Consider the following 143,713-nt stretch of genomic DNA (forward strand, 5'->3'; position numbering starts at 1 on the left):
CAGAGGTGTGGGGGTGAGAGGATTCACCAGAGACAGAGTGGGGAGCAGAACAAGCAGACTGACTGAAAACACTGCTGAGGGGGCAGCGGGGAGACAGGAGAGGTCTGCTGCACCCTGTGAGTAGCTCCCTGGTGGGGATAGAACTCAGGCTACAGTGGCTGGTGATAGCTTGATAATGGTGAGACTTTAACCCCTGCACCACAAGGGAGCCCCAAGAGGTAGACATTTTTAAGAAAGTAAAAACCAACAGGTTTTCTCTGATTTTGTTTATTAAAAGCATCTACAAGATAAAATACTAAAGGGGACTGCTACTTACTCAGCAACAGATATTTACATAAAGTAATTGATCTCGATTTCAATCCAATTTTACTAACATATTTTCAGTATAATTTATGAGTGCTTCATTTCGAAATACTTATTGTATTTTTAAGGTAGATTGGTAAAGATCAGTCCAATTCTCTGTTTGACTTATCTAATGCCTGAGCTTTAATTGAGTTTATCCATCAAAGTCACATTTCATTTAGAGAATGGATGTCAGGCCACAGCAGTCAGCAATGATGAAGGAAAGGACTTTAAATTAACTAACAATAGTATCTTAGAACAAAAGTGAAAGTCTATTTTCAGTGTAAGCTTAGAATTTTAGCTCGAATAAAAAATTAGTTGACTACCAAGCAATGCTCAAGTGTTAATTAAGAGTAATGTCATTATTTATTTACCTATAGCGTAGAATAGAACGATAGTGAAGCCTAGCAAAGTGTATGTCCTGGCATTCCTTTTACAGGACTGTGCTGTTATGGCAGTAAGAATTTCTAGTCACTAGATATAAATAGTGGTGATAAATGTAAAATTCAACATGCTTTGTTTACATATGGAACACTCGCTGGTGGTGATAACACTCAATATAATCAGGAAACAAAATTCTTTGATAGTCTAGACAAAAGTAGCTTCACGGATGAGCAGCAGATGGAAGGAAAACATACACATCGTCTGGATTTTGGGGGTAATTATCTTTGTCCATGGCTGGTGTGTGATTATTCTCCAATTCTAGGCGGCACGGTTGAGAGAGACACACTAAGCAGGTGGCAGAGTAAGGGCTGGGAGGGCGAGAAAACCCAAGGGGAGACTTTCGACCACCCTGGCCAACTCAGAGCAAAGTCTCGACCCTGGAGGGAGATCAGAGCAGAGACCACGTCTAGGCTTGACAAAGCTCAAGCACCATCAAGTGCCTCACAGGCCTCTCATCCAGCTTATTGTTACCATTTTCTGTTACCACATCGTTACACATTTTAAGTTTTGTCATTTGCAATTCATATGGTCTCCACCTCTCTGACCACATGTCTCGACTCCATCTGTCCTTCCGCCTCTCTCCTCTGTGGGTCCCAGCATTCCTGCCGCCTCTTCTCCCTCCCGTCTAGCTGCCCCTGTTCACAGCACCCCCTCAGTCAGTGGGGCAGGGAACATGGACCCCCCAGATTCCCCTCTAATGTGGGAAATGCGCTCAAGATGCCCCACATCTCTCCAGAGGTTCCCATCCAGGTGTTAGCACAAATGAAGCCACAAAAGTGGTCCTTGGCGCTTCATCCCATTTCATTGCCTTCAGACTGCACGGGAGTGGGGGGCTGAGGCGGGACAACTGCTCACTCCGTCCCCACACCTCAGTGCGACTCTCCGCCCTGCCCTCGGCCCCCCGCCGCGCTCCCTCTCTCCTCAGGAGGGTGACCCCGGGCTGGAGGCCCAGGGGGCCCTGGAATGGGGTCAGGGCCCTGGGTCATGGCAGCGGAGCTCAGGAGGCAAGGCTGAGGACAAGGAGTGGACCTGGGTCACCACGCCGGGCCACCTGGTCAAGGACAAGGAGATCCCGCCGCTGGAGGACAGCTTCCTCTTCTCCTGGCCCTTCAAGGAATCTGAGGTTATTGACCTTTTCCTGGGGCCATCCCTCAAGGACGAGGCTTTGAAGATCATGCCCAGGCAGCAGCAGACCCACGACGGGCAGCGGGCCAGATTCAAGGCGTCGGTGGCCATTGGGGACTATAATGGACATGTCAGGCCAGGCGTTAAATGCGCCAAGGAGGTAGCTGCTGCTCTCTGAGGGGCCATCATCCTGGCCAAGCTCCCCATCGTGCCCGTGCAGCGAGGCTACTGGGGGAACAAGATCCGCAAGCCCCACGCCGTCCCTTGCAAGGTGACCGGCTGCTGTGGCTCCGCGCTGGTGGCCTCATGCCTGCCCCCAGGGGCACTGGCATCTCTCTGCGCCTGTGCCCAAGAAGCTGCTGCTGATGGCCAGGATCAATGACTGCTACACCTCAGCCAGGGGCAGCACCGCCACCCTGGGCAACTCTGCCAAGGCCACCTTCAATGCCAGCTCCAAGACCTACAGCTCTCTCACCCCCAACCTCTGGAAAGAGACCATGTTCACCAGCTCTCCCTACCAGGAATTCACTGACCGCCTGGTGAAAACTCACACGACAGTCTCAATGCAGAGAACCCAGGCGCCAGCTGTGGCCACCACATAGTTTTCATACCAGGAAATAAAGTGAATTATGCCTGTGGAAAAAAAGAAAAAGAAAAAGAAACCACAGCATATGTGTGGAGATTTCTGGACCTACTAAACATAGAGCTTCCATATGATCCAGCAATTCCACTCCTAGGTATTTACCCAAAGGACACAGAAACATCCATTCCAAAGAGCACCTGCACCCCTATGTTTAGAGCAGCACTGTTTACAATAGCTAAGCTTTGGAAACAGCCCAAATGCCCAAAAATAGATGACTGGATCAAGAAGATGGGGTCCATATACACCATGGAATATTACTCAGCATTCAAAAAAGATAAACACATGCCATTTGCAGCAACATGGATGGCGCTGGAAGGGATCATGCTCAGCGAAATAAGCCAGAAAGAAAAAGAAAAATACCGGATGGTCTCACTCATAGCAGGAATCTAGAAAACTTAAATAAGGGACCAGGAAAATGAATAACTATAAGAAAGTGAAAATCAAAATCAACAAAAAACTATGAACCAGAGACACTTTTTGGGGGGTGAGGGGCGGGAGGGGAGGGATTGGGGTCAGAATGGGGGGGCTGCAATTGTATGGGGAATATAAAAATAAAATTTATTATTTAAAAAAAAATAAAATAAAATGAACAATGAAAAAAAAAAAAAAAGAAAGAAACCACAGCATAACCCTTCATCCTGGGTGAAGACACAGATGCAGAGTGGGAGTTACGTATTATAAAGAAATTTTAATGTATTTAGAGTATATGCCTTTTTACTGCTATTTGATAAACTTATATATAATGTGAATGGTTGTCCCTGACCTCCCCCCATAAAGTTGCCCGACAGAAGCCTGCTCCGCCGCCAGCAGACAATTCCAAAGTCAGTCTGCCCGTCCTCTGTTTACTGCTGGCTCTTCCAGGCTCTGGACTTGTAACCTTTTGGGGTCAAGGAATGCTTGCTTTTCCTACTGGGGAGCAAAGTCTATTCTTGGGCGCAGCATTGAGCTTGTTTGTAAATGTGTGCACTTTCTCTGAGTATTTGTTCTGGGTCAACAGAAAACAGCTGTTTTCAGGGTGAGCTAAAACCTTCTAGAGTAGGTTTGCACTATAATATATTCCATAGCATCTACTTTCAAATGTCTGAAATGCCTCCTTTGCTATTTAGTGGAAATTTCCAGTTGCAGTAGAAAAATCTACACTGTGATCAGAGGGACTCTGGTATCTTCTGACAAACGAAATTTTGTGGGTTTTTTTCATGAAGAGAAAAATTCTATCACTTCCAGCATTTACATATTAAATGAGTATTATAGCATCACTAGTACTAAAATATGTATGAAAGGTGAACAAAAAGTATTAAATAAGATTTAAATAAAGTGTAATAAGTCTATAGACTTTATACATCTTGATATGATTATTTTATTCCAGAATATGATTGATATGATACTTTATTGATTACTTGATATGATTACTTTATTCCAGAAGGACAAATAAATGGGGTACACCCCCCTGATTCCTTGTTCTGGGGAGAACTGCGCACAGTTATCACACGCTTACCCTGCTCCTGTGACTGAACCCTAACAGGCAGTGGACGCGTCAGCTTCCTCATAAGCAAAACAAGTCAAGACTTGTCTTTAATTCTGTGTGCATGAGACTCAAATAAGAAATGACTTGTGACTACTAAGGCTAGTGTCCTTGCTAAGGGCTGATCTAATAAATGATGGAATCGCCACAAAACGCAGACACATGAAATAAAACAAGTGAAGAAAATCAAGTGAGAATCACGGGAAAGCATCCCCCCAGCCCCCACTTCCTCTTATCACCTGAGACTGGGTAGTAGAGACATACACTCTCCACAAAATAAAACCATCAACCACCAGCACATTTCTATATTTGAACACGGCATGCTTTGGTTTGCTTATAGCAAAACATTTTCTATGTAAATGCATTGCTTCTGCTGAAGCTGAATTCTTGTCAAATGCAAAATGCATACAAAGTAGCTAGAATCCAGCCAATAATAGCACATTATCTCCCAGGCCCGACCTTCATTAAGAAAATGCAGTGCCACATTAAAACGTGTGAAGAGTAATTTAAATGATGACTCCTTCGATGGAATAATAAGAGTTTGTCATATTTATAACAAGTACAGACTCAGTCAACAACAGCAGAATCGCATGCGTTTCTGAATCATTCCGTAGAAACCAGCAAAATCTTTCGTGGGCAGTGATTAGAGGTTGGGCAGGTGAAGGTCGGGGAGAAGGGAGGGAGACCTGGAAGTTCCACATACTTGCATTTTTTTCTAACATGCTTTCATTTTGGAATCATATTTTTTCAGGCCCACAATGAAATCCGTCTCTTTCCTGCTTGCGTTGCCCGTAGTGCAGACTTCAGTGTTTTCTGAGCTTTGTAACTCGGCCGCTGCTTCTGCCCTGGGTATTAATATGAAACAGAACCTCCATGTTGTCATCCACTGCACAAGCAAAGCTCTCACGGCCCAGCAGCGGGGACTCGCCGTCAGGCTCCGCTAGAGTGACTGGTGAGCTGAAGCTCGACTTCCCAGCCCCAGTCACCACACGTCTAGAATCTTAGAGGGATGCTAGTGAATGAAGTCGGAGAAGAAAGACAAGCACCGTCTGATTTCACTCCAGTGTGCAATATAGAAAAAACCAACAGATGAGCGAAGATGAGCCACTCCCTGCCCGGCCAGGGAGTGGCCAGCAGCGGGGACAGGCACAAAGAGGCCGAGGAGCTGGGGACAGATGTGGACTTGGAGCGGCGACACCAGCTCCGGCAGCACAACTCCTGCTCGGTACCAGTGATCATCACAAGGGAGCGGACACGCTGACCCAGCGCCGGGCTGCCCGCGTGGAAGCACAGCCTGGACAGCAGCGCTGCGAGAGAAGACGCGACACTCTCCTGAGAAGGGCAGGGACTAACGAGCGGGCAGGACAAAGCATTCGAACAAGAAGGAGTTGATGACCCCTGCCTGGCGGTTAAGTCCCTGGTTCCTCAGGAAATCCTGGGGCAGCTCTGCCTTGGGCCCAGTGAGCTGCCTGTGGTTGGGTTTGCAGCTGAACAAACAGTGGACGTGGTTCCGCAGCTGGCCTGGCCCTTGCACGCCCAGAGTCCTGCTGAGCACCAGAGGTGTGCATGGGCCAGCGCAGCTGCTCACACGCCTGTGGGAACGAGCAGGAAAGGCTCTTTCTTTCTGGTTCGGAATCCAGATACACCAGTTTCCACCAGGCAAACAGCCTGAGCGCACGCTCGGCCCAGGCCTCTCTGGAAACTGGGCCGCAGCTGCCGGCTCTCCAGCCCCGCGGGTCTCGGGCTTGGACTCCAGAGGCGGTGATCAAAACCGCCCCCCGGGGAGAAACACTTTGCTGTTTGTGACCAGCCTGTTGGGTCAGCGCAGACCCCGGCCCCCTCGCCAAACCCTCTTGTCATATGTTATTTGGTTTCAATCACGTTGTACCTTGTAGCCAGAGATGTCAGAGGACAAACGAGCAGGTCACTAATGTCACAGAGTGTGAAGTCACATGATTCAGAAATGTCTGGCCTCTCAGCTTAAGTATCATGAGAAAAATACACACTGAAGTTTCTCACTAAAACAAAAATTAATCAGAACTACTTGACATTTAAGTTAAATAAGCAATATTAGTTAGAAAAAGTGGTTGTTACCAACTCTAGTAAATCTGCATTCAGAGGACTTTTTCTGCAATCACAGGTTCTATATCGATCCAATTTATCTATGTATCGATCTACCATCTCTATATAATTTTTATATATAATTTTTAAATCTTGACACAGACCTCTATACCAACATCTCTATCATCTAACTGGCATTATCTACATCTATACGTATAACTTAACACCCAGGGATACATGTCTAGAGCTAACTAGTGATCATTTGTGTTTAGTATTCCACTATGCAAACGTGGGCTAAGTTTTTGACTACATGACTATATGTTCTTGACTATATGTCAGCAGACCAATAAATTCCATATACACCAGTGGCTGAATAGTCATAGAAAATAAAGACAAGGCCGATGCATATGAAATAAAAGATATTTACAGAGTCCTTCCTCCAGGGTGCTCTCTGAATTATTTTTAAGTATTATAGTAACATGGTAAAAGTCACCATCCACAAAGACCTAACAATCTATTTGAGGAGGACTAGTGAGGATTTAAACAACAGCTCAGGAAGACAAATAACTTCAAGAGCACAAAGATTTTTTTCTGTAAAGCATTAATTATTAAATTAATTACAACAGTAAAGGATTAGATGTTTTTGGAAAGACTTTTTACAAGTTTTTCTGTTTCTCTATATTTTCATACTTTCTCTTGTTTTCTCTGATAGCGCATTACATAATTATTAAGAAAAAACTTGCAACCTTACTTTAAAAGTATCATCCACTTGTCACTGTTCTAGCCAGACACCATACAGCTGTGTGTTTTTATTTCACCCCGTGTTCTCACGTGTGCATAACCTTTCTGCATGTCTGTGTATGACCTGTCCAGATAGAGTGAGTCACCAGTAAATGTCTCCATTTTTAAATGTATCCCTTTAAACTTGAAAGTGAATGGACATAGATTGAATATAGATAAATATCAGAGTGTTATCTGATTAGACAGATGCCTATTTGGGATCCCAAAGGCAAAATGTGGAGCAAGACAAATCCTAAACATATTGGTAGCCTGTGATTTAGGGATACGGTAAGAAACAGGATTAGGAAAATGTGTTCTCCATCGTGGGGTGTAACACAGAAGCTTGGCTAAGATAGTCGGTCTCGAGATAAACTTCTGAAGGTTAGAAGCAAGAGAAAAAAGTGACATGTTAGGGTAAACAAGCATCCAAGAAGAACTCTAAAAATAATCTATAGGCTGACAACTCGTTTAAGGAGTTATTAAATATAGTACAATTTTGATCATGGAAAACTAATCCATGGTTAGTAAAAATATACAAGAAGTAAATAGGATAAATAACCTAACCTAACAATTATGCTTACTATCAGATATCAACAAAGAGGACATAAGAAAATTTCAGCATTCAATGGCACAAAATAAGAAAATAAATATACAAAGATATGTATTTTAATGAGTTTACACTTTATCAAAATACATGTATGTACATTTGGTGTAAGATTTTGTTTTTATAGCAAATTTGATATTGAATTTTCCAAAATATTGCCTTTGTCTTATTTAACATATCCCAATAAACAAAAAACAATATCTTGTTGAGAATAAGAAAGTAATTTTTCATGCACAATATGTCCATCATTCAATGACCTTTTATTTTATATTTTAAGTCAACATTTTTAAAGAGTATGTTCTTTGCCTTAAAAGGATTTCTGATTTACTTTGTATGAGGTTAGTACTGAGTGGTTAAATATGTTGATTTATTTTCTGTCTCTGTCCCCCAGTATTGCAGCATTCTTTTTTCAAGTGGTATTCAAAATCTCAGGAAAGATTAATATAGCCCAAATAACGGAGGCACACTTTTAAACATTAGCACTGCCCTTTACCCATCTTGTATATTTCACTTTTATTTGTTTAAAATATGAGCTTGCCACGTGGCTGCAAGCATCTGGCATACAGATGGAGAATTGTGGGTACCAAAATATCAGATCTATTTTGGTGGAGTTACGAATACCCCTGCGTATGTTGTCTTTGAAAAAAGGAAGTTTGATGGTTTCATGAAAAGTACAAGCAAAAATTCTAGCATGTTATTGTTAACTTGGAAAAATCATGTGGATGCATTAATGAATGTCACATAAGGCAAAAGTCTTTGGATAAGATACAATTATCTATATCTTAAAATAACACTTTGTATCTTAAAAATAGTAAAATAGCACTTCTGAAAAATCAAGTGTCATCTTTAGGTGGAACAGCTGATGATGGTCTTCAGGGCACAGGTAAAGGTGTTACCTTTGGCAAAGAAGATCGATGTTTCCTCCAGTAAACTACATGTCCATAGAGAGAAAAACATAGGATGCAAGATCATCCACTGAGATGTTTTGATGAACAGATGAATGAATAAATCAAAACAATGTTTTAAAGCCAACATCATCAAGAACTTGATAGAAACCCAAATAGGGATGTTGCAAAGAATTACCAAGCACTTTCTCTTGGATAAAACAGTCTCAAAAATTGCAAATTTATTTACCACGTAATGCTTTATCTTTTGATTTCTTTAAATAAGTTGTAACGTTTTAAAACTTGAGCCTGTAGGGCCTCCCCGGTGGCGCAGCGATTGAGCGCTGGGTTGTGAAGCTGCCCGCAGCCTCTGCGGCGCCGGTTCGATCCCCGGCTGCTCCCCGGCCACCGGAGGAGGGTCCCGCGTGGCACGCAGGCCTCTCCTGCCGCCCGCTGCTCCCCTCAGCAGTGTACTTCGTCAGTCTGCCTGCTCTGCTCCCCGCTCTGGCTCTGGTGAATTCTCTCACCCTCCCGCGCTTCTGACTCTACCCAGTGCTTGTATAAATAAATAAATAAATCTTTAAAAAAAATAAATAAACTTGAGCCTGTAGCTGATGGCTACTACTACAGATTGTTTTGAATGCACTGGAGAGAGAGCCTCTACATTTCATTGAAAGTGAAACTTCAAATACTCTTCACAAGTGCTTGAATGCCACAATTGGGGGTTGTACACATGCACAACATATATGTGATGTATACACGGATATTATATCTGTGCCAGCCACGTAGTGACTGTGGGAGCCACAGCCTTGGCTGACCGTGTGAACATAGGTAAGCATTAAAGACAGCAAACACCAGGGTAAAACACATCACGATGCTAGAATAGTTTCCAGGGAGACAGGAGAAAGCTCTGTTCTCACACTTTTAACTGAGATGACTTGTCTATAAATACTGAATCAATAGGAAGTTAATTAAATTCTAAGAAAAAAGGGCCATCTTTGAGGATAAGTCCATGGCATTTGAGTTAAATTATTTGTTCTGAAAGATTTTCCATTTGAAGCTTTTTTCATGTCTGTAGTAGTCCAGAAAAACTTAATCCACATTTACATCTAAGCACTTTATCCATGAAGAAGATAGAGTCATTAGCCCCAAGAATTTCACTGAAAGTCACTTGAAAGTAAATCAGATGTCGGCACTCTATGTTGAACAGCATGTAACTTCAGGTTTATCCTAAAGTTTTAAATCTCATTTCAGCATGTCAATGCTTTCCTTTTGCCCCTCTGACTCTTCAAGCTTTTCATCAATTAACTCCTTTTTTGATGGCAAGGAGAGTCACACCAGATTATTGTCATGCTCAAGAATTCATTCCAGAAATTAAATCATGGTGTCTACTGAACTTCCCTTGGGCTCCTGATCCCAAAACACCCTACACAATGTCACAGGAGCCATCCACGTATACATCACATATGTTGTGTGTGTGTACAGAAATGACATACTTTGTGCTTAATTTTCCCTTCCCTCAGCTTAACAAAGCAGCATTAGAACTGGACAGGCATTTCTCTCCTTTGTAAAAGCAAAAAGGAATTAAATTGCTTTGGAAGAAATTCCCTTGCATTACTCCCAAAAGCTCTCCATACTCCAAGCAAAGTTTCCAATCTGTATTTTACTAAGTGAAGAATGAATCATTTCCAAAGATTTTCAAAAATAATTAGAAAATACAAAAGCCATTGTTTGCTTGATAAAAATGAGAGCAATTTGTTGCAAGTGTTTATTCAAAATAAAAGAGATCATAGAAAAGATGTGTTCAATCCCTGGCAAACAAAAGAACGCAAATAAGTGTGCAATTTGAGAGCAGTGCATGCTTCCAAACTATTGACACCATGGATAAACAATTGATTAATGATCAATTTGACCAATTATAACTATTGCCATCTCAAAAATTACACCAATCTGTATTCCAGACATCCTTGGGTTGGGTTTGGTTTTGTGTTTGGGAGTTTGATTTCTTTTGTTTGTTTGCTTGCTTGCTTAATGCCTCAACTGCTTTCTTTGCAAGACAAAGATTTTGGCAAGTGAATTATCCACTTAAGTAATGTGAATATAAGGTACTTTATTTTCACTAATATACTGACTCTATAAAAGTATAATATGAAAAAGTGTTTAACGTAAATACACAAACAACTCCATCTTGCTGTTAACAGCATTGCACAGTGCTTACAAGGTGGCTGTAAGAATCACAAAATCTACAAAATCCTGAGTTTGAGACTCGTCACTGCCAGCCACTTAGGGCCATGACGAGTGTGGCGGCTGTTTCTTGCCAACCTTCTTTCTTAGACTGATGCAAAGAGGTGGGGCTTGCAGTCTCCAGTAACTGGACAACCTCTACCCCTGGCTGATCAAATTTAGGTCTGTGCCTCTCCATACCTCAATGTGTATGGTGTAGGGTTGCCATGTAGTTTGTTGCCAAAACTAAGTCTCTTTTTGTGAATAATTATGCTTCCAGAACAGGTACAAATTGGCACTGAGGCCAGAGAACCAGGGAAGTCTGGAGCCCCAGCGAGCCTTCCCCGGGGAGCGTTCCCAGACCTTCCCAGGTCCCAGGCTGGCCCCCTCCCCTCTTGCTGAGCATCCCCCAGAGCAGAATTCAGGGCTCAAAAAAAAAAAAAAAAATGGAAGTTCTAAAGCTCCACAGCAGAGTCTATCAAAGAGCTCTTGGTAGGCAGAGCAGGCAGACACTTAATCACAGCTTTTGCAACAAACAGCCTTTTTCTGCTGCAGTATATTCTGATCCCTCAGCTGTGTGCTTGGTGAATGCAGTTCAGACCTTAAAGCGCGTGTAAGACTTAAACTTTGTCACCACCCTAAGGGGAACAGCTCGGAGCCACGGATGGAGAAACACAAGACCGATGGCAGCGCGAGGGCTGGCCAGGGCGGGGAAGGCGTGCCAGGGCACGCGGGTGGGCACCCGCGGGAAGCAGGGTTTGGGCCCAAGAGCAGAGTGACCCCGAGGGCAGCAGCACAGCTCAGCGCACACGTGCACAGGGGCTCTGCGGGTTCTCCTCCCGCTGTTGAGGTGTAGAAGGGGGGCACCCGGGCTCTGCCGTGCAGCCAAGCCTGACCACACGTTCCCTAAGACACCCTTGAGGCCGCTGCCCTGTAAGCCACAGCAGCCCTCAGGCGAGAATGGTGTCTCCTCATTGTTTCAGATAAAAATTTGCGAAAACGCTAATTACATAAAATAGCCTTAGATGCCCAAGTCCTGCGTCTTTGCCCAAGAGGCAAAGTTAGGAATTGAGATCAATCAAATCGCGATTCTCTCTGCAGCCTGCCTGTTCCTCACCTCTTCTCTCTCCCCTACCGGTGAAAGATCAATGGGATCGATTAACTTCACAGCTTCTCATTGAAATTAGGAAAATAAAGTCCGCAGCTCAGGTGGGTTACTCCATGCCGGCAACAGGAGCCAGGCGGCCAGTATGTCAGGTGTGTTTCAAGGGAATTGAGAAGGTGTGTTTAGAGTAAAAATTGGGGCAGACTGACACTACGGCCGATGGGCATCACTGAAAGTGGGCGAAAGGCACAGGAAACCAATATCTGAAGAATTTGGAATTTTTTTAGAAAATTGGTACAAGGTCTCCCACGTGACTTGATAATCAGTAATACATCGCGCTTAGAATCACCAGGCGCTGGAGGGACGTCCTCTTTATCCGCATCACTCCAGACCTTGCCAGAAATCGCTGCCTAAAGTCTCACCACTACAGACACGCAGGGTATGGCTTCGAGAAGGTGAAATTCGCTCCATGTCCGAAATAGAACATGAAGAGGCACCATGTCAGCTTAGACAGGGATGGGGTGTCAACATTTTACTTGAAAGGGATTATCTTGTACTTCCGCATAAATCATTCTAATGATGTTGTTTCAAGGGATAATGAGACCTTTTGTTTGGCTTAATGTTCTTTTAATTGGAGAGAAAAACATTTAACCTTGCTCTATTTTCCATCTCAGTAATATCCAACAGACGGTGAAGAGACCATGAATGGCGCGTCCATGTGTATGAAAAGGACTTGGCTTGATCCCCGTCTGTTTGTGCCAATCGAACATGCCAGCATTCAAACTCCCAAATAGGCCATCAGGGCCACGTGCCTAATGAAATAGGACTGGCCTGCTGGTGTCCTCGTTAGCGCTATTTTAAGAGAACACTGGCGTGAGTGCAAGTTCCAGGAAAACTGACTTAAGCTCCTTGGGTTTGAACATTAATTTGAGTTAGTGCCTCACCATATCTGACTTGCCCTTCACTTTATGTCTGCAGCACAAAGGCCTGTGGTCTCCCCGTCTTGGAAGCACATTCACCACAGGTTGCAACTAACATTCCCCTTCCTAATACCCAGCAAGTCTTCTTCTAGGACGGAAATGCATAAAAAAGCGTCAAATGGGAAGAGGCCGCGTACAAGATACCTGCACGATAGAAGCTAATTGCCCAATTCGGAAAGTCGTCTCTGCCCTACAAAGCTATTCATTGTATTTTTAGTGAAATAACAGCTCTCCTACCTGTTTGCGTTGAATTTTAAGGGAACTCATTTTCTTTGATGGAGTAATCATTTCAATTTACAAATTTAATGCATCCGTATGAAATCTGCTGTCTCTATCCCCACCCGGCCCGTAAAACAGAAGGCATTTTAGTAACTAAATGTGGAATAACTTCAGTCACACTAGAAGAAGGACTCAGAACCATAAGCTAAGTAAGCCTTGGGCTGTGTTACTTACTGGTTTTTTCTTTTCTTTTGCTACTGAATTCCAAAATGTGCAGCTACCTCATTTTGGGACAGGGATTTGGAAACATTTGCCCTAATGCACTTAATAGTTGACATAAAATATCAAAAATAAAAACAGGCTTATGCACACATTTCTAGGTGACTTGTGTGATAAATGTTGATGACAGGATTTGTCTTGAGTTGACTCAATTAACCTGCGATCATCACAAATGAACACACAGTCAATTCCAATCAACACTCTGAAGAAACATTTTCGATTTGCTCTCGCCTAAACAGCCAGTTCCTACTGAAGTGCTAGACACGTACAAGATGGTCTAGAAACGAGATTTGAAAAAATAAAGGATGTGAGTTCTGAGGGAATGACCAATTCTGCATTTTTATGAAAATATCCTAAAAGCCACCCAAGGACTCCGGCGCCCTGCGCTTCCTGGAGAAGCAGCATCACTGGCTATAAGCTGACAACTAGACCAATACTGCCTAGGAATACACATTTAAAAATATTTGTTAAAATGTCAATGATCTGAAGCGTATTCATTGACTTTTGTCGTGAGTCCTTGTCCAGAGCCAGTGATACCCCGATTCTACGTGACAGCCGTGGGCGCCCAGAGGGAGGAGTTCTAAATGGTACAAAATGGAGGTAAATGAAAGGATTTTAAACCTTATATTTGTTTCAGGTGAGGCACGTTATTCAGCTGAAAGGCGAGGGGCCTTTAAAAAAAACTAAAATATTTACCGTGAGCTAAATGGAATGGTCACTGGTTCTCAACTAACTGCTATACAAAGCTGACAGTAGCGTTTCAAAATGAGAGCGTTGCTTGCTTGAGCGAGAGGTCGAGGGAAGTCAGATCCAACAGACCCTTCCTGAGCGGGATACCAAGCCGCCGATGGGTTTGAGGCAGAGAGTAGCATGTGTCACTGAACAAGAGGCAGTGAGAACAGAGCCTGGAGCGCGAGACTCCCCAAAGAAGTTGAAGATTAAGCAAAAACCAAATCAAATAATTCGAATACTTGGCTGCTCTTTCCTCTCTTTTGGAGGAGCCGTTCAAATATGATCAATGAATCAAGCTTAGATGATGTTTCCCAAAAGAGATACGGAAAATCAAAGTTCTTATTTTTTGAATGTTCCCCTAGAACTCGCTGCAATCTCTGCCACGTGATTACTCTTTTCCCTGTTGCTTTGCCCCAATTGCGGTGCAGGATGGAGCTCGGGGATGGCAGCGGCCTGGCTGCAGGAAGGAGACCCCCATCAGGGCGCAGGGCCCCGGGGAGCCTGCGCAGGGGTCGCGGAGCGTGGAGCTGCCTGTATTCGAGGGCATCTGTTTTTAAAACCCAACCTACATAGAAATAAAGTAAATCTTTCTATCCCTGTATGTGTATTTTCATTATTTCTAACTGCATCATAGCGTGCCCTGGAAGACAGGCTTTACGGCAACAGGAAGGTGACCCACAGCAGTGCGGGGTCAGCACAGAGCTCAGATGTGCCGAGTTAGTGTCCCTCTACAGCCCATGAAACAGACCCGAGGTCACACAGGACAGGGCGAAGACTGTGCAGCTTCAGAGAAAGCACAGCCCTGCCCGGCGCCTCTCAGCCTCCTCGCTGGACGTTCACGCCAGTCTGGAAGGTTTTCTTAAGGAGGCGCCCTGCCCTTCAAACGCTGCAGAGGCCGTGGCAGGGGTTTGCTGAGCCGGGCCTGCACCGTGTACAGAGCTGGCTGGTTAAACTGCAGGTGCCGTCCCTGTCCCTGGCCACCTCCCTGCCCTGTCCTCCAGGTGAGGTAAATCCACCCGCTCCATCCTGGCATCTCTAACAGTGAAGTCACCATCGCTTACCTTCCACTCACTCACTCACGGGTCGGCGTGTGAGGAACAGCGAGTTCTTCCAGATCCTCTCCTGAGCCTGGAAGTCCCCCCTGGGCCTCCAGGCAGACGGGGCGGCCGGGAGAGGGGCCCTGGGCCAGTGCCCGAGCTCTGCGCCCCGCATCCTGCCGAGGTTCATGCGTGTCCTGGGATGTCGGGACCCTTTTCTACCTTTTTCTTGGCTGTTCTCCCGCTCGCGTGTCCTCCGAGCCTGCTCTGTCAAGCTTCCTCTGATTCTCTACTCTTTTCTCATTTGTCTTTTCACTTCCCCACCTGGTGATCTCTCGCTGCGCTTGCTCCGTAACAAACCAGGTGAGGTTTGGGTAATTATGGAATTAAGCTTCAGACACCCCGCTACCACGTTCAAAGCCTATAAGCAGCCTTTTCCCTCTTGTTTCTGTTGCTACCAAATATACAGACTCAGTGTTCAGCTGCACGTAAGCAAGGAAACCAGCCCCCGTGTGAGCGAGGGCCGGGATCCATGCGTGTGCCCGCGTGTCGTTCACTCCAGGACTCCCTGCTCTGCCCCTTCAGCCTTTCTCTTTCTTTTCACTTCTTCTTAAACATGGATTTAAATGTTTACTTTGTATCTTTTCTGCATGTAAATATGTCAGGTTAGTGAATTCGCATCAGTGTAATTACAGTCATATATATTTAAGTATAAAAACATAAATCACTCCTAGATCAGAAAACAAAAAACAATCAATATTTTCCCTTTTAAAGTTCTCCATTTGGGGCCTCCCAGGTGGCACAGCAGGTTGAGCGCAATGCTGTGAAGCTGTCTGCAGCCTCTGTAGCGCGGTTCCATCCTGGCCGGCCTGGGAGCTACCCACACGGCGTGGCAGACCTCTCCTGCCTCGCCTGCTGCTCCCCTCAGCAGTGTTTTCAGTCACTCTGCCTGTTCTGTTCCCCACTCTGTCTCTGGTGAATCCTCTCACCCTCCTGCACATCTGGCCTGTACCCTGGTTCTTATATGCATAAATAAATCTTTATAAAAAAATAATTACTTTAAAAAAATACATAAAGTTCTCCATTTGGAAATGGTTTCTACTCAGAAAGACTTACCAGCCTGAATATTTAAAGAGCTATTATTTTCAGTCTCTTCTTCTAAAAATAAGTGGTGATTCAAAAAATAAAAAGGATCAGCCTGTACTGCGACATTTATTCCTTGTTTCTTTCTCCCATCTCACTATTTCATTGTCTTAGCATATTTGTGTTTATTTATAAATAAAAGAATAACAACTGGTCACAAAAGAATATGACAAAAAGTGTGGTTATTTACAAAGAATGAAATGATTGTTAAAGCTATAACTGCAGGGAAGTAGGAACTACTTTGTGAAACATGCATGTGAGACTCTACATTCTGCGAGCTTCTTTCCTTCCATGTGCGTCTTCAGGGAAGGAGGCTGTGTTGCAGACATGAACACCACATCTGGCTCACCTGCAGGCGGTGGGCAAGCTGAGTTTGCTAAAACCTCGGGGTGGGTATTTCCAATCCATGATCCACCTTTCTACTATCACGGGAAGCCATGAAGGGAGGTATCTATAGTCATCATCTCTTTTCTAATTTACACCTCCCACACACTTGTATGTGCTCCTCCAGTGGGTGGAGAGAAAGCTACCATGTCGGAGGCAGAGCTGACTATCAGGTGGGCAGGACGATGTGCAGCGCTCACAACTACAGTGCAGGGCCTCCCTGGTGGCACAAGGGATTAAAGAAGCAACCTATAAAGCTAGAGTTCCATCCCCAGCCAGGGAGCTAAAGTCACTATGGAAAATATTCATAGCTTTTTTTTTTTTTTTTTTTTTTTATAAATTTTATTGTTATATTCCCCATACAATTGCAGCCCCCCCATTCTGACCCCAATCCCTCCCCTCCCGCCCCCGCCCCCTAAAAGTGTCTCTGGTTCATAGTTTTTTGTTGATTTTGATTTTCACTTTCTTATAGTTATTCATTTTCCTGGTCCCTTATTTAAGTTTTCTAGATTCCTGCTATGAGTGAGACCATCCGGTATTTTTCTTTTTCTTTTTGGCTTATTTCGCTGAGCATGATCCCTTCCAGCGCCATCCATGTTGCTGCAAATTGCATGTGTTTATCTTTTTTGAATGCTGAGTAATATTCCATGGTATATATGTACCACATCTTCTTGATCCAGTCATCTATTTTTGGGCATTTGGGTTGTTTCCAAAGCTTAGCTATTGTAAACAGTGCTGCTATAAACATAGGGGTGCAGGTGCTCTTTGGAATTGATGTTTCTGTGTCCTTTGGGTAAATACCTAGGAGTGGAATTGCTGGATCATATGGAAGCTCTATGTTTAGTAGGTCCAGAAATCTCCACACAGCTCTCCACAGCGGTTGGACCAGTTTGCACTCCCACCAACAGTGCAGAAGAGTTCCTTTTTCTCCACACCCTCGCCAGCATTTGTTGTTGCTAGTTTTTTTAATATGTGCCATTCTCACTGGTGTGAGATGGTATCTCATGGTAGTTTTGATTTGCATTTCCCTGATGGCAAGTATCTCATGGTAGTTTTGATTTGCATTTCCCTGATGGCAAGTGATGTTGAACATTTTTTCATATGCCTGTTGGCCATTTGCATTTCCTCTTCAGAGAAGTTTCTTAGTGGCCTGATTGCTGGTGATGAGGACCCGGGAGGCTCAGCAGGTGCGCTGGGTTCTGGGGCAGGCGGAGCCCGTGGACTCGCTCAAGGTGGTGACCGGGAGGGCACACGCGGACTTTGTGCTGCCGACTGAAAAGAGTGGGACCCGAAGATTATCGCTAATGATAATAATAGTTCTTCTGGCCAAGGTGCAGAAAAAGGATCTTTGTGTTTTTAAATTCGAGGAAATAAAGGAAAGTCAAGAGAAGCTTACAGACAAACCCAATTCTGATTCTTTTGGAAAAAAATCACATAGGTTTATATATTTTTTAAATTGACACATATCAGATGGTACGTAAATTACAATATTAAAAATTGTTATGAGATATAATGTATTATTCATTAATACAATAAATACGTCGCATAGTTTTATTCAAGCGGCTATATATGTTAGACATTTTAAATTTTAATTTCCTAATGAAATGAGAAGTTAATACATCGCCTTGCCTTTATGTTACTAGATGACATAAATTAAAACTATATTTGGCACTTCTTTATAAATAATGATATGCTGTGACTACTTTGCTTAAAACTATATTATTTTAATGGAAACCTGTTCCATTAACATCTTAACACATGCATAAACGTGCTTGGAAAACCCTTTTCCCCTAAGAGGAATAACTTACTTAGCTGAGATGCTCTCAACAGAAAGTGACCTGCAGAGCTCATAAAGGCAAGACGTGAATGTCTACCCCAGACAGACAGGATCATGAACAAGGGGAGAATATCTTTTAGGGGATGTGAGCAGCACCGTGGGGGTTGGGCGAAACCAGGCCTGCAGGCACCCCAGGGCCCGGCTGGCAGCTGGAGGCAGCACCCACCTGGATGATAAGATTCATACAGAAGAAAAGTAAAGAAACAAATGTAACAAGGTGAAGTAGGGAGCGAGCTGTGGACAAAACATCTCCTCACCCGCCTCACAGCCTTGCATCCGCGGTGAGCCCGGGGACAGAAGAGACTAAAGTAGCGCTTGACCCTGAAGATGGCCTTGGCCTTCCTGCCACGGGAGGGAAGATGCCTCGGAGCCCCTGAGGGTCTCTGGTCTTCCACCCCCAGTTCCGCTGCTCACCAGCAGAGCTGCCCAGGGCTGCTGCCGAGGAGGCTCTCCAGGCCGCCAGCGCCCTCCCCTCTGCCCGAGCAGGTGCCAGAGACACGTGTGTGTGCAAAGCAGATTTCGCCAACACACCGTCTCCAGGTCCACCTGGTGGGCAGCGTGTGCCGCGCGCGGCGTGGAGACTGCGCAGAGCTATTGCGGGTCATGCTCAGTGTTTGCATCTCCTAACGGTTCAGCACGGCCCTGCGTGCCCGCCGTGTGCCCCGGAGCCCGGGCTGCTGCCTGGTGCCTGGTGAGCCCCCAAAAATATTTTTTAAATGAATGAAAACAAAATTCTTGGATTATGTATTTTTTTTCCTCTTGTAAATCCCGAGAAGGGGAAATCAAGGAGAACATGAGCCAGCCCCTGGCGTCTGTCGCCCTCCCTGCGGAGACTCCCGTCGGCTCTAAAAGCTCCACTCGGCTCATCTGGAAGGCAGAGGACACCGGCCTCTGCGGTGCGGCTCTGCTTCAGATCGCCACTGTCGTGAGAAGCACACCTAGGTCTAATTGCATCCAATTAAGATAAAATCAGAATACACTGCTGATGCTATTGACTTCATCAATCTAATGCTCAATTACAGGAGGAGTCCGAGCCGCTGCCAAGCGCCAGACCACGGTTGCCTCTCCCAGAATTTCTTTTGCGAAAGGAGCCCCCGTGATAGATCAGCGCGAGCCCACGAGGGTCAGCTGCCCGCGCCTCGCGGCGTGTGTTCCTGCGGGATAATTTATGCCGGTGCCTTTCCTCGTCTGAAGGCGCTCCTGGCCGCATATGGCCCAGGACTGAGGTGTCTGCATTTCTCAAGACAAATGTTTGTTGGCAAAGGCTTGACTGGAAAAAATGACAAGGGACAGATTTACTCTGTAACATGAAAACCGAGACTTCTGAAGCAGCTCCAGCCGCGTGAGGGCGGACAGGCTTGGCTTCCAAGTCAGAGCATTTGAGAGAAGATTTTTGCACACGATGACAGGACACGGGGACGCCTGGGGGAGGGGCTGGGAGCGCTCCTAGGTGTTGAGAGAAGAAAAAAGATGCAATTTGATAGGTGATCGCTCGTCTCTCCACAAATGACACCGCAGCGACTTGCGGGGCGCCGGCCTCTCTGGCCGCCAGGCCCAAGTCTGCGGTCATGGCCCGGCTGCTGCTCCAGCTGCCACGATGCACGTCCTGGGCGAGGAGACACCTGTCTTCTTCCCTGGGGACCTGCTGCTCACCCTAGCGCCTCCACGATGGCAAGGGGCGCCCCAAGCCCACCGGTCCCCCCTTCGCACCAGTCCAGCCGGCAAACCCAGGCGCACAGGCTCACCCCTCAGCTCGTGCCCGCCACGGTCTCAGAGCCTCCCTCGCCCGCCGTGGGTTGTGGGGCTGATCCCCTCCGTGTCCCCCTGCTGCTGTCAGCCTTGCTCGCCAGGTCTCCCAGGCTCTTCAGATTTGCCCGAGGCACAGGGTCCCCAGAATCCTCTGCAGCACCCCCAATGAGCCTCCCGGAGCAGCACCGGGGACTCCTCTGAAGTCAGCTTTCCTGACGTCCCAATACATGTGAAGTTTAACATGACACTTTCCTGGGTGTCCCCATAGATGGTTTCTAGATTTAGGGTCTTTGCTGACTGCCGGTCATCAGCCAGCGGGTTCCGGGGGGAGGCCACGTCCATGTGCGTGGGCAGCTCGGCCAGCCAGGTGGAAACCCCCTCGCCCCACCAGGCCACGGCTGGACATGGCTCGCTCCCCTGGGGATTGTATCGTGGGTCTCAGTTTCTCCTCAGGGTCCTTAGAGACACGTGAGGGGAGAGGCCGAGGCAGCGAGCGCCGTGGGGAGAGGGTGCAGGGACAATGCCGGGGGCCCCAATTTATAGTCTCAGAGGGAGGAGCTGGCAACAGAGACTGAGGGAGAGCAGTGAGTGAGGCTGAAGCTCAGGCCCGGTGGTGGCATCAGGGCTGAGCAGGGCCTTGGGGGAGGAGAAAACCGCTGAGACGTCAAGGGAGAGAAAGTCAGAAAGTTGCTCTGGACTTGGGGCGCAGAGGCTAGTTTTGATCTCGACAAGCAGCCCGAGGGCACCGCTGGACAGCTGGCGACAGTGAGGGCAGATCAAAATTTCAATGACTTTTCTGCAGCAGGGGGTCAGTCAGAGACATGAGGACTTCAGGGGCGGCCCCGACCCGGGAGCTCCAGTTTCCCGCAGGGGCAGGGGAGAGTCCAGACGGCAGGAGAGCGGGGTGCTAGGGGGAGCAGTGCCCGTCAGGCCGGGGTGGGGGGATCCTTGCTCCTTGCTGGGCGCGGGGGCACCGGTGCAGACACAGGCCCAGCGCGGCTTGCACTAGCGCTCAGGGCCCTGGCCTCCTGCTGTCTCCACGTCATCCTCGCTGCCGGTGGAGCTGGACGGAAGCGAGGATTTTGACGTTCAAAGGGCGAGACCGAGAGAGACTGATCGGAGGCAGCGTGGGCTGCTGAAGAAGAGCAAGTTGACAGGCTTTGGGGCTCATGATGGGTAAGAGGCGGGAGACGTGGAGGTGGAAGGAGAATTCGACAGTAGCTGTTACTTCCTCTCTTACCGGACAAGGGGTGACATCTTGCTACTCCCTGAAGAAAGTTCCTTGGAGGAGGGAACGTTTCAAGGGAAAAAATGATTCTTGTGGGATCCCATGGAGTAGTGCGGTGACTTTTTATTAATGCTGCGATTTTAGACCTAGATACAAATCTCCATTCGGCATAATCACCATTCGGTGATTTTTTTATTTCAATGAACAGTAATGGCCAGGGTGCCATTTTAATTATGATTTGTTTAGCCTCTAGACATATGAAAAAAATAGAATGCATTTAACATATAAGTGCAGAAATTGCTTCTGCTAAATTAAACAAACATTAAAACACCTAACCTAACGCTCCACAGCCAGACGCGGTAGCAGCACCTCGAGAGCAAGCAGTAGATTCTGCCCAGTCACACCTGCTGCAGCTGTTGGAATAACTGACCGTGATGGGGGAGGTGACTTAGCTCAAAGTCTTAAAGGACGTAAACTGCATTTCGTTCATCTAATTGATAATCGGACCCATCTATAGGCAGGGATATATTTAGAATTTCCATTTTCCTCCTTGACAGTCAGACATTTATTTTCTATACATATCACATATACATTGCAGTCGTATGCAAATGATAGCCTGGAGAACATTTTGGTAGAAATTGGAATTTTTTTTTTGTTGTTTCAAACATGCTTAAGATTGGAATGAAAGTAACACATTATAATTTCTAATGTGATTCTTTTCATTTTCGGGAAGATTGTATCTTGCCCAAGGAAGGTATGTGCCTTTATATGGATGTTTTTCTTTCATGAATTTATTTATTTAGTTTTACCAAAGTTTAGGTACGGAGAAAGCAATGCATCAGAAACAGATAAATTTTTGAGATGGCTGTGGAACTTTCCGGATAACTTAGACTTAATTATGACATGGTGTTTCAGGGTTTTGAGGCAACAAAACACTGTCTTTGTGGAGATTTTTATATGCTTCCAAATTTTAATTTATTCTTTACAATGTGAGTATTTACAACCATTCCCTCTCCCTCTCCCATCCTCCTCCCACAAAGATGATAATTCACGTAAAGCGACGACGACCCTGGTCTTACCCTCACATGGTGGGCTCCTCACCAGCATGGCAACCTGAACTCGGGGAGTGGGGAGAGGGGGTGGGCTTGGGGAGTGGAGGGAGGGAGACTAGTCCCTCTGTTATAGGACAGCCCCGGTATTGGACAGGTTGCCTGGCTGTGGGTCCTCACTGCGCACTGACAAGGGACTTATGAATACTCCACTGCAGGCACACACAGAAGGTTCATAAAAGGTTTATTGACAAGGGAAAAGGAAAGAAGGACAATGGACAACTCAGGGAGAAAATAGGGAAATAAAGTCTTTCATGCGTCCTACCCGATCCGCCGACCTGGAAACCCAAAGGCACTCTCCGAGCTGGCCGAACCCTGCGAGCTGGCGGGGAGCCAAAATGGGGGACCCCCCCCCAAAGCCCACAATTCTGACTTTATACCAACCTGGCTGCTGAACCCCACCCTCAGGTCCCAGCCACCTTCCCTTGGGTGGGGATGGGATGTGGAGTTCCCAGTGTCTTTGGCTCTGGCCTGGGGTGGGGGTGGCGTCCACAAAGCCTGCATGGGATCAGCTTTAGGACAGCCTTTCCCCCTAACACCTCCACGCCAGTGACCACCCCAGCTCCACGCCTGCGTGATGGTGGCTGAAGGCCCCGCCTCTGTGCAGCTGGTTCTGTGAGTGACCAGTCTTCACTCCATTCTCCAGACAATGGCGTGGTGTTAGCAGATGTTCACGGTCTCTCCAGATTCACTGAGCTGAGGTCAGCCCGTGTCCAGACAGCCTTTGAACTCAAACTCGAGCGTCTACTGCTGGAGGGGAGCGTGGAAAGCAGGAGCGTGCGGGGCTGGGCTGTTCGTGGATTCCTGGGCTCCTCTTGTTGTGTGTGTTGTATGACTCTGTACCCGGGTCCCGTGTGTTTGGAAGGACGTCACACCTATTGACTTTCAGCACAAAGAGGGTGTACTGGAGAGGACAGATTTCTCTCCAAACTCAAACTGGAGCTGAACATCAGAAGCCGAGGCGATGTTGTGTGCTGCATGATTTCTCTCTGCTCTGTTTCGTCGCCACACCAGCAGCTTTCCCCTCTACTTCTCCCCACTTATCCAAGCAGCCCGGCCCCACGGAGCTCACCCAGATGACGGCCGTGACCTTCCAGAGCCACTTAAATTCAAATTAGTTCAATGGAATGAGATAAACAGCTCATCCTCCTCACCAGGCCCGTTCCAGCTGCTCTGTGGCCACGTCTCCATCAGCCAGGACGCTGCGGTAACCAGGACCATCCTGGTCCTCCTCTCGTGGCATGTGCATGCGTCCTGGTTCAAATTTTATTTATCAATTTTTATTATCTACTTTGATTGTATTGGTTTTATCACGGGGGTGTTGGTGACAGCGTTGCAGATGATTTGGGTACAGATGGATGTGACCTCACCGTGCCCGCTCCATGGTTCAGATCTTAACATGTTCAGTGACTTTCTTGCAGGAAAGAGGTGTCTGTTCTAGAAGGGGAAGGTGCTTCCCAGCATGCGAGGCCCTGGAAGGGCGGCGGAGCCCAGCACTGCCCCGCTCTCCGCCCACACACGCGATGTCCAAACTGCACAGGCTTATATGCTTTCTGTTAGTGTTGATTTTTCCCCAGAAAAGAACATTGGCCTTAATTCTTTAGCTTGTTCTCAGTTCTTGTAAGATCTGTTTTAGGTTGGGAATTGATAACTTGCAGATACATTATTAAGCTGGAGAAAGAGTTATAATATTTTTTCTCATACTGTTTTTCACTCCAAGCTTAATTGAGTTCAACGGTGTAACATACAAGGGTTTCAAACTGTCTTTTCGAGAAGGACATATTTTCCAGACACGCCGGGGAATTCATTCTTCCCCTGTTCTACTTCCTTATAACACGCGCCCTGAAATTAACTCTCAGGATCAAACCATGGCTTGATATTTTTGTCTGGAAATGCAGGGTTTCTAATGACACAGGTGAGGCGTGCACACTTCCTCCACCTGAGCCAGGAAGGTCTATCCATGCGCCACGAAGTAAGGCCAGGGGTGCTTTGGCCTTCAAGCTCATCTGTGACCTTGGGTGTGATTCCCCATGACCTTTGGTATGATTTGTCCATGACTTTGTGTATGTTTTGTCCACGACCTTAGGTGTGATGCCCCCATGACCTTGGGTATGATTCCCCATGACCTTGGGTAAGGTTCCCCCTCACCTTGTGAGCGGCACATTTCTAGGCTACCTCTGGGAGCCATGGAAGAGGACATATAAGTTAGTGGCCCCAAAAGCTTACCTTTCATTGGCAACAGAGAATATCTACATCTGATCCTTTACATGTGTCTTTTTGAAGGAAATTTCTGTAATTTAGAGAAGGATTTGTTACGGATATGTGGTGGAAAAAAGTGATACCATAAGATAAAATTCTCCATCAACATCCTGCTTTATTAAGATGTTAATCCTGTGCTTCAAATGCCTGATTAGCAGGTGTGTTGCTACTTAACACCATTACCTGGAGGTGGCCCTAGCAGAGAAGCTCATGTAAATGACTCCAACCCTCAGAGGCTTTTCAATGTAATTAATGTTTATGGTAACTCTGAGTTCTTTGGACGAAAGGAGCTTTTGAAATAAACTGTTTCTCGATGGTATCACAGCGCTGATGATAGAAAAACACGTCTTAAAATATTGTTCAGTGAAAATCAGCGCAATGGATCCAGTGTATAAACCACAAAAGGCCCAGGGATGGACACGTTATGACTCTTTAATATGGCTTTTGTGGGACTAAGGTATGTAGCAGGTTCCCTTAATAATTATAAAGGAGGTTAGTATTAGGGTTAATAATCTTGTACATTTCTCATCAGATTGAAACTAAATCGTCACCTATTTCTCATCACCAATATCTCCAATATTCTTTAAAACCAAGTTTAGCAGCAAATAAATTGTCACACTCAGGTAATTACATATGTAAATTCTCCACACGTAGAGTCCCCTTATGTTGGGTCCTCAGTTTCCCTTTAAACTCTCATCTCCTCTGACCTATGCCGCTGCAGTATCTTGCTTCTCTTTTTGTCTCTTCCCTCTCCAGATCATTCTGCACACCTGCTCACAGTCATCTTGTTCAGGCAGAGATGAGGACAGCCCCATACACAGCAGAGAGGAATTATGGTCTATTTCAGTTTAACTTGGAGATCTCATTTTATTTCTATATAATATTGGATTTTTTAATCTACAAGATGAAAATAATCTACAAAACAAAATCACCACCATGATTAAGTGATGTAATTCATGGACAAACAGCAGAAATACAGTAGCGCCATCCTCACCCCACGGCAGAAATTTGCTGCATCTCCACTGTGGATGCAAGACCAGTCTCCTCAGAACGACAGCCAAGTCTTGCATCATGAAATCAAGTCCTCTTCCCCGACATTCTCACACTGCACTGCTGGCAGACGAGAAGTACCAGAACGAGCGGAAAAGGACTCTACCTTCTTCCACTCTTAGCTGGCACCTCTCTCAAAGCCACCCCGGCACCTCCTGCTGCCTCCTGGGGGTGACCCAGCCCACCGCGGCCTTCCTGCATCTCACCTCCCTCCTACTTTCCTCGAGATGCCTCTCACCACAACTCAGAGCAGTGTTCCTCCTCCTCTCCCTCCCCCCGAGTCTCCAGCACCCACTCAGGGACGCTGCCGTTATGAAATGAGACCAGTCACCCTACGCACAGGGCTCGACGTGTTTCTCACCTCTAGAAACTAGGTATTGTCTGCGGTGCTCCCCACCGCAGCGGCACAGAGAGCCAGGACGAGCAGAAAGGAGCAGAGGTTTCAAGCAGGATGAGGACTGAAAAGAAGCATTTGGTTTTGGCAATTAAATAAATTGAAGAAATAAGTAAGACAAATAAAAACCAGCAGCGGAGCCGAAGTCAAGACGGTTCCAAATAAAGAGTGGTGCTCGCGGCAGCGGAGAGGGTGAGGGCAGGAGCCGCTCCAGGGGCCGCTGGGGAAGGACAAGACGCGGGGGGTGCACACAGCACCCTCTTCCTAAGGACACCGTCCTCCTAGCCAAAGGCAGCAGGGGTCCACTAGAGCATGTCAGGCGCGGTGTTAACAGAAAACCCCGCGTGCAGGGAGCTGTCCCTTGATTCTACCAAGTACGTCAGGGATAGAATGAACAAGGGAGTGAATGAGTGAATGAGTGAATGCATGAGCAGCACATTTGAGACCAATGACTAGCAAGTGGCAACGGAAGTATTATGAACTTGTCTTGAAAGCAATTAAAATTTTAAGGGAGGTTTTCCAAAAGGTTTTAAACTAAGTGAGGATATTCTGGAGCAAGAATAAACTGCCAACACATTCGTAGAGGCTGCAGGCGCAAGTCAGCCTGATGCTCTTAACCCCACGGAAGGCCACACCTCCCCCCTGCCGGTGGAGAGTAAGTCAAGACCAGTTCCAGCCAAACCGCTCTCTTAGTTTGTTTTTTATGCTGAACAAGTCCTGGAGGGACGTCTCTGGATCACCTTATCATGTTCTTAAGGATGTAACAGCGCGTGGTTGCTGCAGCTCTACCAGACGGACACTCGCGGCCACCGATGGACGTACACTCCGGCTCTGCCCCTCCAGGCCTTCCTTGAAAAGATGATCAAGACCGAAATTAAAGGGCCCCTTGCAAATGCCTCCACTAGCAGTTAGCTCCCCAGCATCGCTCAGCTGTTTAGGACGAAAATGGTATCGCTTGATAGATTTTCTAGGATTAGAGTTTACTTTTGGAAACATCAATACACGAGTCTTTAAAATGGGTTAAAAACAGACTTGATTGTAGTGGCCATTGCCAAACAATGGGCCATCTGTCTCATTAAGTCGTTAACACTGCTCAGTCCTTACTTCCTCTTGGCTAAATCTGTTTTTTTTTCCAGAATTGTTGAGTTTCAGCCAGCCTGATTCACAACCCTCTTCAAGAGATGTTCTCTCGCTGAATAGCGGAGCATCAGCTGGCTCAGCCTCTGAATCACCCCCAGAATATCACCGCTCCCTCCTCCCGCATTCTCTTTATTTAGAAGTCTATTTTCTCTAGTAGTGGAAAACAGCTGACATAAATTTGAACAAAGAGAATATTTTTATATGTTATAATGCATTATTAAATATAGGAATGCCCAGTAGGTGTGTATCGCATACGCAATTGTGGAGACTTGCTGGTCCAGTAGTGCACTTGCACAGAGAGAGATATGCTCGGGGAGGTAGAGGGGTGCAGAAGACAGGCAGCGTCACCCGTTTCTTATAATGTCAATGGTATAAATATTCAATATTTGACCTTCCTTGGCTTGGTTTTGCCTGTTCCTTTGTTTGTTTGTTTCTCTCTGATCGTCACATGGATGCTCAAAATAATTACAGTAAAACAGAAAAATTAAAGAATCTCCAAACATCTTGAATCCTCATATATCATTGTTCAGTGGAGAAGAATGTGAAGAAATTAAAATAACTGAAACATGTCAGGTACAGCAGACCGGGCGGGGCGGGAAACAGAGGGCGGGCTATGTGGAGGAGGAGCTGCAGGCAGTTTCATCTGGAAAAGACCACAGGTCACTCCTCACAGATAATGACACCCTTGGCGGAGCCATTTCAGAGTGACTAATGATGTCGTCGATAACATGCAGCTCTTCTTTCCCTGGACTTATTGAAATCTGTCGTCAGCGTCAATCGATGTCTTAGTGCATTGGCAGGAGCTAAATCCCCTAGCCGCAGAGATTAGGTTGTTACTGAGCAAACAGGCCGTCCAGAGGATTTCAGATGACGCAGAGAGTGATGGGGGCAAAAGAAACACGTCCCTTGATTGCTGAGGACTTTGTCAAGCCTCAGTCCACCTTGGACTTGCGAATGCACGTCACTCTGCTTCCCACTCATCTGAGATTTGTTATTGTTATAACAGATTTTGACTATGTCAGCTCATTAGATGACTTATTGACCAAACCCCCAGATTCTCTAGAAAGCATCATATTTTCTTCCACAACTACAGTATTTGCGTTTACACCAGATAGTATAAGGTTTTTGCAAGTTACACATTGTGAAAATCTGTCTATATCTTCTTGCACCAATTTCCTTATTCGATGCAGGCGATAAACACCAGACAACCCTAACATGCTACTCGTCGCGCTGTTGTGGGAGGCCTTCGTCACTGTGTCTCAGCCAGGGAGCTTCCTGCCGAATACTCTTCATGTTCAGAGCTGCCGCAAAGAAGAATGACCCCACTTTCGTTTTCATAGTTTGTCCAGAAGCTACCAGGAGAAACACCAAATGGCCTGTGGGAGTCCAGATTCACAGAGTTCGATATATTTGCCTCATGGATGACTCACATCCCTCTATGAAAAGGGCCGTGATGTCATATAAATGATTGTGACTAATACCTAGTCCATACCTCTCTTCTTCCACCCTATGTTCATGAACATCTAGTCATTCTGAGCATCAATATCTCAGGTTTTTGTTCATTCTTGGGATTCATATTTTCATTTGTCCTCATTTCTATTCATCTCCCGAGTTGTCTCCCAGGGGATTTCTTTGTGTCTCGTCTCTCTTCTCCAGTGTTTGTCCGTTGGCCGGCATGATCTCATTAAAAAAATAATAATAAAATAAATACGTGTTTGAAAAAAAGAACTGAAACCAGGTGAGTCAGTGCCATTTCAAGCCCCACTCTCACCAGCCGTGTGGTGCTCAGATGTGCCCGGAGCGTCAGGAGCGAGGGCACCTGGCCGGGCCCACGAGCCCTGCCCGCCCGGGGAACGGTCAGAGGCCATGGCTGACGCTGCAGGCTGACTCACCGCCTCTGCCCCGTGGTGGCTGCTTTCCAACTTTCTTTTTGACTCAGGATTTTTCTCCAGGCATTGGGCGTCCTTGGCCTTGCTCGCCGTCAGCTTGCAGCACCCTGGAGAGCTCGTCTCCCGCGTCAGCTCCTCTTAGAGAACCGAAGGCTTCAGCCCCACAGCAGCAGCCGGAGCAAAACCGGGCGAATGACTGGTTTTCCTTGTAGAAACTCCGTGTTTGAGTCCCACCCCTCCGCTGGAAAAGAGGAGGCGCAAAAGAAATTGGGGAGTTTTAATTTTTTGTCCTTCTATCTCCATTAGCCCTTAAGACAACACTTGCGCTTTATCAGTGTTTTCTGCGAGGTGGAGACCCAGCACCCAGGAGGACATTTTGCCAGAAGAAAAACTGTTTAGAAAAGGTAGGAATGCGCGAGGCCATCCACTTCCCTTGCTGGGGGGAAGCATCTCCCAAGCACCTGCTCCCCGGAGGGCGAGAGCAGTCGGGAAGGAGCCGCTGCAGCCGCCCGCAGAGGGTCGCCCCGGAATTGGAGAGTCCACACAAGGGTCGCCGAGGCGCTTGGCATTCAGAGAAGCGCAGGTTCGGGTGCCCGCGCGCCCCCCGCCCCGTCCCGCTGACCCTCGGCGGGGGGGGGCGCGTGGGCGTCACCCCCGTGCGCACCCGCGGCCGGCGGGGCGCCGAGAAGGCTCCCCCGGGGCTGTCTGGGGAGCCGGGCGCAGCCCGCGGCCGGCCAGGGCGGCCTTCCACGCTGACCCGTCGCTGCCATCCGCGGCCCGCGGGGCCTCTGCCCGGAGATGACGGGCCGCGCTCGCGGGACCGGCTGGGTCGGCCCGGGCTCGGGTCCGGAGAACCCGCGAGGCCGCGCTGCCCCGGCGCCCCGTCCTCACACCCCTCGCCCCGCGCCGCCGGTTCGCGTCCCTCGGGGCTCCAGGGGTCCGGTCCCGTCTGGGGCGTCGCGGCTCGAGGCCGCCTCCGACTCTCTCGTCTCCCCCGCGCACCAGCCCCGCGCCCCACGGGCGCCCCGACGGCTGAGAGACTCGGGGCTTCCCGCGCAGCACCCGGACGGACGCCCGCGTTGCCAAGGGCCCGGGACGCCGGCCCGCGCCCGCTCTGCGCCGTCTCGCGCCGTCTCCTCCCGCCGCCCGCCCCGCGCGCGCGCCCCTGCCGGGGCTCCGTCCTGGCCGCCGAGCCGCCCCGCGCCCCAACTCGCCCCGACCCGCGACCCGCGTTCTTCCTCGGAGCAGGCGGCGGCGTCCGACGCGAACCCAAACACGCGTGGAGGAGGCCCGCGCGCGGTCGGCGCTGCAGAGAGGGTGCACGGGGTGCGGTAGAAGCGATCCATGGGGTGCAGTGGAAGCGATACACGGGGGTGCAGTGGAAGCGATACACGGGGGTGCAGTGGAAGCGATACACGGGGGTGCAGTGGAAGCGATACACGGGGGTGCAGTGGAAGTGATACATGGGGGTGCATTAGGGCGCAGTGTTTTACAAACACAAGGCCGGAGCCACCAGCCCAGCCCAGAGAGCACCAAAGAACCCCGCGGAGAGGCAGCTGCTGGAGGATGGTTGCAGCTCTGGGTCAAACTCTTTTCTTTTCTTTCATTATGAAACCCCAGTCAGACCCCAAAGCTTTAAGTCAGGCGGGTCCATCCTCACCGTGCTCGCGCTCACTCACACTCACACTCACACACGCGTAAGCGTAGATGTCAGCGGCTTCACCAGTCTCTTACATCCGAAGCAAGATATCATCAGACGACAGCTTTCCAAGGGGACGTGTCCTCTGTGTCCTCCAGACACGCAAATGGACTTTAAACAGAAGCAAATATGTAAACAAAATGCCTGTTGCCATCAGAGGAAAAGTGGGGGAGGAATCTATCAATAGCAAGCACAATTTCAGACAGATTTTCCTCCCCATCGGGATCATGCATTCTAATAACAATTCCAAATGCACATCTGTGGGGGGGGCAGGGACACAGCATCCTTTTTTCCTCTCTATCTGGCACTTTGACTACAGGGAAACTCTGGGGCTCCCCAACCCTCTGAGGCTGCTCCCTGAATGAGCTCGCTCCTCGTGGTGAGCTTATTGCTAGCTCTCCAATTCTGTGGGTTGTTGTCATTGATATGATTATTACTATTCTGCTGGAGCACACTAACCTGAGTTGTTATTCATAGAAATTTTAAGATCCGAGTTTATTATGCCATTTCTCATACAAACATGTGAAAAATAAAATATAATTGCTACTGATTCAAAGTCTATTCCTATGCAAAAATGTGTGTTTATTGAAAGTTATAATGCAAATTCCGCTTATGCAGCTCAGCACTGAGCTTCTTTAGTAACTGAGTGGGAATTTTTTTTTGTTTTGTTTTTAGCTATAACTATCTACATAAATTAGAATAATTTCTCTATATTTTATCCATAAATGCCTCTATAAAGTGTGACTAATGGTTTTAATGTGATATTATAGTGTGAGAGCAAAAAAGAATCTAAGCAAATCCTTATGAAAGTAAAGAGAAAACCGGCGGAGCCCCATGCACCGCTGCCTTTCATGGGGCCTGAATCCCACTCCTGGTCCCCCGGCAGCGCGATTCCAAGTTGTCTGAAGTCGCCCGTCTGTTCAAAGTACTTAACATTCTTTTACTGGGCTTTGTCTTCTAATCCTTTTATTAAATCTTTTGTGTCCTTTACTCATTCTCACCTTGAAAGCTCACAATGGTTTCAAACTCCTCGTGACAGAACATCTTGAAAGTAGCTGACCGGCCTGTTTCTTCACTGAAATCACAAAGCAGTTCAAAGCACAGGCTGCGAGGTGGAGAGACGCATCCGGCACAGAAGAGCAGGTGCCGGAGGAACCGTTTTAAAGGGGAAAATGTACAAATCAGAAATCAGTCCAAGACATTAATTCCTGTTATTCCCATCAATTATGATGTCCAGCCTCTTTGGGAAGAGGTTGCTAAATTGTTTTTATTTGTAAACTTCAAAGTCCACATGTCTTGGTCTGAGGAATTCTTCACCAATTTTTAGGAGACACAGCTAATCTCTGCAGAGATGTCCAGTCTCTCACACATGACTCTCCGCCGTCGTAAGTGATAACCAGGGTTCAAAGCGCCTGAGCTGCCTGAGGCACCAGGACACGCAGATGCACGTGGGTTTCCAGGAGCGCACAGGATGCAGCTCAACACCCCATTTCCATTCAGAGCGATTGAAATGGACTTTGAGTTCAGATAAAGCACAAGCACGTCTCCCTCAACACCTGCCCTAAAGCCAAGGTGTCTCTGTTACGAGCCCATCTTCCCCGGCAGTTCCCGCTGCCGCCGGTGACATCCTCAGTGATTCAGTCATTTAAGTCAGAAAACACCAATCGCTCTACTCCTCCCTGAGATTCCAGGCCAGCAAATGGCCAAATGTAATTTCTTCGTGTCCTAATACGTCACAGGCCCACGTGGCTTTGGCCTCCCCACTGCATCACGGTAACCCACAGCCTTAGCGCTCATGAGCACTGTTCACTAGCTCCTCATCTGTCTTCCCTCAGTGTTAAAGCCCCTACTGTGCATTCTGCTTGGTCAAATTGACTGACTGAGACAGACACCTCCGAGTTTCATTCCACCCGAAACACATGATCCAGCCTCCTAGTCTTTCCCTCAGTCACTGAAAACAAATAAAAACAAATAAAAAAACAGTTTGTCGCTCCCCTGTGCGCCCCAGCTGCTCTGCACTCAGAACTGAAAAATGAAAAAATAGCATCCTGCCCCCCTGGAAATGCCCACATCTTGACAACTGCACGCGAGTGCCAGCGCCAAGTTCCCACGGCCACGGGGGCAGAGTGAGGGTGTCACCCTCGGCCTGGGGTGAAGGTGCGCGCCAGGGCCCACGGGTGCCTGCTCCCTGTCTCTACAGGCCCCTCAGCCCCCTCAGCCCCCTCAGCCCTGAGCCTTCTCCACGTGCTCTTGGGCTCCAAGGGCCTTCCCCGCCCCCTCCTGCGGCCTCACACGACCAGCCCAATGCCCGCCACAGGCAGGCGGGGCTCCGTTCCTCATGACTGGCGGCCCCGATGGCTCAGGGAGGCATGCGCCCACCTGACGGGACACTCTGGGGTGAGGCCTCCAGGCCAGGGTCCTGGCACCAGCTGACCCTCCCTCACCCCTCTCCCTCACGGGGCCACGTCTCCACGCACCCATCTTGTCACCCCCATGGCAGAGCCATGGTCCTGGGTTTGTCAGGCTTCCCAGGTGTGCCTCAGACCGCAGCCCAGGCCCGGCGAGCCTCGCAGAGTTACGGAAGGGCCAGAACTTCATGTGCTTCTCCTAGTAAGGACAAGCTCAGCCCTTGCTCGTTGTGCAAGAAGCAAGTTGCTGTGTTTTGCACAAGCAGAGGATGTGCCCGGCCGGCGGGGGGCTGCCCTGCTGACTGAGCCCCACGCCGGCTCTCACGGCCACCCGCCAGGGGCCACCTCCACAGACACGCCAGGGTGAGGACACAGCAGAGGCAAGATGCCGAGCCGGTGGCTAAGGCGTGTGGTGGCAGGACACAGCACTGGGTGTTTGGAGACGGAGCTGCACGGCGCTAGGAAAAAGGGAGATTTTCCTGACGAGTAACTTGATGGGAGGCGCAGAGGCTCTGCCCAGACACAGTGATGTGATCCGGAGGAGTCTGACTCCCGGGCTTGGGGATGCAACTCACAGGGTGCGTCTGGGCAGCAGGCGGAGAACCAGGGCCCACGACTGGACTCGGGGTCACCCGAGGGCACCGAGCCACAGCTCGGTGTTCGGAGGAACAGCCAAGAGCGAGACTGGCCGGCGAGGGGTCCTGTCTGGCCGCCTGCGCGATCCCAGTGGAAATCCAGACGCGCAGCGCCTGGGGGAGTCGCCCCGGGTCCCTGGAGCCGACCTCCCGGCCGCTGGGCCCTGGCCGGGGCCGCACTGCCCGCCGCGCCCCCCTGGCTGGTTCGGCGTCGGCTGCTGCCCCGGGCCGGCCCGTGGAGGACTCACGTTTCCCGGCGCTGGAGCCGGCCGTGCTTGGCCGGACGCAGAACCAAGTTGCCTCGTTTGGGAACCGACGCCTGGAGCTCTGCGCGCCCTCGGGAAGAGAAGAGAGGAGCCAGACCCCAGGGAGACCCCGCGCGCCGGCCGCCGCGCCGAGCAGGCTCCAGCCTCTCCCCGCAGCCCGCCCAGCTGAGCGGGGGCGCGGGGGCGCGGGGGCGCGGGGGCGCGGGGGCGCGGGGGCGCGGGGGCGCGGGGCGCGGGGGCGCGGGGGCGCGGGGGGCGCGGGGGGCGCGCGAGCCAGGGTCAGGCGTGCGCTGCTTCGTGGGGCTCGAAGTGTGATCTCTGCCCGCAGAGGAACTGGACGTGACCAGCCCACCCTCCCCTCTCCCTGTGGGCTCACTGAGCAGCGTCACGAGGACGGGACGGCGCCCTCGGAAGCGCCAGGCGGGCGGGCCACGCGCGCCCCTCACAGGCCCAGCGCCGGCCCCGCCGGCCGCCTGCCCAGAAGCGGGAAACCCGCGTCCAGACTCGCGCCTCCCCAGCGCCGCGGGCCCAGCCGGGGGCGGGAAGCTGCAGCCGCGCCGCCCGCCTGGGTCAGGAGCGTCCTCGGCCGTGCGAGCCCCTGTCGCCATCCCCGGAGTCCATCCCTCGCCTCTTGAAATACCTGCAGGGGCTCCTACTTTGGGGCTGGAGACGGAGCCCTGGGTACCCAGGGGGCGCAGGGAGCGGTCATTGATGAGGTTAACCGGGCTCCAGGGGTAGTTTACTCTGTGAATGGACCTCGACTTTCATGACATTGTTGAGTTTCCAATTAACTGACCTCAAAGAAATCACTTCACTTCACGAGCTCTTGTTTCTTCAGGTGAAGGCGCTTGGACTTCATGCACTTTAAGGTGCTTTTTAACTTTAACTTTCACAAATCCAGGGAAAGTGGGATGATGGGCTTCTCAGGAGTCCTTAACACGCTCTGTCTACATCTCAGGCTGGAGGCGCAGGAAGTTCTGGCCCTTCTGTAACTCTCTGGCACAGAGAGTCCAGAGTGGGTTCGTTTAAAGGGAGCATAGAGCACTTTACAAACGCACTCTTCAGGGCGTGCCACCTGCTTGCCACACGGATGACGTGTGAGTTACACATTTTTTCCTGACAGTCTAAAGCTCAGAGTCTGACCAACACTCTATTTCCCAGAGAGGCAGCAAACTGGTAATAAATACAAAATGAACATAGTCTTCATCAGTGCCCGGCGTGACTGATAATCCAGGCCTGCATCGTGCGTCTTCACAGAGAGCAACCTCCTCTGAGAGCGTTGGGTTAGCAGCTGGAGAGCAACATCTCCGAAAGCCAACCTGGCTGCCACCATTTAAGGCGCAGCCAACGGCCCCCCCGCAGGTGGAGCTGTGCCTCGGCCGCAGAAGCTGTGGGATGCTGTGCAGGACACACGTCCCGTGAGAAATAGTTCTTAGCCTCATGAAGGCAAGGCAGACCCTCCTTGGCTATCTTTTGTCCAGACTGTAATCATGCAAAATTGCTGGCGGAGAGAGCTCTTGGGGCCCACACGCGCATTTGTAATGCTGGAAAGGCCTCCACCGTCCTAAGTGGCGCGGGAATGGGGTTGCCTCTGGGTCCTCTACTGTCACTCGGCTGCTCGGAGGCAAACGTGAGCTGCGCATTTCAGACACCATAGCTGGGAGCCGCTCCCCGTTCCAGCAAAGCATCGAGCTTGGGCCGGCACTCGGCACCTGCCCCAGGGCTTTAACCCCATAGCTGTGCTGGAAGAGGAGCGGCTGGTTTGGAAGGAAGCAATAGAGGAAATGGTGCTACCTTGAATCCATCTCGTTTATTTTGAAACTAACCATTAACCCATGCAAATTCTCTTTTAAACCATATGGTACCAATTTGGAAATTAAGACTGTTTGTAAAATATGAGATTGATAATAGCTGTTTCCTCAAATATTATGCACTTTTGACAGCCTCTACTAAATATAGATAAGATGGGATTATTCTAAAATAACATGCACATCTCAATTGTCATATATATCTCATTCTAAAATAGTGCAAATTACGTTAGAACATGAGCACGTGCACAAAAATAACACACGCTAAACATGGAATTGTATGTAAGCACCACAAACGTCCATGTTTATCTCCCATTAATTATAGCTTCTAAAAAATAGTTTTATATAAAAGGAAGGGTTGTGGTAATATGGAAATTACAGGCAAAATAAACCTATTTCTCGTGCAGTATCTTCATTATCTATTATCACTTAAGCAGGTACCCCAAGTTGTAAGAGCTAAGAACCCAGCACTGCCTTCCGGGCCCTCGACTCCAGCCGTGTCCCAGGCCACAGTCAGGCGCTTCTGGCCTGAAGTCAGCTCCACTTTGGACTGGGAAAGAATCTCTTCCCAGTTTGCTCATGTTGGCAGGACACCGGGCCTCACGGCTGTCGGGCCAAGAGCTCAATTCCTGCCATCTGTGGGCGAAGGTCCCCGAGCCCCGGCCCCTGGGGCATCCCTGAGGCGGCTCACCCAGCAGGGCACTCCTGCCCAGGAGGCGGCAGAGACGCCAGCGGGACAGCAGCCGCCCCACCGCCCCTCCAGGGAGTGACAAGCCGTGGTGCCGGCTCCACGGAGGGGTCCTCACGGGCGGCGGGCCCGTGGCGGGCGGAAGCCTGGGCGCCTCGGAGGCTGCGGGCACATGCCTGGCATCCGAGCCCGGGCAGCAGAAAATCTGTCATGTCTAGCAATGCCCCCTCCTCTCTGGCCGGCGTCACCATCCTCGGCTGCTCCCTCTCTCCCCTGGGAGGGACGGGCAGACAGACGGCGGGACCGGCCTGGGGAGGCCTGGCCGGGGCTCCGCCCCAGGTGCTCTCTGGGACCCTGAGACTCTTGTCCTGTCGGCCACCTTTTCCCTGTAGGTCTGTGTCGTCCTTCCTCGCGCCCGGGGCCACAGCACCCGGTGTGCGCTCGGAGAAGCGTTGCCACCCCCAGGCGTGTAGTCTGCTCCGGCCCCGGCCCCGCCGGCTCCCGACACAGGGAGGCCACGACCCAGGGCCCCAGAGCCGCGGGGACGCCGAAGCCCAAGCTCTGCTGGGAGGCTGTGGCCCAGGAGCCGGGCTTCGTGCAGACGGGCTGTGCGTGTTCCTGCCTCTCTCTCCCCACTCCCATCTCTTCCTTTTATCAATATGACTATTTTTAATAAATGTGTGTGATCTGTTGTATAAACACACAGGTGGACTCATGAGTCTATGCTTCTGTAAACATACATGACATGTTAAAAGCGCCTGCGAACGCATCTCCATGCAGGGATGACAGCCACGCGTGTGGCATATGTCCCCGGAACAGTAGAAACGTCAGCTGGCGCAAGAGCCCCCGCGAACGGGCCTCACAAGGGTGCCCCGTACACTCAACGTAGACGGCTGATAAGCCGGGAAGCTCCGAAACAGATGGCATCACAGTGCCCTGCGGGGACATGCCGCGTTTACTTCAATATTGAGAAATGATCCCAGAGAAGGTTCACGGGGCGCTGCTGCTATCCCTGGCCGGCGGGCAGGGGAGACGCACACCCTCCTGGACAGGACGTGGGCCGCAGGCCGGCCCCCAGGGACAGTGTGCAGCAGGCGCCCCGGTCGCCAAGGGGCCCTCAGCTCGGGGTGCCCAGCGCCCACCACGGAGGTTCCTGAGGCTTCACCCAAAGTTGCGGGACTGTCTTGGGCTCAGTGTCCTCTCTGAAGCTCTCCTGGCACCACTCGTGTCTGCTGTCGCCCTCAGCGACCCCTCTGAGGCGAGAGCACCTGTTAGCACCTGCTAGTTTCCCCCCCGGATGCCGCGTGCAGGCACCACCCGCCACGCGCCTCACCCCAGCCTTGGAGCGCCAGCGCTGCCTGCTCTTGGCCGGACTCGCTCCCGGTCTTGGGGTACAGGACCAAAGCAAATGGGCCAGGGTCCCTGCCTGCACAGAACCTCCATGTCTAGAGGAAAGACAGACATGTCGGCACAAAAGGGAGAAAGACTTTGGTTAAAATGGGCTATGTCTGAAGGAATAAAGGACCGGCCAGGACAAGCTGAGCTACTGGGCAGGTGAGGGGGACCCTCCCTGCGGTGCCCATCAGGGCAAGGCCCCGGCAGGGCACCAGGAAGTCTTGCCCGTATTCATGGCTCCAGGATTTGGCACACATAAAAGTTCCCACATTTTGGTTAACTTAGAATCCATGAGCATCCTGGCTGGAGCAAAAACCTCACACTATTTCAAATGAATAATTCTAAGTGAAAACACTGAAGCAGGCTTCTAGAATATAAAGGCTATTTTCTATAAGAAAATTGTTGCAAGTGCCGATTCTAAACTCTCCCCAAAATAAGAGCCCACGAGCAGACGGCTCTGCTACTTCTCTAAGAAAGCTGACTACTATTATATCCACCAACTCACATGCCAGCTGAGAAAATCTGTTAGTAGAAAAAGAAAAAAAGCAGCTTAGTGAATTTAATGCTTAGCAAGCACCACAGCAAAACCTGTTTTTTCATGTGTTAAGTAAATGAGAAGCCCAATGCCGTAATGCAAAGAAAACCCTGGAATTTAATTTCAGGTTATTACTCAAGACATCTTTGAAGATGTCACTTAGTGCAGGTTTAACCAATTGCTTTTTGCTGAGAGCCCTTGGTTACAACTGAATGAATCTCCCTCTCCCGTGCAGCCGTCAACAGCTGAAATCAATACTGACGAAATCACTCTGCACAAAACCACCGGAGTTGCAGAGGATAATTTTCCAATTGCAGGCCCGTGTGGATTAGACACCGCACAGAATTCACACACAAGTACCAGGCAAATGTCGAGAAAATCTGGCAACGATAGAGAGGCTGAGCAGAGCAAAACAGGAACTTCAACTCTGTGTCGCCTTCCGGAAGGTCTCCGAATGCGACCCTGTGTCCATATGTCCGAGGGTCTCCCGGAGGCGATGTGACGGCACAGAGGGGGGACCTGGCGACTCGAGTCAGATATGGTGTCGCAAACCAATGGTGCCGTAATTTAAAAATTATAAAAAATAAAAATTTTACAAAAACACTGAACAATTAAAAGAAAGCACATTGCTCAGCTTCCACGAAGATGGATGCTCTGTGATGAGAGGATGGTGAAAAGTTCCATCGTACCGGAAGACACGTCATGCTTACAGAGGACTGCTAGACATAAGTCAAAGTATCTGAATGATGTCATCAGCAAGGTCCTGTTATGTAACAAGCAGTACCTGCTCGGGTTACGCCTCGTTGATAACACACACCTGCTAATTCTCCCCTCGGGCCCCCTTCGGACGTCTCCTGCCTGGCGAAAGCCGAGATTATGATGTGATTTTTACCTAAGCACCTATAGGACAAAATGCTCATCTCTGCCTCTCCTCCAGGAGGTAAGCGTGAAGCTCTTATGAAGATGTTGGCAGGAACCACTTTCCAAGGAGCTCAAAGTCAAGGAGAACGATCGTATCTAGGTCCTAATGTCATAATGGAATGCACTGGAAACATCGACTCTAAGATAAACACGGCTGGCCTCACTTCTGCCTGACGTGCTGAGAAAGCCGCTCGACCAGGGTCAGAAAGAAGGAAAAGGACGCGCTTCTGCATTCCGGGATTGTGCATTTTGAGCCTGTTTAATGTTCCAAGGAAATGGTTCCTAAATTGATGACTAAATCTACACCAATTAATTAGACCAGATCCCTTTTTGAAACATCGGCTCTTATGGAACTTAACAGAAAATGTACTATTTTTTGCTACAGTAAACACTTCAATGCTTACAAATAATAGCTATGCCTGGCTGACCATAACACTGACTGCAACGTATATTATTTTACAAAATGGAGAAAATTGATAATTACATTTGCAATGAATAGAAGAAAACAATTCTGTGGCAAGATAAGAGTTGTTCAAAATTGTCATAAATAGGTTTAGAAAGGCAAGTAGAAGAGGCACACGTGTCTCCATCCGTTCACCCCACAGAAATATTAGTCCCATTGACCTGTAGCAGGAAGAATAGAAAATAGAGAGATTTTGCACTGGTTTCTTCATGGCTTTGCTTCCATTCATGTATGTGAGGTTGAGCAGACAAGAGTGATTTTCCACGTCGGTATAAGACCTCAAGTAAGGGTAAGTAGAAAACACGTTGTTCATTGATGCAGCGAAAGGAATGAGAATTAGAAACTGACAGATAATACATTACATGTAGGGTTATTTTCTTTACTATCCAATTTTTGCCACATTCCTATGTATATTTAAAATGTCTATGAATATTTACTTTTAAAATAATCAGTGTAAGAATTTCATTTATGTCTTAGGTTGAAAGGGATTTTTATAGCAAAAAAATTCCAAGGAATTACATACAAATATGTATATATGGGTTCTCCAAACTTAAAGCCAATATAAACTGTGATAGATAGATGATAGATAGATAGATAGATAGATAGATAGATAGATAGATAGATAGAAAATATGAATCTTTCTTTAATAACAGGAAAAAAGGGCATCGCTGGTGGCTCCAGGGTTAAAGTCTCAGCGCTATCAAGCTATCACCAGCCTTTGTGGCCTGAGTTCGATCCCTGGCCAGGGAGCTGGCCCACAGGGCACAGCAGACTCTCCTGTCTCCCTGCTGCTCCCCTCAGCAGTGGATTTCAGTGGATCCACCTGTTCTGCTCCCCACTCTGTCTCTGGTGAGTCCTCTCACCCCCCACACCTCTGGTCTACATAAATAAAATTAGATGCATAAATAAAATTAATCTTTTTAAAAAAATAATAACAGGAAAAAGAGATTACCTAAAGCAGAATTACCTCTTTACTGCACTCACTCATGTCCCTGGATTTGAGGGTGACACCATCAGCACCGTTGTCCTCAGGAGGCTGCTCCTGAAGGTTCAGCCCAGAGATTGTTTTCCATCGGGGAGCCTCCACCATCAGCCAAGCCCCGAAACCCCCTAATAACCAACGGGCAGTTCATTCAATCTTTTTACCTAAAATAGCACATGGAGTTTATTTCCTTGAATGGATCATACCAGGTGAGGCTAATCTTTACTTGAGATAATAATGTGACATATCAGATTTTTTATTAATGAAAATATCGGTCTCCATCTGGGGAAATAGGAAGCCAGGCCCTCTTTCAAAGAGAGTGTTTGATTAAACTCTACTAAAAATATATCACATGTTCATTACCTTATTCTTCATTTTTAACAAAAAAGAAATCTTAACAATATGCACCTTAATCATTAGGATCTCACGGAGATTATCTATAAAAGAATTCAATTACTGACTATACTCAGAGTCTATGATTAAAATTAATATTCATATATTAATCATGAGATTTGAGATTCAATACATTTTCTTACAGATGATTTTTACCCTGTCAAAGGAATAAAGGAGTCAAGAATTCCAGGTCCTTTTTCTATATTTTTTTTCAAATAAGAAGCCACAGGATTTTTCAGCGTCCCAGGTCAAGTAGCCCATCAGCACGAGAGCAGACCCCAGATCTTACTCTTTGGCTTTGACCCGCAGACCAAACCAGCTAAAAAAAAAAAAAAAATGGGGATAAAATAGGCAACCCCAGTGGAGCTCTCCGAGACCCTGTGAAGGGTCCCCTGCCTGGCACCCAGCTCACGTTCTCAGTTGCTCCCCTGGTGGAACCCCACGGTCTGCACCGGGTGGGCCAGAGCGCTCCAGGGGGCCTGCGTGCCCTCTCTGAGGCCCCCACACTGGGCCTGGGTGCGGTGACCGCTCCCGCAAACCTCCCCAAGCAGAAAAGAGAGTTGGTCTCTCTCAAGACACGTGTCCCTCGCCGGTCCCTCCCACTTGGCCCCTTCTCATTCCTTCGCACAGCCCAGGCGAGAAATCACCAGCCAGGTTCCTCCATCTTCATTTGGAAATTCTATAAACTACGTGGAATTGGCATTTCCCGTGGACTTTGGCATTTCCCGTGGAGTTTTACTATCTTGTCTCCCCGTGACTCAAAATCCAGGCACCTTGTTCCAACATCCAGCTCCAGTCCCCGGGTCCAACACAGCCTGCCCAGTGATATCAGACGACACGCGAAGCCCAAAGGCACCCACTCAGCGCAGCAGACGCCCCGTCAGGCGCACCCCGGGGAGAGCAGGTCCCTGGCGCACGCCGGCGAGCCCTGTGGCGCTGAGAGGGAGCAGCTCTGGGGCCTACTTGGGTCTGTGAGTGCACAATGTTCTGGGAATAAAACTCAGCCCAGGAGGAGCCCCGAGGAGGAAAAACAGGACCCTGCGCCCCGTGTTGCCTCCTCCGAGAGGCTTGATTCCCACCTGTGAGGGTTTCACTGAGCCCAAGTCCATGCTGCGCGAGGCTGTCTTGCGTGACGTGGGCGGGACTGGGGAGCAGCGCATGGGGGGCAACGTGAGCACCTCCAGCTGCAGCAGAAACGTCCCCAGGGCCTGGGTGTGCAGGACATGGGCGGGGAGCTCACGACGACCGGCTGCAGGGGAGGGCGGGCAGCGGCGGGCAGCAGCGGGCGCCTCAGGCCTCCTGTTGAGGCGCAGCTAGGCCAGGGAGGCGCAGGGGCAAGGAGACGCTGAGTCGCCCCGACCACGTCCCTGGGCAGAAGCCCAGATCCTCTGGCACTTAGAACGATTTGAGAGCCCGGAGGAAGGTTAGAATTCCCATGAAGCCGAGGTGGGCGAACGCTGTGGACTCGTCTGTCACTGGTTTCGCGACGTGCTCTTGTCCTTGCTGGTGGTTTCATGTCAGAAACGCCGGTCTCTGGCCTCCAGGTGACTCACCTCCAGAAGGTGAATGCTGACGACAGCCCTGGTCGGCGCGGAAGGGCTCACATGGAGCAGTGTGCATGTGCATAATGTATACATTAGGAATCTATCTGATGTGCATATGGCAACCATGCACTTGTGCATGTGGCTGCGGCGCCAGGACGCATCAGAGAGACCCTTGGTGAGCCCCACACACGGCAGACGCCGGCCACGACTGTGGCTCTTCTCTAACTCCATTTCCAGTTACTGTGACATGCGGGTCTGAGTTATCAGCTCAGTAGAAAACCTGCTGTCACAGGGGCCGGGGAGGCTCCGCGCAGGGAAGGGCAGCGCTGCCCGGGCTGGCGCTGCTGCTCATCCTTCCAGGCCAGGCGAGGGGTAAAGCAGACCGCGCGCCGGCGGCTGCGGACCTCAGGCCTCCGCGAAGGCAGCTCAGGTAGACAGGTGGGGACGTGGTGAATGAATTAAACTGTGCCGGTTCCGGGCCGTCAGCGCTGGAATGTAATTCAAATTTAAACAGCAATTTAAACAGCATAAAGGATCGCCCTCCTCGGTCCTCGTCGTCTTAACCTTTGGAGCGCTCCGCGCCACGGAGAGTAAATTGAATTAATTATCAGCCTTTCACCCCGGGGCCTGGGCGGGCTGGGGCGGGAAGGCGGCTGTGAGACCCGGGCCGGCCTCGGCCGGGCCGCAGCCCGGGGGTGCGCGCGGGAGGCGCTGTGCGCCCCCGATGGCGCCCCGGGAAGGAGGAGGCGCGTCCCCCGGGGCCCGTGGGGAAATCCAGTGGAACAAGAGCGACGCTCAAGGGGGGACCCGCGGAGCCCAGGCCCCTGGCGCTCGGCACCCCCGACCCGGTCCTCGCCGGCCCCGCGTCGGCGCCCGCCCGCGCGCACAGGAGAGCGAGGCCGAGCCTGGCCAGCGGCGCCGGGGCCCGCGGTCTGTCCTCCGCGCAGGCACCTCCCAGTGGGCGGGAGGGCGGCCCGGCCCGCGCTCTGCGAGCACAACCTCGCAGGCTGCTGCCCCTCCCCGGAGGGACCCCAGCTCCGCGCCTCTGGGCGCGACGGCTGCACGGGAGGACAGGGCGGGAGAGGCCGCAGGAGGGAGGCCGCTCCGGAGGGGGGCTCGGGCAGGGCGAAGCACCCCGCAGACTCCAGCCCGCAGCCCGCGCACCCCCACTCTCTAGCGGAGACCGCCCCGCGGCCCCGCGCCGCGCTGACCCCTCGTCCCACACCCAGGCGGCCTTCCCGGGGGGCCACCGGAGCCGGGTGACCCCGGGGGGCCGCCAGCGCCCCGACAGCGCCTCCCCAGGGCAGGGCCCCGCTGCGGGCGCAGCAGCCCGGGCGGAGCGCCGCGGGTGGACACAGCCCGGCTGCCCCGGCGCAGGCCCGAGAGCCGCGAGGTCCCCGCGGCATTTGATGGCGCTTCTTGGTGGCTTTTCTCCCCAGCCGGGGCTGCTGCTCGCTGGCGCGTGGGAGTGTCCTCCTGACTCTCGTGGGGGCAGTAGAACATCGTCCACGCGCACGTGCGTGCAAGATGGCCGGGTGCGTGCTTTGAAAGTAACATTTCATATCAGCTTTTACAGCTTTATAGTTTGTAAAGGTGGCCACGTGCTACAAAGGGAAGCGTGATTCATGTCTCGGGCTCCGCTGTGAAGTGCAAGCACGGAAACTAACTGAGATTCTCTGAGCGGGTTGGCCAAAGTCATCACGTTGCTGCTTTAGCCTTGTCTAGCCACACGTCACTTCATCAACAACCACTCGATACACACAAGCATTTACAAGAATCTGTATTAAACACTCAGACCGATGGTATCGTTTTCCAATATTGAGAATGAGTCTTAAATAAAATTTAGAAAAAGTCCACTCTGGAAGCGTTACTAGAGATACAGATACGCATACAGTCAACATGTACGTGCATCTGAAAATAAAATGTAAAGCCAATGTTATAATATGATAGGACAGATAATATCAGAGTTGGAAATAACACATCAAATGTGCACAGATATCCTATTAAATTCGCTATAAAAAGTTAGGAGGGATATCGGGATGAATGTATGAATGAGTTGAAAATAGTAATACATTCACAGTTGAATTAAGTTTCTGAGAGTTTCTCTCTATTGTCATCGTATAGTACGAAGGAGAAGTGTGCTAAATGTGAAGACTCTGGATCCCAACCACAACATCAGATGCTCACCGGGGAGGTGGGCGTGGGAGATGCTCCTGAACAGGCAGCTGCACCTGCCGCCCTTGAGTCCCTGCCACCTCCCTGCACAGCCCCTCCTGCGCACGCCGCACCCACGCCTGGTCCCAGCCAGTCACTCTCCAGGGCACACGGGAAGCCAGCGGGTCACCAGGAGCTTTTTCATCTCAACATGAGCTTATGGAATCAGCAAGATTCTAGAACATTCTGATGGTAACTTCCATCCATCCCCCAGCCCAGGGTGGGGATGGCACTGATAGGTGTTGGCGTTGAGGGTGCCCAGCTGGCATCAAATAATCTCACTACCCCCGGAATTAATGCAGCAGGGGAGATCAAATGGAAATTTCAGAATTTTCTTTCAGGTCCTGCTCATTTGATGGCAGTGTGTGAAAGACACAAAGGGATTAGGAATCTGAATTGAAAGCCAGATCCTTATTTTTAAAATGGCCTCTGAATATTTAGTTAAACTGAAACCAAATGCACCTGCAGTGGTCTTTGGCATCTGTTGCAGAAGGAATGCTAAGTTTTGCCTGAATTTTCCTTGGAAAAAATTCACAGTCAATTTATATAACATGATTTTTGCAATGGCTACTTTTTTATTTCCAGTTTTTGGAACGGCAGGCAAACTAAAATTCAAGAGCAAAATTCCATATTAACTTCACTTTTCAATCTATACATTTTCTATTTTTATATACCAACAATATTGAGTGCCCATCTCAGTTAAATTAATAGAATTTAACTACATAGCATCAATTTTAAAATACATAGGCACATTTTTAAATATAGGCCATGAATTTTAGAAACACTGATCCTATATTTAAAAACTCAAATCTCCAGCAATATAAGTGCAGCTGTATTTAGGAATACTCAGGGTAAAGTCTGAACTATGCACTTGTGTGTGTGCATTTTGATTTATTTTTTCTTTATAATACTTAAGGAAGGAACTATGGTTGTATTTTATATTTTTATTCCCTCTGTTGTAAACTTCCCTTCATATATGTATGGCCAAGGCTCTTATTATTTTCCCCCCAACTAGGGAGAATTCCTGGGAACAAGAAAACCACTATAGAATACCAAAATAACTGTATTTCAGTGGGGAGTGACTGGCTGGGCTGGGCTGAGTGGGGCTAGTGGTGAGGCTGGAGCTGGTGCAAAACCCACAGCTGGGTGGGTATATGCGTCCGCGAGTGTGGAAAAGAGATGTGTGCGTGCAAGGCTTGAAAATAAATACATGTGCACAAGTACCTATAAAGTAAACACGCCAGATCATGCAGAATAAACCTGCCATAACTGCAAGAATGACTCCAGGTTACATACTCAATCCCGCGGCGCGCAACCTAAATGTGATTTATTCACCCGATTTTGGGTGGGACGGAGCCGGCGAGGCACAGCCAGGCCGGGGACGCAGGTGAGCGTGGGCCTGGGGTGGGCCTGGGGGGGACTGGCCAGCGGCCGGCTGTGATTTCTGTGATGTGGAGACTGAATATGAAAATTCTCCCCCGGAATCTGCAGAGGCCCGATCAGATGGAGGCGCAGCGGTCAGCAGGCTCCGGCCCCGCCCGGGCAGGGGAAGGACAGGCACCGGCGCCGAGCGGGCCGAGTCCACCTTTCTGGACCGAAGAGCCGGCGCGTTGGGACGGGTCAGACGCGCCCGGAGGCCGAGCCGCGCCCAGCCCGGGCCGACTCCCGGGCAGCGCCCCGCGAAGGGCCCGGCTTTGGCAGAACGTGCGGGCTCGAGGCCAAGGACAGTTTTTAAAAATGCAAGTCGCGTTCCGCTCAGCCGCGAGGGAACTGGGGTTTGAACCTGCGACGGAGCAGCCCCCTGGCTCCCGGGTGCTGGCTGTCTCCGGCCCGCCGAGCGCGAGGGCACCTCGAGGACAGCAGCGGCCCCGGGCTGTGGCCCACGCGCGCCCTGCCGGCCGGGGAGACGCCGGGTCCGCCCGCCCGCGGCCGGGGTGTCCGCCCCGCGTCCCCGCCCGCCCGCCCGCCGCCCGCTCTCCGGAGGGTCCCGCACCCCAGCAGCAGCAGCGCCGAGGCGAGGCCCGCAGGGCGCTGGGCGGCCGCCCCTCCTGCGCGGCCACCGTCCCGCGGGGCGCAGCGGCCCGACTCCCCGGGACAGGACAGGGACCCGCGCCCCAAGCCCCGCCGACCTCGCCTGGGCCTCCGCGCGGCCGCCGGCGTCCCCAGAGCCCGGGTGCTCCCCAAGGGGACCCGAGTCGCAGGTGGCGCCCGAAGGCGTCGGAGCTGCGGGCGCGCGGGGCGCAACCTCCGGACCCCGCTTTCCCCGCCGCGGCCACGTGGCCCCGCACAGAGCCGAGGCCCGACGGGCGCCCACCGGGTCGGGAACGGGGTCCGGCCCAGCTCCCGGGGAGGGGCAGCCCGGGGAGCCGGGAGGGCGCAGGGCCGCGGGTCAGCCCAGGAGGCGGAGGCGGGAGAGGCCAGGCCGGGGGGGGGGGTAAAGGCACGACGCTCCGCGGGGCTCCCCGGGGCCTGCGTGGTGGGAAACGGCCCACACGGAGCAGCCCCGGCCCAGGGCGGGGGTCCCCCACCCCAACCTAGAGCTCACCTGGCGCAGCTGCAGCTGCTCCCCGAAGGTCGGTCCGAGGCCGGCGGTCAGGCGCGGCCGGCGCTCAGGAGGCCCCTGGAGAAGCCCCGCGCCCCGGGCCCACCGAGCCCAGCCGAGCCCAGCCCGCCCTCGCGGCCCCTCCCGGGGAGCCGGGCCGGACCCCCCCGCCGCTCCCGGGCGCCGAGTCTCAGCCGCGCGCGCGGGGCGAAGGCCGAGGCCGCCAGGCCTGTCCCCGCGGTGAGCGCGTCTCCCCGGGACGGAGGCCCCAGCGACCGCCTGGCCAAGGTTTCCCGACCACAAGGGGCTCGGGGTCCTCGCGAGGGTCCCCCAAGGTCGCGACGGGGCTCCCGCCTCCCCCACGTCTGATTCCTACTCGTCAGGGCGCTGCTTCCCGAGCCCCGGCCTCGCCCCCTTCGCTGACCCTTCGGCCCCCGGCCGTGGCGGGCGAGAGGCTGGACCCCGGGCCGTCCCTTGTACCCACTGCGACCCCGCGTGGAGACCCTGGACCCCACCCCAGGTCCCCGCCCCAAGAACAGCGAAGCCACAGCCCCGCCCGCAGCTCACGCCCCTCCCAGACCAGGGGTGTCTCGGGGCCTCCGACCGCGCCCCGCCTCCAGCAGCCCCGGGAGCGCATTTCTGAAGCCCCCATGTTCTCAGCACGTGATTTTATAAGTGACGTTTCCTTATTTATTGTATTATTGCAAGCAGACAGCATTGGTGTAAATTAAACATTAGAATCATCAAAATTTTAGAAGGCCAATTTATTGGGGGGACCTTTTCCTGCGAATTACTCATCGACTGGCAGCCCCAGGCCCCGCCTCCTGGCCCTGGGCGCCGACACCAACGCGGTGCAGGTGCCATTAGCATCAGGTTTTCAGAGCAGGAACATCTGTCCCGCCTGCTCCATAATAAAGGAGGGAGGGGGGCACCTTAAATCATGAAGTAAACTGCCCTAAAGGCTAAAATTGGTGCCAACTTAATAAGCCCACTATGGTTTATGAAATATTTGTGCTCTGACAGCCTCCAGTAAACCCTGTGGTAGGTTTTCAATTGGATAAGAGGAAAAACAGAATATATTGAACGAGGCCACATTTATCTAAATCAGCAGAGACGTTTCCTATTGCAACGACCTTCACTGCATCTGGAGGACAACGCGGCACTGAGAAACACTTTTTCCCTAAATTTATCAACTATTCTGAAAGAATCGCTCTTTATCTAGGTTTTTTTTCCTCTGATCAAGTATCCGAGACCTCATTATAAGGATTTCATGTTTGACGTTATTATCCATTTTGCTCCACCATGAGCTAAACTCACATTTTAAAGAAATGCTAAAATTCTCCTAGAAATGTCATTTTCTTTCCCTTGATGATTATCACTCAAAACAACAGCTTTTTAAAAACCCATTGTTCTGACATCTACGGAGAGGAATGCTCTTAAGATGACTGGAATCAATCAACGTAATGGGAACCCAAATGTTTAACATCTGCACAAATACTCAGAACAGGCCAGAGTGGAGAGCCGGGCACGCTAAGTTCCTCTCTCTCGTGGAAGGCGATATCGGGCTGAATTTTTAATCTCCTCGTTTATTATAGATGACCATACCGCAGACGGGATCTTCGAGAAAGTTTCCCAGGCATCTGGCCGTAGCCCGAGCCCTCCCCGGGTCTGTGCAACTGAGCCACCGGCCTTCACTGTCCTCCCGTGGCCACGTTTTCAGACACACTGATTTAAACCACGTGAGGCTGAACGAGGAGTGGCCACGTCCTTGTGAACCGGACGTAGAAATGGGAAGCTAATTCTAGTGACTTTCCTCTGACTTTGCAGAGGACCTTCTCTGCGCACAGCCCATCACTGACTAAACAGCGGCACGTGTGTGTGTGCGGCGCGCGCTGCGGCGGGGGTGGCCCCACGGCCCAGCACCCGTGGGAGCGCAGCTGCGTGTCCCCCCAAGGGGCAGTCCTGGGACAGTCACCTGTGGATGTCCACAAGCCCACGGTTTGTGGGACGGGGTCACTAGGAAGCAACCCTAATACCTAGGGTGTCTCTATAACTCGAGGGAGAGCATGGAGCCCCGCTGGGCCCCAGGGAAGCCCCCTCTTCCTAAAGTCCCGCGGCCCCCCAGGGCTGCCGAGAGGGCAGCACGGCCGAGCCGGGTCAGACACACGCGGGACAAGAAGCTGGCCTGGGGCAGGGGCGCCGCGGGCCAGGTGTGTTGCCCACCGGCCCTGCCATCTGGCCGGCTTTCAGGCCCTTGGGCCAGGATGGTGCGCGGGTGTGGGGGAGACACAGACGGCGGCTGCAGGGATGCCCGGCTCAGACCCGGGCGCCCTGCCCCAGCACTGGGTCCCCTCGTGTCTCTAGAAGCGGGGGGCCCCTCTCACCCCACACCTGAGACAAGGCGCCCGCCCGCCCCCAGGCCCCCCACACTGTGCTTCACTCCCTCTCCCGCTCGTCTGCCCACTCGCCTCCCAACCGAGGTTGACCAACTGAGCAGGACCCACAGGGGCAGGGCCAGGCCTTGCCTGACAGCCGTTACCGTGGCTTCTTCGGGCTGGAGAGGGCGTTGTCCAGGACTCCTTCCAATTACCTTGTTTGTTTTTCAAGGGCCGACACTGACTTTCATCTCGTTCCGCTTTGCCAATAGATAAGCGAAGAATAATTATCACTCGGGGAGTGAGGGGACCGCCCGTGACCTGCGTCACAACCAGCAGCGGCGCGTGGAAGTTTAATGGACCTTGAAGCCCAGAATGCCTGGTCTCCAGAGCCGCGGGCCGCTGTGTGCCACGGCAAACCTAAAATAGCAATTAAAATACTAGCAGCAGGCAGGTCTGCACCATCAGGACAGTGTGAGCCATTGGATATGAAATCAAAGGCCCCTGGTTCAGGTGATTTTTGAACTTTTAAATTTAAAAACTGAGCCACTGCTTGTCCATCAAATCACCTGGTTCCCACACCTGCCTTGAGAGCCGCCTGAGGAGGCATTTGCTGCCAGCTCTCTCCAGTCTCCCTTACGTGCACCAAACGGGACAGTTTCAGCGTCTGTTTCCGCCAAGCCCAGCTCCTCGGCGTCCAAATCTGAGGCGTCCCCCTCGGGGTGTGGTTCCCCGTCTGTCCACACGCCTGACCGAGCAGGCAGACAGGCGGCCCACAAGCTGGCCGACCCCCACCTTCACCTGTCTCTGCCCGGGCACTGCCCACCACCCCCATTTCTCACCTGGAGACTCCAGCGTCTCTGGCTGAGGCCACCTGTGTGACCAATGACCGGGGTGAGAGGAAGAAAGTGACATCTTGTCATTTCCAGTAAAAAACCGGATTTTTGGTCTATATTTAAGGTTGTCCAAGCCCTGTAGCAAAATCAACTTTGTTTCTTGACTCGCTTGTGAAATTTTTTAAAACCTAAACTTTTATCCGTGCATCACTTTTTTGAAATAAAGAACAACCAAATGTCAAACAATCTGTTCCCATGCTAAGACTTCTATCGAGAAGGTGTTTACAGGACTGAGTGAAGAGTAACATTTTTAGAATATTAAGTGAGCTAACTAGGCGACTTCGAAGTCCATGGTATAAAATATTCAATCATGAACTATTTTTTAATCTCAGTCACAATGAAAACAAAAGATTGAAACCAAGGATAGCTATGCCAAGAGAAGTCTTTTGACAGGGGAAAAAATGCTCTTGCCCGACTGCATGACGTGAACTCTTGGCCACTTAATTTATCCAGCACAACCCCAGGGACAGCTGCTTGGCAGGTTCCTAAGGAGATGGGAAAAATTGATATTTTTAGAAAGATATTCTAGATAAAGCAAAGATAAAATCTATTTATGTGCAAAGTGTCATTCTCCAAAGTCCAGTTTTTGTCCACTATCGATTCCACATTTGGGGTCTGTGAATAAGAACCAACATAGACTACAGAATACTCAAATCTTCCTATTTGCTGCATCCAAACAATTCTGTTCCCAAAACTAACTTGACGGAGATTATTTTTGAGTGAATTAATGAATTACCCAAAACACTACTTTTTTAAATTGTGAAATTCAACATAAAGCTCATTCCATTTAAAAAATCTAAGTTTACAGCTGATAATAAAATATGGACTCATCCAGCAAATATACCCATGAGGATTTAAAGATAACTTACCCTCAGTTTTGGGGGGTAACCAATATAATAAAGACAGAAAAGACAAGAAAGGGGGGCTCCCTGGTGGCACAAGGGGTGGGTTAAGTGTCAGCACTATGAAGCTATCTGCAGCCTCTGCAACACAAATTCGATCGCCAGCCACAGGGCGCAGCAGACCTCTCCTGTCTCCCCGCTGCTCCCCTCAGCAGTGGATTTCAGGGGATCCGCCTGTTCTGCTCCCCACTCTGTCTCTGGTGAATCCTCTCACCTGCTGCACCTCTGGCCTGCGCCCCAGCTCTTGTGTGCATAAATAAATAAATCTTTAAGAAGAAAAGAAAAGAAAGAAAGGAAGGGGCTCTTTCTCCTTTGGAGAAGGGAATCTGCCTTCTCCCGCACCCTGAGCTTCAGACCCAGCCGTGTTTAGGGAACTGCCAAGCGGAGAATGAAACCATGGCTGACTGCGGGGAAGGGCCTGGCGGGGCTGGCTTCCACCCATCAGGTGCTGAAATGAAATACTCGGCGCTGCCGTGACGGAGGGGACAACGGTGTCCCTCCTGCAGGGCCCTGAGTTCCAGGGGGCGTGAGCGCCAGAGGCGGTCAGGACCCCTGTCCAGGGAGGCGGCTTCGCCGTGGACGTGAGCCTGAAGGTCTCCCGGGCGCCTGGACCGACGGCCCCTGGGAAAGTCACTCAGGGCCAAAGCACCCCCCCCGCCCCCCCCTTCCATTTCTACCTCCGGGATCGCCCCCATCTACCAGGTTATTTTTGGAGCAACAGAGACGCGGGATGAAGGCCCACATCCCAGTGCCCAGCCTGGACGTGCACCCCGCAAGCCGCGCCACTCCCCACCTTACGGCGAGGGCTGTCGGCAGGCTCGGCGCCACTGTGTTCACTTGTTTTTGTTTCTTGTGTTTATTTCCAGGCAGTAAAAGAGGGTGGACGTTTCTGCGACTGCCGCAGCATATTTCCAGAAAGCTTCCCGGCTTAAAGAAAACAATAAGGAAACTGTTTCATAAAAGATTTTCGGTCCAATAAAATTCTGATTTAGTCCACTTTATAGGGTAAGAAAATATTCTGTCAGAGTGCAAACACACTGGGAGATTTAAAAGACTGTCGTTGATAAAATCCATTTTGTGGGGGAAGAAATTGCTGTGCGGATGCGGCCCGCGCGGGGCTGAAGGGCTGAAATACCGTCTCCCCCCTTGTATGCGCACCGTGGGCTTCCTTCCTTCCTCTGCTCGCACCCCCTCACGAAAAGCGAGGCATAAAATACATTTTGCACAAAATGCATTTTTCCCGGACAATCAGCAAGGACTGGCTACAAAACAATGAGGATGAAGTCCAAGGGGATGCAGTGGCCGGTGCCCACCCCGGGTTGGGGCACCTCCCTGGGGACAAGCGGGTGAGGTGCCGAGCGGGGACCGGCCTCCTGCCCGGGCCAGGCGACACCAGAGCCAGAAACACAGAAGGCGCAGGAGGCCCCTGCGAGGAAGGCTTCTCTGGGGAGACGCCCTCGGCGCTGGGAGGACGCGCTTCCTCTGCACTCGGCTCCCGCCTGCCCGCGCCCTGTCACGTCCTGCAGCCCAGAGGGGCAGACTGGCACCCAGTGCATTGTTAGAAGGCTTCTTTTTTCTAATTTTTCAAGTGAAAAATCCATTTGAATCCGTCAATATTATTTGATGCCGTGCAGCCACGCGCGTGCCGCCTTCACTGCACAGCGAACGCAGGCGTCCCCAGAGAGCTGTGTGGACAGCCGCTCGGTGGGAAGCCGGGGTCACACTGGGGACAGAGCTGAGGTGCGGGAGGAGGGCTCCTCTTGCCGCGTGTCCGGGCCGAGTGGATGCGGGGAAGCTGGACAGGCCCAGCCGCATTTACAGGGACGGGCAGGAGCATGAGTCCCTGCGGCCTCGGTGCAGACAGCAGCAAGGGCGCCGTCGGCCTGGAGAGCTCTGCTCTGCGCCAAGCTGACTGGTGTTTCGAGAAGACTGAAAATGCCTCCACAGGCTAAAATTTACCTGTTGATTTATTTATTCTCAGAAGGGCTGTTTCCTTGGTCTCTTCCCGCGCGCCTCCACCCCACCTTAGGCGGAGAGTCCCCAGGCAGGATCGTGAACACTTGGGGAACAGGGTTCTGGCTCCTGGAGAAAGCTGGGGGCACAGGGAAGGGGAGGGAGGGGCACTGAAGCCCAGGGGAGGAGGACCCCAGAGGTACGGGGACCACCATGTACCCCGACTCAGCCAAAAAGCCACAAAAGCTGTGGGGTGCTCTGCGTGCACACCGTCCCTGGGGCTGCGGGTCCAACAGCAGCACAAATCTTGCCTCGCCCAGCGAGGCCCTTGGCGTGGAGCTCCTGGGGTGGTGATCCCCGCTGAGCTGCGCTCAGACACCAGCCAGGGGCCTTGGGGTCAGGCCCCGACTCGCAATCGCCGTGACCTCTATTTGTTTCCCTTCCTACTCACCTTTGCCAGAAGCGCCGGCAGAGAGCAAGTGGATAAAGCATCCGCGCACCACGCTGGGAATCACCGGAGCCCTCTTGAGCTTCGACGCTGCAACATCCATTTTGTAAAAGCAGCAACTTCAGAAAACACATTTCCTCAAGGTTTCCTGAAACTGGCTGCTGAAATCAGGCCGGGAGGGTCTTCCTCCTGTCTCGGGATATTTATGTCCGCACCAGCTTTATGGTAACAGAAGGTTTAATGTCAGAGACTTGTTCAGAGTCTTCCATTGGCCCCTTAAGTCACTCCGATACTATTTTAATGTAGATTTTTAACATTACATAAGCCATTGAGTGTAGGCTTTCAACATTCACTAAAATTTAACATTAAGTAAAAAGATTAAAAATAAATGTGAGAGGCACAGCTACAAACTCACCGAGCGCCGCGCACCATGCAACATCTCCCAGCCTCGCTCCCGAACGGCCACGGGAATCGCTGCCCGTCCTCAACCGCGCCGCCCGCCGCCCTCTTACTTCCTTTAGTGCTCAGAATTCACCCCCAAAGTAGATCTACACACTAATTTAAAAAAAGTCCCAGGCCTCCCTGGTGGCGCAGGGGTTAGTCTCAGCTCTATGAAGCTGTCCACAGCCACGGCGGCCTGAGTTTGACCCCCGGCCTGGGAGCTACCCACATGGCGCGGCAGGCCTCTCCTGTCTCCCCAGCTGCTCCCTCACCAGTGAATTTCGGTAGATCTGCCTGTTCTGCTCCCCACTCTGTCTCTGGTGAGTCCTCTCACCGTCCCCCATCTCTGGCCTGCACCCCAGCTCTTGTATGCATAAATATAAAAAAATAATTAAAAAAAAAGTTCCTTCCAGCCCTACCCAGTCGGGGTAGACCCTGGCAGGACGGGGGACCCTCTGGCCTCTCCAGAGCAGCCAAAGCACACCCAGACCTGGGGCCAGCACCAGGCAGGGTCTGGTGACAGGTGAGGTCTGGCGACAGGCGGCTGCAGCCCTGGGGGCACAGCCAGCGCTTCCCTGAGCCCTGGTTTCTTTCTCGGGGGCGTCTGAGGCTGAGGCTCCTCTGCGTTCCCAGGCTCCCGCCCTGCCCGGGTCAGGTCTTGTATGCATAACAGCTCAAGGTACTACCCTCTGGGAAAATATGCACATTGAGGATATATTTCCTTGTGGAAACTCCCCTGTAGCCACATAATTTGAGGTACATCTGCATTTTGGCCAAGTTTAGAGCTGGGAAAAGAGCAACAAAACTTTGTGAATGAAATGTACTTACAAACTTAAAAATAGGGCCATTTTATTGCCTTTCCTTATATTACACCCTTTATTTTTGATGAGTCTTCGTGGTAGAAAGCATAGCTGAGTTGCCTATTTCTGATAACACACACACACCCCCCACACACACAACACACACCACATACAGATTCTCTGTATCAGTAATAGCCAATACATCTATGTGGGTATCTATATACTTTATTTTACATATAAATGGGTACATTTTATATATAAACACACATATATGTTACATAAAGTACATACATGCGCACAGAATTAGAAATATAGACAATGTGTACACATACAATCTATGCATATGCAAAATTCAGAATGCACGCTGACATAGAAAACACACTGTATTTCTGAATAGCTGGTCTTTTTTTCTTCAAAGGCACCGGAGCGCGTGTGAAGTCATCTGTCGAGAAAGCCATCTATCGCCTTTCACACCTCGGTCAAAATCATATTTTTTTGCTGGTTTCCAAGTATCCCATCTGACCTTAGTGACAACTCATTTTGCAAAATGATGGGCATTATGCCGTGTTTCTGATTAGAAGTGTGGCCGCAAGAAGCACATGGCGACGGATGAGAAATGTAACTACATGTTGCATCTATTTCTTACCTGGGTCATTCTCTTTGATCCTCACTTGAAAGCATTACCATTTCCAGGAGATGTTACAAAAAAATAAAAAGCAATTACCGCCACATCCCAGCGAGAGGAGCTTATGGTATTAAGGGCTCCTCACATTTCCCCCTCTCGCTCGCCTCCCGTCCGCGAGACAGCGTTACATGGTTTCAGGCCAAGAAGTTGAGGTTTTACTTTTCCATTAGGATTTTTTTTCTTTAGCCTTAAAAAAACTCAATTTGCGAGTAGTGCTTTTTGAAAGAGGACTAGGAAATAAAGAAAGGGGATTCGTCCTTTTACGGAACAACGGTCCGAGGCGAAGCTCAGTCTCCTCCTGCCATCCTTGAGGACGAACACGGCGTGGCCGCAGCGATGAAACGCCCTGCCTTACCCACAAGAGTGCTCCACAAAAACTCCTCATGAAATTCCACATTCAGCAACATTAGACTATATGAATACTCCAAATTCATTTTTAAATGTTTTACCGTTCAAAAGAACCTTTGCTGTATCTTACCAGTTTATTCTCCGGGTGAGGCGACGTGGGCAGCAGCGTCTCATCAATGGAGAAGCAGGAGGGGGCGTGAGAAGAAGGTCCACCGTCACCACGCCGCAAGTAGTGGAAGGAAGGAATTAAAAGTTGATCTCTGAAGGCTCCAGGTGGACTCTTGCACGCCAAGGAAATCTACCCTGGCCTGGGATCCCAAAGCCGGGCTCGGGTGTGGTCAGCGCCTGAGCAAGGCGGACTCCCCCTCAGCGGTGCCCCAGGCATGCTGTTGTGTCTGATAAATATCTTAAAATATTTTAATTCATTTAAAATAAAATTTAAAAAGAAGGGAGTTGAGCATTATGCTCTTCCCCAAAATACCTTCTATTTCTAACGTACAAGTAGAAACAGATTCCGTCTCACACTGAATTTACTGAACGCAACTGTTTCTGCAGAGAGCACGAAGCCGATGTCAGCTGGGTTTCTGAGTTCTGGTAGTTTTTAACACACACACCTGAACCTCACTCCTGGAGGAGTTCTGGTGACAGTGTTCATTTATGTGTCCAATTTTGGATAAAGTCACTATCTTTGTGATGAGCTGCTGCCTCACGCTGGATGATGTTTACAACGAGGAGGTTAGCTGCGACATCAGAGATGGCAACACATGGCTGGTGGTAAGGCTCGATAACCTCTCTTCCCTCTTGACGCGGGCACTTTGCCACTTTCCTTCGGAACCCATGTCAATGACAGGTGACGCACGCGGTTGCATGAAAGGATTTTCATTTCAGGTGATCGTGTCCTGGGGCATGTGACGTGCTGGGCCGAGAAGGTTAAAGAATACAGTGAGAAACAGAAGAGGCTCCTCCACCATCCAACTCTCAGATCTACACGTCATGGGTAACAGCCCATGCACGGGTAATTGTATCCTAATTTTAATAGCTGTTACTTATTAAGTGTCAGCTGGGATCAAGACACTGTGCTAAGCACCTCATTTCACCACACGAGATAAACCTCAGATGGCTGCTACATCAGCACCACCTCCCCGTGTACATGGCAGCGCTGATGTTCACAAATTATAATGTTTTGCCCCAAATGCACATGAGTAGTTACTGGCACATCCTGGATGTTACAAGATCTGTTTGACATCTGAGTCTGACATGTTAATTGGTGGGTGAGAGTCTCTCCCAGAGACCTCATATGGGGAAAGAATCCATCAGCCCAGACAGGACCAGCCATCGGCGCTCGCTCGGCGCAGCCTCCTCCCCACGGTGCTGGGACACAGACGATCTTGCAAAGGTGAGCCGGAGGAGGAAGCTCTTTTGGAAGCCAAAGAGATGCTCTTTGTTCACCACCCACCCTTTGGGGATCTGTCAATATTCTCATAGGCATTTGAATACATTAAGGAAGGAAGCACTTAACTGAAATCATACAGCCAGAGATTTCAGCCTCAAGGGAGTCCTGACTCTCCAGGAGAAGCACCTGACACACCTGCTTGACCCCAAGGCTGCTGTGTCACCAGCGGTCACTGGCTGAGAAGCGTTTGCCTCCTCAGGGCTCCACATCCCCCATAGGAAACAAGGCCCAGTGCCTTATGCTTGCACACATGAAGGGCACTGTGATAAATATCTTAAACTGTGGAAAGAAATATCTCATTTTTATACCCTTAGGGGAGATTAATTAAAATTGATTTAATATTTTATAACAACTCAAGTTAGAGGGACTTAGACTTAGCAGGAAAGACGCTGTCGTTGCAAAGCAGGGCCTGTTAGAACTAAACTTTCTATGTGAACACAACTCAGGAAAAACAGTCATTTTGGTGGCCTTTTGATCAAATCAAAGAATCTTTTCATCTCTGAAAAATGAAGTAGGGGAATATGAAATTCAGAATGCCTGCAAACACAAACTCGAACTGGCAGCATATTTTCACTAAACAGAGATGAGTGGCTGGCCCAGCGGAGGGCGGAGGGCGCTGGCCAGAGGGGGGCTCGGGGTGCCGGCCTCTCCCTCCTGCATCTCCTTTCCCTCGTGGTCGCATCAGACACTTGGCACCCCACAGGTCAGCTGGCACCCTCGCTTCTCTGGATGCCAAGGAGCTGCCTCTCTTCTAACTTCATTTTCCAGCCCCTAGCCTCCCTATGTGACCCCGGAGAACCCTCATTTCAAACCCTGGCTGATCCCCCTTGCAGTTCCCTTCGTGAATCATCACAGGCCCGGGCCGGGATCTGGGGGTCCGGGGGTCCTCACTCGCCTGCCCTGAGCCCCAGCCCTGCCGGGACCTTCCATCTGCGCAAAGTAACCAGCAAGGCCTTGCCGGATTCTTGCTAAAGACCCTCACTTCAGTTTTGAGGTTGAGCAGGAATTTGGCAGCTCATTTGTGAGGCTCCTCGGCCCTCAGGGTGCAGAGACTGCCCACTGGCCTCCGGACCCGCAGCTTCGCCCTGCTGTGGGAACTGGCTTCTGGCCTGGCCTCCTGGGCCGGGCTGGTTCCTGAATCATGTTTATCTTTGCAACCGGGCATAAGGACTGACCCGAGGCGCAATAGTGGAGTGTTCCTACCCCAAGGGGTGAACAGAAATGTGATTGATTCCTGCAATCCCTATACAATCACTTGGAAGACAAAGTTGATTCGACTTGATCCTACGCCATCAATTGACCAGTTCACATTTACTGCATATTTACTATGTGTAGAAATTGTGAAATTCTTGACTTCCAATGTCTCTTAATTTATTTGACAAGCCTCGTAAGAGGTAAAGAGGCAAAAGGTGACTCAGACAAATTAGCATAAAACACTCCCTAGTTTTTAAGAACATGTTCTTTCTATATTTTGTATATATTCTTTCTTCCAAAGGCAGGATGAAATCAGCAGAAGGCAATTATTCCAGATAATCAGATTAAAATTTTATTTTAAATATCCTTATGTGAATCAAAGTTAATTTCTGCATTCTTCTCCTAAAAACTATCCATATGCTAACTACCTTTGCTTAGAATACTCAGATTCTGGGGGCTTAGTGCTGTAGTGTTAAAATAAGCCTGCAGTCAAGTTTCTGCATTAAAAATATGTAGATTGCATTTTGGAGAACATAATTTGTAAAAAAAAAAAAAAAGTAAATTCTATTTCCGTCACTATCACACAACATGGCTTAAAAGACTCTACTCTGGATGCGGCTGTAACTAGAGTGTAACTTTGGGCAAATAACCTCCTCCTCCTTCCCGAGCACACTGTTCGCATCGCGACAATGGGTGTGTGTTAATACCTGCCTTATGAATTAGTTTCTTGGGGGACGGCAATGAGCCAGTGCCTGGAAGGCATTAGATCAATGTGTAACTTAAAAAAAACTGCGACCATAAAATTTCCTTTAAATTGTGCCGAAGGGCAGTGGCGAAATCAGAGATGTTTCAATCGCTTAACATTTAATTTTACCCTAGAGCAGAGCGGGGGTAAACTTGATATCAGTGACTTTCTCACAATGACATACTAAAATTGTGGGTCAGAGGGGAAGAGCTCTGGGCCAGGAGCAGACTCCCCGGTGCTGGAACAGGAGACGGTGGGAGGGTAGCAAGAGCTTCTTAGTCAGGGCAAGGGGAGATGAAGCAAATGGGGCTGACGGCGTCCCTCCCCGAGGCTGCATGCTCACATCATGAAATGAGCCGGGTCACATTCCTGGAGGACAATTCCTCACAGCATCGTCATTTGCTCCCAGTTGCATTACGGTCCCACACGTTCCTGCAGCGCAGCCAAGCCCACCTGCCCTGGACGTGGCTGTACCTTCTGCTCTGCAGTCTCGTTCCCCGAACCCCCAACTCAGATCTTTGCATAGTCCCTTTGCCACGCTGCCTGCTCACGAGGAAGGATAGCAGAGTGGTTAGAGAGCAAGGGATCCGGTGCCTACTGCCAAGGGAACTTCTGCTCTGCACTGGCAGGGAAGGTAATCGGGTTAGTCTCCTTCTTGCAGAAGTGACATTAAAATGTCTGTACCGTCCAAAGTGATCTGCAGACTCAATGCAATCCCTATCAAAATACAGTGGCATTTGTCACAGACAGAGGAAAATGCTTAAAATTCACATAGAACCACAAAAGACTTCAAAAAGCCAAGGTGATCTTGAGAAAAAAAGAGCCCAGGAAGAAGTACCCGACTTCCTGATTTCTTTGCTTTGGGAGGTGATAGTCGATCGGTTCCCGAAGCATCAGGTGGTATAACAAGAGGTACGTGGCTATGTTAAATCACATCAAATTGTAAGCAGCAACTATGTGCAGGGTAGTTTTTGGTTTGTTTTTATTTTTACTATTAACCCTCAGGAAACCTGAAGAAAAGGAAAAAGATCTGGCAAATAGCAAATTATTTGAAAATGGCATTAAAAGCTGACACTAAAAAGAAATGGAGAAGTCTAACAATTATACATCCATTTAAGGAACTGCATGACTACATAAAAAATCCCATAGAAAAACTCTAGTCTAAAGATCTTTCATGATTAATTTTCTAAATACATAAAGGTGGCAATACAAATCAAATTGTGTTTTTGAGTTCATGATTTCTAACTCTATTGCAAAGCTACAGTTGTCAAAGGAATGTGGTATTGGCATAAAAAGCAGTTGCCTAGTTCAGTGGGACAGAATAGAGTCCCAGGGTAAACACACACACACACACACACACACACACACACACACACACGGCCAATTAGTTTTTGACAAAGAAGTCCAGAATATTCAATGGGGAAGAAATAACCTCTTAAATAAGTGATGTTGGGAATGCAGCTAAAACTGATAAAAGTTCATGTTACTATTTTTCATCTGTTTACAATTCTCTGCAATGAAGAGAAAGGAATATCAAATGCAATTGAAAAATTTTACTTTCTAAGAGTGCATCTCTCCCCAGAATCATTTTTGCTAGTGTTAAAAGTGCTTGTATGCACTAAGGCATTTAGAGAGACTGGCTCTCTTAGAGATAGTGTAGCTTTATTTACCATAGTTTTAATTGTCACTCAAAAGTCTTCAAAATCGCCCGAATGAATTGCAAGAGTTAATATGCCCCTCTAAGCACTAGCTGTACTAACAGGGAGGAGATTCTTACTTACTCTCTGAAACCCTCCCTAATGTGTGGTTTGTACTCTTCAGAGTCTTCATTCACGATATCATTTGTCAACATGCTATTATAATAAAGGGACTTAGTAATATATCATAGCTTCAAATTATGCCAGCATTTTAAAACAGAGCGAAACCATTGCTTGCTTCCCACCAACATTTATCATTTCTCTCTGCCCGTGAATACTTTCTTTATGAATAATGTTGGATATAAAAGAAACCGTATAATCACAGACTGACATTTTACTTGCATATAAGAATGGATAAGGATGGCGTCATGTCTTCGATGAAGTGTATAAAAAACGGGGTTTATTCATGCACCAGGCGCGCTGCACGCTGCCGGCAGCCCTCCTCCTAACACATCTGTGTGACTAATCAACAGCCTTCAGGCTACAGCAGCTAGTACATAATGTCTTCCCCGCTGAAAAGTGGCGAACTCTCTTGTGTTAATGATTAAAAACGTTTTCTCACCGCTTCTGTGCAGGAATAATCTTGCTCGCTTGAAGGTATTAGTCACCTCATTTGGAGAGCAGATGAAATGAGCACCCAGACACCCCTTTTCTGTTGTGTTGTTTAAGCTGCTGAATAAAAACTTGTTAGGGAATAATAATCCAAAATGACAACAATCAGACTACAAATGATAACAGTCCTCGCCTTCCCCATATTAGAACACACCGTATCGATAACCTGAAATGGACCGGCGCGGATTTCCTACTGAAGGGAAACTAATGAAAGAAAATATTTTTCAAATACTAATTGCTTCAAGCTCTTGGCTCGGTTGGATAGAATGGAGTGCTAATGAGCTTTTGATCACCACAAGAGTAAATTAAATTTACACAGAGAAATCTCTGATCCCCAGCCACAGATCACACCCTGGAAACGGCAGGTGATCTATCAAAGCATCCAGTGGCGAACTGGGTCTCGGTGTGGGACACTGGATGCTTATTGTAAATTCATTACGAAAAATGCAAAAATAACTTGAAACGTGTTCCCACCCACAGTGGGTAAATCATATCGTTTTCATTTACAAAAGAACAGGTTCAAAAAAAAAAAAAAAAAAAGGTGTTTGGCAAAATACAGCAATCAAGGTAAGTGAAAGTTCACTTCTTAGTAGCCACAGTGAAATCAGCTATGACTTGAGATTAATAGCCTATTCAGACCTGTATTAAAATAAATTCATTTTAAATTTGAAGAAAAACATATCAAGCTATCTCTAGAATAAATATTGAGTGGCTATTATGATCCTAACAGAGTTTAAAGCTCAGCGTGGACAAATAAAATAGTTACTTTTAAATGCTGTTTGCAATGTAGACGTCTACTGATCCAAGCAGAATAAACTTTCATTTTAAATTATGGGAACTGAGGTGTGACTCTCTACCCCCAAATCATGCTCCCTCAGTAAAAAATAATACAACAAAACATAAATTCTTAAATGAATTGAACATGTATCGAATGCATCATTCAATACAAAAAATAAAATTGTAAGACTTATTTTTAATAAAATGATGTACATTCTTTTTAGGCAGATGAAATTTTCATGTCCATGAATAGATTCTATTTCCTATTAAGACTTTACTCACAAGTGAAATTAGGAAGCTTGGTGGCTTCCTTGACCGCTGCTCTCCTAATAGAGAAAGTCAAGATTTCAACATACAAGGGGCTGTCATTGGGTTTTTCAGTTTTCAGACCTGGAAACAGATTCGAAGTTTCCGCAGTTTCCCCCCAGCATTTAGCTCTTCCGTAGAGGAGAAATTCAGCCCAGCACCTGACCAAGTGAAAACCCGCTTCTTCCCAGAGAAGAGAGTCCTGATTCGCACCCACTTTCCCGGCTCAGCCTACAGTGGGGCCGAGGTCACCAGCGTGGCCCTTGCTGAGAATAAAGACCAAGGTCTGCCCCAGCTGTGCCAGTGACCAGCTGTGTGCCTTTGAAGAACTTAATTATTTCCCTCAGTTCCTCAGTTAGTGAAACGGAAACTTCTCGAGATCTTAGCAGGAGTAAGATCTCAAGGCCCCTGTAAAATATTTGCACAAGCCCATCCCCATCATGAGCGTGAGGACAAGCTGGGGCCATCTCCTCGCGAGTTCTGAGCAAGGTTCTACCCTCTCTCAGAGTCTGATGGTCTCACTGACCCACAGGTTAGTGCGACCTTCTCTGCACACGCCTGCTGCTTTCACCTGTCAAATATTAGGCATGACGTCACTATAGTCAAGTGAATTCACGTTTTGTGACTCTTCATGGGGCTCTATCCATGACCAGAGTTGCTTCTGTCCTCGAGAGCACAGAGTCGTGCAGCACAAAATGCATCGCGTGGTCTCTGAGAAGAACATTGGCAATGACCCCAGCTCCGGTATTTCTGTGCCAGACAATATATTGGTGAGAGAAGTCACCAGAGCCTGCTGCAATCACTTCATGTGCCGGTGATGTGGAGTTACAAGAGACTGCAGAAACTAGAGAGGCAGAGATGGGTCCTTCTGGAAAAGATCAGAACGTTCGCCGCTGTTCCACACGCCACGTGTTTCATTTACTTTGCTTATTCCCGTTTCCTTCCCTTACAATCCAATTTCTTTAAGGATTTTTTTTTTTATTTCAACTGCCTTACAGCCATGCTCAGAACAATGCTTAGCATATAATGGACACTTAATAAATCTGTTGAAGGAGTAAATATAATAGCTGAGAAATTTTACAAAAAAAAAAAAAAAGGGAAAGAGGAAAAAGTGATGGCGAGCACAACCTCTAGCAGCAGGAGAAGATGTCCAGGCTGCAGACGTGGGCAGGGCGCCCGCTTCTTCTCTGTTATGAATGAAAACGCTCAATCATGTGCATTCTTTCTTTAAAGGTTTATTTTATTTATTTATGCACACAAGAACTGGGGTCTAGGCCTATTGTGGGGGGGGTGAGAGGACACCCCAGGGACCCACGGAAATCCACTGCTGAGGGGAGCAGCAGGCGAGGCAGGAGAGGTCCGCTGTGCCATGTGGGTAGCTCCCTGGCCAGGGATCGAACTCAGTCCACATTGCTGGTGATAGCTTGATAGCACAAGACTTAACCTCTGCGCCACCAGGGAGGCCCTCAATCACGTGCATTCTTGTTCAAATACAAATATTTGAGACAAAAAGTCTGTCTCACAGATGCTCTAAACATCAGACATGATGGAGAGAAATGAGTTGGTGACCCATGTGTCTTTCTTCAGGCCACCACAAGATTTCCCTGCTATTATAAACGTAATTTTGTTTATTTTTATGGTTTCTGTCTCTGTAAGTGACTGTTATTCAAAGACTAAACATAAAGAAAATTGTTAATGTTAACTCTTTCAAGGTTTTGAAAAAAATCACATTCTGTGCAATTCTATCTACCTGTTTTGGCAGATTTTTTGACATAAACAAGTTACTTGTGATCCCCCAAGTGAGTTGGGAAAATGAGTTTCAGCTCACACCTACATTTTTCATCTTGAGATAAGTTCTTTCTTCTGCCAAGAAAACATCTCTTTCAGTTATATCCAGGCCACAAGATATAAGCAATAGCAAGTTCATGTCAAATGTATCAAAAATCTTGCCGTGGAAACTCAAGTCTCCTGCAACGACCAGTAGCACTGCCCAGTACAGTGGCCACCTCCAGCTTCTAAAATTAAAGTTCATTAAAATTAAAGTTCAATTAAATGCTCAATTACCAGTTGCACTCATCACGCTCCCAGGGCTTAAGAGCAGCGTTAGCTGATGGTGGGGCAGGGCAGGGCAGACACAGACACCCCTCACGCCCGCTCTGTAAGAACGCTTGGTCCACCGCCGCCAGGGGCAAAAGAGACAACGGCCTCTTACAAAGAGGCAGGAATTCTGGGAACGCACGACCCAGCCGATCTCCAGTCAAACACTGGAGCACAAGAAGCTACACTAGCATCCAGCAAGGTGTGTGCACCAATCACACTGACTCACTGGGTTTCCAGTAAATACAAGCTGAAAGATTCCACTGACGAGTCACCACGTGCAAAACTCTCCCAGAGGTTCTGCACGGTTATGGACACATTCCTCCAGGAACTAATATTTGACAGCAAGTATCTCATTCTCTATCTTTAAGCCTTAGGAAAAATGTTGATGACTCAGAATCACATGGCTCAGTATCACAAAACTATTTAAAAATAAGGCTACAACTCGGGGCACAGAGATGTGAAGAAACTAAGGTTCTGGACACACCACATCCGTCCACTCCCTACAAGCCTCTCTACTCCACCCCTGGCGCGTGCTCCTCCTGTCTCTCCCTCGGCGCCTACCACGGTCATCCTCTGAGTGAGCAAACATCTCCTGGCCCCACAGACTCAGCGAGACCCCAAGTAAAATCCCTGTGATGTGCAGCTGATGTGGTCTTTATATTTGACATTGCACTCAAATATTTATTTTTGTTACTTAACTCAAAGAAAAAAACACCCACTGTCCTCTCTAGAGAAGTTGGCGACAGCGGCCGGGTCTGTGGCTGCTCCCACACGCCGAACGGGGCTTCTGTCCAGTGACCAAAGAGTTAATGTCTCCACACTCCTTCTGCAGAGGCGTTTCTGCCCACACCCCTGGTTTTCTAAAATTCTCTTCGATGTGATAATTGTCTGTGTGGGTGAGAAAGAGACTCCGTCTTGTGGATCATTGCCTGACAGCCTTCTCCGCAAAGCAGATTTCAAACCCCCCAGCTTCAGGATGGCCACCGCCCGGGCTCGGGAGGCACAGGGAGGCACAGGGGAGAGAGCACGTCTGCCCTCGAGGGACCGACCTGCTGTGGGCCCGGCGGGACCGAGCTCCTCCTTCCTGATGTGTAGGAAATAGACCCTCCCGTCTCAACGCGCTCACTCAGTTTTCGTAAGGGTCATATGACATGAATTATGCAAAAACTGCTTTTTGAAAATCAAATTATTATTCAAAACTTGTGGAAACACAAGTCCCTCTCCCTACACGGGCAATCACAGGAGGCCTGAGGAGACCAGACACAAGGTGGCAGCGAGGGGCAGAGGCTGTCGGCAGAGGGGGGCGTTGGCTGCCCCCCTTTGGCATAAAGGAAGGAAGTAGACATAATGGGTCTGGCAGAAGGGCCAGGAATATCGGGGTAATCCTGCGGGTTAGCAGGAAGCCACACACTGAGACCAGCCCACAAGCTCTGCCATCTGCTCCAGTGTCCGCGCCCAAGTCCCCAGAGCCGAGGCTCACTCTGCCTTCCCCCCTCTTCTGACTCGAGCGATAGGCTCTATGTCGGAGTCCATTCTCACTTGCCAGAGCCGCTTCTAAACTGTCTCCTGCATTAAATTACCAAGTAAAATCAACAGTTCTCTACCCTTAAGAAGTAAATATTTGAACCTTAACACGTAGCTTGCAGGCCACTCAGACAAAGTCATTCCTACAGCGCATTTCACGCAAACAAAATTGCTTCCAAACTCAAGCTGCTGGTTAGTGGATGTAACACTCAGCTTCCCTCAAGAATAGGCGTCAAACAAAACAAAGTTTAAAACGAGCAGAGTAAATGAAGATATATTTTATCTGAGGGTAGTTTCAAAACGAGCGGAGCCCTTGTTCACTGTGTAATTCCTGAGATGGATGGCTCAAATATTGATTTCCTAATCATTGTCGTTATAAGAAGGCATTGTGGGTTTTTTTCTCTCTGTCATAAATTCGACTTTAAACAGAGTAAGAAGCTTTTAGCAAGAAAATTTTACATCTGTTTATGTCTGAAATTAAAATCACAAGAATTGAAAGGAAGAAAAAATAACCAAGGGGGTTTTCAAAAATTTAAAACTCCATCATGCATAAATGGAGCTCATCAAGGAAAGTAATTTCCCTGCAGAAAACACTCCATCTTTTGTTTTATGTAAGTTATCAACATGAATATTTTATTCTCAACGAAACTGCCTTTTCCCCTTTGTGTTTCATAGTTTTCACTTGGTGTCTCCAATAAAAGACTTCCTCCAGCCCTCTCTATTATTCAGGTCAGTTGCAATATAATATTTTCCTTGCCTGTTGCCAGTGGTAATTATAGACGAAGCTTTACCAATTCAATGTGCTCCATTCCTCACCCGATTGTGTTCTGAAATCTAGGAATACTTGCCATTTTATTTTCCCACAGGAACAAAATCGTTTTTTCCAAGGTGGAGCAGAGCATCTTTAGTGTCTAAGAAACTGGAGTGGACATTTTGCTAGTTTGATTTTTGATCCAAAGGATGGACCCAACGCTCATGGAGTGACAACTCTACGATGCACGATCTATTACAGTCTAAGCAGACGCTGCAAGGCAGACGTCATGTTCGGCCCCCGAGATGGCGCTGGCGGCTCCATCTGCATGGTGCTCAGTGGGGGGCCATCTGCCTCCTGAGCGGGTGGCTTAAACACCCAGGTCACTTACTACAGCAGTTAGCTGGGCACAGACCTTGGATCATTGCATCATGGCATATGGAATTTGGCCAACATGTAGCATACCATTATTTTGTAGATGTATAGAAATAGTATCCTCACTGCTTGCTTTAAAACTTTCACTCAGAATGAACATTTACCAATAGATGTTTGTTCAAAAACTAAAACATACTACATTATTCTTCTGTGAATCTAAGAGACTGAATTAAGAAATGCATTTGAATGTAGATTGCAAATATAGTCACACTCTGAGCCTTTCTGAATAGTGACTTACAGGTTTGCTCTCTGTGTTTCCAGATTCTTGGCTGAATCACAGGTGGTCAGGTTTTGCTTCTAATAGTTCAACTGTGAAATAATCCTGTAAAAGTTTCAAGTTCTCGAGCCTTTGTAATTTATAAGTAGGAAAGTTTTTCTCATTGGTGGCACTTACCTTACATACTACACCATCGCATTCAAATCCTTATGCAGCCATTCCGCATCGCACTTGCATAGCTGAAGACGGTATTCATAATTCATTTGATATTTTTAAAATTACTCTGATTATAGTGGATGGTGCGAGGGCCCAAGCTGAATACGCAGAAATAGTTCTCTTCAAAGGAGTATAATGAAAATAGAAAACACTACGCCCGTTTTCACTACCACATAACTTCATATATCTTGGACCTTATAACCATGTAAAAACCAAAAATGAAACATTGGAATATAATAAAGAGGAAAACATCCATCATACCTGATCTTGCGAGATTAGCTTACTTCTAAATACAGCCCTATAAATAGGGCAAATCGTCGGTGACCATAAACCATGTCGAGACTGAGTTTTTGACAAATAACGATTTTTAGCTTCCTGCCTTCTCCGGCTTCAGCATAGCATTGCCCTTTAAAAATGCAACAATAAATCAGCAACATTCCCTGCACTATAATGTAAAAAATGACAAAACTATGGCATAACTCACATAAATAGAATGTTATGTTAATACTCAAATCTCTCACTCGAGGCAACAGAATTTAATTTTGAAGCAAGGCAGTTACTCATCCTTCCCATTAAGCACATTTCAAAAATAAATAAATAAAATGATTAAACTACATTGTCCCTATTTTATTGTGATGACCTGCTCTTATAAATATTTCTCACCAGCCCTTAGCTGCATCATTCAAAATGTAAGAATAGCTAATGTGAAGAAATAATTTTTATAAGCAACTGGCTTTTTTCTGATGTTATTTTAGGCTTATTCAATAAATTATGACCGTGAAGCCCAACTTTATTCAATTTTTAAACATAACTTGTACATTGGAGACACTTCAATTTAACTTTCTTAGCAACAGCTCATGTCCTATGGTTTCCTTTAAGGAAAAGAACAGTGATTTATTAAAATGTTTAAAGCAGAATAATAATTGTCATCCAAGAACTTTATAACACTTTTTGAATCACCAAAGGCACCGCAAATTAATTATAAAGTGTATCATCTATAACAAGCTTTACTAAGATAAAATGGTTTTGAATGCTAAGGTGTTCTTAACCAAAAATATTAAAATATCTTAAGCCTATAAGATTAAAAGTATTTCTCATGAAGACAGATTTTATTAGGATGATTTAAATCTCAGCAAATACCTTCTCGATGATACCCCCTGAATAGACATAATGCATTGTAAAATCATCCAGGAAAATTAGTTTGATTCTTAGCTGGACTATTCCTAAGGTCGTCATGCAAGCTCTACTATTAATAAATTACTCAATTCTATTAATAACTAAAATTGCTCAAGATGATTAATAAATCAGTCCAACAAAATTGCCTACATAAAGCTTAAAGTGGGTAAAACATCTTATTTGGAAATTCTCATTGCTGTCTTTATATATATATATATATATATATATATTATATATATATTTCTCAGGTTCTAAATCTACTGTATACACGCCCTGAAAAAATAAACAAAGCAAAATCAACCATAAAAATAAACGCTTTAGTCTATGATCAAGTGTTTCTACATAGATTTTAGTTTGAGTTCAAAAATAAGCTCAGATGAAGAAATTTAATTTAATCTTGTATGTGCCATTACTATAGCTCTTCAGCCTGTTATTTATTTACTTTTAAATATATAATATTTTACATACTAATTTTACCATATTAAAGCATTTATATATATTTAATAAAATTTAAAAATAATTTTCATAAGATAAAAGACTTATCTTCAGGAGGTTCAAATTTACCCTCAAATTTTGAACTATATTCATCCACACATAACAGCAGAGCAAATGGAGAACTGAGGCAATTGTTAAAATAATTCAGACCAACACACACACTCACACACTCACACTCACACACGCACATAATTCCATCGAAACTATTCTGATAAAAGCAACGTAAGACTTGAAAATTTTGAAAAATTGGTTTAGTTGCATATTTTTGTAATTCTGTATGCAGAGCCTATAAGTTACTCTGAAAAATCTAAAGAAAAAGTCACAGTCTCATGAAAACACACCCAGGAATCTCCTAGGAAGCACAGTCTGCAGGGGATACCATCATTGATCATTTGCTTAGGATACGTCATCCCACCTGTTATAAATAGATCCTGCCGCTCTTCTATCAAGAGATGATGAGAAAACAGTATTACAAAAAGTGAATCCAAGAATAATTGATGCTAATGATACAATGATGAAATATCGGAAGCCAAAATTAATCTTTCACCTCTAGATTGTCTTTCGGCATATACCATGACAACATAGTCAATACATCTTAAATTATTATATAACTAAAATTCTTCAGACCTTGGCACAGATGGTTACAGCTTACCCTTCGGTGTATTTCTGTTTTTTTATCTTTCAGTTGAAGTATTAGATGAGCTGAAGTACGAGAACTGAGAATCCTGAGTGGGGACATGAGATCTGAAACTATTTTTAAGTGGGAAGACTGAATAAATTGGATTTGTCAGCACTGGCGTTGCTGCCATTCTCTTTGCATAAGAGACAGGGTGAAGATTTTTACGTTCAGTATTTCCAGGTCCGGTAGACACAGTGTTGGACCTACACACAAATGAATTCTCCATCTAACTCTACAACTTTCCTTTGGAGAAAATGGTCACAAATATTTCTCAGATTCACCAATACTAGTCACCAAGCCTTCTTTCCAACTGGGACAAAATTAGTAACTGCACTTTGAAGCGGCCCCTTTGCAGGGCCAGTGAACTAGCTGCATTGCATTACCTGCGGGCGGGTGGGGAGAGGCTGGGGGTGGGGGAGAGAGAGAGAGAAAACGCAAATGCCACGGAGCTCACGGGATAAGCAAAGCAGATGACGTGCAACCTTCTGACCAGCTGCTGGACTCTGGGATTCGGGCGCAGCAGAGCAGAAGAGACTGAGCAGTCAGCTCCTGGGGAACCCGGATGCAGACCAGAGGGAGCAGGGCTGCTACAAACTCCAGCCTTGGCAGAGGCGGGCCTGCCTGCGGCGGCAGTGCTCCAGGCCTGACACCAAGGGGCTGTGTTTGGCCTCTGATTTTTTTCAATGGCCTCTGGAAATGCTGCCATCACACCCACCGCGTCGCCAAGGGAATTAATGTCCCTGAGTATGTGACCACGCTCTGGAAAGAACTGTGCTTCAGGTGATGAGTCCACACTGAGTCAACAAAACTAAGTCAGGTTGAAACCTTGTGGGGGGAAGGATGTTGTCACACCACCTCCCTGATGAGGGTGTTACACCAACGATGCCTTTGACGAGGCTCTAGGATAAAATTATTTGAAGAAAAAATTTGAAATAGGCCTCCCTGGCGGCGCAGGGGTTAAAGCCTCAGCACTATCAAGCTATTGTCAGCCACTGAAGCCCGAGTTCAATCCCCGGCCAGGGAGCCGGCCCACATGGCGCAGCAGGCCTCTCCTGTACGCATAAATAAACCTTAATTTTTTTTTTAAATATGTGCTCTTGTTGACTTTTCCTCTGGGAAAATAAGGAAAGGGCATGTGAGAGTCTCTGCTCAGCCTGGGAGAATCAGAGTGTGGGGACGAAAGGCCAGGATGGGCGCAGCAGCCACGAAGGACGCTCTGGCAGGACGTCCCAGGGACAGGTCGGGCTGCTTCGGGGCGCAGGACGGGGTGGCTGGAAGGGCCACGCCCGGTTAACGGCCGCCACAGGCCGAGACCTTGAGGCTTTCCCATGAGTCGTCTCATTTTCATCTCTCACCGGCCCCGTCCCTGCGGAGTTTGGATAAAATGCTCCTGGAGTAAAGGGGTCAGGCAATTTGGGGGCATCTAAGACCTTGCAGCGCGCGGGCTGGAGTGACAACTCGGAGCTTTCTGGGAAAGGCGGAGGCGACACGGAGGTGCACGGCCGAGCAAGGGGGAGGCTGATCTCCAGGACGTGCTGCAAAGGGTGGTGACAAAGATGATAATGTTAGATCAGTGCTAGGAGTGATGAAGAACCAGCGGGTCAGGAGATGGCCCCTGACTTCCCTCACGGGTCTTAAGGCAGATACAGGGGAAAAGGGGCATTTCAAGCAATGCCAGGTCTGCCCCGCAGTGACAGAAGCGTCCTTCACATCAGCCGTGTCTCCCCAAACACAGGGCGCGCCTGCCGGGGGGGGGCAGAGGACGCCTCACGACGCGGTGCCCGGCGGTAGGACGCGGAGAGGCCGCGTCTGTGTGTCCTCGCTCTCCTGCCACACATCTTCCACATGAAAGCCCTCGACGAGCCGCACTTCACCATTTCAAGTGGGTTGTGAGGCGGTGACTTTAGTTTTGCTCTGACCTGGGCAACCCGCCGTGACTGTGCCATCTCGCGGCCAGAAGCCGCACGCCCAGGACGGTCACGGGGCAGCCGCTCCCGGGCGTCGCACAGAGCCCCGTGAGGAACCCAGCCCTGAACTGAAGCGTCTGCAGACTCGACAGTTTTCATCAGCATAAGTCCGTAGAAATCACCTCTCCACTTCAAGCGCTTCCCTATTAATTTGGATTTATAGGAAACAAAAAGTAGATTATTGACATGGGGTGAAATTATTTCACGGACAATCTTTTTTCCAAAAATTCTCACTGTTCCAGCCAAGAGAACCCTTCACCGTGCAAACGGCCTGTGCTGGAAATGAAGGTTATTACTTTATTCCAGACAATACAGAGGGTTTGGTTGTATCTACAAACACCCCATGTCCGGGTGAACCTCTCTTTTTCAGACAATAAAAGCTTCGGGGGGAAGCGAGGTGGAATCAGAAGGGAGCTACACGGGGCGCCTCCCAGTCCATCTGCACCCATGGGCGTGTATGTGCGTTCGCTGCTAAAAATAAAGATTCTACAAAAGCTATAACCACTCTTATTATGCTAAAGCCCTGCCCAAAATGTGGCTCCGTTTTCTGAGTGGTAAAAATAAAAGAAGGCGGACAGGAGGAGTGGGGGCAGGGGGGTGGGGGGTGGGGGGGTGTGGAGAACAGGGGAGGGTGGGGAGGGAGCAGGGAGCCGGGGAAGAAACCCGTGGATCGTCTGCTCCTTCTCTGAGCACAGGGTGACCAGCAGCGGCAGAGTGACAGAAAAGCTGGCCTCGCTGCAAGGGGGCTTGCAGGGCGGATGGGCGGACGGAGGGAGGGTCAGCGGGGAGAAGTCCAGACACATGGTCAGCAGCGTGGACGGATGGAGCGCGGAGACCCCTCGGCGAGCTGACTGTGGCCCCTCTCCACGGCTGACTCACGCTGCTAACATTCTTGATTATCCTGCTTGAATTTTGCAACTTATTATCTTCAAACCTTAGATTTCACATCTGCAAACCAGGGCTTAGAACCCTATCTCAAAGAGCATGATTGCAAAAAATAAAATGAAACATGGTAAATGTTCTATAAAAACAAAGCTACATTGTTTTATAGCAGGCCAGTTACCTGAAGTGGAATTTTTTGCAATAGACTTTTTTATTTATTCTTTTTTTATTTTAGATTTATTTATACAAGCACTGGGTACAGTCAGAAGCGCGGGAGGGTGAGAGGATTCACCAGAGCCAGAGCGGGGAGCAGAGCAGGCAGAAAGACCGAAGTACACTGCTGAGGGGAGCAGCGGGCGGCAGGAGAGGTCTGCGCGCCATGCGGGACCCTCGCCCGCAGGGATGGAACCGGTGCTGCAGAGGCTGCAGGCAGCTTTGCGGCCCAGCGCTCAACCACTGCGCCACCAGCCTTGTTAGGGCTGCAAAACTGAGCAGAAGGTTAAGGCACCTGCCTCCAGCAGGCATGGACTCCCCACTGTTGAATCTCAAGAGCTCTTTACATATGTTGGAGAACAATCCTTTATTAGATGGAGCTTTGCTAATGTTCTTATCAATTCATTGTCTTTTAATTCTGTTGACATTGTGGAGGATTTAATGAATTACAAGTTTTCTGGTATTTCTTTATGAGTTGTGTCTTTATAGTTTATCTAAAAGCCATCTCCGCAGCCAAGGTGATCTTCTGCATTACCTGCAAGAGCTCATGGATCTGCATTTTACAGCAAGGGTTATGATCCATTTTGAGTTTGCTTGACAAGTGTACAAGGTGTGTGTCGAGATTCTTTTTTTTTTTTTTTTGCATGTGGACGCCTAGTTGTCCAGCACTGTCTGCTGAAAAGACCCCCTTCGCTCCATTGTATTGCTCTTGCTCTTTTGTCAAGGGTCAGTTGACTGCAGGTGGACTTTCTATTCGTTCCAGCGATCTATTTGTCTACTATTCCGCCAACTGCCCTGATTCTTGCAGCTTTCCAGTCAGTCATGATTTCAGTTGTGTTAGTCCTCAAACCAGGGGTTTTAGACGGAAACTAAATGGAATTTTAAAACTAGAATTAATTCCAATTTGGTAAGTGAAAGAGTAGAGTATTACGGAAGAAGTCAAATATTACAGAAAAATGATTTCATAGTAGGTGCCCCTCCGAACCTCCTTGAAATAAGGGAAACTTGGGAAACTGGAGACACAAGTAACTGACTTCGGATGATGGTATTGAGAGATATATTATCAGAAAGAAGATGGAACTATGAGTGAGCCCGTGTCCCCAGGAAAAGGAGGCCACACTTGCGCTTCCCTCTGTCACTCGGACTTGAGGAGAAAAACATACTTGGAAGGACTTCGCTCTCCGGATGGAGCACGCGCCTGACATACAAGCTCTTCCTTCTCCTGCGGGCTGGGGTATCACGCTGTCCCTCACACCCGCCCCAGGGTCGGCCCCGAGCTACTCCCCGTCCCACTAATAGCCCCGCGGTGGGAAATCACTCCCTGGCGCTGCACACGGCGGCAATGATTGAGCGGCTCACATCATTCAAAATCGTGCATTTCAATATTTTAGCTTGGACGCCATCCATGTGCCGAGACTGGAATGAGTGCCACCCGAAATATCTTTATTTATAATAAATTGCTCTACCCAGTGAGGTCAAATCACTCTTCTGGTGGCATTATCTCGAATACACTTAAGGAATTAAATAAATCACGGGTGACCTCTCCCCCCACTTCCATTTATCTAATGAAGGCCATGCCTCATTTTTTAAAATCACATTTCAGAAGTTTTATGAACATATCTGACTACGTCAGACTCAGATTTGCCAAAGTTGAGCCACCCCTGACACGGCCACGGAAGAGGGGAGCATCAGAGGTCACTTTGGGGGGGCGGTCAGACCTCGGCCAGCCACGCAGCGGCCTGGCGCTAAAATCCCAGCCCCCCTTCTGCTTGGCTGACCAGAAATTTTCTTTTTAAGATACAAGAAGCTTTTAAGTGCTTTGCAATAGGCTGTATAAAATTATCACTTCCCCAGAGAGCGAATATTTCAGATAGGCGGGAGCTGCAGCCCTCTCCGTTTTACTGTCGCCGTGATAATCAGATCATTGTCTCATTACAACTGTGTTGACATCCTCTTCTGTGCACTGTTTTTGCTCTAGAAAATAGTGTGCCCAGAAATCCCCGAGGATTATTTGCCATCATTTTGACATACTGCTACTTCTGCCGGCTGGAAATATTTGCATCATTGACATACATCTCCATAGACTCTCCAGCTTATTCCTTGCGACACTGCGACACCGTGTCTGTGGACTGAGAGCATAGAAACCCCACGAGAATGGCAACGACACAAAATCCCATTACAGCGAAGAGGAATTAGTGGCATTAGAAAAACAGTGTGGAAAGTGCCTGGAATGCCTTGGTTCTGGAAGCTTTGTTTCATGAAAATGGAAAACCTCTTGATTTCTGTAAATAAATTCCTTTGGCTAGTATTGCCATAAAAAAAACTGAAATAAAATGGGTTAAACGACCACAAGAAAGGACCCTTCGCGCGTGACCACTGGCATCGCCTCCCTGGCTTTCCAGCGGCGGTGGGATCAGCTCTCCGCGCATGGCAAGTTGTGATCAATAATCTCCAATTCCTTATTTTTACCATGTGAATGAAGCCACCTGCCCCAGGGTGGAAGGCAAAGGGGCTTTTTAAGCTGCAATAGGCTTGATATTAAATAGATCTTATTTCTGCCACCCAGAATGAAGCCACATGCGAAAACCCAGCTGGGATAGGCTTATAATCCAAATAAAAAATCAAAATTGCAATTATAAGCACAGATGGAAATACACAGCCCTGGATAGGGCCACGCTGTTTAAATCCAGGAGCAATTTTAAAGCAAAGAATATTGATTGGGGAACACGGATCTCCTCGGCAGAACCGTCCAGAACACGGCCCAGCCCCGGCCTCCCGGCCCTGCCTGCCAGCGCTCCCGCAGCGACTCTCAGTCAGTTCACTGGGACCCTGTAGCTCCGCTGAATAAATGAATCAGTAAACAATGAAAAATATGTCAAGGCACGCTGTCACCTAAGGCATAAATGTAAGTTGGCTGAGTTACAGGGAGCAGAAAACAAGATGTGAAAGCAAAGGAGGAGCAGAGTGCAGGTGGCTGGGATGAGGTGGAACCGGGGGTCAAAGGGCACGACTTGGGGGAGGTGACGAAGAGGACACCCACGGGAAACACACCTAAAACTTTAAAAAGCCCGGAGGTGGTTTAAGCAGCTCATTAAGTTCTTTAAAGCTGGTGGCCAACCCACGCCCCAAGAGGGAAGCAGCAAGCGACGCGGTGGGGCTGGGTGGGTCGGCCCGCGCCTGGCGCCGAGGCCTGGCACTATTCCTTGGGTAATTGCATTGCTTTGCCCGCTGCTTTTATGTCCCATCTCACTTGGGCATGTGTTTGATATTCAGAGAAAATCCAGGGTAACTAATGAATGCTGCAAGCACAAATGAATATTATTTCTATGCAGATTTTTTGGCAACTGTGTAAAGCATTTGGAGAGAGTAAGCCAGCATCCAAAGCACGGATTGGGGGTGGGGGGGGCCTTGCATGCTCATCACTTGCTGGCCTCTGGCCCCGCACTTAATCTACTGGGGTCTCCGCGCGTCCCCCGGCTTCACCATCTGGCCAACAGGACTGAGTTCCCATGGAATTTGCTACCCGACAGCAGAATGGGGATCATTGAAAATTCAAAGAGAACGATCCAGGAGTTGAGTCATAAATCAAAAGGCCGGCTCTTGTCTTATACACACCCTGAAACCCCACGTGGCTGCCGGGCATCCCGTCTACAGTCAGGCCTTGGCGACGCTGGCACGGCCACTTGCATCTCCTGATGGACGGCGGTCACACCAGGCCTCCCTGGTGGTGCAGGGGGTCAAGTCTCAGCACTATGAAGCTACTGCCAGCCACTGCGGCCTGAGTTCTATCCCCGGGCAGGGAGCTGACCCACAAGGGCACAGCAGACCTCTCCTGTCTCCCCGCTGCTCCCCTCAGCAGTGGATTTCAGTGGATCCACCTGTTATGTTCCCCACTCTGTCTCTGGGGAGTCCTCTCACTCACTATACCTCTGGTCTGTACCCCAGTTTTGTATATATAAATAAATCTTTTTAAAAAAATGACCTGGACTATCTGCAAGGTTTTCTGGATAACTGATGTACACATTTTTTGCACAAATAACCAACCATAAAAAGTTGTAAAGCCTTAGCACAAGTTTTCTAAGAAATAGTTTTAAGAAATCACAGAAAGTACTTTAATACAGCGAGCTTCTTGATGTTCCCAAATTAGTGGAAAGCTCGCATGTACCCAAGGGTTGTCTGCGTGGTCATAGCAAGTAAATGGATTAACAAACGGACTAAATCAGGTTCCTTTGGGAGGTGGATGTTGGTGTTGAAATGGTGGAAATTTGGCCTCTAGCAATTTCTGTTGTATGTATTTCAAGGCTGACTCCTTACTGAAGAATGTGAATCAGGAGTGAAAACCAGGGAGGCATTCTAGAACTCTGGCCCCGACCCCGACACGCTGACGGCCCCACGTCTAAGCTCTCTTTTAATGTGTTGAATTCCCCAGATTGAATTTTCAGGTTCAAATTTCACTGGAAAGATAGTTTGTGTTCACTGGAAAATATCACACAGGAGAACAGCATTTAATATCCGTGTCAGTTATGGCGGAGCTCCCGAGATAGAGTAGCTTCACATGAGGTTTCTTGTAAGAAGAGCCATAGCCAACGCTTGCCGCACAGTTACTGCGTTCCATGGAAGTGTTAATTGTGTGTGTGAGTGTGTGCACGCGCGCACGTGCCAGGGGTGCTTCCTGGTGTGTGTGTGATTGCTAGGACATTCCCAGGACACACGGCATGTGCAAGCAATGTTTGACTCCCTCAGTATTTCAACAGATCCTTCGCTGCATAAACTTAATATGCTCAAGACACAGCATTTCTTTAGGACACACAGCTATTTCCAGTCAACACATAAAACTTTTCAGACAAGAAGTCAATACGAATGCATAGTTACCTCAGAAGCCAGATCGCTCCCATTTTCTGGACTTGGAGTAAGTAGTCATCGGACTTTTCTCTTATGGCGGCTTTTAAGGGAAGGTGAAGTCTTTCATGACTTAGGACTCACATCCTCACGTAAACGATCCACACTCCGGAATGGTCTGCGATGTCAGAACATTAATTAGTTACTTTATATCTTACACAAATTATTAGATCTCTGAAAGGAACAGTCTCTTCGTCTGTAAAATTGGATTAATAAAATCTCTGTTAGGGCTTGGTGCGGTTGAAAAAAAAGAAAACATAAGTAAAATACTTAGGATGATGCCTTCTTCATGGGGACACAGCAACGGACTGAAATATCGTCATTACTTTCATCAGTAACGGTGCTTCAGAACATCACACGCCTGGTTTGTTTTACCATAACTGGAGTGAGAGGTTAGCCTTGGTTAAGTTACTTTCTCTCACTTTATTTTGCAATTGCATAAATCATAATAGAAATATAGAGGTAAAATGACATATTGGAGAAAATTTTACTTCAGTAACAGTAGTGGGGGGCCTCCCTGGTGGCACAAGGGGTTAAGCACCCCACTATGAAGCCATCCGCAGTCTCTGCAGCACAAGTTCGATCCCCAGCTGGCCAGGGAGCTACCCACATGGTGCAGCAGACCTCTCCTGACTCCCCGCTGCTCCCCTCAGCAGTGGATTCAGTCAAGTCTGCCTGTCCTGTTCCCCACCTGTCTCTGGTGGATCCTCTCACCCCCGTTTCTCTGGCCTGTGCCCCAGCTCTTGTATGCATAAATGAATAAATCTTAGAAAAAAAAAAAAGAGCAGTGGGAATCACATGTGCAGCACTGCCACCAGGCGGAGGATGGACTTGTAAAGGAGAGTGAAGAATCAAAAGACACAGGCAGGTGTGAGGACGTGACTTTGGGGGCTGTCGTCTGCCCCTCCGGAGACAGAGACCACTTTGTTCTATAGACGCTGGATGTCCAGGGGTTCTCCTGGCAGTCACAGCCTTGCCCCCAAACGTCTGCGTTACTGTCACTGCTGCGTCATGATACGTTCCCCTTTCCAGGCACAGCCAAAGCGGCACCAGCTACCATTCTGGGAAGGTCGGCCCTCTTCTCGGTATTCAAATTCAAGCCAATAAAAATGACATTTGGATTAAAACAGAGCAGAGCTCACGGCCCCTCAGCCCGCGGGGAGGGCAGGCAGGAGCGCCGGCCGGACTCCTCAAGCTTGCAGCGAGGATGCGCTTCCTAACTTGGAAGCTGATGATTTTAAGATGTTTGTCAGCTCGAGTCCCCCGGACACCGTCCCTCTTGTAGACCAGCGCCGCTCGGGCCTAATGTCCTCGCTCCTCGGCGAGTCTGTCACTGCGTTTTTATCGCTCCAGACCCGCCTCCATCCAGTCATCTGTGTCCACCCCAAGGCCCAACCACCCCGCTACCAGCCCGGCGAGTCCAGATCCCCCCTGTCTACACCGCAGTCCCCAGGGCAGGGCCTGTGAGGCCGCTGCAGTTTTGAGACGAAACGGCTCGTGGAGTTTTCCTTTCCCCACGCAACGGGGCAGCCAGAGGTGAGGTCTGGCCTCATGGCCCATGCCCGGGCAGAAGGGACACGAGGACGCGAGCACAGCTGATGGGGTCGCGGAAAACTTCAAATCTGTGCCGTGACATAAAAAGGGACATCCTTGTTTCGTTTCTAGGAGAGCAACATCTCCATAGAGTGAAATTAAAATTCTCAAATATAATCATTTCTGACTTTCTCTGGATACAAGCGCCTTCCAGAGCTCTCCCGTCATAAAAATAAGTGAAGCTGTGGGGAGGCCCAAGACGAGACTCCCATTCACAAGGTTTAAGTTTGCAATTTGGTTTCTGATCTCCCCAAGTTTTAGCTTCATCTATTCTGCTGATTCATTTTCATGAATTTTAATAAAATTTGAGAAATAATTTTAAAGGCAACATTTAACTATTAAGGATATAAAATGTTCCTTCTTTAAAAAGTCCCAACTTCTGAAAGTCCTATTTACGACTGAGGGGCGCGCAAGGAGGGCGGTAACAGTCCCTCTGCCAAGGGGGAGGACAGTCTTCGACCTCGGCTCAGTGTCGATCTGCGCACAGGACGAGGGTATGAGCACAGGCTTCCACACCTGTCCTCACGGCAGACGACAAAGGTTTCCCTGAATGGGCAGCATGTTGGGCCAATAAGCAAGAACCAAAATTATAGCCACATCGTCACCGACTCCGCACACACTCGCGCGCTCACGCCCCGCGCTCCGTGACCGACACGGGAACCCGCGGCACGCCAGGGGCTGCGCACAGCGGGCCCTGAGCTGGGAGGGGGAAACAGACACTGAATGACAACTTCGGTGACGGCCAGGAAGGGAGGCGGGATTACTCACAGGCACCCACCGGCCTGGGAGGTGGGCAAAGGAGGGGTGTCTTCATCCATACGAACCTGCCTCCTCAAGACAAGGGGTGTGCTGGGGGGTCAGCTCCGGGAAGAAGCAGTTTCCTGCTTAGTGGACATGACACAATCACACCCACGTGAGGCCAAGTGAAGACACCTCCTCACCCGCGCGGAGATGGCCGGGAAGAGCAGAGGAGGGTCCAGCCGCAGGGACGGCCCTTCCCAGCGACCTGCTGTCGGCACTCGGTACCCGGGGCTTCTTGGAAACAGTGAACAGTGGTGGGGAAGAACAAGAAGGGCCAGAGGTGGCACCCCGAGTCTAGGCAATGAAAGGCCGAGGGCCTCTGGGCTGCAGCTTTGGCAGCTGCGGTGACACAAGGTGACTGACGGACACAGGGTCGGGTCAACAAAATGTGACGACAGACCAAAGGAGGAGTGAGGAAGATTCCAGAATCACTGGCTTGGGGGTAGACAGAGCAGCCGTTCCATGAGACAGAAAGCACTGGCGGGGCTGGCTCAGGTGCAGGGCCGCGTGAAGCGTGTTGTGGGCTGAAGTTGTCTTTAAGGCGTGTCAGCAAGGAGCCTGGCGGGGTGTTGTGTGTGCAGTTTGCAGCTCAAGACACGTTCTGAGCAGAGAGGGGACTGAAGGGGCCTCCGCCCGTCTCTGGTGGCTGAACACTTGGAAGCGGGTGAGGTTCTATGGGAGAATGCTGGCAGGCAGCACACACCTGTTAAGACAGGTAAACTCAAGACACAGCACTGAGGGGCATGACACCCTTTCACTTCACTAAATGCTCTAACAGGGTGATTAGCACACTTTCCCTTTTAAGCACAACTAGCATCCAAAAGAGCAACCTTCTTTTCTAAGGCACTGATTCTTAACAGTAGGTGTTGATTTCAAGAACAAAAGCCAGTTAATTAAAACAGTCTGAAGAACTGTGACTATAACAATTAAATAATTTTAAATTGCTAGGGAATATCAGCAAATTAATTCCCACAGCAATGACCTAAGTGAGACACTGAATAAAATAGCCGAGGCCTCGGAAAATGAAACGTGTGTCTTAGTAACAGGTTGTTAGTGAATGAGACTAAGTGATTCCTCATAGGTTATAAGTAAAATTTCTTTGTATAAAAGCAATTGTCGGGCCTCCCCGGTGGCGCAGCGGTTGAGCGCTGGGTTGCAAAGCTGCGGCGCCGGTTCGATCCCCGGCTGCTCCCCGGCCACCGGAGGAGGGTCCCACATGGCGCGCAGACCTCTCCTGCCGCCCGCTGCTCCCCTCAGCAGTGTACTTCGGTCCTTCTGCCTGCTCTGCTCCCCGCTCTGGCTCTGGTGAATTCTCTCACCCCCCCCCCGCACTTCTGACTGTACCCAGTGCTTGTATAAATAAATAAATAAATCTTAAAAAAAAAAAAACTTTCTAAACCTGAAGATTTAAAAAAAAAATAAAAGCAATTGTCTCTTGCATGGGACTAGGTGTGCTTAAGCAAAGTCAAGGTGAAAGTGAAAGTTTTGGATTCTAGTAAAATGTGTTATTGGGGACAAATGGTTCTCATGACAGGAAAATAAGGCGCAGGTGTACACTTTTATAGGCGTTGACTTTCTCTCTTCGAGACGCCTCTTTGCCTGTTATTAACGCTTAGAAATGCTTTAGTTATTAACTTCACAATCCTAAGGAAAGTTGATGAAGTTGTCTTTAAAACAGTTTGAGGTATCTTTGTGAGGGGACAAATCTCAGCAAGGTTACAAGACCCGTGTTAATATCTGATGTTACCATTGACTCCCATATTGTGAACCTCCTCAGGGTTTTCTTCTTAGGAAATAGGTTAAAAACACTTCAACCGCTTACACACCAATGTGCACGGAACAGAACGGGATGAGGTAAGTGGCAGATTTTATGACAATGTCCAAAGCACCTAATTGGTGTTTGGAATTAGGTCACGTCCGTAAAGACTTATCACATGAATCAAGGAGAAACTAGAGACACCTGGGACACACTAAGCTTCTCCCGAGCACCTAGGGGCCCAGGGGAGAGGTCCCCCAACTGGCCGCCCAGGACGCGTCTTGAAGCAAGTCTCACCAACCACAAGGGATCCTACCCGCCGCCCTCTGCCGCGCCCAGAAGCAGGACATGCAGGCAGGTGTGACGAGGTGAGCGCTGCGGATTTGCATGACTCGTAACTAAATACTTAAAGGCTACATGAATGCCCTTGAAATGGCCAAAAGCTTCAAAAACCCAGGAATTTCGTAGGCAAGAGGGAGCTTTGGAAATCTAACATGATAGAAAAGTTGAAGAATAAAGTGCTTTCCCACGACGTAAACGTACACACGCAATTAGCCTTTCTTTCTCACAAAATGGATAAACATAAGAAACAACTGAGTTGCTGCTGCAGGAAGATGCCATCTTGGCAAAATTAATATTTTTCAAGTGAATTCTGCCCTCGTGGCTTCCTTGCTCGCTCCAGTCTTTGCTCCGCACGAGGCAGCGCGGGTTTCCTCACGCTGGCAGTCACAGAAGCTAGTTTGTGGAACGGCCTTTCTGAGACTTCTGCTGGAGCTTCACGTCCGTGTCTAGCTCTACGCTCCAGACCAGCAGCCTCGCAAGAGCCAGGGTGCCGAGCGCCTGCAGATTATGCAAACACCAGTGAAATTAGCTTTCATTTCTCACCAGAGTCATTAAATCCTAGATGTGAGCGGTATGAATTACTTCCTGTCATCGCTCTACATTTCATCAGTTGAAGGCTCCCTTATAAAATGTGGGGGTGAGGACAAGGACTGGCAGGAGGACAAGCTGCAGGTTCCATGGGAGAGTCTGTGCGAGGGGACAGTCACAGCCCCACTGCCACGGCCTCGCCTCAGAGCCGGGCCCTCCCATAGCCAGGCGCCGCGCAGCCGCTCCTCCGGGCTAAGATCTCTATTTTCACTGCTTCCTTTGGAAAATTAGCGTTTCTGTCTTCCACTATATTAAGTAGAGGCTCTTGTAAAGTGCTTATGACGACGAAAAATGCATTAGCTGTGAAAACTGACAAGAATGTGTGCTTGTGGAGATTGCAAGCAGCAGCAAAGCCCCTTACTAACGTATTGCTTTTTATTATAAAATATGACGCCCATTAGTTTTGGGCTACAGCCAAGTCTCTTCTCCTAGTTTAAAAAGGAGTTACCTTGACAGGACTCGACTTAAATCACATCGTGATCTATATTATGAACACAAGAGAACCCTTTCTGCATGAAAGTGACTATAAGGGTCTGATTTATAATCCTAAAGCAAAGACGCTCAGAGTTAAATAAATCAAATGACTTAGCACTTGTCCCGAGGATTTCGCAAGGGTGTGAAATCCATTAGAAGGAAAGAACAAATGCTAAACCCAGGCTCCCCCGGGAAGCTCCCGGGGTCTGCGGGTGTCCTGAGAGGCTCGTTCCGTTGGGGAGTTTGAGGCGACAACGAGCAGGAGCCCCTCTCCTCAGCAGCGCGGCCCGTCTGGTGGCTCTGGCTCGTCACCGGGCATGTGCTTCTCCCCCTGCGCCCCGCGGTCCTGCACGGTTCCGCCAGAAGCTCACCGCGGGCTCGCAGCCGCTCCTCATTTTCACTCCTAAGCGCCCTCAGGAACACTGACTTCCCGTCGCTCTGTGGGCAACACTGTCCGCAGCCCTCCCGGGCCTCGCCCGCCTCTGCAGCTGTGCGGGAAAACTGCACCGCAGGGAGCGGGGCTCCGCCCCGAGGACAGGGACACACACGTCGTTAAAATAAAACGCCGCCAGCATCGAGCATGACTCGTCGCGCTGCCCGGCGAGGTGGAATCTGCCCCGTCCTGGAGCTGCTGCAGGGAGACGCGAACACAGACATGACGAGCCCATGTCACCCCCGAGCGGGAGGCAGGACGACAGCGGGCCACACGGGGGCTGGGCCTCCGCTCACACACCGTGGTCACCCCACCTTCTCCCCAGCCAAGCGTGAAGATGCCTCAGCACCCACAGCAGGTGGGGAGGTGGGCGGGTGGCAGGTGGGCAGGTGGGCAGGTGGGCAGGTGGCAGGGGGCAGGTGGGCAGGTGGCAGGGGGCAGGTGGGCAGGGGGCAGGTGGGCAGGTGGGCAGGTGGCAGGTAGGCAGGTAGGCAGGTGGGGCAGATGGCAGGGGGCAGGTGGGCAGGTGGCAGGGGGCAGGTGGGCAGGTGGCAGGTGGGCAGCAAGGACACACATGCGCGCGGGCACCGCAGGCTGGACGGGGAAGTGGCCGCACGGCAGGCTGGGGCGCTCAGGGCCTGCACCGTGGGTGGCCAAGCGACACCAGCAGCAGGTGAGTAATAAACACGTTGGGCTGCAGGAGCGCTGGGCGTTGACCGACAGGGTGGCGGGCGGGGCGGGTGAGCCAGGAAAGCGGGACGGGGAGGGCAGGGCTGGACCTGGTGGTGCCTGAAGGTACTCGAGGCACAGTCACCTCCGGGACGTGCGCCGTAGCCTCCGCAGCGTCGTCACGGGTGTCCCTGCGCTGGAGACACACGGCGCAGCGCACTGGGGACGGGCAGAGGCTGGGGGCCGGGCCACCCGCGCTTCCCAGACGCCGCTTCTGGGACACAGTTCCAGGCCCGGGGCGGGCGTTCTCCCGAGACACCAGCCGCGCGAGTCCGGGGACAGTGGCCGTCCACGGCCCCGGGAGTGGGGCCTCGCGCGCCTTCCCTCAGACGCGGCACCCCCTCCAGCGCGGCCAGGGCGCCACCGCGGGCAAGGGTGACCGGCCAGACGACGCGGTCCTGCCAGTGAAAGCCAGAACCCTCGTGCACACGCGGCTGGCGTGAACACACTGAGAAAATCAGTCAGTACTTTTCTAAACGCTTTTAACACTGACACGTGTCACAAGCCAGGCTGTGTCGTCCCCTAGGAAGTGCTCAGAGGGTCGAGTGGTGGATCTACTTTCATATTTTGAGGGAGCCGATTATGGAAAAAGCTAAGTGCAGGCGGACAGGTGAGGAGCTCAGGACGGCGGGCTACACACAACGGAATACCAGCCAGCTGCAAAACACGACAACACTTGCATCCTCAACAGCACGGGCGGGACCGGAGGGGTGATGCTAAGTGAGGCAAGTCTAGAAGGAGAAAGACACCCATTGCCTCTGAGGAGTGGGATCTTCTGCCCGAGCCACATACGGTGCCGTAACCCAGTGCAACCTCAATAAAAATAAATAGACAGGGGCCCCCCTGGTGTCGCAGGAGTTAAGTCTCAGCGCTGTCACCGCTGCTGCCTGAGTGTGATCCCAGCCAGGGAGCTACCCACAGGGCGCCACAGACTTCTCCTGTCTCCCCGCTGCTCCCCTCAGCAGTGACTTCTGTTCTGCTCCCCACTGTGATGAATCCTCTCGCAACCCCCTCACCTCTGGCCTGCTCCCCAGTTCTTCTACGATAGATAAATAAATAAATAAATAAAATAGATAATTAATAATTTTAAAAGTGTAAGCTGAAGAAGTGTTAGTAGATGATTTCTTGGCTAGTGCTACACTAGAAATCCAGTTAAATTTAAAATTGCTTAAGCAGCTTCATAAGCAATGCTCTATATTTTTAAATTACTAATATTATTTCTATGCATTGCTAAAATTAACACAGTAACATCATTTGACTCAAGCTTTCGACACTACTCTGTTTTTTATGGTGTGTCGTCCACTATGATTCACTAAGTCTAAACGATCACAGCACGCGGAGTTGCACATAGTTGGTTGCACCAAAATGAAATCTGAGGTTGTTGCTTCGCCACCATCCTTTTGCCATGCAAATGCATTAAAGTGAACAAAAATTGAAAAGAAAGTGAATCAGCAGCCTGCGCACCACGGCCACCAATGAAAGTGTCCATTTTAATGAGCGTAGAACAAAGGAACAAATCACTCCTGCACCCAAGTCCTCCTTGCGGGGATCAGGACTAACTTCTGTCTCACTAGTTTTCAAACAACGTGCAAAAAACACTCGTCATGTCCACACGAATCCAACAGTTCTACTCAAGCCACCAGTTCTAAAACGAAAGAACAGTGAAGCAGAAGACAATTTCGAGACGAGGAATGTTCTCTCGGGAGTTTGCAGAAAGCTCGCCTTACAGCTGGGGAGGCCGACGCTCTCGGGGCCAGCTCCCACCTGTCGCCCGGCTCTGTCCACAGGTGACTCCTGTGGTGACAGCTGCACAGAAGACAAGCCCGGCCCGAGGGCCCCCCTCTGCTCCGTTTCTCTAAAGCACTCGTGAGGATCCTCCTCACCTTGCCCGGGTCCCGCAGGTGTTGTGCAGGCAAAGTCTGAGCCAAATACGCAAATATAAAATTAATTACTTCTACCAAATGCGATACCAATCCTGGGCATGATCAGCTACACTCAGAGATAAATTCCCCAGCATTACAGGAAAAGTGGAGGAGTCTGTTTTGGGTGCAAGACTGCTCAGCCCGCAGCTTAAATAAGTCAGTCAGGTGTCAAATGCTTCACCAAACGCTCACCTGGTTTCATGTCGCACAGTCAGCTGATTAACTGAGGGCAAGTGTTTAAGGTTGTGAAAAAGATTCACTCGTTTATTTTTATTAGGAGAAGAGAATAAACAGCCCAATATTGTTCACGGCTGTAAGTCCGTAGAAATGGTCCTGGGCTGCGCCGCAGACGCTGAGTTCAAGCCTAACGTCTGCGGCTCCTGCGGGCCACTCTCCTAGAGGCTGTTTCGTCCTTTGAAAATGAGGCTGGCGGTCCTTGATTCCTACCCCACAGGAAGCTTGCGGGACAGATACGACAATATATTCTAACTTGTCTTGTAAATCAAAACACAGTATCTTAGCAGTGGAGGCCTCTGGAGTTGCTTTAAACAACAGACTCAATTGCAACCAACACAAAAGTAATTAGCTGTCAACATCGGCCACCCGGCTGTGCCTGCACAGGCAGGCTCGGCCCACACCAGGTGCTGCCCCTGGGCCGCCTGGACCAGCGGGGGGAGCCCCGGCAGGGGGAGAGCAGGGACGCTGGGTCCCACCCCGCGCTCTCGCAGCTGGCCGGAGCGGACGATGACCGAGGCGCCCTCCCTGACGCCGGTAACTTCATCTCCCCTCATTTCCCAGGTTCACTGCAGCAGCCAAGCCCCCAAGTCCCACTCTGCCTGCTCCCTTTGACTGTCTTGTCCTCGCTACATCAGGGAAATAACTTGCCCAAGCTGAGCTCTCTGCAAACCCCACCCTCCCGGAGCTCTCCCGCCCCCAGAAGGTGACCACACACTCTGCAGGGTTGGGACATCTGCAGGGTAACGCCCGGGCTCTTGCTGCTAACAGCCAGGTGGCGGCCTGGTGGCGGCCTGGCTCTGTCCTCACCCTGCACAGTCTGCATCAGAGGCCTCTGCACTGTCAGCGGCCCCACGTTCTCAGCTAAGGGGTCTCTTGTAGCCTGTGCCGGGGACCAGCACAGCTAATGGGCTTGCACCTCAAAATCCACCCCTGGGGGCCTCCCCTGGGGGCGCAGCGGTTGAGCGCTAGGCTGCAAAGCTGCCCGCAGCCTCTGCAGCGCCAGTTCGATCCCCAGCTGCCAGCGAGGGTCCCACATGGCTCGACAGACCTCTCCTGCCGCCCGCTGCTCCCCTCAGCAGTGTACTTCGTCAGTCTGCCTGTTCTGTTCCCTGCTCTGGCTCTGGTGAATTCTCTCACCCTCCCGCGCTTCTGACTGTGCCCAGTGCTTGTATAAATAAATAAATAAATCTTTAAAAATAAAATCCACCCCTGGGACTTGCACGTAAATAAAGGTGGGCAACAGCACTCAATAAGCAATCCCGACACTCCCAGGCCAGCAGTCACCCCAGTGTCCTCCCCAGTCTTTGGAGCCGATTTTGGGGGCCTGCAGGGCAGTAACACCAGGCGACAGCGGGAGGGCACCGCACCCTAGTTCCGCGGGCGGCTGCGCTGAGACCCCAGGAGCCCAGAACCGCCCGGGGAAGCCGCCCCCAGTCCCTGCTCCGCTGCTGAACTAAAACTTGATGGAAAAGCCGCTTTGAGAGAATAAACAGCAGCCTTTGCCGGTTCCACAGACACCCGTTTCCCTGAGACATGTTGTGATGTGTTTGTTCTTGTTAGGTTGGATTCCCATTTCTAATTGTGAAGTGTTTGAAAGCACTAAAACACAAAGCTATCACTCGGCGATGATTCTCAGAAAGTCCTGTTACCTGTTCTCCGCGCTGCCAGTTTTAATACCATTTAATTATTATTTAAACAGAATCATTGAGTCCCTTGGGTAGTGTTTCTGCGGCTCGATCACGACGGCCGTGACTGAAGCCCCGAGGCCTCACTCCCTTTGTCGGCCAGCAGGGACAGAGCCCTCGCCCCGGGCCCTGACTGGCCAGCGGCAAAAGGGCGCCGCAGGTGTCAGCCAAGGGAGACGTGGCCACTGAATAAAGTGCGAGAAGAGCCACAGTGATGGCCGCGCCCCCACCGTGCGGGGAACGGGTGTGACTTGGGTGACTTTGGGGCTGAGGGCCCGGCCGGAGGCGCCAGGAGAAGGGGGGAGGGCTCCGTCCCTCCTGAGCAAAGACGGCACTCAGTGGCGAGGACACCACGTAGACAAAACCTACACGCCAGGAGCCCCCAAGCCACGTGCTTCCAGCCATAAAAGGGGAAGTAGTGACTGATTCTTTGATTAGGAAAAAGCCAGATGCTGCAGACACATGGGTTTACTTGAGACCAGGGAGGGGCAGCAGGCTCGGGCAGGGCCGGAGGCTTCTCCTGGGCCTCAGGGGGCTTCACTGGTCTCAGCTCAAATTCCGCTGCAGACCAGTGGCTGAGACTCGTGGGGGAGGGGGGGTCTTACGAGGGCGTCTTCACCTTCAGCTTAATATTTTGTTCTTCTGGGTGACCTTCGCAGCAAACGGATGGTGCACAAGTTAAGTTGTACAACTGCATAATGGAAGGGTCTAAATAACACAGGTCCCAATTCTTCATCTGGAACCCTCGGGGCTGCGTGTGCCTCACCATTTAGAATTTGTCAAATTTTTAAGGTCAACTGCATGCATATATTGTGTATTGTGTAATTCTCACAACAGGGCTGACGCGCACACGGTAATCAAATCTTAATAGATTAATAGATATGCAATGACTGTGTGCGCAGCCACTCAAAGCAAAGGAAACACTATAAAAAGCATATCGGTTTGTGGAAAGTTCTTTTAAAAAGTTCTTTTCAACACAGACGTGCGGTCTTCTGACTCTGGGACCTCAGAACTGTGACTACTGGATGGGGGCGGAGCGCTGGAGGGCCGTGACGCAATTAATGAAACAATGCCACGAAAGAAGTGAGTTCTGACCTAATTTTTCCCAATTTTTCGGTAAAAATGAGGTATCATCGTGTGCGCCAGGAAGGTAGGAAGTTTTTTCTTATATACATGTGCCTTCACCACCGCAGATTGGAAGCTATAAAAATATCTAACTATGCACAGTCAGTGACCTCTAAAATGAATAATGTAAACTGCAAGGGTAATAGTGAAATCACGATGCAAATATTGGGTGTGGGATGCATCTGTGATTCAGATATGAACATCAATACTGCAGTGTTTATATTCATGCAGATATTTAAAAATCTATGCCAGTTTCAGATATCAGAATAGTGAGGCGTTTCCAAGGCCCTGCTGCCTGTCTTTCCTCCTGAGCAGGGTTGTCAGCAGCTCTTCCTTATTTACTGGAAGCTGCCAGCACCCCCTCGCGCACCCCTGGCCAGTCCCTGTCCAGACAACGCCTGCGGAGAGGGTCCTTCCCCACCCAGCCTTGGGAAAGGACCAAGTCGTGTTGGATTACTCCAAACCCTGGCCAGCCTCACCACCAACCACCAATTGTTATTTTAGATACACAGCAAGAAAGTCAACTTCAAAAAAACGATCGAAAACTTTTCCCAGTGAGCACTGGAGGAATGAGCCAACTCACAAGCCAGCCCCAGCGCCCACCCGCCCCTGCAGCGGCTCTTTGGGGCTCACAGCACATGAAATGGAGGATCATTTTTTTTATTTTTATTAATCCAATTCCCTTTTATTTTGCTATGGCTGCTGTGAAATTAAGCTAGTTAGCCCTAAATAAACAATTATTTCACCATTTATGGCATGTTGATGACATATAAAACCAAATTGGCCTTCGTGAGATGAAAACATAAAGCCTAGTTGAATATATTACAGAAAGAAGTGATTTTACCATCAGTTTGTGTAGGCATTCGGGTAAGAAGAAGAATAAAATAACTATAAGATGCAATTATGCATGTAAAAGTACTAGTTATTAAATATGTAGATCAAACTCATTAAGTGAAAAGATACTTTGTTCCCAAAGAATATCTTAACTCAGAGAATTTCAAAATAAACATCGAAGCACTGGAGTATACTTAGTTTTATGAAAAAAAAAATTAATTAGCTAGCCAAGCATGAATATCACTTCTTTTATTCCTTTCCAAACAGACTAAGAAAAAATACCCAAACAAATTTAAATGACTTCCCTAGGAATGCAATCTACTTGCCTAAATACGAGTAGAAATCAAGATAGTACTTCAAAATCAAATGTGCTTTGACACACAAATCAAGTGTATTTACCTTCGATGGACTAAGATCTTAGAACTTAAGAGAATTCATTTCTTCCAGCGGGAATGTCACACCGCGAGGCCCGGCTTCAGTAAGTCTCCGGCTGCAGCAAGAGGCGTTCTGCAAACTCCACTCCACCTGAGAGAAAAATGAAAAATAAAAGTACAGATTGGGTTACGTGGCTCCCCTCAGCCTCAGAGTGACCCCCCATTGGAGCAGATTGTTATTTCTGGGCATGGCGCTCACGTGTCTGAGATAATGTCGTTCCCAATGGAGGAAGAAACAAATGAAAGTTTCCCAGAATCTTTCCACCTCCGGGTTTTCACTCCTCAACATGCTAGCAGCGCGGTGTCTGACAATCGAAGACACCAGGGTAAGGAATTTGAGCGGTGAAAGGGTTTTATTTTCAGTGGTCGAACGTGACCATCTTTTCTCCCGCATCCAAATACACCGGCACACTATTTAGAACGCCAAGGAGATCAGTGAAATTTGATTGCATGAGGAAAACATACTGCAAGTCATCGCTTCCATATCACTCTAAAAAATAATGAATTTCACAATTGATTTGTCATAAAATATTCCAGTCAAAATAAGTGCAGAAAGTTTGCCACATGCCAATCCTCAAAAGGAGGTAAAAGTTGTTTAATTCGAGTTGAGTTTCTTCCTTTAACCTTAGAGATTTTTATAAAACAGCGTCTCTCCTGGAGACAGGTGGATAATAGCACGTGACTTTGGGGTCGTGGGCTGGTCTAGGATGTTATTGCCAGGCCCAGGAAAATCGCCTTTTGAGTGACGCACAGTCTAACCTTCAACACCTGATGGCGCCAAGTCCCGCCTCTCGGAGAGCTCAGGTGTGAAGAATATGCACGTTTTGATGCTCTTCTCTCCACTCCCTCTCCTTGAAGAATCAAATCTAAGCTTTAAGATTGAATTCCCAATTCTATTAAGGAACTAGGGGCGGGTCGGTGGGTTTTAGTTTATGCCTGTATAGAGCCTTAAGACAAAAACACAGCAAGAATGATAGTACTTGGCACATCATTGTGGGTGTTTTGTGGTTGTTACCCTACGTCTATTTAGCATAGCAAGAAAATCCATGTTTTTAAAAGGTGGAAACATTATCATTTATAAAGGAAAATACATTTTTGCATTTTAGTGACCTTTAAGAAAAACTTGTAAAATTGAAGAAATATAACCTTCTATGCAGACACTTGATTTAAAAATAATTATTAAAGTGTCATTTCACAGAACAGGTTTTCTCACTCACACATGCGTGTGATGATGGCAGATGGAGAAAGGTCTAAAGAAAATGATTGAACAAAGAATAACTTCAAGGGTACTTAAAAGAAAGATCCTTTTAAATATACAGAATCTCACCACGAATGATTGTTCTGATGTGTTTACTTCCAAAGGAAATCCAGAACCTCGGTCTCCTCATTTTTCATTGAAAAGACGTCTATTTTAATAAGGCATGTGCATCAATCCTTTCTAATGATAAATCCGTTTCCTTCACAAATGGAACGACAGAATTCTAACTAGCATTTGCTTAGTTTTACACTTCTTTCTAACACTTTCACTTGCAACCGTTGCCAGACAAAGGTATTTTTATTGCCCAAACCATTTCATGCACAACTGTGTGGATTTCATCTCATCTACAAGGTTGATTTCCTTATTTTAAAATTAATTAAATTTTCCCTATTAGTTTTCTTCTTTTTTCTTGCTTGGTTTTATTTGAAAGAGTCGTGCTACAAAGAACACTTAAGGGTCATGAAGATAAATGCAACTATATCAACAGGAACTGATGACTAGTACAGGAATCTCATTGTTGCCCAGAACAATAGTTAAGGTTGAATTGAGTTTGGTAGGAAGAAAATTCAAAGTAGGGGCCTCCCTGGTGGTGCAAGGGGTTCAGCACCACACTGTGAAGCAATCCGCAGCCTCTGCAGCATGAGTTCAAACCCCTGGCTGGCCAGGGAGCAACCCACATGGCGCAGCAGACCTCTCCTGTCTCCCCGCTGCTCCCCTCAGCAGTGTGTTTCAGTCAATCTGCCTGTTCTGTTCCCCACTCTGTCTCTGGTGAATCCTCTCACACCCCACATCTCTGGCCTGTACCCCAGCTCTTGTATGCATCAATAAATACATCTTTAAAAAAAAATTCAAAGTTAAGAAATCAAATTTGAATTCTGGGGAAACACTATTTGGGAAATATCATTGAAAACAAAATCTTCTTCCAATGCAGAGTGTGTCACAAAATTTGTAGAGAAGGAAACCCCTCTTGTTGTTGAGTAAGCTGACAGCAGGGGTAGTGAGCATGTCAGGCGATCAGCTAAACCACCGCAAAACAAAGCAAGGACTGGCTCTTTCATATCCCCATGTAGCCCATCGGGCACAACCCACTAGCCCGTAAGTCAGAATCCTGCCACCAGGGTCCAAGTCAAAGCCAGAAAAGCAGGTGATCCCACGTGTGTCCTGGTTCTAAGCCAAGCGCGGCTGCCTCCTCTGGCCCTCGCTCCCGGTGCGTCTCTTCGGGAGTCAGGTCCGCAGCACGCTGGGGTTGTGGTCTTGGTGCTGCCAGCTTGCTGGCGTGGGAGAGGGTGGAACTTGTTCAGGGCGTCATTCCCTGGCTGGATATTTGCTCCTTGCTGTTCCTCTAACACCTCGTAACCTCACCTCACTGCCCCCCACAAGCTGTTTCTGTGCACCCCTTCATCTCACTCTCTCCTTTTCTTGTCTCCAGGACCTGACTCCTGGTGGATTACGCGCTCCCCCTCAGACACCAGCGGAGGCCCTTTGAGTGTGGTTACAAAAGCGGGGTCAAAGGAGACTACATTTGGGGCCTCCCTGAGGGTGGAAAGGGTTAAAGTCCCAGCACCATCAAGCTGTCCGCAGCCCCTGCAGCGCGGGTTCAGTCCCCGGCCAGGGAGCTGCCCACAGGGCGCAGCAGACCCCTCCCGTCTCCCCGCTGCTCCCCTCAGCCGTGGATTTCAGTGGATCCACCTGTTCTGCTCCCCGCTCTGTCTCTGGGGAGTCCTCTCTCACCCCTGCACCTCTGGCCTGCACCCCAGCTCTTGCATGCATAAATAAAGAAAATGCATTCAAAAAAGGATCAGACTTTCCATCCCAGTCAGTGCTGGGCGGGAGCGACACTGACAGGTGCTTCTGTTCACCTTATTGACAAAATGGCCCCTCGGGTCATCGACGGCTCCTGCAAACCAGACGCCCCCAGACAGAGATGGAAACATTTCCCTGGGCACCGTCGCCGCCCGCCGCGCGGCCGCGCAGCCTCCCTGGCCACCGCCCGCAGGGACAGAGGCTTCCCTCGCGGCCCGGAGGAGCCTCCGCCCGCGTCCGCCACCTCGGGGCGCGGCCAGGGGTCAGCGGAGGCCCCGGCGGCCTCGGGGGGGCTGTGGGCGGCCGGAGACGTGGGGGGGGCTCTGCGTGGAGGGGCGGCCCCGCAGCCCGGAGAGGCGCCGTCCTCCCCAGTCCTCCCGCGTCCTCCCCGAGTGCTCCCCGCGTCCTCCCCAGTCCCCCCCGCGTCCCCCCCGCGTCCCCCCCGCCCCGCTAGGAGGAGACTCGCGTGTCCGGAGCCCCGCCCGGTCCGAGGGCCCCCGCGCCCCCCCAACGGAGTCCGGGGGCGCAGTCGGGGAGCCAGGCCTCCGCTGAGGCGCCTCCGTCTCGGGGCGAGGCCGGGTCGCCCCTTCTGCGTGTCCGGGGGTCCCCCACCCTGCTCTGACGCAGGGGAGCGTCCCGGGCCCCCCGCGCTCGCTGGGCCGGCGGCCCCGGGGCTGGACACGCCCGGCCCGCCCTCCCCGCGCTCCTCGCGGCTGTCCCCCGCCCGCCCGGAGACCCCAGAAGACCGGGGGGCTTTGCTCTGCGCCCCGCGCCCTCCCAGGCCCTGCAGAGGCGCGTGACCCCGAGCGGGCGGCCGCGGGCAGCCCCTGCGGGGCCCCGCGCGTGTTTCCTCTTCCCCGAGCCGCGCGCGGGGCCCCCCGGGTCCTTCCAGAGGTGTCGTTCGCCCCGGCCCGGCCCCGCGTGGGCTCGGGCGCCCGCGGGCGGGGGGCGGCTGGGGGGGCGCTGGCCTGGCCCCCGCCCCGCGCGCCCGGAGCCCCCAGAGCTGGGGGTTGACCTGTGGGGGGTGGCCTGTGGGGGGGACCTGTGGGGGGGACCTGTGGGGGGACCTGTCGGGGGGACCTGTGGGGGGTGACCTGTGGGGGGTACCTGTGGGGGGGTGTCCTGTGGGGGGTGTCCTGTGGGGGGGGCCTGTGGGGGGTGACCTGTGGGGTGACCTGTGGGGGGGACCTGTGGGGGGACCTGTCGGGGGGACCTGTGGGGGGTGACCTGTGGGGGGTACCTGTGGGGGGGTGTCCTGTGGGGGGGTGTCCTGTGGGGGGGGGCCTGTGGGGGGGTGACCTGTGGGGTGACCTGTGGGGGGACCTGTGGGGGGACCTGTGGGGGGGACCTGTGGGGGGACCTGTGGGGGGAGAGGGAGCGGGGAAGGGGAGCGGGAACGGGCCGGACCGCGCACCCCAGGCCTCGCGGGCTCTTGTCTCGCCTGGCCGGGGGGCCAGGCCCGGGGGTCCCGCGCCCCGGGGGCGCCGCAGCGGCCCCCAGCCCCCGCGGGGACGCTGCCGCTCCTCCCCCGTGACCACCGGGGAATTAAAAGAACTTTGATCACTTTGGAAATTCGAGGCCAGGCTTTTCATCTGTAAGTATCAATTATTTAAAGAATAGTTTAAAATGGCTCTCGGAGCCCTTTTGGGGGAAAATTACAGTAATTCAGGCGGCGAATGTGGGGGAGCAGCGCCGGCCCCGGCGGGAACGGCCACAGCGCCATCTAGCGGCGGCGCGCGGGGATGCGGCCCGGCCCGGCCGCGGGGGACACGGCGGGGGACACGGACGGCGGCCGGGGGCGGGGGGACACCCTGGGGGACACGGGGGGGACACGGCGGGGGGAGGGGGACGCCGCGGGGGGACACGGCGGGGGACACGGACGGCCGGGGGCGGGGGGACACCCTGGGGGACACGGGGGGACACGGCGGGGGGAGGGGGGACGCCGCGGGGGACACGGCGGGGGAAGCCCTCGCCGGGGTCAGCTGGGCGCGGTCGTGCCCCACGGCTCGTCGGCGCTGGGAGTGTCCACCCCGGGCCCCGCGGACCCCGCCAGGCCGCCCCCAGCCCCGGGACGAGCATCGAGGGGGGACAGGCCGGGAGACCGAGGGAGGCAGGAGCGAGGAGCCTGCCCGGGGTGGGGGGCCCTTGGGGACGGTCACTTCCTGGGGGGCTCCCCAACTCCCTCCTGGCGCTGGGGCGCCCCAGGGGGGTCCGCCGAGGGCTCCCCCTGCGCGAGGGACAACCCGAGCGAGGCCGCGCAGGGGCGCGGCTGGACGGGCGACGCCCCCGGGCAGCGGGTCCCCCCAGACCCCGAGAAGCGGCCGCGCTGCCAGGAGCGCCCACGTCCGCCCGGGTTACCAACGCCAGGGCAGGGCCTGGTGGAGCGGCCGCGGCCGCTGCGCCGCGGGTTCGGTTCCCGGCCGGCGGGGAGAGGCCCACAGGGCGCGCAGACCCCCCCCCTCCGGTCTCCCCGGGGCTCCCTCCGCGTGTGTCTCGTCGGTCTGCTGCTCTGCTCCCCGCTCTGTCTCCGGAGCATCCTCTCACCCCCACCTCCGGCCTGCACCCCAGCTCTTGCATAAATAGGGAATGGATCTTTTTTAAAACAATAAAATACAATAAAATTACCAAAATAATAAACCAAAATACAAGAGGAAGACGTCATCGCGATAAAACAAGGACAAGAAAATACACAGAAGAAAGGAAGCCCTGCGAGCGCCCCGCCGGCCGCGGCTCCGCCTGCGCAAACCTGGGGGCGCTGGGCGCTCCCCGCTCTGCGAACCTCGACGGACACCCCGGGCTGCCCGGCTCCGAGGGGCCTGGTGCGCTCGGGCCCGCGAGTGCGCGGAAGAAAACACCACGATGTCCGAGCTGCTCCTCGGGGTGTGTTCACAGCCGCGGGGCCAGCAACGACCTTGACGCTGACTGTCAAGGTCAGAGCAAGAAGAGGCCCGGGAGGCGGGTCCCTCCTCTCACCCGGGCCGGGGCCTGCTGGGCTCGGCTCCCCCGACTCCTCCCCCTGCTTCCCTCCCCGGGGCTTGGCTTCTGCCCCCCCCCCAGTCCTGCACGGACCCCGCGGTGACCGCAGAGAGCGCGCCCCGACGTCACGAGCGAAAGTCCCGTTTGGTTTCCACTTCTGGACGGACCGGTATAAAATTCTGCTGCCCGAAACTCCATCCACTCGTAAAACCAAGACAACCTGAGCAGCAGAGGCCCCTCTGGACAAGCAGGCGCGGGGGCGGGGGCGCGGGGGGGGGGGCGGGGGGCTGCCCAGGGTGCTGCGCCCCGGGAGGGCGGGGGCGGTGCTGGTGCTGGGTGCTGGTGCAGGGTGCTGGGTGCGGGGTGCTGGTGCTGGGTGCTGGTGCAGGGTGCTGGGTGCGGGGTGCTGGTGCTGGGTGCTGGTGCTGGGTGCTGGGTGCTGGTGCTGGGTGCTGGTGCAGGGTGCTGGGTGCGGGGTGCTGGTGCTGGGTGCGGGGTGCTGGGTGCTGGTGCTGGGTGCGGGGTGCTGGTGCTGGGTGCTGGTGCAGGGTGCTGGGTGCGGGGTGCTGGTGCTGGGTGCGGGGTGCTGGTGCTGGGTGCTGGTGCGGGGTGCTGGTGCTGGGTGCTGGGTGCTGGTGCTGGGTGCGGGGTGCGGGGTGCTGGTGCTGGGTGCTGGTGCTGGGTGCGGGGTGCGGGGTGCTGGGTGCTGGTGCTGGGTGCGGGGTGCTGGTGCTGGGTGCTGGTGCAGGGTGCTGGGTGCTGGTGCTGGGTGCGGGGTGCGGGGTGCGGGGTGCTGGTGCTGGGTGCGGGGGTGCTGGTGCTGGGTGCGGGGTGCTGGTGCTTCCCGCCCGGCCGCCCCGCGCGCTCCCACCGCAGCGTCCACGCTGGCTCGGACCACACAGCAGACGCCGGCCGACCCCTCGCCGCGGGGATTTCTTGACCTGCCAGTGGAAAGCGCTGGTCAAGCGGGGCCAGCAGTGACCAGGCCCGGGCAGGCCTCGGTCCGGCCCTGACTCCAGCTGCGGGCGCACCCCGGGGACCCCAGCTGCACACCAGGCGGCGCGCGGCGCAGCGAGGGCGCGGGGTGGGGGGGCTGCCGGCCCTCGCAGCCCGACGGGGCCATTTCTTGAAGGTCATAAATATGCTGTCCGGCCCGCCGCAGTAACTTATGTTGCTATTATCGCTGAATTATAATTTATTTGCGTGTCCTCTTTTGTCAAAATGAATTTCAGACCCCAGATAGGAAAAAAGAAATTGCTCGCTGTGAGAAAGCAACAAATCTTTAGTATTTAATTGGATAGATAATGATAATATCTGTAAAACTAATAGCAAAATCCTAATGTGCATTTATTGAAAACTTCTCCGGCACCCCCTCTCATCATCTCTCATTTTCTCTGATGTTCTAGACCTAAATTGCCACTTAGAATGTGTGATGAACATACAGAAACTTACATGTTGTCTTTTGTTTTATCGAGGAGCAAGTAGATTGTACAAATAAGCTTGATTGCTCTGTGATAGAGGATGTGGCCATCTGTAACAATTCATATTGTGAACTTATTACATAGATAATTATTATGATTAGTGTTACAATTCGGCAATCAGAAATCTGTACAGGATCCAAAGGAACACAGCAGGATAATACGCCAACTAAATGGGCTCGGGAAAAATGCAATTTATTTGACACACTCCACGAGAGAGGCGGAATCAATTGGACATAGAGCGGGATCATTGTTCTCTCCCTCGGTGGCTTGGCTTAGCCACACAGCACCTCGGTCACTGCGTGTCCGGGAGAGTCCATCAACCCTCCGTCCACCCGCAATATCACTGAGGTGCCCTGGGTCCAGACGGGCTGGCGTCCCTGAAGGCGCGCTCCTTGCCCAGGCCTAGTGCACCTTCAAGCGCGGCCTTTACATCGCTCAGGTAGGAAGCGCAAACCCCCCCACGCTGTGACCCTGCTGGGGTCCAGACACAGCCGTTGTGCTTAGGGTGGACTAGACACCCATCTACAAATTCCGTTCTCCCTCCCCAAAATGCTTTTTTAAAAAGATTTATTTATTGATGCATGCAAGAACTGGGGTACAGGCCAGAGGTGCAGGGGGTGAGAGGATTTAACAGAGTGGGGAGCAGAACAGGCAGACCCACTGAAATCCACTGCTGAGGGGAGCAGCGGGGGGACAGGAGAGGTCTGCTGTGCCCTGTGGGTCAGCTCCCTGGCTGGGGATCAAACTCGTGCTGCTGTGACTGCAGACAGCTTCACAGCACTGCGTCTTAACCCCTTTTGCCACCAGGGAGGCCCATCCCCAACATGTTTTGAGGCTGTCATATGAGCAATTCTTCCAAAAAAAAAATCAACAAATATCAATGTATGGAAAACTTATTTAAAAAGTTTCTAGTATTCATGGCTCTCGAGTTTGAAAGACATTTTATGGCCCTGCTGATAAAATCTGTAATTGTTCGATCGGTGACAAGATGCTGTACGTCTCCAGTTAATCCACATCTGCTACATTAAATAAGATATGACAGAAGGGAAGGGAGCAGGCGCTGGCACCCTAAACACCCACAGGTGGAAAGCAGTTATCCCGAACATCTGGACGATTTGCTTGGTGGTTGCCGGCCAGGGAGACATGAGTGTTCTATTTACAAACTCCTTTGGTAGAATGCAAATAATATAAAACATCGAGGGCCTTTGTTGCGTGAAATACCGAAATTTTTTTTGTCCTTTTGCAGACTAATCAATTGAAGTCATTAAGAAGGCCCATTACCTACTTCTATTTAACAGAAAAATTAATTGATGGACAAGCGTCCAGCGTAAGTTTGAAGAGATGTTAATTTCAGCATTTACTCTCTTTCTGAACTGTGTGTTCTTAAAGAAATTGCGTGGACTTGGAAGTAGTCCATTGTCTTCAAGACACCCCCTGCACATTCATTGTTTGTTTTGTACCAGGGATCTTGGGTCTCCATTCCGGGTACCGTTTTATTCAGACGATGTGCATATCTGGGGGGAGGTGATTATATATCTTGGTGGTCCTTGATTTTCTTTTTCTTTTCACACGTCGCCTTAGTTTCTGAAGACGTCCCACGCGCACATGGCTTGCTTGTTACAGGTGTAAAATAACTGACAAGTGAAACCAAGACCCCTCACCGGCCAGCCGCCTCGCCCCTTGAAGGCTGCGGAATAGGAGCGTGGCTTTTGTTTTCAGGAGTCTCCTGCTGATGGAGTTGTCTCTTTGGTGTTCATTTGGTCAAAATTATATCACTTATCATTGCAAGAGTTCAATATTTCTGTGAATCCTGCATCAAAACAATAGTCTCGCGCGCGACTCTTCCCTGCCCTGGGCTGTAAGTCCCAAATTGCCACATTCAACACTTGAGCTCTTTCTTCTGTTATTTACCTCAATTTTCTAAATCACATGTGTATTTTGTTCTTTCTTGGTTATTCAGTCAGAAGTAGTATCTATATACCGTCCAGAATGGAAAACAGAAGAAAAGGATTGTGTTTTCTTATCTCACCCTCTGCCAAAGTAGACACGCGCACATACACGCACACGCACACACACACACACACACCCCTTCTTAGAATAGAACTGCAAGTCATATTTTATATGCTTACTGGTTATTTCAATATTTGCATTATCGTGACCATGTAAATATTATCCAGGGCGAATCCATGCAGAAAATCCCACGGACATGTTTACATTGGATTTAATATTTTGCTGAACTTGCTGCTTCCCTGGAGTCGCCCTTCAGGGGCCCACCCTCACACAGTCTCTGACACCTGCTCAGGGGCCCGACCCTGCCCGTGAGCTCAGCTTGTCCGGACCCCTCCCAGCGCACACCCCCCCTCCAGGCTCCTCTGTCCGCTGGGGTCTGAACGACTCACTCTCCAGACTGTGCTTGGCCCATCCTGGGCCTGTCTTTACCCCAAGGGATCTCGCCCTGCCCATCAACTTGGACATTCTCGCACCCACTTTTGTGGGGAAAATTGTCTGAAAATGAAATCTTCCAGCAGGAATTAAACACGCCCCGGCTGCGCATCCCTCTCTGTGCGCACGCGAGCCCAGCGCCCCTGGACGCCACCCGCGCCCCACAGGGCTGCCCCCGCGCCGCCGCCAGGCCCAGTCAAGTTGGTCAAATTCCTCCAGTTTTGAGGAATTTGAGGCACCTCACCAGCTATGAACTGCTGCCTGTGAGCAGGGCCGGTTAACGCGAGAGATCTGCGGAGTCAGCCAGGGGGTGCTAAGAAGTGTGTGAGGTAAAGTCATGGGCTCAGGATTTTTATTCAACACATCGCTTTACTGTTGTTTGCAGTTTACAAACATCATTTACTTATATAGTTTAAAATAGTTTGTGCGTAGAGATTTTTAACGAAAATACTTATTACACTTCTGTAGGAGCTGGCACTGAACGTTTATTTTTTTCACTCTAACTTAATCACACATATAAATTACATGGAGTAAATCTATTACGTGATAGAATATGTAACTAAGTTCATTTCAACTAAGTTTCTCCAACTTGTATTTCACAGATGGCAAAGTAAATTTCATTCTTTGGTATTTTTGAATATAAATTGGTAATATTCGCCGTGGATTTACCACGCCTCACGTTAACACACACGCTTCTTAGCCAGCCCCTCATCACCAGAACTTATTGACACCAAATGGAACTCACCTGCTTTCTCTAGCCCTGTAGCGAGTCCCCGACAACTGCCTTTTGTGCCTGAGTGAAGCAGTCCAACATCTGGGCTTCATTCAAGGCCTGGAAAGTAAAGCTGTTATCATTTTTGCACGGGGACCTTACAGACTTTGGGGTTTAAGACTTGGGGGTGTCAGCTGCACCTTCAGTGGAGGGCACCTTCCAGCCACCCCAGCTTCCAGAGTGATTCTCTCTCTTGTGTGGAGTAGAATCAGGTGCTGCTTCTGCAGCTGACAACAGCGTCCAGACTTGAAGAACCACTGGCTTAGGACGCGTCGTCAATTTGCTAACTGAATTCACGTACTTGACACAGAAAAATGCTCCTGTCGATGTGACCTATATTTACCTGTGTCTCCGGAGAGACCTGCTGCCATGTCCTCTGGCACTATCGGGTAATACATTTTAGCAGCTGGTTCGTATTATCGATGCCTCTTACATGAGTTGAAGTAAACATGGGAATGTAGCCAGCGTTATTGTACCCCGAACAGGGCGATGTTTAGAGTAGTAAATTCTAGTTTTTAACTTTCTGTGCTTTTAACTTCAAACAAAAATCTTACCTAAAATGGTCCCCCAAGGACTTTTCATCGACATCCTTTAAAGTGATTCATTGACCAGAGGAATGCAGAGGTTAATCATTTTGATTAATTTCTAATTAGCTCCACCTGTATTCTGAGGACATGCTCACTATCACCATTGGGAGGGGCCGGGCTATACCCCAGCAGCACCCGAGCACACCATTCCCTTCCGATATGCCTCCGTGGACAAAGCCAAAGCTCTCATTCAGATTCAGTCACAGCTCATTAGGAAGTTTTTTAAAAATAGAAGATGTAAACCTTTCAGCTTTTACCATTATCTTATATTTATTTTTTTACCTTTTTGAAAGAGAATGTTTGAAATTACCCAGGTGGGTGATTATTGTTAAAATTATTACTGAATGCAAAGGAAGATAATCCCTGTCATGTGTTAGATTTTAAGAAAATCAACAATTTCACTTGCAGATTAGTTTCCTAATGTATTTGGGATCTATAAAGTGAGCTGGATTGGTTGAGAAATCTGAAATTAACTAACTCATAAACAACTTTTAATTTGATTCTCCTGGAAATTCAGAGCATTTATTTGGGGATGTGGTTACACAAATAACATCTCAGGAACTGAGGGAAATAACCATTAAAAAAAAAAAAGAATTCCTTTTGGGGGGGAAAGGGTGTGATTTTAGTAAGGAGAATAAAATTAAGAATGCCGCAGAAAAGGGAACCCTCATAGGCCATGACTGGGAGTGTAAACTGGTCCAGGCTTTATGGAAAATGGGATGGAGATTCCTTTCAAACTAAAGTAGCCGTAACACAGGCCCCAGCAAGACCATTCCTGGTGTTTATCAGAAGATTGTGATGATACTGGTGCATATAACCGTGACGACATTCATGCAACTGACACACTTAGTAGTGCCAGCAGGCAGGGGCAGGTTCACTATTGATTCAGGCAGACGGATAAAGAGAGTCCCAGCGCCCTCAGTGGGTTTTCCAGGCTCTCTCAGGGACACAGGTGCGGGGGCGCCAGCCAGGGAGGCCGGCCCAGGCAAGAAGGGGGGCTGGGAGGCAGGATATCCACGCTCCCTTCATCAGGTAGGTTCTTGGATACTTCTGGGGGTGCCTGGGGGTGTCTGTGTATGGGGTGTGTGCATTCTAATCACAGTCAGAGTAAAGTATTCAAGAGTGTACCCTGAACACTTCATGTTGCTTTCTGTCTAGCATTCTCTCATAAGTACTTTCTGCCTTCTCCCTCAACTGCCATAATTACATTTTATTTTATTCATGCATAGCTTTCTACACCATCATGTTCTAAAACTAAAAAAAGGCATTTTTCTGTGATTTAACATTTCATTTCACTTGCATTCAATTTTTTCCTGACATAAACAACTCTACAATAAATTTATATATAGACAAATATATATCGCATTTCTCACTTATCAAATTATTTTCCGAGCTAAATTTTCAGAAAATTCTGAAGTTCAAGTACACAAACACTTGCACGACGTCTTAGACACGACACCCTCGGCCTCCTCCAGCACCGACAGCAAGGGGAGCATAGAAGGATGACTTAGGGGCATCCTGGACACTCACACGTCCACGCAGGTCTTGCTGCACTAGCTAGTTGGGGTGTTTGTGCATCTGGCAGAAACAGTGGGGATGCAAGTTCGCCAGTGGCGGCGTCCCCTGAGTCAGCAGCCCTGGAGACAGTGGGAGCCCCTCTGGCCAGGACAGCCAGTTCAGAGCAGACCCCCGCCACCACAAGGTCGAGACATCGACAGGGAGCACGTTGGGCCCATTAGCATCGCGCTGGGACACAAAGCTGACTTTCCAGATAGCACATCCCACCAGGTCCTACACAAGCGCTTGTTACCCGCTGAGGTCTCTGGCTCCAACCCCTTGCCCACTCTCTCCCCTGTCCCTCAGGGTCCCCACTGACCTCAAACTACCAAGACTGATTTCCTTCTGCACCGAATGTAAACAGATCTTATTTTACTAACACTTACTTAGAAATCAGAACCATTATTTCTCAGCCTCGCACCATTCTGCTGCATCTCTCTTGCATTTCTGGATTCAGCTCAGGTGAAGCACAGACACTTTGACCCACGCGCGCGTGCAGGCCCACGTACTCTGTACACAGTGACAACTCAGTTTTGGTGTCATTCTTCAGGCTATTTTCGTAGGCAGCCGTGTTTCTCTTTTCCTCAGTTGAGGCCTTGCAGCTTTGGGTGGACATGGAACCTGCTCTCTTGACTAGACGCTGGCCTGCTGAGAACGCTGGAGGCCAGGGGAGGGGAAGAGGCTGCTGCCAACCAGTTATTCAGAGAACGGCCAGGCAGGGCAGGGACGGAAGAGGACACCAAGAGACGGAACACGCCAGGGAATCCCTGGAGTCAGTGTGGCGTTTGTTGTAGAAGACCAAGCTCCCACATTGTGCAGGTACATGCTGGAAGCAGGTGCGCGTTACAGACTGATGCTGGCATGGCCTCGGGAAGCTCTCGTGAGATGCAAATTATCACGAGTGCCAATGTGTAGATGCTGACGTAAGAGTGAGAACTGTGCTGGCTGAGGCACAGGCTTCGGTGCACACCTGAACAGCTGACCTCTGGCCTCTGCTCCTGCATTTGTACAGAGCTACTGATAAAATGGAAACTACGATTGCTTTTTACTCACTGGAGATCAAAAACATATTGTGGACACGTAAAATGAACACAGGCAGTGTTTAATTTATGGAAAATGGTGTTTTTAATATTTACCTGATAACTCGACACCCATGATTTGAAAGGATATTCTCAAACCAAACCCTCAGATTCCAGGACTGTAACTGAGAATTTTCCAGACTGTGTGCCACAAATCCTGTGTTCTGGAAAAGACTAATGTGCTCTCCTCAAAGAAGGCTAAACGCCTGCAGGATCCAATGAACAGCCCTGCAAAGGTCCCCACAGGAACTCACGGGAGCCGTCCGGAGCTGACCTTCAGGCACTTGCAGGTCTGTGCAGGATTGTGCAACCTGTTACACGCAGGCATCCAGCCCCCCACCCTCTGAGGTCTTCGACCGTTTGCTGCTTTGTTCTGCACTTGACTTCCACGGGTCTTCTCATGAGTTTTATACTTTTCCCCTTTATTGAGGTGGCCTTTGGTTTACAACGCTGCATATGATTTAGGGGAACAGGTTCACACCTCGTCAGGTGTGAGTCGCTGCCCCACGCCACCCTCCACACCCCGTAGTCCTTGACTGGAACCACCAGCCCCTTCCTCACGTGGCCCTCCCCACCCCCTACCTGGCAGCCTCAGGTCTGCAGTTATATTTGTAGGTTTAGTTTAGTTTTGTGGCTTCCTCTGTGGATTTTGTGTGTGTTTGATTTCCTTCTATTCCATACCTGAGTGAATTCATCCTGTATTTGTTTTCCTCCTCCTGGCTTATCTCACTTAGCATAAAGCATCAACTTTTGGACTTTATTGAGAGTCTATAGGAGATTTTTCAAGTCATAGCCATATGTAATATGTTTGACTTGTTTGCTGCTATAATCTTACTCATTAAATGTTGATAATAGCAGATTTTTATATAACAAATCTGCAGTCACCTTAGTCCATATGAAATATCAGATTCAGTTATTTTTTTTACAAAGAATGCAAAAATAGAATGTATATTCACATGTGAACTTCCATTTATTTAGAAATTCATTTGAACTACTGTAAATGACTGATATCAATTTCTGGATTCTCTCATAATAACAAAACAAGATGCATTTTTAAAAGAAACTAAAGGTTAAAAGAAACTTCATATCTTTAATATCAGAGTGAGTGTCATTTCAGTTGTTTTTACACTCTAGGTCAAACGTGTATAATCCTTTAAATGGTGGGGGGGCACGTGGGGAGGGGCCGGTGGTCCGGGTCAAGGACTACGGGCTGAGGATGGTGGGGTGGGGCGGTGACTCACACCTGTCGAGGGTGCGACCCTGTTCCCCTAAACCATACGTAGCGTTGTAAACCAAAGGTCGCCTCAATAAAGGGGAAAAGTATAAAACTCACGAGAAGACCCTTGAAGTAAATGCTTTTTGTTCGCCTGCATCAAAGTTCCTTTGGGTTTCACATGAGGCACAGTCCTCTCTTACATACTCAGAACCACCCCACTATCAAAGGGAAGTTTTTAAAATTTATTTCAGTTGTTGAAACACTGACCACATAGCTTTTCTGGGGCAAAGGCCTGCTCTACGCGCCGAGGAAGCAAAGATCTGAGGCCCGGGGTTCCCTTCGGGGGTCTCACCCAGGAAAGCCCCGAGACCCACAAGTGCCCCACGGGGGGACAGCGCCCCCACGGGCACCCTGATGGCGCTGAAGGCTCCTTCCTGTGGGAAGGCCACTGTCAGGGCCACTCTCGGCCTGTCCAGACCCCTTTGGAAATAAGAGCCAAGAGGTGGTGCTTGCACTGGTCCGCACTGCTCATCGTTCCCCATTGCTGATTGAGTTTGAACATTTTTAGGTATCAAGAACATTGATTTCTAATCATCTATGTAAATTCTCTCCCTTCTAGATGATACAGAATTCCCGGTACACGCTGAACTCTGCGGTGAGACGCAGACGAGCACCATCATAAACCTAAGCCATCATAAACCTAAGCCAAGGAGTCCAACAATCTTGCAATTGATTTTTATGCAATGAGCAGATGGTGAGCCACAGAAAATACCTGCGAGTACACACGATAGTGTGCAGCCGTGCTTACGCGGGCCTGTTAATTGCAAAAGGAGGATATGCACTTTCGGGCACCACTCCTGTAGGGGACAGGTGTTTATCAAGCTACTGCGTGTGCTTCGTTAGTTGCTGGGGACAGAGCAATAGGCAAGACAGAACCAACTCGTGCTTCTGCAGAATCTTCCACCTTGTTGGCGGGGGGGGGGGGGGGCGGGGGCTGGCAGCTGAAAGGATGCAGACAACTGACAATTAAAGCAAAAGGGCTTAAGTCCAAGAAGGGAGAACCGAGGATGTCTCAAGAACCACTGTGTAGGAATAAGTCTAAGGCAGAGACCAGAAGGTCCTTGGAGGAAAAAGTCATAAACGCGTTTCAATTAAAACTCAAGGTAGAGGAATGTCAAGTGCTCTAAGCGTGATTATGCTGAGGGTGAAACCATTTCATTTTGGTTTGTTCTTCTGCCTTCCTACTTTTGTACATTTCAAATTGTGATTTCTCTGTGGGCACAGCTCCTGTGAGGGGAAAAATAAAGACCGAAAAAAAAAACCAAGAGTAAGGGGAGGCAGGTCCCTCCCGGCACGAAGGTGACGTTGAAGGGGACTCAGATTGGCGCAGAGCGGGGAGAGCGGCCGGCGGGTTGAGGCTGGTCTGGCCAAGGGTTACATGGACTTCATGCAGAAGGACGGGGGGGTGGGGGGAGCGGGGAGTCAGCCAGCATGGACGTGACGTCACCCCAGACACCCACGTCACCGAGCCTCCGGTGCTTCCTCCCGGCCTGGCCTCTGCTAGTCGCGTGACCCTCCCCATGAGACAGGCGTGACAGGCATGACTCCTCTGAAGCGTGTGCCTTGATTCATTTATGATGCAACTTCTTTAACCACAGTCTGTTGGCACTTAGACCGTGCTGTTTAGTGTTAACTGTGCAAGGCTAATGTTTTAGATGAAACGTCCTGAAAAGGTCCTCAACTGCTGCTAGTGTTTTCATATCTCAGGCCAATTCATAATTCAGGTTGCGAGATTGAAACAATGACTTCCCGACTGAGGGACGTGCAGCACCAAGTGTTCTATTTCCATAATTTCCAAGTCAGTGTTTCCTGCTCCGGAGCAGACGCTGAGTAACACAGCGTCGATGGATGAAGGGAAAATAAATCAGAAGTCAACAGAGCTGGTGTTGTCAAGTGGAGAGGGAAGTCCCCCACCCCGCCTGGGCCCCTTTAAGGCTGGACGAACAAATGAACATCGCACAGATTTGCAGGAGAAAAGAGCCAAGTATGAAAGGACACACACGAAGCATTTACCACAGTGGGCACACGGGAGCATTGACCTGCACGCAGGGGTCTGAGGCCCAGAGAGAAAGAGGGGAGACTGCACATGGCGGGGGTGGGGGGCGCATCCTTGCCCCGAGAGAAACAACGTGTTTCTCAGAGGACATGCTCACCGATGAGCCCACACCTGGTGGGGTTCCCCAAACTGCTTCCTTCCAGGTCAGAAAAAGGTGGGAGCAGCGACTGCTCCTTTGATTAGGACGGGACGGAAGCTCAGGACATGACAGTCTCTTGCTCAGCCAGGGAAGGGCACGGGGTTTAGACAAGAACCAAACATCTCCCCTGCCTCAAGGATCTCATTCCTCTTCCTCAAACTCCTGTGTGTTCCAGGGTGGGCATCTTGAGACCAGTTGTGAGGATCACGGGGTGGCATGGCTGGGGCAGCCTCAGTGCCGAAGGGCCCTGAGTCCAACCCACGGCAGTCCCTGGCACTTGGATGGGGTGAGTGAGGGATGATGTGACCCCGGGGACAACGAGAATTCAAGAGCAGGAAGGCAACACCTCCTTCTGAAGATGAGGGGAGAAAAAGACTTCTAGCGGAAGTAAAGGGGTGCAGCCATTCTCCAAAGCCATAATGAAGGTTTTAGAAAAATTAAAGGTGAGAAGCCCCATGGCCTCCCCCTTCCACGAGGCACGAGTTTCCTTGGAAGCAGACGATGGTCTGGCAGGTGAAGTCAAGGGGAGCTCGGAGTCTGCCCCCACAGTGAGGGGGAGCATTTAGGGCGACGTCATTGAAGAGCATCAAATGGGAGCTCCATTCAGCAACAACATCCTGACCTCAAAAAGGTAGTGTCGCGGGGCCTCCCCGGTGGCGCAGCAGGTAGAGAACAGCACTGTGAAGCTGTCCGCAGCCTCTGCAGTGCAGGTTCAATTCCCGGCCGGCCAGGGAGAAACCCACATGGTGCAACAAACCTCTCCTGTCTCGCCCGCTGCTCCCCTCAGCAGTGTATCTCGTCAGTCTGCCTGATCTGCGCCCTGCTCTGTCTCTGGTGAATCCTCTCACCCTCCCGCACCTCTGACTGTACCCCAGTTCTCGTATAAATAAATAAATCTTTTAAAATATGTAGTGTTGAGTAAAGAGCCTCATTTGGTTAATGTCTGATGCGTGCACATAAAGGAAAATCTTCAGAACACACTTCAAACATCCAGCAAGGGTAAGTGCGGGGAGAGTGGCGATGGGGGGAGGCAGAAGAAGAAAATGAACCAAGAAAATGGACTGAGCTGTGAAGCCAAAGATGGGATTAGCTGAATGACAGGGAGACGACACCCCACGGCCAAGGGAACAGTCATTCAACCCAGAAAACCCCCTGGGACGTCCCTGGAAAACAAGCCCATTACATGTTAAATTTCCCAAAACTTGACTGTGGAGTCAACATCTTTTGCCCTGTCCTTCCTGCTGCCCGTCCCTCTTCCCCACCCTGACCCACCCGCAGGGCTGAGGGGGTTAACTCTGTAGCCAGAAATAATTTCCAGAGAAAGTGTCGCTGAATAAAAAATGAGACATCCTGCCTCACTCAGAGCCTTTTTTATGGCGATGTAAATTCTCCTCATTCAAAAAGCATCTTTTAATATTTTAATTAGGATACTGTGTTATATGAAAGGAACATCTGATTTTAGAAATGCAGATGAGGGTGTGTGTGCAACAAAGACGCAGAATTAGCAAGGTAGCACCCAGTTCAGCAGCCAGCCGCGCACAGGAGAGCGCACGGGGAGGATCAAGGAAATAACCTGATTTTTGAAGTGAAAATTGTGCTCACATTTTTCGAAGTTAGCACTTGACAAAGTTAATGACAGTTTAATACACCTTTTACTTTAAAATGCAATAATTATCTTGGACTAATAAACCTGAAATCAATCAAGTTGCAGGTATTTGTTGACAGCAGCTGGAAGCAGGGAGGCCCCTGTGTGGTCCGGCGGTGCCCCCCTCTCTGAGCCTGCCCCCCTTCCTGCCCGGCCTGCTCGCTGCCACCCGACCAGCAAGGCCCTGGCGGCGCGTGTGCGCAGGCCGCGGCGTGTGGCCAGAAGGCAGGGGCAGGGCCCTGCACACTGGAGTCTAAGAAAGAGCTGAGCGCAGGCTGCTGCCTGCGGGTGAGGCGGCTCTTCTCACCCCTGATGAGGCCCGAGGTGCCGAGTGAGAGGACAACACCAGGGGCCCAGGCCCCACCACGGCTCCGCAGGGAGAGGGGAGCCAGCCAGGCCCCTCTGCGGACAGCACGGCCCTCGCCGGGAACAACGGAGAGCAGGAGCCGCCCCGTCTGGAACGGCCACCCCCTGGGTCTCCTGGTGTGCAGCACCTGCCGCCCGTCAGGTCAGGCTACCCTCGCACCTGTCCCTTCTGGGCAGCGCTCACAGCAGAAACCTGGGGGGCTGCTCCTGGAGCTCGGCTTCTCACTCTCTTATCTCACAAGCTCTGTCTAAGTGCCACGGAGGCATTCAGTGCAGCCCACGCGACGCTGCAGCGCAGACACGATTCTCCTTTCATCTTAAACATGAACGTGACTCACTGTGACGGCCGGGACTGAACCCCACGTGGACCCCACAGAGCGCAGGGGTGCATGCGCCGCGGCTACCCCTCCCAAACCCACCACCAATTCGTCAGCAAAATTCCTTATGGCCAAGCCCACCCGCTGTCCGCGCTGCCCGAGGAAGGCCAGAGGAACAGATGAGACGCGAGACCCCCCGCGAGCTGCGAGGGGCGCCCAGGTGAGGGATTAAGGGGATGGGGTCTCAGCGGCCACCGTCCGTCTCCTCCCAGTTCACGCTCCAGGCCTGAATTGCTTTCCCTCGCCCGGTGCCCGAGCCACGGTCAAGCTCTAACGGAGTGTGGGGTTAGCTACTAAGTGAAGGAAACAACTGGCTCCCAGAGGCGCGCCCTGGGCCGTCACCTCCGTGCGGGGCGACCTGCGAGGGCTCCCCACCGGCACCAGCATAGGTGGCCCACGCTTCGCCCTGGGCGCAGATCGCCTACCTGGAGATGAGAAACAGCAGGCCCACCTCGCGGGACTCGGGTCGGGCACCTAGGAGGGCATCGGGACACTCTGCAGGAAGGCGGGAGTACGGCCCGCGATGTCCGGGGCACCGCTGCAGTGACACGGGGTGCAGGGGCAGGGGAGGACCACATGTCGTGTGCTGTCGGGTTCGAGGACTCCCCGGTGGTGACAAATAAGACGTGGAAACCCGATGGCTTCCGCTCACAGCTCGGGCGGCTGAGGCTCCGCATGCAGGCGGTCTCCGCGCCAAGGCCACGGAGGGGGCAGTGGAGGGGGCAAGCGCGGGTCCTGGGTGCAGGCGGTCACCCTGGAGGGGCAAAGCGCAGAGACCCCGCAGGAAGGAAGGCTCAGGAGATGGTGTGAAACAGTAAGAAAAAGAGCCCAATGAGAGGACTCAGAAATTGAGAAATGAGAGAAAAAGACCCATAGTTTTAAAAGTCGTCAGTCATGTCATCCGTAAGCAGCCCTATCACAAGGAATATTTTGGAGTATTTTTGAAGATTTATTTATTTATGCATGCAAGAGCTGGGGTGCAGGCCAGAGGCGTGGGGGGTGAGAGGATCCACTAGAGACAGAGTGGGGAGCAGAACAGGCGGATCCACTGAAACACACTGCTGAGGGGAGCAGCAGGCGAGTCAGGAGAGGTCTGCTGCGCCCTGTGGGTAGCTCCCTGGCCGGGGATCGAACTTGTGCTGCAGAGGCTGTGGACAGCTTCATAGGTTGCGTCTTAACCCCTTGTGTCACCAGGGAGGTCCTATTTTGGAGTATTTTTAATAAAAACACTGTCTTTACAAAGAAACTACATGAAGAATAAGATAAACAGTGAAGAACAGAAGAACACAGTTCCTGTACTTTAGAGAAAGTTAACTTTCTGGAAATTAATTCATTGCAACAGAATTGATGGCTGTAAGAAGAGAGAAAAATCCTTGTTTCGTACCAGGTGAGCTGGGTGGGTTAGCGTACGTCCGCCAGTGACCATCATGTCTCTGGACCGCAGCGTGTCGCCACAGCAGTGACAGGAGGATTTCCACTCTCCCACAGCGGGGGCACTGGGCCTGAGAGCGTGGCCGAGGTGGGTGTACCCACAAGCACCCACAACACACAACGCTCAGGGCACACACGATCACGCGTCCACACGTCTGCAGCAAAGCAACCCCCGTGTGACCAGTGACATGGGAGACGGGTCCTTCTGCACATTTATAAAAATTTCCCAGCGTTCCAAATCCACATGTTCCTTTTATTTTTTAAAAAAAAGTATTTTTTAAATGCAACTGAGTACTGCAGGCGCAGTTAGCTCACTCGCTTGGTGCCAATGGAAACAGCTACGTAGAAATTACGGTTCCCATCTATCTGCTGTGACTGAAACTGGACGACCTTGGACAAAGCTTCAAGGACAATGAGATCCACATCTCTGAAATCCTGCCCCAGGCGGCACCAGCCGGCTGCCGTGGTGAGCACAGCAGAGCTGGGTGAGTCCCTCAAATGCAAACTGCGTTTGGGGCGGGGAGCTGCTTCCTGTCACTGGGCACCTGCCATCACGCCTGCTGTCAGGAGATTACCCCCCACCCCGGCCCTCTCTAGGGTGAAGACGCAGAGAGAGGTTCTGATCCATAACAGCCAAACCACCCAGACTTTGTGTTTCCCAAAGTTACAATTTGTAACTCAAACACATGACTGTAACCACAATTACTCTGCTGCTTTGAGGGAGAATGAATTACTCCGGGGTCCAATTTTATCACAATAAGAAGAACTGAGTAACTTACTGGCTCGGTCCTCTTTGGTGAGTGATGAGCAAAATTCCTTTTCTGAGAAGAAATTAAAGTCCTCTTGCATCTGGAAACTTGCTGAAACGCTCATGACTGCTGCCGGGGCTCGGGTAACGGGGGTGTTAGAGCAACACACTGGCTCCACTCTGGCCTCTCAGCCGCTGGCCTGTGCACCGGTGTGGGGTTCCGGGGTCACTGAGGGCCCCTCCCCGGCTGAAGGAGCTGGGCAGGCACACGCGGGGGGTCGGTCCGTCCCAACGGGCGCCAGAAAGCGGGAGCTGCTCAGTGAGGAGCCAGACTCCTTCCCGCCTCCGTGGCAGAGTCTGCCCATCCTCCTGGCTGCGGTGGGGGGACCTGCGGGGGGCGGGGGGCTAGACTGTGCTGGGAGGGACAAGGCAGTGCAGGGGCAGCCTGTGGAGGAAGCGCCGGGCACACAAGCCCGGGATCTTGCCGTCGGATCCTGCAGACCCACGTTTACTGAATTGAGCAAACTGAAGTGCCCCGTGGAGTCCTGCCCAAACACGCCGCCTCCCGAGTCCACGCCGTCCAGTTGCCCCCCTGGAGCACACGCGGCCCTGCAAGGAGGCTCGGGGCAGCCCTGGGGGCGGCCTGGCCAGCTCCACAGCCCCCGGGGTGCTGATATGATCCTGGGGATCCCTCAGTTACGGAACTGCTGGGAGGAAACGATGGTGTTTGCTTTTGCTGGAAAATAAAGGGCGACTTAGGCGCGCCCGTGTGGCGTTCCCGGCTCGTCGGGAGGCGCTCACTGGTCAGCTTCCGAGGGCAAGTCCCAGGCCGGGACAGAGATGCAGCGGCCACTCGGGCGAGCCTGGGGCAGCGGGAGGGGCAACGCAAACAGGTCAGTTCGCAGGAAGGCTGAGTCACGGTGACGCCCCCTGAGGGGCACATGCAGCGCCACGACCTGGGCCAGCACAAGGGAAACCGTGATGGGGTGAGCGGCGGCTGAGGTGGGCCGGGTGAGCTGGCATCACTCGGAAGCCCGGCCGCGGAGGGTGAACAGGTGAAGGCGACAGAAGTAAACCTGAGGATTCTACCTGGAAGGATTTTTTAAGAGTTAGGAGGCTCCACAGAAGAGGAAATGGGCTAAAAATGTTAATGTGGGTATAAAATATTGATGCGCTGTAGATGCACAACTTGCATTGATTAAATATAAAGAAAGTGGGGAAGATAATAAGCTCCAAGTTTAATAAACTAGACGTGTTGACAGAAATGAAAAAGTCAGGAGGAACAGCACGCTGGGGGCTGCTGAGGAGAGGAAGGAGGGGGCTTGTTTTCCACCTGCCAAGGTCCACTCCTGTGGAGGAGCTCCAGGCAGATCGCGGGAGGCTGAGGCCCGCCTCCCCAGATGCAATTCGGGGTGCCCTGATGCTGAAGGCGTGGGACTCGATGGCACTCCTAGGGTGGGGAGCCCCCAGAAAGGGTGGGTGGAAAGAGAGAGGAAAGTTATTTGAAAGGAAAGCGACGGGAACAACGCCGGTCCCGAGATGCTACACTATGATGGTGGAAAGCGGTGCGTCCCCGCTCCTGCCGGCCGCGCACCAGGGACATCGTGGGTTTATAGATATTCAACTCGTGTGGGGATTCAATGAGGTTTACAATTTTACTGAGAATTTCCCAGTTTATGGACCGTCCCTCGGGCGACGGAAAGTATCGGAACACAACCCGATGGTGCTGACGGGGCGACTTTTATTTCCTTCTAACCGGACGCAATAAACACAGGCCAGCACTTACGTGGCAGATTGTGGAGACGTAAAAACCTTGACGTGCCAAGCAAATTTTTGGTATATTCTTATCCAAAGGGCCATAATTCCTCATTGATCCGATAAGCCATCATTCACCCTCGATGCCTTCCAATAGCTCCACTTTTGTTGTTTATTTTAGCCAAAGCAAAGGGAACCGAGCCGGGAAACATGGTCCTTTCACGAAGAAAATGACTGTCCGCGTTCGCCCTTCTGTGACCTCCGTGACCGCGGGGCCTTCATAGGCGAATAATAATGGGGACGAGGAACAGAAGTAACGGGAATCACAGCAGCAGCGCAAGCCCTGATGCCTCCGAACGTACCTGTTTGATGAAAACCCCGCGCTTGCAGTGAGCGCCCCGCAGTTCCCTCCTCAGGCGCTCGGTGGGCCGGGGCGCTCTGTGGGCCTGGGGCACTCCCTGGCATTCAGCTGGGGGCACCCCTCCATGCAGCTCACTAGGAAGCCACACCCCAGAAGTGGGGTTCCTGCTACCTCCCGTGCTGCGCACCCCCAGTCCTCGCCTGTTTCTGGTTCGTGAGGAGCCTTCCTGCGTCCCTCCCCGGGGCAGGTCACACGCCCGCGACCTGAGCAAGGCAATACGCAGCTTGGATTTAATTTTTCCTTTTTTTTTGAAGGCGCATCTGAGGGCCCAGGGTGACGCTGCCACCCTCCCTCCCCACCCCCTGCTGAAGACCCGGGGCCGAGCCTCCCGACACCACCAGGCCTGTCTTCACTGGAGATAATCGCACTGTCGCTCAGAATGCTCTGGAACTGTCACGCGGACAAGAATAAAACACTCCTCCACCACCGGCCTCTCTGGCCCGTGCCCCGACGGGTGAGAACATGGGGGAGCGTGGCTGAACCCGCAGCACAGGCCGTGGGGCTGAGGCTGCAGCACAGTGGGGCGGCTGCGCTTCCCCGGGCCGTAAGACAGCCCCACCCAGCCCTGGGGTCCGGCCCTGCAGAGGGGACGGCAGTAGTGAGGGGTCTGTCCCTGGGGCGAGCCACGCACTCCCGTGGGGTGTTAACACTCGAGGCGAGCAGAGACCTAACCTCCCTTGGCTGTTTCCCTGGCTGCCGGGCCCGCGTCACCCCGGGTGGCCAGCACGGAACAGCCCAGGACACGCGTCCAGAGCACGGGCCTCCCACGGCCTCCCAGAGCAGGCTCCACCCAGGGACAGGCGCTGCCCGGAACCGGGACACCCTCAGCCACGGGGACGCCGCGCGTGGAGAGAGCGGCCAACTCGAGAGACGGACGCACGGGCCTCGCCCCCGAGTCATGTCACTCATTTCAGCAAACGCGCGGCAAGCGCTCCCGGCGTGAGGTGCTGTGTAGGACGGAGAATGAAAGTGCAAGGCCTGGGCGGCTTCTCAGTCCTGCCGCTCCAAGCCGGCGTCAGGGCGCCCAGCGCGAGGCCCGACTCTTACCTCAGGGTGGCCGGGCTCGGGGTGGTGCTGAGGGCTGGGCTCCGGGGCGCTGGTCGGGCTCCCCCGGCGCTGACACCTGCTGTCTCCCCGCTCACCTGCAAAACAAAAGATTATCTTAAACTCTCCCCCGATTCATGCTGTCTCGAGATGGAAATTCCATCCCTGGACCTGCACACCTCAACCCTCTAACTTTATCCTAATATTTCAAAGAGTCCTGAAATCCGTCGGTGCCGAGGCCGCGAACTACAGAACGCGCAGAGGCCACCTTGCGGGTCAGCCCCGGCTTCCCCCCAGGCTGACCCAGACCCCACGGGCCCTCCTCGCGCCGGGCCGCCCGCTTCCTTCCCGCAGGGGCTGAGGAGCCGCGGCCTGCAGCCCCGCGACAGCACCTGCGTGAGTCACGCGCGGCCCGGGGCGCCCCCAAAGGTCAGGAAATGTGAACCCAGGAGTTGAATCAGTTTCCCCTGATGTGAAACAGCCACTGCAGCGGCCACCAAACTTGTTAAAGATTTTTATTTCTTCAAGTAGCACAGCAGACACCGGGGTTGAAAAACGTGGAAAAAAAAAAACAACCCGCTCGCCCACTAGGAATGGGACTGAGGCACAGCAGGACCCTCGGCGGCCGAGGCGGCGGGGTGACGCCAGAAGGCACCCAATGGGCACCCCAAGTTCTCATCCCGCAGCATCTTCTCTGGATCCGTCCAGACCCTGAATCTGAACGACTTTTTCACTTTAAGGGACTCATTTGAAAATAGAAATTCCCACAGAATTCCACTATTCCTGAAATAAAAACTGTCATTCAAGAATTGAAGCTTCACCTACTCGATGCTTCACACACTGGACAGAATATGCTGGAATCAAAAATAACCCTGGTATAAAAAAGGTACAGTTTTTCCTCTAAGGGAAAGTGTTTCTGGAACCCATTTCTGATGGACAGTTCTCCTACTCCACGTTCACTTTCCACCTGGAAAAAAATAAATGAGCTAATAATTTGCACAACAACTTTCTTTGCCGTTTTTGTCATAAAGGTAGTGAGTCCTCATAAATTTTGATGTGTACAAAACAACGTATGTTACCTGGAATGAGTCTTCTCTTGCCCCCCTTTATTACTTTAGGATGACGGATTGCCAAGTTATTTCCGTGGACCACCCTCTTGCTGTGGTGTTGCTGCAAAGGGATCTTAAGAATGTCTGAGCGTCGGCCGCTCTCGGATGGATGGGTGGACGGACGGACACCTGCTATGTGTGCACACACTCTACCTTTGTGCTGAGCAATAACTACCTGCGGACGCAACCCTATGTATAAACACACGCACGCGTGTCGAGCATCCTAGTGATCCTATCAAGTCACCTTCGACGCGGCTGTTTTTAAGAAACACCGATAATTTTACAGTAAGCCAAAGTGGCTAACTTCAGCCTAACAGGAAACATCTACACAAAACTGGATAAAACACCTGCACCGCAGCTCCCTTACTAATTAAAGGGCTAATAGCTCTCCCGGAGGCATTTCTGCCCTTTTGTTTCAGATGAGGGCTAAATGCCACCGGCGTCCATCACAGAGCTGGAAGATAATAGCCTCAGGATGTCCATTTAAGTGTAATTAACACTGGTTAAGGAAAAATAAGGACATTGCAGAGTAAAACGTCTAAGCCCTTCCAGCAGCGGCAGCGCGGGGAGCACAGTGCTCCTTCCTCCTCCCCGACTCTGCACAGACGCCCCAAGCGCGCGGGGGCTCTGGAAGAGGCGCCGTCGCCCCTCATTTCCAACCACAGACATCAGTGAGTGTCCAGCTCAGAACCGGCATGTTTCAAGGAGGGCGCAGGGAGCAAGACAACGTGTGCCCTGGAAAGCCGGTGGCCACCCCACATGGAGGGCGGAGCCGAGGGTCTGTCTGCAGCAGCTGGCTCAGAGCCCCCCACCCCCAGACCAGGCTGAGGGTGCTTCCCGCTCTGCCCCCGTAGAAGGGAGCGTGGCCTCGCCTGATCGGGTGCCGCTGCCTGGCTGCAGCCTGTGACCAGGCAATGTATGGGCCACAGGGCTCTGCCCTCCTCACTGCAGGTCCACACGGGGTCAGGGGGAGGTGGGCGTCTGGGCGGGGGGATGGGGTCCCCCCACACACCGGAAAGCTAGCGTGGGGCCCTCTCCACCCTGCTTGGAAAGGCTACTTGGGAGCTCAAAAAACTAGAGAAAAACAGAAGTTGAGAGACCTGGAGGGAGGAGAGGGGCAGCAGCTCAGCAGAGACCCACTGTGGGCCCCGCTACTTGCAGCAAAAGTGTTCAACTGGCCTCTTTTCCTCTTCGCTTTTCTCCCCAAACAAAGCAGGCGAGTCTATCCACACGGAACGGACGCTGGGCTTGGTAAAATCTGTGAGACTTTCTCATCATCACTATTTGAACACACAGTTGCTTTGAATTATCTCAGGTGCTTTTCGAGAGAACCAGGCCTCATACATGTAGCCGTCCACACAGCCCCTGAATTTAAGCCATGAGTGTTTGATGAAGACAGTGGTTACAGAAATAATGAATTAAGAAATATTTGTCTTGCTTAAATCATGTCCCCGAGTGTCTGGTTTGTGTCTGTGTGTGCGGCCTCCCTGCCTAGGAGACTCTGGCAGTGCAGCCAGGAACTGGTGTGCGCTTTTAAATTATTGAATATATTTGACATGATATTAAATCAAATTATTGTAACTTAGACAATATGGCCCAGAAAAATGAACCAAGTATTCATTTTCAGGTTCTTTGATTATATTCCTTGCCCAATATTATTCTTCGTACTATAATAAAATGGTTATGAAACTTGAAATCTTAATCTAGGAGCTAAGCTGGTCTGTAGAATACAGGTGATGTTATTTGAACAACTCCTGGATCAATATTTATCCATATTATTCTTTCAACCTCTCACTCCACTGTCTATCACTTGAACAAGTATAATAGTGAGGAAATAATGGCCCTGACACGTCAGTTAAGCGTGGACAGTCCGGAAGGGAACCCCTGGCCATGGCCTCGAGAAGGGGCAGGTCTGGGCCGTGTCTCCCTGAGCCACCTCGGGGCGACTACAGTGATGAGCACAGGTAAATGAGGGTGCTGGTCCCCTGAGAACACGAGACCCCTTCGAGCCCCAAGCCCGACGACGTGTGTTACTGCTTATTCCCTGCCCCGCGCCCCGAGTGCGCCCCGTTGCTCGAACATCATTCGCTGTAAAGACTTTCAAACGCACGTGGAAGTTCCTTGACCCTCTGCTCAGAATCCCGCCCGAAGCGAGCAGCCGTGTCTCTTAGACCCAGAATGTGCCCGGATGGGTGTCTTCTTCGAGACTCTCTGCCTGTTCCAGGGAGCTCCTGGCAGCTCTCATGCCCCCCCCTCCTGCCCGCGCTGTCTAGAGAGGGTCTCTGAGTGCCGGGAGGGGATTGTTAAAATCTTCCCCTACTTCTGTGGAATTGTCTGTAGTTCACCCCACTCATGGACTCTGAGGCTCTTCGATCAGGCGTATAAGCATTCCCAGCCGCCAGGGCTCGCCGGGCAGGGGACTGCGCTCAGCGGGCGGGAGCAGCCTGTCTTGGAGGCTGTATTTCCGCAGCAGTCCCGTGCGGAGACGCACAGGGAAAGTTCCGTCTCCTGGAGGCGGGGGTGCGGGGTCTCCTGGTCTCCCTGTCACGTGCCACCACGTCGTCCAGGCTCTCCGCCTCTGGTACCCGGCGCGGTGGCGCCGGCGGGCCGGGCCTGCTCCACGCTCCGCGAGGCCACACGTCCACCGGCCTTTGGACGTGGCGAGCGTGGAACAGGGAGGCCACGCTTCAGGAGCCAGGCAGGGAGGGACAAGAACTAAAGCAAAATCATCTGGTCTTTGTCTTTCTCCTTCTGCCTCACTCCGGTCGGCAGGTCCCCTCCAGGCCGTCGTGGGCCCAGCCCTCGCCTTCTCAGCCCGTCGCTGCGCCTTCGTGCGCCCTTCCCGGGCTGCTGTGAGCAGCGCCGCCGCGGACACAGCCGTGCTGCCGCCTTTCTGCGCTAGCGTTTTCCTGTTCTTGGGTAAATACCCAAAACGGAGCTACTGGGTCACACGGCAGTGTCCTGTTTTTAGTTTTCTGAGGAACTTCCTATAATGAAAACAAACCTTAGACGGGGGTAACGGTAGGCTGGTGACGGGGGGACAAGAGGGGAGGGCGGGTGGGCAGACCCCTCGGCTGGTCGCTGATGGCAGAGATGGACGTTTGGTGGTGGGCGTCGCGAGCAAGCGTCACCTTGGGACCTACGGAGCGGTGAGCTAACGCTCTCCACAGACTCAATGCCGCTGACTGGCCTGGCTTGTTCTGGAGCCGGGTGCAAAGGAAACTCAGTGGTCACGAGACCCTCCTCCCCGGGACTGGCCTGCCCTCCAGAAAGTGGCTGAAGCGGCAACTACGAGACCCTTCGAGGGGTCACGCTAGTCCCCAAGGCAGAGGAAGTGTTCAAACGGCGACGTGGCACTGTCCTGAGAGGGTTTCAAGCCTCAGCAGGGAAAGCGGGCTCCTCGGCGTGGCGGCCCCCCAGACGCCAGCTGCCCCAGTGCAGGAAACCGACACGGCGGCCCCACGTCCTCCCTGAGGAGCGGGCGTTTGAAGCGGAGCCCGTGGGGCCTCTCGTCAGCGCCAGCGACATCCTTGCAGGCCGACTTGTCGGGGCCTAAGCCGTGTGGAGGCGACTGAGGGAGGAAACCTAAATTACTTTAACCTAAATCTGTCAACACGGCTGCAGTCGCGCGTGGAGCCAAGGCCTGACCGCCGCCCCCCGCAGCCCGCACGCTCCACAGCGGTGCCTCCGTCGGGACGAGCAGGGAGTGGCCGAGGCGGATCCTGTCCCTCCAGACGCGTCCAGGGGGGAGTGGTCAGAAGCAGCGAGAGATCAGATTCTGAGCTTAGATCTACCGTCATGGTTGAGGTGGCGTTTGATCCTCACAGCCTGATCCTCGGCCGTGAACACAGCATTGCAGTTACACAGGTGTGGAGATACTCACGATTCCCTCCAACTGTGAGATTTATATAACTTTAAAAAAGTAAAATGGTTAACAGAGAATTGTCATTTGTAAAATTAGGGGATTGTGGGAGAAGTGATAAAAATAGAACCGACTATGCGCTTTGAACTGTAATAAATAAGTCTTCTAAAAAGCATCTTCCAAAACAAACCAAATTTATATGCATTAAAAATCTGCTTAGGCAAGTAACTCTTATCCCGAATCTCTTTCTGTAATTGTTCAGGAAATATTGCTTTGCTCTCTCTCTGCTGATCTTGTGATATGTCTGCTCAAATGATAACACTTTTTAAAGTTTCCACACAACACTTGCTGGCTTGAATTTTAATATCTTTTCACATACGTTTGGTATCATTTTTTTAAGACACAAGAACCACTTGGTCCTTCAACAGTGCAGCTGGAAATACAAGCCATGGCTCGAGGTCATCCTGTCCCATGAGGGCAGGTGCAACGGGGTTTCCTTTACGCCGCTCTCTAATACATCTGCTCCTATGAACTGTGGACAGGAAGCAACAATTTTTGCCATCAAATGTACTTAAGTTACTTGAATGAATCAAATGTATACATTAAAGTATTTCCAGAAACACTGATTAAGCTGCTGCTATGACCCAGGCGCTGATCGACAGGGACAGGACAGTGACGAGGACGTGGTGCTCTTGTGGTTACATTCCAATGGTAGGAAACAGAGCATGTCTTAGAGAAAAGGTAAAGACAGATAGAAAGGCAGATGCGGGTAAATACTGGACAGAAAGATCCAGACAGAGAGAGAGTGACAGAGAAACTCGGTAGGTGGATGGGTGGGCGGATGGAGACACACATAGATACGTAGAGGCAGGAAATAAATAGAACAACTTGGGGAGTGATGAAGAGGCGGGCAGAGAGCTCCTGAAAAGGTAACCCCAGCCCAGACATGAAGGGGTCAGCTAGAAGGTCCCCGTGACGGTGTGGAAGCGGCTCTCCTCTGCCTGCTCAGAGCTGTGATGTGGGTGACCTTTATCTAACAGCTGGGAACAGGTGTTGAAACAATCTTTAAAGAAATAAAAGCCAGCAGGTAAATGGTCTTACCACTTAAGACAGAAATGCCAAGGTCACCAGAAAGGAGGCTTCTGTCTGTATTAAAAACCGGTAAAAAAAAAATGGGTCCCTCTGGGCAGCCCCCAAAGGCTTTGCTCCGCCGCCGCTAGACCGGGGGGGGGGGGGGGGTGCTGTGCCAGAAATGTTACTCGGTCGCACTCTCCTTATAGATTTGAAAACTGAGGAATGCAGAAAGAGAAAAACAATTCGACATTAAATCTCCAGCCTTGTATGATGTCTGTGCAGGTGCCTGTGTGTCCACGGAGGTGGAGCGCGCACGCCTCAGGCTGGCGTCTGCCTGGCTGTGGCGGCCACTCTGTGAGAGCAGGGGGTGGGGCGGGCGTCCAGTGGGGCTTCCCTTATGGACGCCGGCATCTGAGTCCCAAGTAATTTTCACCTGTCACAGAATATTATTCCACTTTTGATTTTCCTTCAGGCTTTTGAAAATGTAATAGCGGATCCTTCTGCACCCCACGGCCTCCGAAGGAGACCAGACTGGTCCCTGGTGGTGCCCACCGGTCTCTGGACTCGCCGGGCACCTTGGTTTCCACCTTGGGCATGTTCCTGGTGTAGCCGCCGTTGCCCTGCCAAGGGGGAGATGTCTTGTGGCAACTAGGTCTTAGGCACAAACAGCACAGCCTTTGAGCCTCAGGACAGAAAATGTTCAAGAAGCCGCACTGAGTGACAGCGGAGCCACGAGGAAGAGGGGAGGCCACTCACTTCCGCACACCCTGGACGCGAGCGCCGGCTGAGGCCTGGCCACACCACAGCGGGCCCGTCCTCTGGGGCTGCAGTCTTGGGCGGGTGCATGCGGCTGATTTCTGGGAACATGAGCCCCAACATCAATTGAGGGACTGGCCGCTCCCATGCCCTCCTGGCTCCTGCCGCCGCTGCCCGCCCTCTGCTGCCCGCGAGCAGGACACCAGGGCCTTGTTATTCTCTTGCTATGCACAACCCAGCCCGGCCGTTTTCTCAAAGCAGGCCTGTCACTGACAGCGCACAGTGTTAGTCTCTGCCCAGGCGATATGTCTGATTGGCTCTAGTGAGACAAAGAAGGAGAATTTTGTGGGAAAATTGGAAAAAGGCGGGCCTGTCCGGTGGCACAGCGGATTGAGCGCAGCGCTGCGAAGCTGCCCGCAGCCTCTGCAGCGCGGATTCGATCCCAGCCAGCCAGGGAGCTACCCACATGGCGCGCAGACCTCTCCTGCCGCCCGCTGCTCCCCTCAGCAGTGTCCTCCGTCCATGTGCCTGTTCTGCTCCCCGCTCTTCTCTGGTGAATTCTCTCACCCTCCCGCGCCTCTGGCCTGTACCCCAGGGCTTGTATAAATAAATAAGTCAAGAAAGAAGGAAGGAAGGAAGGAAGGAAGGAAGGAAGGAGAAGAAGAAGGAAAGGAAGGAAGGAAGGAAGAAGGAAGGAAAAGAAGGAAGGAAGGAAGGAAGGAAGAAGGAAGGAAGGAAAGGAAGGAAGGGGAAGGAAGGAAGGAAGGAAAGGAAAGAAGAAAGGAAGAAAGAAAGGAAAGAAAGAAAGGAAAAAAGAAAGGAAGAAAGAAAGGAAAGAAAGAAAGGAAAGAAAGAAGGAAAGAAAAAGAAAGAAAGAAAGAAAGAAAGAAAAGAAAGAAAGAAAGAAGAAAGGAAGGAAGGAAGGAAGGAAGGAAGGAAGGAAGGAAGAAGAAGGAAGGAAGAAGGAAGGAAGGAAGGAAGGAGGAAGGAAAGGAAGGAAAGGAAGGAAAAGGAAGGAGAAGGAAGGAAGGAAGGAAGGAAGGAAGGAAAGAAAGAAAGGAAGGAAGGAAGGAAAAGGAAGGAAGGAAGGAGGAAGGAAGGAAGAAGGAAGGAAGGAAAGAAGAAAGAAAGAAAGAAAGAAAGAAGAAAGAAAGAAAGAAGAAAGAAAGAAAGAAAGAAAGAAAGAAGGAAAGAAAAGAAAGGAAAGAAAGGAAAGAAAGGAAAGAAAGAAAGAAAAGAAAGAAGAAAGAAGAAAGAAAGAAAGAAAGAAAGAAAGAAAAAGAAAGAAAGAAAGAAAGAAAGAAAGAAAGAAAGAAAGAAAAGAAAGAAAAGAAAGAAAGAAAGAAAGAAAGAAAGAAAGAAAGAAAGAAAGAAAGAAAGAATTGGAAAAAGGTGGTGGTGAACTGTGATCTCTGTTTTCAGGTGTTTCCCACGGTCAGGGGCACTGAGGGCTGGAGACTGGGCGCCTCCCAGCAGAGTTCGGGCCTCTCCAACCCGTCAAGGTCTCGGTGACTGCAAACAGGCAGCAGCGGCTTCCCCTTGACATTTGTCTATTTGGGAAGGGTTTTGCCTCTCAAGCCTGGACGTGAGCTCAGTGTTCCGTGATAACCTCTCCCACCAAAGCCCTGACGCCCACACAAAGCCCCCCGGCCCCCGGCAGACGCAGGTCACAGCCCGCAGGCCCGCAGCAAGTGCTCGCGGAGCAGGTGGCCCCGAGCCTCCATGTGGCGGGCACAGCACGTCTTCCCAGCTCTTCCTTCCTTGGCCTGAAATTTATTTTTGTAGAAATTTGCTAAGTTACACCGCCTGGGTGCAAAAGACACTCCCCCGCAGCCCTCTGCGCTCCTGCCTGCTGCCGAGCCGTCAAACCCCCAGGACAGGGGAGCCGCGGACAGACAGCGAGATGGACAGACAGCGAGACGTGCGCGGGGAGGCTGTCCCTGCGGGGGTACAGTCGGGCCGGCGGCGCCTCTGACACACCGGTAAGAACTCGCCGTGGCAATTCTGCACCGTCTGTGGGGAGGCCGAGCCACGTGAGCGGCTCACATTTCCCTTGAGCTGGGCTAGATGCAAAGGAAAGGGGCGTCCAGCATTAAACCTTCTGGACACCGGAATGCGCCGGCACGGCAAGTCTGCTCAGAAATCCCCCAAATAGGCTCTCCCTGCACTTGCTGGCATGTGCTCGAGCCGGGCCAGCACACGGGCCTTCTGGGAACGGGGCTGCGCATTTGAAGGACCTTAGGACGTGCTCTGGCTCCTGCCCTCGGGCGTCCTCAGATACTTCTGAGAACCTTCTGGGGGCTGAGCTGTCTCTCGTGCTCTGCTCCCGAGACACTGCTGGACCGGACACACGGACCACGAACCGTCTCCCAGCGGGGAGTCTGCACGCTGTAAGCGCTGGGGAATGACATGACGGGGGGCGGGCAGGAGCCCAGCTGGATGAGGACCCCAAGCTACGCTCTGCTAGGTCATGAAAGGGGGAGCAGCGACTGCTTTTTTGATTTAGAAAAGGGCAGACGCTCAGGACATGACGATGTCTTCTTCGGCTGGAGAAGGGCAAAAGACGAGGCCCCTCGGAGCCCCCAGTAAACTCCTTACCGACCTTCCCCCCTCTTCTCAGCTGAACTCTGGAAGATGCCGCCTGAAGCCTTTCGGGAGAACGACTCGGCCGCGCGGGGCGTCTCCAGGCACGCAGGCGGGTCCGGTCACTGCCACACTTGGGCGCGGCTGTTTCCTGTCGTCCGCCTCACGTTTGTTTGATGATGCCGACCTGGGAGAGCCCGGAGGGCTGGGAGGCTTCCTCTGCTCCCCGACATGCTGCTCGTGAGGACCAGGGGCGTGGTCCTGCTATGACTTTCAAGTTATGCCCCAAACCCTAGTCAGTGCCGGACGCTGACTCCTCTCGGCGTGCTTGATGCTCGGCTCTGCAAGGAGACCTCAGGTTCTCTCCACAGTCACCCGGAGCAGAGGATGTGGCCATGTGGGCCTACGGGGCTCTGGGGCAGGCTGACGATGCATCTGCAGGTGCCGGTTCTCACCCCGACTCACCCAACCTCAACCCCAGCCTTGGGAAGATCCATACTGCGCAGGACTTCGTCTGCCAGAGTCAGAACCAGCCCAAAGTGTAATTCTTCCAAATTCCCATTCCACTGTCCAGACTCCATTCCACTGTCCAGACCCCCCTCCCACTGTCCAGACCCCCCTCCCACTGTCCAGACCCCCCTCCCACTGTCCAGAACCCCCTCCCAGGTGCAAGCACAGGTGCTGCAGGTGCAAGCTCAAGCTCCTCTCCCGGCCCCGCGCACTCTGCCCAGCTCGGGGACGGCTTACCCTGCCCAGGGTGACTGCTCACCCAGAAGTGGCCTGCAGAACCCCAGGACAGCTCGCACCCAAAACGTGGGTCAGCCGCGCCACTTCTCAGCCCAGACAAAGCAGCTGGGACAGTCAGCAGCTGAGGGGCAGGGAATTCGACTTGGGACTGCTGAACCGCGGGGGAACGGAAGCTGAAGCGTGACGTCCAAGTGGTCATTTGACTTTTTAGAAATTACCTGGGAACAAATTACACAACTTCATGCCTTTATCGCGTCTCACTGTGCGATTCCTTCTCTGGGTATCACACCTCGTAATAGGAATCTCTTCTCACATCTACTACCTTGTGCGATGTCGACATCTGTTTCCATTATACTCGTCCCTTTAGGAGTGAAGTCTTCAAACAGTATAAAAGTTTTAATCACGTGATAAAAATATGCTGGGAATATCTAACGAAATCTATTGTGAATGTGACTAGAAATGCTTCTGACAATTGCAGAATCAGTTGGCTCGCGAAAATATAGTTTACATCTCTCAGGCTTTTTTGCATCTTAGAATTTTTAATCTCCCAAGAGTATCATTCTTCTATAAAAATGGCCACAGCATATTCCCAACAACACTTAAATCTACACCTCGATGCCTAAACTAAAAATAAATATGCATTTTGAGAGGAATAAAATGATCGTTAAATGTTTAGTGTAAATATCCAAAAATGACTCATTTTGCTCACTTCGGCGCTGATTACACATGTGCTGTCAACTCCGGGACATGTTGTGAACATTTGGGCCGTTGCTGAGCTAGAATAAAGTTGCTGGCGCTTGAGGGGCTCTCGGGGGCGGTGTCGCGCTAACCATCCACTCGGCAGGGGCTGAGGGGTCCTGCCGAGGTCGCGGGGCCACCCGGGCTCAGAGGGCCGAGCCAGCTCGTGACGGGACGACACCGGCAGCGCCTCTGCAGACACTTTCCCCGAGGCGGGTGTGACGGCCTCAGCTGCGCCACACGGACATTCCCTTTTCCGGAGAAATTTTAAAAAAGCCATCGCGTTGGTGACTGTGCATCCGGCTGCCGGCTGGGTGCTGTCGTGGGCCTGTTCTCGACTTTGCTCTGACCCCCCGGAACAGCAGCACCCTCTGTGACGGCCACTCACCTCACCAACAGGCTGTCGCTGTGGGAGTCAGTTAAGTCCCGACCTGCTCGCCAGGCAGGAGTAGAGGGTCCTGCCTCTCCAGAATCGAACTGAGCTGGAAGAGCCCCGGGGGGCCCGGGGAGATGACTCAGAGGCTCCCGGGGAGGAGGTGGCGCCTCTGCTTTCACCCCCTCCAGGCGCCTCCCTTTCCCGACGGGAGAAGGTCGGAGTCCCGGCCAACAGTGGTGCCTGCCCAGGCCTCCCCTCCCAGCCCAGAGGGCGCCGAGACGACAGCCTCCACCGGGAAGCAGGACCGAGGGGTCACGGACTGGGCTGACCGGAGCGTTGGAGGCACTTGGGGCACAGACCCGGCACCTGGCCAGCTCAAGGCCAGGCAGCGCGAGTGACCGACTCACAGGATACCCCAAGGTCACAGCCAGGGCTGCACATGGGCTGGGGGGCTGCGGGCACCCCCTTATCTCCCCGGGACCATTTTCTTCCCTGGACCAAGGGATGTAACTGCCAAAGGACTGAGCCTCCTGAAACAGAAGCCCCCCCGGGCGACGCCACGGAGACCTGACACGGGCCTGACGCCTGTAACAGAACAGCTCAGATGACAGGGTCGGGACGTCCTGAGATTCCACCGAACGCCTGAGAGAGTGATCGTCTGAAAGGACTTGGAAGAACGACACCAAGGCTATTTATTTTATTTTTAAATCACTGGAAAACACAGATGAGGCGAGAATAACCCATCTTGGAACGACAGGAGGCATCAAGCCCTCTACCTGAGGCAGGCAGGCAGCTCGCCGACAGGTGTGTCCCCTGACGCTAACTGCACTTGCTGCATCGCCAGGGACTGAAGTCACAGATGAGAGTGACAGAGAAAACCTTGTCATAAATGCAGGTAGAAAACAGTAGATTTAACCCAAAATTGTTTAATTATTCTGAGATGGAGGAAGCTTGATTAAAGAACAAACCTAGTTAATTCAAAAAATTCCATGTGGGAACTAAGTCTTCAGCTGCTAACGGGGGGGGAGGGGGGGAGTGTGTCGGTGGAAAGACGTGCTGGTTTAGATGCTGAATTTTGAGAGAGACAGAGGAACAGCCCAGTGCTGAGGAGTCATCACCATCTACAGCCAGGGCCGGCGCGTTTCAGGAGGTAACGCGATGCCCCTGAGGCGAGAGGCGTCCGCCCACGCCCACACTGCCTCGGCACAAGAGCAGGGCGGCTGACTCTTGGGGGCTGGACACCCCGTGTGAGCACGAGTAACGGACCTTCAGCGAAACTCCCAGGGACGTGGAGCCAAGAAGAGCGGCTGCGGGGCCAGGAGCGTTCTAGAAGAGACCGGGAAGATCTGGTGGTTTAAAAGACCTTCTCCCCACGCGGGGCGAGTCGTGAGCATCCGGAGCACTCGGCTGAGTCTGCCCGGCCGTGCTCCTGGCTCAGCCCTGCCCCAGCCCAGTTTCCGACACGCTGCAGTCCACCCACCCCCGACACCCCAGGGCCGGGTCTGAGTCCTGGGCCTCCACCTCCTGCCGACCTGGTTCGACATTAAAGTCCTTGCACTCCCCAAGCCTGGTGCGTGTTTTCGTCACGTGTGTGCATGGGGCAGACAAGCCTTGGCGTCTGGCTGTCAAGCGCAGGTTTGCCGGGGTTGAAGCCGGTGTCGCGCCCACCAAGGCGCAGCTCACGCCCTCCGCCGTCACCACCCTACAGCCGCCGGGGCCGCAGGAAACGCCAGGCCCTGACAAACATGCCACCGAAAAGAGCCTGCCACCTTCCAAACCTTCTAATAATTTACATACACGTCCGAGCAGCTCAAAGTCCGTCTTTGTCTACAGCTGTGAAGACAGGAATGTGCCCATGCCCTAGTGACACAAATTCACCCTGTCCAGTCAGCACGAGACACCATGCGAGGGGACAGGCGTGAACAGCGCGAACATACGCGAGTCCGTGTATATTACTGGTGATTTCCACCGCGTGATGTGTAAAATCAAGAATCTGAAATCGGATGATAATCGTGACTCACACGGTCTGACTCCGTCAGCTCGCGGGCACCAGCAGCAAGAGCGCGTCCGAGACTGGGCTGACCCGAGTCCCGCGTGGCCAAGAGGCTTCGAGGAGAAGGAACTGGCGGAGACCGCGGGGATCAGGGTGCAGACGGAGCCGGGCGCCGGGGGCAGGGAGCCTCTAGCTGTCAACGGGGAGGCGCATGTCAGCGAGAAGATGTGATCTCTCTTCCTCGAGTTACCCTTGGAAATTCTGGGAAAAGCCAAGGCCATTGTCGATGGCTGATGACTCAGATCTGGGTGTTTCGAGCTGCAGACGATCAGGGAAGAAACGAGCAACACCGGTCCGGGGAGAGATGAAAGGTGCCTCGTCCCAAGGAGCTGGAAAGGGCATCTCGCCAAGGCGCGGGGCGCGGTGGGGGCCGAGGCGCCAGGACCACTGGCTGCATGAGGGGAGGGACGGGCAAGAGGGAGGGCAGACACCGGCCAGGACGCCGCTCGACGCCCGCGCCCCTGGGGACCTCGCCTCAGCCTGGGGCTGCTCTGGTGACACACGTCCACGTGGAGAAAGCCCACGACAGAGGCCACGCACGTGGAAGACTTGCCAGAGATGAGGCGGAGCCGCGGGGCAGCCTGGTCGTCAGAAACGCGATCCAGACACCGCGGGGAGGACTCGCTGCTCCGGTGGGAGCACTGAGGGGAACGAGGCGTGTTATAAACTAGAAGGATGGACTCTAAACAAAGCCTCAACACATCCGGCCACGCTGAGACTCAAAGGACCTACGTCAAGGGGTTTTTAATGCACATTTGAGAAATTTAGTGTCAAAAATTATGGGAAGTTATAAACAAAACAAAGGAACAGCAAAACTGAACCACAGCCAACTCCAGAAGTCTGACTGCAGGATTAAGACTACGGGGGGGCTGGGGAAGGGGGCGCAGTGAACTGTGAGGACTGCGGGTACTCGGGTGGGGGCTGGATCACAACAGACATCTGAAGAGTGGTGTGCCCCACACCATGCGCGCTGCTGGAAGCCAGTGGACTCTCCAGAACCAACACTGCTTAAGCCAACAAGCAAACGCCACTGACGAGGATTCGGGGGACCACAAGAAGTCCATGGGCTCTTGGCCGACCTCATGACAGGAAAACTCCACAACGCGGCCATGAGAAGGGCCCAGAAACAACGAGGTGAGCGTCTGTTACGTCAGTGACCAGCCTAGTCCGCAGAGTCGTCTTCGAGACCAAGGGCAAAGGGAAGCACGTTTCCGCTTAAATCTTTTAAGAATCCAGAATCTACTACAAGAGCAAAAAAAAAAAGTTTCCCTCTGAGCAGACTCTTACATTTTTGTAGAGTATTTTTACCGTCACTACTGTTACTCCGGGGCCAGCGCTGACCGCGTCCCTGCTGCTGCTTGAGTTTAACACACGCGCAGCGCAGACGGCGCCGGCTCTCCTGATGACACCCTGGCGAGGGCGGTTTTCCACGGGAACTTTCCTTCTCTCCAGTCACAGTGAAACAACTGGAGACGGGATTTCCAGCTCACAAATGCACACCGCTTTCACGATTACCCCACTGCAAGCACAGTTAGAAACCACAAGGCCCAAAGTCTTTAAAATGGCCACTGAGCCAGAACTAAGCTGCTGTTGACTTAGGATGTATTTGCACATGGAATCAAGAATGAGACCTAATGACATATTCCAAATGAGCCTCACTGATAGTATTCCATGATTAAATCTGTATTCTAACATTACTGGGATCTGTCATTCAGTCATCTGTTGTGAAAACAAAACCGAGAGAGAACAACGCCTCGTGTGTGACTCTTACTCTTGTCTAATCCGCACGCGTCCTGTGCGCATGGGTGCAGCGATCCAGGACCGGCCCCTCATTCCCCAGCACACATCACCCACAAGAATGGCCCCAGGTCTAGGCCTGAAGCCCGTCCAGTTTAATGCAGTGAAGGCACAAAAATAGGGGCACTCTCTGACCGCACAGGGGAGGAAGTAAGGATGACTCTTCTGTTGGCCCCTCCGAACTGACTCCCCCCCTCCAACCCTGCCTCTCCCGTAGCCCTCTCTGGCTGTGCACCCAGTCCCTGCAGATCACTCAAGAGCAATTCAGGGAGAAGAGGACTGTTTCAGGAATGTATCCTCCTGGCTCCTTCCCGGAGCCGACCTCTGGCCGGCGGTGTCCAGCTGCTGCCCTCAAGGCCCTCTCTCCGTGGCGGGCGGGCTCTGGACTCAGCCATGCATCTAAATTATGGCGTTTGCCATATACATGGGTGACATCAGGCTTGTTTTCCCTTAGACATATCGGCGTGCAGAAATTGGAAAGTAAACTAGGAATGATTGAACATTATAATCGTGGTTTTTGGAAGCAACAGACTTTGTGCTCGCCCTCCTGACTGTAGGCGAGTAGAACAGCACGCACACTCCGGGCTAAATCTGATCGACACGGACATCGTCGATGTGAGATGTTTTACACAGGGAGTTTGCTGCACGGATGCGTCCCCGGGGAGCGAAGGTGAGTGTTGGCAGTAGATAGCGGTCTGGGGTATTGGATTGTGTCCATCTTCCTTTCTCAATAACACAGCTAACATCTGGTAAGTTCTGGCAGAGGAGAAGCGACTACATGCTCAGGGGACAATTGATGCTGGCTGTGGGGGAGGAACAAGCTAGCAGAGAAACCCCAAGCAGCAGAGCAGATGTACTTCCCCTCGGCAGCGCCCCCCCGAGGACGCAAGCTCCCTGCGCTGGGGGACGTTATGGTTTGGCTCCTGCTGTCAGCGAGGAACCAGCCGTGCCAGAACCCTGGGCGAAGACCGGCTGGAGGAGTCTAAGCATGAGCTGACAAAAACGTTGGATCAGTCCTACCAGGCAGCTGATGGTAGACGAGGTTCGTGGACACTCCGGGCTCATCCTATTTTTCCCAGCTGGGGCTGGTTATTACTGAAGTCCGAGTTATCAAACTTTTTCTATGAAAGAGCAGATATCACTTCTGGAGGAAGCGATACCTAAACTGACCTGAGAGACATGAGTGTGCGTTACTGACGTGCAAGGGAGGAGACGAGAAGGAGCATTTCAGAAAGAGAGAAACACGTCCTAGAATCTGCTGGAGTGAGAACAGCGGGTCCACACGAGACTTCCAAGCTGCGTGGAGAGAAGAGGCAGAGCCTTCCCCAGGGTTAAACTTCCAGTGCGGGCAGAGAAGTTGAATATGGGTTAAAAATTTCAAGCATGTCATCCAAACAGGGGAGCCAAGAGTGCAGGGATGGGGCGAGGCCCACCGTGCTTGGGGGCAGGAGAACTATGGGACCGCAGCTACAGGGAGTCGTCGGATACTGCACAACAATTAACAGAGATGGAAGAAAACAAATTAATAAAAAAGTTTCAAGTACGTCTAATTATGTTTCTGAGCGGTCACTTGGCTTGGGAAGTGTGAATTGGAGAGGATGAAATAAGGAGAGTTTGGGGGGAAACAACAAAACACGGTGTCGCTAGAACACAGAAGACATTCTGGGGGTTTGGATCCGTGGCAGAGAGTGGTGCAGGAACATGCAGTGGGCATGAAGAGCGGTGGGAGAGCTGAGAAAATATTTATATGGAAAAGCCATGGGACTAGATAGCTGATTGGACGTGAATCATGAAGAAGAACAAGATGTGAGCCTGAAGAGCTAGTTTATGGCCTGAGCCAGAGGCAGATAAATGTGCTGTGTGCTGATCTAGGGTGCCAAAAAAGGGGAGCATCCCAGGAACAAGAGAACAGTCAGTCACAGCGAGTGTACAGAGGCTACTGGAAACCTAGATCATTTAGAAGGGCGGGCTGGGAAGTCTATTACATGGTCGTCATCATGCAGATGGCAACTGAAGCAGCAGGAGACCCAAGCCACACTCACGCTCACCTCCTCCCTCGCCTCCTCACATCACATACTCAGTCAGCTATCAGGTTTAATCTAATTATTTTCCCATATTGGTCTTATGCATCTGCTGCATCAGACTCCAGGGACACCGATGTGGTCATTCGTCACCTCTGTCCTTTACTATCAGAGTCACGCCTGACCCCTGAGCCTCACCCCTGCTCAGTCTGTCTACACTGCCACCCGGGGGATCCATCATACAACTAGATCCACCAGACTCCCCCTCTGCTCAAAGTTTTCCAGCCCGCCATCCCCATGGAGGGGGGCACTCATGCTCCTTGACAGCAAGCCGCCCTCCGTGACCCAGACCTCCGGGCTTGCTTCCTCGGCCCAGGCCTGTCATCGTGTGTCTGCTGTTTGTGTTGTCCTGCTGCCGGGCAGACTTCTCCTCAGTCTGCAACAAAGGTTAAACAAAAGTGCGTGCTTGCGGTCCCTCTGGCCTATTGTGCTTCTTCTCACTGATGCTCCTGCTTTTGTGCCTGCCCATCCAACACACAGAGGGGGAGTCTAGCTCTCCTGCCTCTTCGGGCCCACAACACCTAGTGGAGCCACTGAGTGAGCAACTGAGTGAGCCATCTAATCAACAGATGGCTTTCAATGGATGGAAACTCAGTTTGTCACAGATGCCATTTTACTGCACATCAGCACCTGATAGCACAGTTAGTGCTAACACAAGCTCCGCCATTTCTGGAAAACTACCACCACCTCTATGTGGAACGTTACCTGTAGAGTTAGACATCATGATCTAATTTATATTAAATCCGCAAATTCTCTGATGCCATTCCTGAGGGCTACCTCTATTGAGCTAGAAAAGTGGGGAGCTTCCCCAAATGGCTGGCGCACACAGTCCTGAGCGGCGGAAGGGTCTACAAGGAACCTGCCTCACAGGAATTCGATGTGGGACGATTGCAATCGGAGAGTGCGGCTGGGCACAGGCCACATCCCTCCCCGCGGGAGCCGGTGGCGCTCACACTCTGTGGGTCACGGTGGTGCGTCTCAGGGGTTCGGTCCCAGGCGGCTCCTGGGAACCACGTGTGGAAGGTAGTGAATTCTCAGCGTGCCCATGAGGAGAGAAGACAGAGACAAACGCTGCCGCTCTCCGCCTGTGGACAGTGGCCCTGCTCCTGAAGTGTCCCCCGTACAAGTCAGTCAGTCGCCCGCGTCTCGTTCTTCGCCGCCCCCAAGCGCTTCCACGCCGGCCGCTTCAGAGGGACGCGTGGCTCACGGACAAAGCCTTCTCAGACGCTCTCCCCCAAGATTTCAGGAAGAATGTGTTACAATATGCATCAGAGTCATCCTTTTGTGAACTCTGACCTTCGTATGAAGGGCACTGATGTTAAAATCAATGTGTAGTTCACGTCAGTCCCTGAAGGAGAGCGTAGACCCACACAAAATGGCCGACCGTCGTCCATCTTGAATTGTGAGCTGTTACCGGAGAGAATTTGCAGTGAGAGCGTGTCATCAATTTGCCTGACCTACAGCTAATATTCAGAAAAACAGTCATTGTCGGTTCTACTAAAACAGCATGAAAGCCAAGTATATGGCTTAACTGGAGATGACAACTCTGATGTCTGTGAGGAATATCAAATATTTCCAACTATTTGAAAATATCTTGAAGGTAAATGATTTAACTGAAACAATCTAATTAATAGATTTTGTTGAGCCCCAAATGCTATTTTCCTGAGCTCCAAGATACTTTAGTGACAAATATCCAGAAATTTCACACATCTTGGACAGTGATTCTGTGTCTCGGGCAATTTAGAGACTGTGGGATACAAAGATTTCTTCCTCTGCCTTCTGGGTAAATGGCACAGAGCGCCATGCTTGGCATCTCATCTCAGTCTTCTGGTGAGCTACAAATGAGATAAAACAATGTCTCCTGCCTTGGCCCTCTTTCCCAAGGAACGCAGGGGTCAGTTTCAACCAGCGGGCTGTTTACAATCCTGCAGAAGGCCCTGGGAGTCACTTCAAATACCGCAGGTTGGAGGAGCAATTCAGTAGACAAAAATATCACAATGCATTATTCCCAAATCTAATTAGTCAGCATCCTCTATCACAGTATTGTTGTGATTTGTCCATTTTGTTAGCTCTCTGTCTAAGAAGTGGAGGGGATGGCTGCACGGAGAACACTGGCACCCACATTTCAAAGGAGCAAAATCAGAAACAGATCTGGATGCTTCTGTGTTTCTGTCATAGAAGATTTGAATTATTATCTCCATTCAATGACACAATTACGCACGCATTTGCTCCCGTAGTCACTGGATGGGAGGGCTTCAGACTAACTATAGCAGACGCACATTTCATTTTCTTTTCAAATGAACACTGGCATCAGGAGCCCAGGAATTCTTCCAGGAGGAGCCTCATGTGTGCGTGCTCCTGAGACCGACTGCACCGGCCTCTCCGGCGATGGCTGGCCGCTGGCCTGCGCCAGCCCGTGTCTAGTCACCGCCACCTCTGCTCCCTGTCCCGGACAGAGGCACGGACCCAAATAACAACCACAGGGCAGGAGCAAGGGAAGGAGAAATGTGAAAATAAATCCTAAAATGAAAGGCTCCCGGTGCTTCCGCTTCACGAGGTGGGTGGGGAAGGCCCCGGGGCTGCCTTTTCTCCTTCCTTCGCTGCCTCCTTCTCTTTGCGGCTCTCCCACCAGACGGCCCGTGCGCGATGCTAAATGAAGAGGCATTCTGCTGGTGGTGTTAGCAGTGAGATCGAAACAGGCACCGAGAAGTGTTTCAAGATGGCGAGGGAAGGACTCTGCAGTAAGGCTCTGAGGAGGCTGAGTTTCAATGACGCCTAACACAATGTTTTAAACCACACACCACACCACACGTTACTTCTTGTTAAATGCTGGTTATTAAACAGCAGGCCGGCTGCAGACCGCCTGCCGGGGGGAGCGAGGGCTGGCGGATACATCTCTGACAATTGGAACAGTTGACGGAGTGACGCGGATTCTCATCTCCACATCTGCAGAGCGCGAGCAGACACCCGGCCCGCGGCGCTTCTGCGCAATGGGATCGAGGGTTAGAGTCAATTAAGCACCATTGTAAGTTTCAGTTTCTTCTGGAAGTCTGTGCCCTCATCCAAACTGAACGTGCTTGCGCTGACGTGATCCCCCCGCTGCACCAGGGGTGTCCAGGGTGACTTGCCGCAAACCCGAGAACAAGGGAGGGGTGGAGGCTGGAAGGCCCGGGGCGGGAGCAGCAGAGCCATGCGTGCTTGAGGCCGCGTTTTTCAGCCGCACAGACACAGCATTTTTCAGCTGCAGGCGAGGAGGACATTGCTCTGCGTTGCCTCTGCCCTCCCGCCGTGCAGCTCCCGGGTCTCTCGTCCCACCTTCGCAGCCCGGGCGGCCGGCCACCGAGGGCACAGGCAGCTGACGCCCAGGGGCTGGACGTGCTGTTTTCAGCGCTGACTCTCGGCAGCAGGCGCGCTGAGACGACCTCCGGGGACCTTTCTGCTCACCTCTATTTTTTTTTTAAACTTCAGGTTTCAAAAACCTTGGGTTCTCTTTGGACTTGCTAATTTCCCTGTAGCAGGTGTGCAGGGCGAGCAGCCCCCTGCCACTCGGGTGATGGCATCATCCCGGGACACACAGGTGATCGGCGGGTCACCCCATCCCCGGGGGGCGTCTGGAGAGAAAGAGGGTTGCTTTCCTCCTTGCTCCTGTCGGTGGCGCGTCCGGCTCTCCCTGCCATGGCCTCGAAGCCAGGAGAGGAACGTGCCCCCGTCCAGGGACAGGTTGGGGACTCTGGGGAGGTGACAGGTCTCATCTCCAGCGGGGAGGGGGGGCGGGGGGAGTCCTGCTTGTTAGAAAGTCTTGAGTGTCTGTTAAGGTTTGTCCCAAGCAGTGGACTTAAAGGCTTGAGCGCAGCGTCCTCAGCAGCAGTGAGTGAATTCTGAAATCTGAATCCGGCCGTGGAAACGCCGCGAGTGGGGCGTGACGCGCCCCCTGGAAGAAACCGTGACCCCTGGACTCCAGCGCAACGACGGGAAAGGTCAGCCAGAGCTTTCCCCCCGCCCAGCCCCCTGGCCGAGGCAGCAGCCCCGCGGGCGTGGAGGTAAACCAGGCAGGCCGCCTCGGCCCCGACACGCAGCCGTTCCTCCTGCTCAGAGTCCACGGCGGGACAGGGCGTCGCCTGAGGGGCAGGTTGAGGTGGACGTCTGTCCTGCAGAAACACGCGAAGCCAGCCAGACCCAACCGTGGCCTCAGGTGCCCTGAACTCTGGAACCGCTGCTGGGCCCTGGGCTCGCGGGGGAATCGCGCCTGCACCCCCGACTCAAGCAGCCCCTCGCGCTGAGGCAGCACCAGCAGCCCCAGGAAGGACAACAGACAGCACAGCCACGGGTCGCGCGCCTGGTTCGGTTATGAATGATATTATTGGTGTGGAGAGACTGCGCGGATAAATTGCCTAATGTCTGTCAGTTCAACGAGGACATGCCGGGCGTGTTTCTCCTGCGTGTCCGTGTATGAGGCGTCCCCAGCCCCAGACCCCCGCGGCGCTCCAGGCTCCTCTCACAGTCCAAACAGGGGATGGGAACTGGGGTCACTCCTAATTAGAGCTGCTTTGGTTTTTGTGCCTCTGTGTGTGGAGCAGGCAACGGCGCCGTCAGGGCTTCCCCAGCTCCCAAGAGACAGGGACGCGCCAGGGCACCGAGCACCCCGTGCTGGGGCCCCTCTCGTGCGGCTGCGGCGACAGCGCGGGTCCCGGGGCTCAGACCCGCGGGCTCCTCCAGGCCGCGCGTCCACTCCCGCCCCTGACGGTGCCGGCGGGGTCTTCGGGCCTCTCTCAGCCACACACCCTCGTCACACCCGCCCGAGCTCCCCGGGAGACTGCACGTGGGTGTCGGGGCTCCGGGCCGGGCCGCAGGATGGATTTTGAGTCTACAAGACTCTCGGCCATGACGAACACAGAGCAGAGTCAGCTCGCGTTGGACGGCACAGTGACCAGTTTCCAAATCCAAAGATTTCTGACGGTGGCTGAGGGTTTCAGGCGTTAAGGAAAAACACCTGACTCGCCGTGGGCTGGTGGGGAGCCGTGGGCTAGTGGGACTCACCTCCCGGCTCCACCCGCAGGACCCCAGCAGCCGAGGCTGCTGCTCAGCTAGACGGACAAGAATTTCCCGCTGGGCACGGCGTGGACGGGGCTGGGGGGCGACGCTCAGTGAGTCAGTCAGAAGGAGAAAGAGAAAAAACGGATGTTTCACTCACATGTGCAAAGAAGGAAAGAGATCAAGGAACAAAATTAAACTAAAGGAACCCTAGAAATCTGACGGGGGCTGCGGGGGCGAGGGGATGATGGAGAACAGAAGGGGGAGGAGTCCCATTATTGGGGTGCTTGGGGGGCACGGTGTGAGGACCTGCATCTGAAGCAGTGCGCGCCCGCACCCCTAAGGCACGCACTGTGTGCTAAGCCAGTGCCACCCCAATAAACAGTGATGCAGCTTCTTTTTACACATGCATTTTTTACATCATTTGTCATTTTTGCACAATGCACGCATTTTCATCTTGGTTATAGTCCCAGACAGTTCCCACCCCCCTTGTTTTCATCCTACTCCCTCCTCCTCCCCCGCACCGTAGTATGAATCTGGTCTATAGTTGCTTGTTGATTTGGGTTTTCACTTTTTTATAATTAGTCTTAAACAGTCCGCATTAGGAATTTTTTTAAAAAGGAACTTTCTCAGGAGAACGTGCCACTCTCACAATTTTATGATACTTATTTCTGCAGGGATCATATTTACTTTTTAAACGCCTCTTGACATGAACACACCCTAATTCTGAAAGTCCGAGTCTACAAGTAGCGAAATAAGTCGCCCCTCGTAAGCCAGTTCCCCGTCATCTTCACGGAAGATGCCCAAACCCAGGGGTTGAGAACAACCACCTCCTAACAGACTTGATATCTGCGGGGGCTGGGCCCCGTGGGGCATCGCCTTGGCTCCGCACACTGTTGATGGGGTCACTGGGCAGCAGCCAGCTGGTAGCCAGGGAGCCGCAGGCATCCAAGACAGCGTCACCTGCACCTGGGCTCCTGGAGACCTACTGTTCTCTTGCGGGGGCGCTGGGGGGCGACCCAGGGTTCACCATCAGCTTTGCCGCCGGCCTAAGTCCATCTAGAACCACAGACCACCGCCTGTCAGCTCACGAGCACTGACTCGGTATGTGCAGTACTTCTAAATATTTACTATCCGACCCTACAATGACCAGTTACAAGGTCTATCGATTAAGTTAGTTAGTTGTTTGTTCTTTGCTTACTCTTCCCTCTAACTCAGGCGATGCGTGGCTGTAGCGGCAGGAAGGGCACAGGGCGGGACCTCTGTGACCCGAGCGGACGGGGTCCAGGAGGAGTCCTGGAGCCCTCGGTGGCTTTTATTGGGATTTACCCGGCACACGGAGGCAGGGGTGCGGGGGGCCGGGAGGCTGGCAGGTCCCCCAGCCCCAGCGAGTCTTTACTCTTTCTTGCTCCCCGGCCTTCTCTGCTTCTCTCTGCTTCTGCTCTCTGCTCTCTTGGTGTCCCCAGTGATGCCGCCCTTATAACCCATCCTTAGCCCAGGTGCACCCACCTACGCAGGCCCACACCCCACTCCAGGTGCCGCCATCACGCATGCATTCAGGACCGCAGGGATCGTTCAGCCATCCTAATGGCGGGAGTGCTGAAAAGCCTAATGCTTTACCTTACCCTACAGTGGTCTTTAAAAAATTGTTTTTCTTAAAAACACGGAAGCCCCGTGCAAGCTGAACGGCGACAGCGGCCCCCTGCTGGGATTTGGAGTTTCAGAGGGAAGACAAGGCCCGTTTTCCTGCGCTGGGGAGAGGCACAGAGCGGGACTCACGTGGATGCTGGGCAGACGTGTCCTCTGCCCGCCCCGTCCGCCCATCTGGGCAGCGAGCCCCATGGCAGGATCACCCGCTTCCCGGCCGGCGCCTCCCGCGTGGCTCGGCTGGGGGGGGGCGGCTTGTGCGCCTCTGACACCCCCGCTGTGCGCCGGGCTCTGAGCTAACCTTTTACGTTTTTATAACAGATGCCGCTGCCTCTCCAGACGGGGATTTGGCTAATTGCTTCTCTGATGGAGAGACCGCGCTCAGCTGCAAGGGATTTGAAGAGATGCAGCAAATCAGCCGCAGGTAAATTAGGAGAGCGTCAGCGTCCGCCCCGCAGGAGAAAAAGGTGAATGTGAAGCGCCGACCTGCCCCCCCCCACCCCGCCTCACGCGTGTTCCCAGCCCAGGATCTGTCGCCTGCAGAGGCAAAGCATCCCCAGCGTGATGCGCTTGACTCTGTCTGGTTCACAGGCCGGGCGAAGGCGGCAGAGCTGAGTCCAGGTGTTGACGGGGGAGCAGGTTCCCCACGGGCCGCCCACTGTGAGGCTGCGCCCCAACTGTGTGACGGCAGCTGCAGCCCCCCAGGGCTGGGGCCCGCTGGAAGGCTGGGCTGGGCGCCGCCCTCCCCGCCCCCGAGAGAAGGCAGAGCCAACCCGCTGCACGGGCCGCGACAAGCCCCTGCAGCCCGAGTCCGTGGGCTGAGGACGGAGGCCGCGCCTTCATGAGAGGAGCCGGCAGGTCTTTGGAAGGCCCAGGAAAAACAAATGCCCCGCGTACCCCTTCTCGGGAAAGCCCACTCGTGCCCCACCGCGAGGACTTCGGAGGAAGAACAGGGCGGGGACGGGAGGCCCCGAAGTCAGGCCCCGGCTGACGAGGCCCTGGCCAGGCGGGAGGTCAGTCGACGGGCAGGAGGGGGCGGAGACCCGCTGCGGACACCGCGTCCTGCTGCGTTCGTGTGACCCAAAGGCTCGCTCTGGAGGACGCAGCGTCCCTCCCGGCGACAGCAGGGTCTGCTCACCCCTCGGAGGAGCCCCCTGAAGGGAGCGGCAGGAAGCAGCCCCCATCACAGCTGTGTCGTGCCTGCTGCGCGCAGTACAGCGTCTCCCCTTCTCACAGGCACACAGGCCGCGCGAGGAGAGGCCGCGCTGGACACGCAGCACCGTGTGGCGCTCGTGGGGCCGCCCGGGGTCCTGTCACTCCCGGGGTGCCCCAAGGAGCAGGACTCGGAGGATGCGAGTCGAGAGGGAGAGTCCCCGTCTCGCAGAGGATGTGACCTTCAGTTATGGACGAATCTATGAAATTGGGGTAACAAAAGCCGCCCCACAGCGGGGTCAGGCCACGGTCACCCCGCAGCGGGCGCTGACGCCCCCCTGGCCCTGTCCTGGCCCCTGGCGCCCCTGGGCTCTGGGGCGGCGGCTGCAGCCCGGCTCCTCCTGCTCCTCCTCCCACCTCCTCCTGCAAATATAGACCCTCGTGGGCTGATGTCTCGGCTGCTCGTGAGTCACCAGCCTGTGTTCAGAAGCCGCAGGTGATTGCGAGGAGAGACCGTGCCGCGTCTGAGCCACCGCACGCCATGCGACGGAGAGTGAGCTTCCTCTCCCCACCGCCCTGCCCCGTGAACCCTGCCGGCCACACGCCGCGTCAGAGGCGACGGCCCCGCTTGCCGAAGGCCTGCTGCCCTCTGGGCCCTGCCCCCCGTCACCCCGCCGCCCCGGGGCCCGCCCTGGCCTTGCTCCGTCACCTGCCCTGGCCGCACGCCCAGATCGCCCAGCTCCGGCTCCTCCCGAGGGGCTGCGGTCTCTCTGCCCCCTTCCCCAGCCTTACTGTAAACCTCCCCCTCATAGGAGAGTCCAGCGAAGCCTCTTCCACGCTGGCATCTTGCTCTTTCCCACTGACTTTTGCCCCATGTCTCGACGCTTCCATTTACCCGCCACCAAGCACGTCCCCCCACACAAATCAGAGCGCGGTCAGGGGCAGCGGCGCCACCACAAACGCCAGCCGGGCCCACGAGCCGCCCCGCGAAGTGGCTTCTCTCCGCCCGCGGGCGCGACCCTCTCCCGCCGCCGGCGAGCAGCGCGCAGCGAGACGCCAGCGCGGAGGCCGGGGCCAGGGCCAGCTCCAGGGTGTTCCCGAAGCCCAGCGCGCCCAGAGAGGCAGACACGTCCTGCCGAGGGCCAGAGGCCAGAGACCACGAGGAGGGCAACTCTGGGGCTATTCAGAAAGGACATTTTGCCATCTGCAAAAACAAGGAAAAAAAATCAAGGGACTCGAAATGACAGACGAGGCCGCGTCACGTGAAGCTGCCACTCACCTGCGATGGTTCCACCAACACGGCGGCCTTGTGGCCACAGCCCAGTACGTGACTAACTAGTTTTTCCATTTTCAATGCCTCCTTCATGCCTCTTTACGGAAAGCCATTTCAGTGACAGTTTGGAATAATTATCCCACTACTTTGTGATAAAATCTTCACGGATGGGCACTTCCTGGCAGGAGCCGCTACCCGGGCACGGCGCTAACAGCGAGCAGCCGCGTCAGCTCTGCTTGCGCCGCATCCAGTGTGACCGTACAGCTAGGACACCCCCTCACCCTTCTCTGGGGTCCCCGGGGCAGAGTCGGGACAGCCCAGCACTGGAGGTGACCGGCGCGCCCCGCGGTGAGACACTGTGGGGGAGGGCAGAGACCATAGGCGAGGTTTTCTCTGTCACTTCACCCTCAAAAACATAGCGGGTCCA

The 143,713-nt window shown here is 51.5% G+C and overlaps 1 long non-coding RNA gene and 1 pseudogene across 4 annotated transcripts; one reads left to right on the forward strand and one right to left on the reverse strand.

The window, feature by feature from the left end:
- The first annotated feature begins 1,719 nt into the window (after positions 1-1,719).
- Positions 1,720-2,513, forward strand: LOC119234779 (40S ribosomal protein S2-like; annotated as a pseudogene).
- Positions 2,514-52,630: 50,117 nt separating this feature from the next.
- Positions 52,631-117,094, reverse strand: LOC119234336 (uncharacterized). 4 transcript variants are annotated; one of them, XR_005122591.2, is made up of 8 exons: positions 117,011-117,094; positions 91,760-91,885; positions 78,815-78,959; positions 68,792-68,936; positions 62,155-62,261; positions 55,357-55,455; positions 54,233-54,447; positions 52,631-52,755 (listed from the first exon to the last, which is right to left on the reverse strand). It is a non-coding gene; the product is annotated as an uncharacterized LOC119234336 (long non-coding RNA). The 4 variants fall into 4 exon arrangements; XR_005122592.2 differs by lacking the exon at positions 62,155-62,261; XR_008549825.1 differs by lacking the exons at positions 52,631-52,755; positions 54,233-54,447; positions 55,357-55,455 and adding an exon at positions 55,913-57,419.
- Between the last annotated feature and the right edge of the window lie 26,619 nt (positions 117,095-143,713).

This window comes from Talpa occidentalis, unplaced genomic scaffold (assembly GCF_014898055.3).
Source record: "Talpa occidentalis isolate TD23 unplaced genomic scaffold, MPIMG_talOcc4v2.1 talOcc4.8, whole genome shotgun sequence".
NCBI lineage: Eukaryota > Metazoa > Chordata > Mammalia > Eulipotyphla > Talpidae > Talpa > Talpa occidentalis.